The sequence below is a fragment of the Rana temporaria genome, chromosome 10 (genome assembly GCF_905171775.1).
Source record: "Rana temporaria chromosome 10, aRanTem1.1, whole genome shotgun sequence".
NCBI lineage: Eukaryota > Metazoa > Chordata > Amphibia > Anura > Ranidae > Rana > Rana temporaria.
In genome coordinates, this window is record NC_053498.1 from 100,057,965 (window position 1) to 100,182,527 (window position 124,563).

The 124,563-nt window shown below is 43.5% G+C and overlaps 3 protein-coding genes across 3 annotated transcripts; 1 reads left to right on the forward strand and 2 right to left on the reverse strand.

Annotated features, from left to right (window-relative positions):
- The first annotated feature begins 17,844 nt into the window (after positions 1 to 17,844).
- LOC120915847 (olfactory receptor class A-like protein 4) lies at positions 17,845 to 18,834 on the forward strand. Its single transcript, XM_040326654.1, has one exon. It carries the CDS (start codon positions 17,845 to 17,847, stop codon positions 18,832 to 18,834), a length of 990 nt encoding a protein of 329 aa, XP_040182588.1.
- A 6,652-nt stretch (positions 18,835 to 25,486) lies between these two features.
- LOC120915380 (taste receptor type 1 member 3-like) lies at positions 25,487 to 70,671 on the reverse strand. The gene is made up of 6 exons (XM_040325817.1): positions 70,133 to 70,671; positions 63,277 to 63,577; positions 46,582 to 47,391; positions 42,747 to 42,935; positions 29,689 to 29,803; positions 25,487 to 26,469 (listed from the first exon to the last, which is right to left on the reverse strand). Exons 1-6 carry the CDS (start codon positions 70,390 to 70,392, stop codon positions 25,553 to 25,555), a joined length of 2,592 nt encoding a protein of 863 aa, XP_040181751.1. The 5' UTR covers positions 70,393 to 70,671; the 3' UTR covers positions 25,487 to 25,552.
- A 1,990-nt stretch (positions 70,672 to 72,661) lies between these two features.
- On the reverse strand, positions 72,662 to 93,633 carry TAS1R3 (taste 1 receptor member 3). The gene is made up of 6 exons (XM_040325818.1): positions 93,388 to 93,633; positions 91,591 to 91,891; positions 84,434 to 85,201; positions 75,986 to 76,183; positions 73,886 to 74,006; positions 72,662 to 73,711 (listed from the first exon to the last, which is right to left on the reverse strand). The coding sequence occupies exons 1-6, from the start codon at positions 93,570 to 93,572 to the stop codon at positions 72,813 to 72,815; spliced, it is 2,472 nt and encodes an 823-aa protein (XP_040181752.1). The 5' UTR covers positions 93,573 to 93,633; the 3' UTR covers positions 72,662 to 72,812.
- Positions 93,634 to 124,563: the final 30,930 nt, after the last annotated feature.

The window sequence follows — 124,563 nt, forward strand, 5'->3', positions numbered from 1 at the left end:
GCCTACACACCATCGTTTTCTCACAATGATCTTGCAAAGTGAGGTTACGTTCCACCACGTTTTACCATTGAAGCTTGCTTCATAAGTAGCTTCTGGGCATGCGTGGATGAAAAAACGTCTTAGAAAACGACGTTTTTTGCTACACACGGTCAATTTCTGTGAAGTAAAAAGTGCACTTTTGAAAAACGACACATAAAATTGAAGCATGCTTCAATTTTTTTTGGTCGTTTTTTACAAGACATAAAACTGCGTTTTCCCCCACACACAGTCAATTAAAGTGACGTTTTTAAAAACGTCATTTTTTTTCATCACATAAAGTGATGGTGTGTACGCGGCATTAGGCTCTGATGAAGAGGCAAACTCTTTCAAAATGTGTAAGCCAATTGGATCTAAACGGCATCCTCCAGAGATAAGGAACATGTGCATTGCATCAGGCTACATTGCCTTTGGTTGTTTTTGATGAGCTTGTGACACACAGTCATTTGTGAGTATACTTCCATTTTGCTTTTTATAATAATACTATTAATAAGGAATTTAGTCTAGATACTATTTCGTATTTCCAGATGGATGTGGTTTTGGCTGAAGTAAAACCATTGATAAATCGATATATGGTAGTACCTTCTGGATGGATATAGATTTTTTTTTCTCTGGCCCATATGGGGACAATTTCTGTTAATATATACTTTTAAGATGTATTTATTTATCTTGTACAGCGCTCACTACATTATATTACCCCTTGTTAGTGATTTATGTTCATTTGGGACTGTGCTATAATTGTATTAAATATAAATAAAAAAATATACCAATGCTACATATTTTTCTGTGCTACATTAACATACTGTATATCCTTCATATTTATATAAAAATGTCCAAACCAATATATTACAATTTATACTAAAGTCCCTTTCACACGGGGCACACTCTGTAATCTGCATCCGGGGATCTCTCCGCTGTATGGCGGAGCAAACATGAACACAGCCCCACTGTTCCCTATGGGAGGAAACGGACTGCCTGTTCGTTTCCATCCGACTGTCATTCAAACCGCTGGACGTCGGTGGTACCGCCCCCTTGTGACGTCACAGACCGGTGCATACTGGGTCCGTGATGTCACAAGGGGGCGGTACCACCAGGTGACATAGCTGGGTAGCCCCGCCCCTTACCTATTTATAAACTTTCAAATGGCAAACTGTCAAATTTTCTTTTTCGGGTCGGCGTGATAAATGATGGATTTACATTGGGGGACACTGTTTTTTTATTTTTTAATAAAGGAATTGTCAAAAAACTATCTTTTTTATTTTTTGGTGAATGGGTAGGGGTACTGTGTGCCCCATATTTTTTCACATAGGGAGAGGGCAGGAATCTGGGGGACCCCTTGTTAAAGGGGGCTTCCAGATTTTGATAAGCTTCCTCTCCGCAGACCCCTCGTTGTTTTTTTTTAATTTTGGTTTTGTTTTGTATTTCATAATTTTTAATTGTCAGCTTTGTTTTTTACACTTAGCTGTCCGTGGAGAATCCACGGACAGCTAAGAAGTCATCACTCCTTAAGGACCAGCTCAATGCGGTAAATTACTGCTTTAAATAATTGCAGTAGTTACCGCTAAATCAAATACCGCATTCAGTATTTAACGCAAAATTCTTAATGAATTGAACACTTGCACAATTGTTAACACATGCAGTATTTTGACACATTTTATTAGCCGTTTTTTAACTCTTAGTGAATTGACCCCTAAGGCCCCGTACACACGGTCGGTTTGGTCCGATGAGAATGAACCGAAGTTCATTTTCATTGGACCAAACCGACCGTGTGTATAGGCTATCGGTCTAGGTTACCTTCGATCCAAAATTTCTAAACATGCTTCAAAACCGAACCGATGGACCGCTGCCCTATCGGACCAAACCGATGGTTAGTACAGAAAAGCATCAGTTCAAAACCCGCGCATGCTCAGAATCAAGTCGACGCATGCTTGGAAGCATTGAACTTCGTTTTATTCAGCACGTCGTGTGTTTGATGTCACCGCGTTCTGACCCGATCAGATTTTGGATTGATGGTGTGTACACATATCAGGCCGTACGGCCACTTCAGAGGTGAACCGATGAAAACGGTCCGACGGGCCAGTCTCATCGGTTTGGTCCGACCGTGTGTACGGGGCCTTAGAGGTCACACCATTTGGCTTCCTGCACTTATTGCTCTAAAACAGGGGTCCTCAAACTACGGCCCTCAGTTCAGGAACTACAATTCCCATCATGCCTAGCCATGTCTGTGAATGTCATAGTTTTATAATGCATCATGGGACTTGTAGTTCCGCAACAGCTGGAGGGCTGTAGTTTGAAGATCCCTGCTCTAAAAGCTGTATCAGACAGAAGGGTCTCTATGGTAAAAAAGAAAAAAACTCCAAGTTCGTGTATACATCAGGGCCCGGATTCAGAAATAAGTTACGCCGGCGTATCTCCAGAGAATCAGAATCAGTTGCCTAGATACGAGCGGCGTAAGTCACTTACGCCGTCATATCTTAGTTGCATAATTACGCTGGCCGCTAGGTGGCGCTTTCGTAGATTTACGCGTCAAATATGGTAATGAGCTAGATACGCCGATTCAGAAACGTACGTGAGCCCGGCGCATTTTTTTACGTCGTTTACGTAAGGCTTTTTTCGGCGTATAGTTACCCCTGCTCTATGAGGCGTAGCCAATGTTAGGTATGGACGTCGGGCCAGCGTCGAATTTTGCGTCGTTTGCGTAAGTCGTACGCGAATAGGGCTGTGCGTAAGTTACGTTCACGTCTAAAGCAATGACTATTTGCGGCTTAATTTGGAGCATGCGCACTGGGATACTTTCACGGACGGCGAATGCGCCGTTCGTTAGTCAATTACGTGGGGTCACGACTGTTTAGCATACAACATGCCCCCTACCAACCTATTTTGAATTAGGCGAGCTTACGCCGGCCCATATACGCTACGCTGCCGCAACTTTGGGCACAAGTTCTTTCTGAATACAGGACTTGCCTCTCAAAGTTACGGCGGTGTATCGTATATGAGATACGTTACGCTCGCCTAAACTTACGGCAATCTTTCTGAATTCGGGCCATGGTATCTAAATAATTTCTCTGTCTGCAAAAAATCATTTATATGTATTTCTCAATAGAAGCAAAGCATATCATTCTTCTTTGTGTGCACAAAATGCTTTTGAAAACACAGAGCTGTGGAAAGGATCCATTAGGCCCCACCCACTACAGGCTGCCTGTAGAATGTCACAGGGAGAGGGGGGGGGGGGGCAGGGACAAGACCTGTCACCCAGCACAAGTAGAGGGAGTCGCAGTGACCATTATTTATTACAGGAAACTCCTGTTTAGAGGTATAATTTCACACTGGATCACTGCACAGATCTGGAAGAATTACACAAAGTACACCAAGATTTAGGTAAGAATACACAACTCTTGTGTTTAGATGATATATGCTTATCCTGGAGTTCAGCTTTATTTAATGATAATGTAGTAACATCTAGATAGGTATCCCTAGGATTTTTTTGGAGGACAGCTAAATTTAGTCAGGCCTGGCTGCCAGCTGCCTGGGGTGTTTTAGGGAGCCCTGACCAATCCCGAACCAGGCACAGGCATCCTTAAATACCTAGGGTCAGCCCAGCTGGGGAGGAATTGTCGGGTGGAAAGAGCTGGAGTGAGAGAGTGCGGAGGCTGTTGGGGTCTTTGAGGAAGCTCCCCAGTCTGGAAGGGTGACCTTGGGCCTGGGCTTGGGTGCAGTTGGCACCACCTTCAGGAATGCATGAAGAGGTCCTGAACCAGAGAGCAAAGAGAGGGCAGGGGGGAGAGCACTACTAAGGACAACTGGTTGCAGCCAAGAGGGCTGGTGAGTGAGGCACAGTCAGAAGGACTGGGGAGGCACACCTGAGCGGCCCAGGAGCTTGCAGTCTGAGATGGGTGCAGAACCAGAAGAGTGGACTGTGGTGAAGGGGGCAGTGGAGAGAGGTAGCTGCAGCCAAGAGGGCTGGCAAGGACTGAGAATGGCTTACTGGGCTCAGTAGCCACATGTAGGACAGCTAACACCAGAGACTTTATATTTTGCTACAATATAGGGGCCCCTGCCTGCAAATGGCAATTGTCAAGGGCCTGGCTGAGCCAGTATCAGGCCTAACTACTTTGTGCTAGCTGTGCCTGAAGATTAGAGAGGAAGCGATGTGCAGGAGGAGAAAGACCTGAAGATTATAGAGGAAACGATGTCTGGAGGAGAAAGACTTAAATATTAGAGAGGAAGTGATGTGCAGGAGGAGAAATGGACTGTATATAGTTGTCCCAAGCAAGTGCTACCAATTCTACTGTGCATTCCATATTTTCCTTACCCCATCCAAGTTCAATCACCTCAATAAAATGTAGCACTACCCCTGGAGGAGCTGCTGGTTTGTTTTGGGTGGCATGTTACCTCTATTTCCTCACCGTCTAGGGTATCAGATGAGAGTTGAGAAAAAGTTCAATGTCCACACTTTAGACTTCTTTTTCTTTTATTTGTTTGCCGAACTTGGTAAAGGAATAAAAAAAAAAAAAGTTGAAGAGGTGGAAGGGTAGCAGGTTCAGGTGCACAACTTCTGTCGGAAACACTCCTGCTTCCAGCAACACAGCTTTCGTCGCCACTCTAGCCAGAGTGGGTATTGCGCACCCGGATAGGCCTCTCTCACTGGCCTAGCAGCCGGGATGGCACACGGAAATTGGTAAAGTCTCTGCCACAGACCTTCCCACAGATGGAGGTATGTTCGGTCCAAAATCCTCTCAACACAGGATTCAGCACTCGGATCTCTCCCGATTAACTTCTTGTAAACTTAGAACTGACAGGCGACCATTACTTTCAGTAGTAGTGCGTCCTTTGATGAAGTTCAAGGCTTCTCCTGAGATACCAGCCTCATGCTCGGTGCTCTCCAAGATAGGTTCTTCATCGAGTGGCTTCCTCCCTCCAGGACGGACAGCACAGGACCTTTGTAATAGGGTGCAGTGGGGTTTGGCTGTTGTCCTCTTACCAACTGCTGGGGTGACAACTCAGTCTGTTCTCCTTCAGCAACTGTGCAATCAGTGGCAATATCATTCTACTGTGCAATCAGGTGGCAGCACCAGTCAGTGACAGTGGCGTTCTCACCTACCAGGAAATGTCCACTATTCCGCCTCTCTGCATCTCTGATGTGACAAATGTTTCTGCTAACAGTCTGTCTCCTACAATGCCATACTGCTTTAACAGACATGCCCTTGGTGATGTGACCACATCATGACATCATAACGCATGTGTGTTGCTGAATAGCAGAAGTCAGGCAGCTATCTCATGTGCAAGACAGATGAAAAATTTCCCATAGACAAATGGGACAGTAAGCAGCTAATTTATTTTACTTTTTTCCCAACAGTCATTTGAAATAAAACAACACCAGAATGTATTTGGATTAATAAAATAATTTATTTATTTTATTGGCCGCAGCTTATTTATTGGTTTACCATCAAATAACTTTTAACAACAATTCCATAGTAATCTTTTTATTATCAGGATTCACCTTAATAATTTTTTATCATAAATTCCAATATAAAACTTAACAACTCAGCCATTATAGCTCAAGTTGTATACAGCATAACTTTAATCATAAATTGTCCCCCTTCTCCTTTCGAAAAGGTGACCTTGCCACATAAATATTTAGCCGCGACAGTCCAGGGAGGGGAGCTCCGCCGCTGACAACCTCCTGAGGTAACTGGCAGGTCTCCTCAGGCAGAGCTCCCTATATATATAGGTTCTCCTCAGGCTTCCAGATTCTTCTGCAGCTAGTTTTAAGGGTCCCCCATTCTCCCCTGTTTCTAGGTACCCTGGACCTACTTACAATGTGGCCCTAACCTTTCTGAAGGGGAGCCTTAAACCTCTTTCTGCTGCCCCTGTCCCATTAGAAAAGGGGGCCGGGGGGGGGGGGGATTTGAAACCCCCCTATCCCTTTTCCCTTACATTTTCTTACCACTGACGACCAATGTAGATCAAACAATGGGAACCATGTTCCCCTTTAGGCAAGTGCCCTGAACCTGACCTATATATCTAAAGCACAGAAGAAGGTAAGGAATTTTAATCATTTCGGCTATATACTTCAGACAATCATCGCTGACCCAGGAAAGAGTTTTTTTTTTTAAATGTGAGTTTACCTTTAAAAGTACTGGAATTTGGCTTGTGATAAGCATGCCCCCATAATATTTGGAACCAGTCCTCTTGCAATATTATCCAAACGCAGTGGAAACTTCCTGTTTACCGGATATTACAATGTTGACATGTGTTTGATCTGACTTTCACAAAACAGATTAGGAGGCAGTGGAATCTCCTGTGACTGATGTAGCCACTAATAGGACACCATGGGACTTGCTTCATTCAAACATAGACAAGCAACAAGCACACACATTTACAAAAGGCAGAGAAAAACTGGGGCAAAATACGTCAACAGCGCGGCTCTCAGGTGCCAACTGGACATCTTTGGACGTCATTTCAAGTGCATTACCCGCGCGCGCCTCTGGGGGGCGCGCATCGGGTAAACACTGTCCCGGCACATCGCTGGGAAGCCGATGCGTGTACCTGACGGCCGCGATGTCCGCCGGGTACACGCGATCGTCGGTAACACAGCAGGGACGTGGAGCTCTGTGTGTAAACACAGAGCTCCACGTGCTGTCAGAGGAGAAGAGACCGATCTGTGTCCCTTGTACATAGGAACACAGCATCGGTCACCTTCCCCAGTCACCCTCCTCCCCCCACACAGTTAGAACACACCCAGGATACACATTTAACCCCTTCCTCACCCCCTAGTATTAACCCCTTCACTGCCATTCACATTTATACAGTAATCAGTGCATATTTATAGCACTGATCGCTGTATAAATGTGAATGGTCCCAAATTTGTGTCAAAAGTGTCCGATACGTCCGCCGCAATATCGCAGTCCCAATAAAAATCGCAGATCACCGCCATTACTAGTAAAAAAAAAAGAATAAAAAAAATCATAATTCTGTCCTCTATTTTGTAGGCGCTATAACTTTTGCGCAAACCAGTCGCTTATTGCGTTTTTTTTTTTACAAAAATACATTAAAAAATACGTATCGGCCTTAACTGAGAAAAAAAATAGTTTTTTTTTTTTAAAAATTGGGATATTTATTATAGCAACAAGTAAAAAATATATATATATTTTTTTAATTGCCGCTCTTTTTTTGTTTATAGCGCAAAAAATAAAAACCGCAGAGGTGATCAAATACCACCAAAATAAAGCTCTATTTGTGGGGAAAAAAGGACATCAATTTTGTTTGGGAGCCACGTCGCACGACCGCGCAAATGTCAGTTAAAGCGACGCAGTGCCGGAAGCTGAAATTTCGCCTGGGCACGAAGGGGGTTTATGTGCCCAGTAAGCAAGTGGTTAAAGGCTATCTTGTCAGTTTTCAGGCCAACTTCATTTTTGGGTAAAATAATAAAATAAATAAAAGCCAAACTTATTTGTATTTGAAGTATACAGAAGTCCATAAGATAGTAAGGACGATGCACAACATGACAGAGGCAGACCCAATGGGCTAGATTCAGGTAGGGGCGCGCAATGTTACGGCGGTGTAGCCTATCGTATTTCCGATACGCCGTCGTAAGTTAGAGAGGCAAGTGCTGTATTCACAAAACACTTGCCTTCTAAGTTACGGTGGCGTAGCGTAAATGGGGCCGGCGTAAGCGCGCGTAATTCAAATGTGGATGAGGGGGCGTGTTTTATGTTAATTCTTGGTGACCCGACGTGATTGACGTTTTTTACGAACGGCGCATGCGCCGTCCGTGTACATATCCCAGTGTGCATTGCTCCAAAGTACGCCGCAAGAACGTACTTGTTTCGACGTGAACGTAAATTACGTCCAGCCCTATTCGCGAACGACTTACGCAAACGACGTAAAAAATTCAAATTTCGACGTGGGAACGACAGCCATACTTAACATTGTGTGCGCCTCCTAATAGCAGGAGTAACCTTACGGTGAAAAAGCCTAACGTAAATGACGTAAAAAAATAGCGCCGGCATACGTAAATTTGTTAATCGGCGTATCTAGGTCATTTGCATATTCTACGCCGAAAACGACGGAAGAGCCACCTAGCGGCCAGCGTAAATATGCACCCTAAGATACGACGGTGTAAGAGACTTACGCCAGTCGGATCTTAGGCTAATGTCGGCGTATCTTGCTTTCTGAATACAGAAAAAAGATACGCCGGCACAGCTTTGAATTTATACGGCGTATCTATAGATACGCCGGCGTAATTCATTGCTGAATCTAGCCCAATGGATTTGTCCGAATAATAAAACTGGCCATTCACAGTTAGATTGTTAGATTTGCATTTAATAGTTTGTATGAAATTCTAAAAAAATTATTCTTCGGTGCATTCAATCATGTCTTTATTGAGTCAACTAATTTCATTTAAAACCCTTAAAAATTTGGGATTCCCAGGTTTCTTTTACTGCTTATAAAATCAACAAAAGAATAATGGAAAACTAAATTCAAACAAGTTTATATACACTGTACATTATGACCCGGATTCACGTAGATCGACGCATCTTTAGAGCGGAGTAGCGCATCTCATATGCGCTACGCCGACGTAACATAGAGAGGCAAGAACAGTATTCACAAAGCACTTGCTCCCTTTGTTGCGCTGGCGTAACGTAAATTGGCCGGCGTAAGCCCGCCTAATACAAAGTAGGAAGGTAGTGGGCGTGATCTATTAAAATGAAGCGTGACCCCATGTAAATGAAGGGCCGAACGAACGGCGCATGCGCGCGCATGCTCCGAATCACGTTGCATATACTCCCTAAGATACGACGGCTCAATGCCTACGCAATAAACGTAACCTACGCCCAGCCCCATTCACGTACGACTTACGTAAACGACGTAAAATACGACGGCTGTTCCCTGGTCCATACCCTAACATGACTTACCCCTGCTTTATGAGGCTTAACTTTATGCCGGACGTACGCCTTACGTAAACGGCGTAGATTCCAGCGACGGGCGCAAATAGGTTCGTGAATCGGCGTATCTCGGTCATTTGCAAATCAATGGAAGCGCCCCTTGTGGCCAGCGTAAATATGCGCTCAAGATACGACGGCGTAGGAGACTTACGTCGGTCGGATGGAGCCAAAATTCCGGCGTATCTTCTTTCAAGAATCAGGAGCATAGATACGACGGCGCATCCGTGCACTTACGCGGCGTATCAGAAGATACGTCGTCGTAAGTGCTTTCTGAATCCGGGCCTATACAGGTGGTTCTCAAAAAATTTGCATATTGTGATAAAGTTCATTATTTTCTGTAATGTACTGATAAACATTAGACTTTCATATATTTTAGATTCATCACACACAACTGAAGTAGTTCAAGCCTTTTTATTGTTTTAATATTGATGATTTTGGCATACAGCTCATGAAAACCCCAAATTCCTATCTCAAAAAATTAGCATATTTCATCCGACTAATAAAAGAAAAGTGTTTTTAGTAAAAAAAAGTCAACCTTCAAATAATTATGTTCAGTTATGCACTCAATACTTGGTCGGGAATCCTTTTGCAGAAATTACTGCTTCAATGCGGCGTGGCATGGAGGCAATCAGCCTGTGGCACTGCTGAGGTGTTATGGAGGCCCAGGATGCTTTGGTAGCGGCCTTAAGCTCATCCAGAGTGTTGGGTCTTGCGTCTCTCAACTTTATCTTCCCAATATCCCACAGATTCTCTATGGGGTTCAGGTCAGGAGAGTTGGCAGGCCAATTGAGCACAGTAATACCATGGTCAGTAAACCATTTACCAGTGGTTTTGGCACTGTGAGCAGGTGCCAGGTCGTGCTGAAAAATGAAATCTTCATCTCCATAAAGCTTTTCAGCAGATGGAAGCATGAAGTGCTCCAAAATCTCCTGATAGCTAGCTGCATTCACCCTGCCCTTGATAAAACACAGTGGACCAACACCAGCAGCTGACATGGCACCCCAGACCATCACTGACTGTGGGTATTTGACACTGGACTTCAGGCATTTTGGCATTTCCCTCTCCCCAGTCTTCCTCCAGACTCTGGCACCTTGATTACCGAATGACATGCAAAATTTGCTTTCATCCGAAAAAAGTACTTTGGACCACTGAACAACAGTCCAGTGTTGCTTCTCTGTAGCCCAGGTCAGGCTCTTCTGCCGCTGTTTCTGGTTCAAAAGTGGCTTGACCTGGGGAATGCGGCACCTGCAGCCCATTTCCTGCACACGGTGGCTCTGGATGTTTCTACTCCAGACTCAGTCCACTGCTTCCGCAGGTCCCCCAAGGTCTGGAATCGGTCCTTCTCCACAATCTTCCACAGGGTCCGGTCACCTCTTCTCACTGTGCAGCGTTTTCTGCCACACTTTTTCCTTCCCACAGACTTCCCACTGGGGTGCCTTGATACAGCACTCTGGGAACAGCCTATTCGTTCAGAAATTTCTTTCTGTGTCTTACCCTCTTGCTTGAGGGTGTCAATGATGGCCTTCTGGACAGCAGTCAGGTCGGCAGTCTTACCCATGATTGCGGTTTGGAGTAATGAACCAGGCTGGGAGTTTTTAAAAGCCTCAGGAATCTTTTGCAGGTGTTTAGAGTTAATTAGTTGATTCAGATGATTAGGTTAAGAGCTCGTTTAGAGAACCTTTTCATGATATGCTAATTTTTTGAGATAGGAATTTTGGGTTTTCATGAGCTTTATGCCAAAATCATCAATATTAAAACAATAAAAAGGCTTGAACTACTTCAGTTGTGTGTAATGAATCTAAAATATATAAAAAAGTCTAATGTTTATCAGTACATTACAGAAAATAATGAACTTTATTACAATATGCTAATTTTTTGAGAACCACCTGTGTGTATATATATATATATATATATATATATATATATATATATATTTTATACTGTACAAATATTTATCCAATGGGCTATACAGAATTGTAGAAATGTATGTAATATTTTAAAAGAACAAATGTTTGTGACCATGTGATTTCTAAATCTGGATGAAGAGTTTCCTAGCATATGCGTATATGCACATTACAATAAGTATGATTTATCTCAGTGGAGGACCACATTAACAATTAAAATATTGTTTGTTCATTTCTAAAAGCAATAAAACGATCATCGATTTGTTCTCATCAACCATTAGGAAAATGCACTTGCTAATGCCTACGCACTAGGCAGGAGTGTGCGGTCAAAGGTGGCTCTTTAATTAGGCAAATCAGGCGGTCGCCTAAGGTTTAGCACTCACAGGGGCCTCGCGGCCGCCTAATTGGCTCAATGCATTACCCCAGTTTTGAGGGACAGTGGACCTAACCACTGCTGTGCTCAGGCAGCATTAAGAGCCCTGACTCAAGAGCGGTGCTGCCAGTGTCCCTAACAACCAGTGAATATCGGTGACACCACCCCTTGTGACGTCAATGACCCAGCATGCCCTCAGTCAGTGACGTCACAAGGGGTGGGTTCACCAGGTAACATCACCGGGTGGCCCCCGACCCTTAGTTATTAAAGAGCAGGATCTGGGGGCCGCCTTGTTAAAGGGGGCTTCCAGGATTCGATAAGTCCCCTGCTCACAGACCCCCACAACCAGCTGCCAGGGTTATGGGTAAGAGGCTCTTGTCCTTGAATTATTTTTCCCATCATGGGCGTAAGTGGGGCCCAATGTCATGTTTTGCCTAAGGCTTCACAAAGCCTAGAGCCGCCTCTGTGTGCGGTCATGTGAAAACAGCATTAAGGCACGACTCCATATTTAGAAACGGATAGCTAACTCTTGTGTTCAGGGCTACTGTTAGAAATCATGGGGGCCCCATACAGCCTACCTGACAGGGCCTCCTTCCCCTGTTCGAAAGTGGCTAAGGACATAGATTTATCAGTTCCTTTCTCTGTAGCCTCAGCTGCACAGATGAATAGGAAGTGCTCTGAAACTCCCTGCTCATTTACAAACTGAAGCATAGTAAACACAGTTTACTATGCTTCAGTGTGGAATGGACACAGGATCGATTGGTACTGATCATTCACTGTGTTCATTTAGGAAAGAAACGGGCCAGTAAATTACATATTTACTGGTCCCTTTCCCCCTCTCTATCGCAGCAGGGGAAAGGGACACAAATGGGGGCACGGCCAGCAGATGGAAAGGGCGCTTGTGCTAAAACCAATCCACCTGCAGTGGCAGTGCAGCCAGAGGGGGAAATAAGAGGAGAAGCTGGCAGCGCTGCAGGGGGAGGCAGAAGAAGATCAGTGTCTGCAATAAGACAGCACAGCCAGACCACTTGCTCAACAGATGCGGGGGTCCCCCTTTTAAACTGATGTGCCCTGAGCCTAGTATAGGAGGGCGAATAGTAGAGGGCGAATAAATGACAGACAGAATGGGTGTTAGGACTGAGTTTGCCTGCTGTTGGCGCTGTGGATCTATTGGTGGAAATCTGCAGTTGTAGTGTCCACCAGCCAATGCTGTATCTTGGCCTAGGCCAACAAGGCCCAGGCCTAGGGCAGCACTTTGCAGGGGGGCAGCACGAAAAGAGTCCCTGTGGCTTGTGCTACACTTTTAGTGTAGCGCCACTCTTGGGGAAGACAGGAAGTTAGAGTAAATCCCTGCAAATTAAGGGACTCTACTGCCCCCCCAAGGTCCTCAGAACTAGTGTCCCCACTGGAAAATGTCAGAGCGGGTCTTAAATGGGGGTGGGGCCTTGACAGGGAAGGGGTGGGTCATATTTAAATTAGGGGGTGTATGAGTTTCGTCAGGCCTAGGGCAGCACAAAACCTAAATACACCACTGCCACCAGCAGGTGTCTTCCAGCAGCCAGAGGTCCCAGCAATCAGCTCCATCTGGCCACACCTGGGAGGGTACCTTAAAGTGATACTATTAGCCAGATTCAGAGAGAGTTACGCCGGCGTATCAGTAGATACGCCGACCTAACTCGGAATCTGCGCCGTCGTAAGTTTAAGTGTATGCTCAAACTGAGATACACTTAAATCTAGCTAAGATACGACAGCTTGCGCCGTCGTATCTTAGGGTGCAATTTTTCCGCTGGCCGCTAGGTGGCGCTTCCGTTGAGTTCGGCGTAGAATATCTAAATGCCTACATACGCCGATTCACGAACGTATGTGCGCCCGTCGCAGTAAAGATACGCCGTTTACGTAAGGCGTTTTCCGGCGTAAAGTTATTCCAACAAATAGCTGGCCTAGTATGTTAAGTATGGCCGTCGTTCCCGCGTCGAAATTTGAAAATTTGACGTCGTTTGCGTAAGTCGTCCGTGAATGGGGCTGGACGTAATTTACGTTCACGTCGAAACCAATACGTCCTTGCGGCGTACTTTGGAGCAATGCACACTGGGATATGTACACTCACGTCGGGTCACCAAACATTTACATAAAACACGCCCCCTCATCCTCATTTGAATTAGGCGCGCTTACGCCGGGCCCATTTACGCTACGCCGCCATAAGTTAGGAGGCAAGTGCTTTGTGAATACAGTACTTGCCTCTCTGACTTAAGGCGGCGTAGCCTAAATACGATATGCTACGCCGCCTTAAAGATGCGATGCCCTATCTGAATCTAGCTATATGGGTTGACGTTTAAAAAAAAAAAAAAATAACACACATGTCATACTTACCTCCGGTGCAGTTCGTTTTGCACAGGGTGGCTCCGATCGTCCTCTTCTGGGGTCCCTCGGTGGCTCTCGCGGCGGCTCTCGCGGCTAGGGTTGCCATCTCATCCCTTTAAAAGCAAAAACATATTAATTACACAGGTTCTCTGGCTGATTAATTTGCTGCTAATTAAACTCACTTGGTGCCTTATCGACAGTAAATTAGCCCCAGAACCTGTGTAATTACTCTGTGTTCTGGTTTAAAGGGATGAGGTAGCAACCCTACTCGCGACTCCTCCCCACAATAGATAACCCCCTCTGGGAAACTCTCTCGCGAGTATTTTGCAGCTGAAATGTTTTGAAAGTGACAAAAAGCGAGATCTGCAAAATAGTCAACATGCCTCTCAGCAAATAGCTTGGGGTGTCTAATTTACAAAATGGGGTCATTTGGGGGGGTTTTGTGCTATCTTGGCATTCCATGGCCTCTAAACCTGTGACAGGCAGTGAGAGGTGAAATCAAAAATTGACACCCTTAGAAATCCTGAAGGCGGTGATTGGTTTTTGGGGTCCCGTACGCAGCTAGGCTCCCAAAAAGTCCCACACATGTGGTATCCCCGCACTCAGGAGAAGCAGCAGAATGTATTTTGGAGGTGCAATTCCACATATGACCATGGCATGTTTGAGCAATATATCATTTAGTGACAACTTGTCAGCGGATATAAAAATGGATGTTGATCAGTTTTTTTTACAACAAAAAAACGTGACTGAACTGAACAAAAAATCTGAACGCCCGTGTGAAACCAGCCTAAGGGCCAGATCCACATAGAATAAGATCCGCACAACGTATCAGATACGCTACGCCGCCATACCTTACCTGGCAGAATTTCGAATCCACAATGATTTTGCGCCGTAAGTTACGGCGGCGTAGTGTATTTTTGGCGATGGAATTCAAATCGGCGATCAGGGGGCGGGTTTCATTTAAATGAAGCGCGTCCCCGCCCTGAATGATCTGCGCATGCGTCGTCCAGAAATTTCCCGCCGTGCTTTGCGCAAAATGATGTTGCAATGACGTAATTTTTTGAACTTAGATGTGAGTTACGTCCATCCCTATTCAAGGACGACTTACGAAAAAAAAAAATTCAAATTTCGACGCGGGAACGACAGCCATACTTAACATGGCAAGTCTATCTATACGCCGTAAAATACCAGCTTTAACTATACGCCGGAAAAAGCCAACTACAGACGACATTAGAAAATGCGACGGCCGCGCGTACGTTCGTGGATCGTCGTAAATCGCTAATTTGCATACCCGAGGTGGAAAACGACGCAAACTCCACCCAGCGGGCGCTGAAGTATTGCATCTAAGATCCAAAGGCGTACGAAGCCGTACGCCTGTCGGATCTTACCCAGATGCCGTCGTATCTTGGTTTGAGGATTCGAACTACAGATACAACGCGGGAAATTTGAAAGTACGCCGGAGTATCAGTAGATACGCCGGCGTACTTGCTCTGTGAATCTGCCCCTAAATGATTATGTTGCAGTATAGGAATTAAAAAACTACAATTATCCTGATAATTGTTCTGAATTATTTGTCTTTTTCTGTCATCAGAACTCTCTTGAGTGCCACATGCACGTGTCAGGAATATAAATGTGAGTGATCCCAGGTGTTAATCCTTAGAAAGAGAAAAGGTTTTGAAATTCTCAGTGGTCTTGGGATTAGTCCAGAAGTCAGCTCTTAAGAAATAGTTATCTAGTTGCTAAGCATCCAATTGTCGAGTTAAATGGGCCGTAAATGTGATTTATCAGCACAGTTGTTGCTCCTGTGTAGAAAATGACAAGCCACAAGAATAGACTCTGATTTTGGATATTGGAGCAAGACCTTTTTATAAGATCACAGGTATGTTCTCTCCTCTGGCCTAGATTCGCTATGAATTGTGCAGCAACTAATTCAAATTTTCAGGCAAGCATGGTTTACCAGTCTGTTGTAAATTGTCATTTTATTTTTGAAACTTATTGCTAAAGAGTGTTGAAGAAAGAGAATGTTTTTTTTGTTCTTTCTTTTGGTTTGATGACTTCCTCTTCGCCTTTTAGTCCAGAGGACCTGACCAACTAAAACTGGTGGATTTTTGAAGGTATATTTTCTCACCAGTTTCTTTTATGTTTTGGAAGCCCCAGTTTTGAGATATCTGCAACCCAGGCTATGTTCTCTCCAATTATGTAATTATAATAGCGTTTCACCTACTACTAAATCTTCATCTCCATCACGGAAGCAGGTAACATATAGTAGGAGAGATTTTTTATTTAAATCTCTGTATCCCTAAACTGTACAAACTTTTAGCATGTGTGGCTAAAAGTAGATGTCAACCCTAACTTATGATATTGTGTAGTGTAAAAAATACAGTTTTTTTAAATACTTTATTTTTTTTTTCATTTTATTGTTTTCATCCTTTGTTGCATTTCAGTGCTGCTGATCTATTGTCATTTCTTAAGAAAGGGGGTTCCTCCTAATGATGACAACAGTGGGCCATGCTTGCCTAATTTGCCTTAAAGCGGAGGTTCACCCTAAAAACATTTTTCTAACATTACATTGTGCTCACTTCCAACATTGACAGTATGCAGATTTATTTATTTTTTTTGCTGTACATACTATCGTATAGCTATTTCCCCCCCCCCCGGCTTCCGGGTAGTGGCTCCCGCGGGAGTGGGCATTCCTATACAGAGGCTAAGTGATTGACGTGATGACAAAAACTTCCCCCCGGCGCATAAGGCACGTCACGAGTTCCCAGAAAGAAGCCGAACTGCGAGTCGGCTCTATACGGGATATACGGCGCCTGCGCACCAACGTTCGACTTCTTTCGGAAACTAGTGACGCGCCTTATGCGCCGGGGGGAAGTTTTTGTCATCACGTCAATCACTTAGCCTCTGCATAGGAACGGCCACTCCCGCGGCAGAGACATTTTTCCCCCAATGGGGTTTTTAGGCAGCTCAAATAAAGGGTTGGATGCAATATGTAAAAATGTAAAAAGGTTTATTAGGGGAATGTCACATACACCAAAAGAAATGGGGAGTATAAATAGGACATGAGTAGCGGTATAGACAAAGGACATAGCAATGTGTTTTCATGTAATTTACAGCATACAACAGATTATTATACAGCTGGATACAGTGAACATCGCATGTATAAAAAATCCTAATGCGTTTCGACCATAATGGTCTTCTTCAGAGGCCACTACCCGGAAGCCAGGGGGGAAAATAGCTATACGACGGTATGTACAGCAAAAAAAATAAATAAATTAGCATACTGATAATGTTGGAAGTGAGCACAATGTAATATTAGAAAAATGTTTTAGGGTGAACCTCCGTTTTAATTTGGCTGCTGGTAGTTTCCAGAAAAGCCCATGTGAAAAGGCGATAATGCAGGAGCACAGCTGGTAGACTGAGAAAGAGCATTGTCACCCCATAAAAGATAGTGCCTGAGCAAATACTTTCATGTTAGGGTCACTAGGTATTTCTTAAAATAAATATTGAAAATTACTTTTGGAATTATATTGACAATTTGCAGCTTATATGAAAACTTAGTAAGTGAGTTGGTTATACTTTCATTCTAATACAACTGAAAAATAGCAAATTAGGCTAATATCATCCTGCTGCTGGTGAGTCCTGGCAGGTATGCTGTGGAGGGCACAGCGAAGAGGTCAAACACTTACACGCTTGCATGTGTCTTTTCCACACTGGCTGGATGAGGAAGGAGCCACTCTATGGCTGGCAACTTATGTTCTGAAGCTTTCTTCGGCAAAGAGGGAGTAATGTCTCACTGTCAAAGAAAATGAGGGAGTGACACATACAAAGCAGGTAAGCGTTCCCCTGCATATTCTAAAGTTCCTAATAATGACAACTTCTTGCCAACAACAGGATCACAAGTGTGACTTTTGCCGTAATCAGTTGGGGAACTGTTCATTGGAGTGAGTGCATTGTGACTGTATAATTCAAGTCTCTATGGTCGACAGTAGGGTGGATGTACAATCATGGAAGTGTGTGACGGGGAAGGGTGGAGTATAATCTTGTTTTATAAACAATTACCATTCACTGGTATTTAATGCAATTGTTTGGCATTATTTTACATTCAAAATATTTAAATTTTAATATGAATAATATAATTTATCTAATTCTTTTTCTTTATCAGGCTATTCCCAATATTTAAGGATATATTAACTTCCTTCACAGAAAATAGCTACTTGAAATGGCAGTTATACCAATAGATATTGCCTTTTACATGGTCTTGGTAATCTTTGGAATTTTGGGAAACTCATTGGTGCTTCTGACAGTAATAAGCAATGCTGTAGAGAACAAGACTATGCCAGCTTCTGATATGATACTTATGAACCTCACAGTTACTCACCTTTTATTATCTGTCCTTCGGAATGTCCTGGTTGTTACATTCCAGATGGGAATAGATCTTCTCTTCTCCACCTCTTGGTGTCGGGTCTTCATGTTCCTTTGGACCCTTTTGAGGTCCATGAGTGTCTGGGGCACATTCTCCATGAGTGTATTCCATTATATCAGCATCAGGAACCATTATTTTAAACTCAGAGCAAACTCTTTCATCACCACCATTAAAGTCTTAGCTGCACTTTGGATATTCAACAGCTTGTATTATATACCAGCTCTATTATATACTTCTCGTGGGGAATCTAACACCACATTTTCAGTACAGCTAATAAGCACCAGTACCAGACCTGTGTTGGGCTGTGTATGGAACTTCCCAAGCCCTAATGCAAACCTTTTCTTCGTCACTGCATCATTGGTTATTCATGAAATCATACCTGTTATTCTTATGGTGGCCACTAATCTAGGTACTCTGTATACTTTGCAGCAGCATTCAAGGGCTATAGCTGCACAAAAAACCATAAACCGTGTGGCTTCTGAGAAGAAAGCAGCCATGGTGATCACCACTTTGGTCTTTTTGTTTGTCATCTGTTGGGGAACCAACGTGGTAGCTGTTAACTTCTACAACTTTACAAAAGGGGCATCTGCTTCCACCTTCCTGTTGCCCATGGCTAACTTTGCTGCCTATGTTTTCATGGGCTTCAGCCCTCTGGTGTTATTGATTGGACATGGCAAGCTGCGTAGAAAACTGATTAGCCTGATATGTAAGCAGTTTAAACATCAAGTTAATCCAGTTGCCTCCTCGCTTAAGTTTATTACCAATGTGACTACTGACAAGAGTTAGGTAGACTTTTAGATAGACTAGTCCTTCTCATAAATGGATTATTGTATAAAGTTGTAAGTTATCTAAAAAAAACACTAAAAGTCCAATCATATTTATGACCTGGCAATGGCTAACACAGAGTAAATGGTATTTCATTAATTATTTATGTATAATAAATTGTTTCTTGAGACATTTTGAATGCAGACTATTTCAGACAAATTTTAATTTAACTTTTTTCATCCAAAGTAAAAGATGAATCACATGCCTTCTGTGAGAAATGTTTGCTGTCACCTGTCAGTAAAGTAAAATGTAGGTGATATCCTTTGTGTGACTAACTGAATATAAATTAATGTGCAAGCTTTCTTAAACACTTCATTTCCGTCTTCAAAGCATGCTTGGAATCCATGCCCGAAAAGGCAAAAGTTTGCACCTCAAAATATATTTAGCTAGCCACATGAAATTTATCATTTAACATTTTTACTTTCTTACTACTCTCTAAGGCTAAACACGTTACTGCTCTAAGTGTCTTCACCTTTTACCTTACATGTTTCAATGCCAGAGCAAGAGCAACTGCAATAAACTGCATGTGACCAATCTGGGCCAAGCACAAGTCTGTAGTACATGTTGGGAAAATTCCATAATTTGTTGGTTCTTGGAAGCATACTTAGCATGCCGTGTGTCACTAGATACAGTAAGTTGCTATTATGTGGCCTTGATAGAGATACATGAAACATTGAATGTTTAGGTAAATATACTGTATAGTTGCATTACAAAGTGGAAAGTAAGATTCAACCTTGTTTTGGTTTTCTGTGCTGTATTAAAGACAGTTCTCATGCTGACTAGTCATATCAATGTTATACTAGTTTATATTTTTATATTTGATCTTAGATATAAAATATTTTCTTTTACTGAATAATATTGAGATTTTACAAATAAAAAAGGTAAAAGTGGTACATAAACGAAACAGAAAATAAAGCATCAATACACCTTGTACAAATATTGTTCCCCAAATGTAAAGTAAGAACGGCAAGGTGTTTATGTAATATATTGGGTTGTCTGTGGTGTCAATGTACATCCAGGTTTATCGTAAAGAAGTAAAATTGCATGAAGTGCTAACAGGTAATCTTATATAAAATGCTACCTTATACTTAAGCCCTGTACACACGGCCCGGATTCTCGTCAGGAAAAAAAACGTTGTTTTTCCTGACGAGATTCCTGGCAAGATTCTCTTGCCGGCCGAGTGTGCACACACACCATTCAAAAGTACCGCCGTTCTTTTGAATGGCACGAACGCGGTGACATCATCGACTATGACGAGCATGCGCTCGTCAAATTCGATGCCGTCGCCGCCATCTTGCTTCACCCTACCTATGCCTTGGAAGCTACCGCGCATGCGTCAAAGTCATTTCAAGCATGCGCGGGTTTCCATGGAGAGGTAAGTATACACATGCTCGGATTTCTCGGCAGGAAAACACTGCTGAGAATCTTACGACGAGAAAATAGAGAGCAGGTTCTCTATTTTTCTCATCGAGATTCTGGGCAGTGTTCTTGACCAGAAACCTCAAAGCCTCGTACACACGCACGGTTTACTCGGCAAAAAAGCTTTGCCAGCAGTTTTCTTGCTGTTTCTTGCCGAGAAAATCGTGCGTGTGTACAAGGCTTCAGAAACAATTTGAGTCAGAAAAGCTTGTGTTTTTTTAAATAAATTTAGGTATAACCCTATTCATTTTTGTTTCTTTAGTTTTGGGGAGTTGTGTATTTATTGTTGTTTGTATTTCCATTGGGAAGGATTTCCCCTCACTTCCCAACTAAGTGATGCTGAATTCCAAAATTTCTGTTTCAATCGTTTTTATTAGTATTTTGAAAAAGGCAAATAAGTAAGTGAGTACTAGCAGCAAACATTCCTCGCAGGCTCTTAATCATACAACAAGAAATGGCATATATGTGTGGGAGGGGGGCAGAAGATAAAACACTCCTTGAGAAAATTCAGAGTCTGTGCCCTTGATAATGGTCCCTGGCACAGGATGGGAAATCGTCCCTGAGGAGCAGACAGCAATAAAAACCCATGGTAACATTCTAATCTCCCTTACTCTATAAAGAAAAAAAGTTTAACTAGTTTATGTTACAGCAAGAGAACCATGTTATTATAGCATGATATACCTTTATAGATATAAAGCAATGACATTACCACTTATATTTGGAGATGCCAGAACTTTAAAATATGTAATTATATTTTACAATTGTGTAGAAAATTGAAATATTTGTCAATATTATTTAACAATATCAGCGCTGGCATGGTCGTGCGATGTGCTGTCTGGGGAGGTTTAATAATCTCTTACTGTTTGTTTGCATAGACTTTTGGATATTCAAGTTTTCACCCTTGCCTTTCATCCAATACAACCCTTCGGTATAACTGTTGAGGAAAATTAACTATAATTTATACATTTTTAAAAAGAAGCAAGTGACTTGTTGGAAACCATAAATACCTTGACCATGCCTCCATCCCTATTGTAGTAAAAAATAAAATAAATGGGCAATGGGACTTTAAGTGAGGCATGGATGGGCATATAGAATTGTTTAGGATATCAAGGGTAGATTAACTGTCACGGTCCCGTCAGGGAAATCTCTGTGGCCAAAAAGAATTGCTGAGTAATTAATCTGAAAAATTAAAATCAAAGAGTCAAATAAAAAAATTCATAATGTAATATGTATCATAATATATAATACAAAGATCATGCAGACAAAGGCATAATACATGTAGTAATAATCACATTGGCATATTTAATATTCAAAATCCAGGACATGACTAATAAAAGCAATCACAATAAATTGACATACAGATACAGTGAACATGATTATCCAAAAAAATATGTAAAAGAGAACAGTTTGATGAAATACATGATTGGGCAAGCTTATCTTGGCATCCCTGAGCATAGACTTGACGCGTTTCTTGGCGTTTAAAGCCAGTCATCAGGAGTGGGGTGCGTAAAAATTAGCTAGAAAAAGGGGGAATAGATGGACAAGTGAGTCAATGCGGTCTCAATAGTTAGGTCATAGTTGCAACAAAACCGAGTCAGATGGTATGATACATTAACTATAGCAAAGCCCAAAAGGGTAGCCCAAGCGTTCCAAAAAGTGGAATGGGATGGTGGTCCTGGATGAACTATCTCCCCCGGGGTTGAGGCGGGATGGATCCCCCACAATCCAAGGACTCTCCAATCATGAGGAGAGCCGAGGCCAGGTTGGCCTCGGCAGATTCACTTCACACATCTCCATCTGATGAGAGGCTCCATGTGTTGTCATCCACACTCACAGGTAACCAAGGATTCCTACATTAGGACCCATACTACACGACTGCACACATGCCTTCCCTTCCCCTTAGCACACACATCCTCTCCTTTACACCCATTTCTTTCCCACCAATATTCCCACCATTGCTGGGCAATACACTGGATCTCCATTCATTCATTCACCAGCCCCACGGCCCATTTAATTCTTCCCCCCCCCACCCCCCCATTTCTCTCATTAACACTTTTTTTTTTTCTTTTACCAGCACCTGTATGTGTGTCCCATGTGTGCCCACCTCACCTTTTGGCATTTTGTGGCTGTACGTTATTTTACTTGGCTGATGTCCCACGCCATCCTATCTTTGGCTCTCCTCATGATTGGAGAGTCCTTGGATTGTGGGGGATCCATCCCCGCCTCAACCCCGGGGGAGACAGTTCATCCAGGACCACCATCCCATTCCACTTTTTGGAACAGGCTTTGCTATGGGTAATGTATCATACCATCTGACTCGGTTTTGTTGCAACTATGACCTAACTATTGAGACCGCATTGACTCACTTGTCTGTTCATCTATTCCCCTTTTTTCTAGCTAATTTTTACACACCCCACTCCTGATGACTGGCTTTAAACACCAAGAAACGCGTTGAGTCTATGCTCAGGGATGCCAAGATAAGCTTGCCCAATAATGTATTTCATCAAACTGTTCTCTTTTACATATTTTTTTGGATAATCATGTTCACTGTATCTGTATGTCAATTTATTGTGATTGCTTTTATTAGTCATGTCCTAGATTTTAAATATTAAATATGCCAATGTGATTATTACTACATGTATTATGCCTTTGTCGGCATGATCTTTGTATTATATATTATGATACATATTACATTATGAATTTTATATTTGACTCTTTGGTTTTAATTTTTCGGATTGATTACTCAGCAATTCTTTTTGGCCACAGAGATTTCCCTGATGGGACTGTGACAGTTAACCTACCCTTGATATCCTAAACAATTCTATACGCCCGTCCATGCCTCACTTAAAGTCCCATGGCCCATTTATTTTATTTTATAATTTATAAATGTATTAGTTATTATTATTTTGATAATTATAGTTATTTATTATATAGTTATATATATTTTGCATACTATATCAAATGGATTTATCATGACCTCCAGTGCTATCTAAAGTACCATATTATAGTATTTTTTTACATATGTTTTATTGTATAAAGAACTTCTAAAACGAATTCCTTACTACTTCAAAAGTGACTCAAAGGAATCTGTGACATCAAAGTTGTTTCTGATAACCACTTAAAGTGGTTGTAAAGCCATTGTGTTATCTTCCTAGAATCCCCTATGTTTCATTAGGTTATGTGCACCAGTGTATGTTCTATGTAGCACCCACGTCCAAGGAATAGGGTGGTAGCCAGCCTAGCTAATTTGTAGTGTTTAGTGGTCAAATGACTTCTGTTCTTATCCTGTTTAGCTTTGGTTTCTTCCTTTTGTCAGTAGGTGGTGTTGTTGCCTTTGACATTAGTGTGATGAGCTACAGTGAGTTCAGGTTATGAATAAACATACCTTTCTCAGCAAATCAGACTGACGGCTTTGCATGCTGGGAAATGGTATTTATTTGGGAGAAGTCCTGGCTGCTAGGCCTATCTGGGTGTTCAAGTTTCTGTTGAGAAAAGCCTGCTAAAGATCTGGAAATGATTCTGAAAGGGATTGAGTTCTAATGCTGGCCATACACAGGTCGAATTTCGAACTAACTTTCTTTTGAAAATCTTATCTAAGAATTTCCGTTCATATTTCGCACCGTTATTGAGCTGCAGCAACAGCCGATTTTCTTGCGGCCATCGAATTTTAATAATCCAACATGTTGGATATTTTTAAAAAAAACTGACGATTTTCTAATCAATGATGGGAGAATCATGTGAGAAATGTAATCGAAAAAGAAATGTGCATGTGCAAGAAAATAAAATTCCTGAAAAGAAAAGAAGGTTCCCGGAAAGAAAAGAAGCTTCATGGAAAGAAAAGAAGGTTCCCAGACACGAAAATTATTTTCTGTAGGAACATGAGGTGAAATTGAAGGTTTGGTCAGGTAATTTCGAAATCAATGGTGGCACCATCGGATCACAAAACACACAATTTTTCTGATTTTCAAAAGAAAGTTCTTTCGAAATTCGACCCGTGTATGGCCAGCCTAAGGAAGCACCAGAGGTGACTCTTCATGAGCTGGAGGTGATGATGGGGCTGCGAGGACTTCAAGAGAGAACTCATCCAAGGGAATCTGTTTATGACGCTGTGAGTAAAGTTTAGTTACCAAAGGAGACAACCTATCCTACAAAGTACAGATGTTCTGTTTCAGATTAAAGGCTCTTTTTCCTGTACTGCTGTCTACCTTATCTCACCTATTTTTCTCTAAGAAGTCTGCCAATCTGCCTGTTGTTGATCATTACTAGGGGTGTCCTGTGCCCGATCCCCTCTCTTCCACATTTTTCCTGTTTAAGAAATAAACTTCTCTCTTGTTTAGGCATAAAAGTGACTGGCGCCCAATTTTCTTTCTTGTTTTCTTGTTCATCACCCCCCCCCATGCCTATTAACCTGCACCCTGAGGTATTATGTCAGCCCTTCCTACCTCTGATAGTAACCACCAAGCTCCCAGAAAATCGGGATAGGCACTACATCTTTATAAAAGATTTGGTGCTTTATACCTTATTTTATAGCACCACTCTGCGCTCAGGTGACCGCCTGTCACTCTCCTCCTCCCATCTGACAGCTACAGTGGGAGGAGTGGAAAATCCCCCACAGACATCAGCCAGGAGGAGGGGGGAGGAGAGAGGCGGGCTGTCACGTAATCGCCAAGCGGCGCTCTAAAATAACATAAAGCGGCATATTTTTTTATATACAACATACACGGGGCACACAACTTAAAGAAATATAGGGGATTCTAGGAAGATAACAAAGTTATTTTAGCAGCAGGAGGGGAGGGGCAGGGAGCAGATGAGCAAAAACAAGCTGACAGGCAGGGAGGGAGGGGTTAGAGGGGGAGAGAGGGAAGACAGCGGGATGACAGAAGCATGTAAACTGAACACAGTAATCATGTGGTAAACGTGGTCAGTTTTCAGAGGTGAGGGCAGGATCAGCCAGGTATTTTAGATGATAGAAAGGGACACATTACACAACACAAGTACTGTGCTGTTATTACTTTAAAGGAACAGGATCAATTTTTTTTATTTTTTTAGGGTTACTACCGCTTTAACTTTCAACCAAAATGTATAATGTTTCCTGAAGTGCTGTCTGAATTCAAGCAGCTTCCTGAGTAAGTTCTCATTAGCTGCTAATTTAGCTTAGCTGCTGGTGATTTACACATCGATTAAAATCAAAACATTGATTCTTTAAAGATATTTTATTATGCTAACAAAAGTTCAGGAAAGTTAGCCAATCGAATTGTGTCTACTCATTTGTCTTTTCCTCTTGACTGTCTGGAATACAAGTGCTGAAATATTCACTGTTGTTCATTTCCTTCTTAAAGAGCAGAATGTAACATTTCGGGAAGAAAACAGCAGACAGAGCCCCCAGACAGCTGCTCAGAATAAAAACCATCTGAATGAGAGATTTGTAGCCAATGTCTGTGCTGACGTAAGTGGGTATAAAAATGATCCAGGCAAGAATCACAGTCAGCATGGCTATGGTGATATCTCTTGCCATGTGATACTGGTGGATGGGTTTTTCAGCCATGAAAGAACATATAAAGGATAACAAGACCAGCAGCCCGTTGTAGGCAAACATCAAGCCAAACTGGAGCAGTGGTTCACATTCACAACTAAGATAAATGGCCAGGGAACTCACGTCAAGTGATGCCAGCTTTACCGAGAAGGGCTGGGAGGACTTTACATACAAGGCACAGAAGAAAAACTGACCCAGGAATGTACATATTAGGATGCTCCATCTTCCTGGATAAAGTAACCAATACAAACAGGATCCAGTAGACAAAGAACTAAACTGAAGCTGTATAGATTTGACCAGTATCGGCCCAAGAAATACAGTGAAGCTCAAGGAAAGCATGGGCTGCTGTAGAAAACACATTTTGTCAGAAGGTTTTCCAATATAAAAGAAAATGGAGGAACACATACATACCAGACCTAGCAGAGTCATAAAGCTCTCAGATTTACCAGAAGCAACAAGCAGAGGGGTGTGCCAATTCTGGAATAAGATCACAGCCACTGTGCCAGTAATGACCATGATTAGTCCCATAAATATAAGAAGGGCAATCACAAAATAGTTCCTCCATGTTAGAAAAAAAAAGACTGGATCTTGGCAGGCTTTGCTTCCTGACTTGGACCACTGGCCAGAAGGACACGGTGTACATTCTGTAAGAATTTGAAGAGGTGAACATAGTTATATGTCAGAAACGATCAATGGTGATTTTCAATCAAAAACTTTCTAGCTAGAGCACTTTATACCCATCTGTACCTTAGCAGGGCCTTTCTTCCAACCAACTGGTAAGCAGCAGTGGGTCCCCCTCCTGCTATTGTCAGAGGACTGACGTTTGACCATGCAGAAAAATTGTCTAAATGTGCAAGTGGACTGTGTAATGTAAGCTTTTTTTGGATATAATAAATATTGGAACTCATTGCTGGAATTGCATTATAGTATTTTGTCAGTGAAGATGGACTGGAGCTTTTACCGAGCACCCGTGTTTACTTGATTCCCATGGCCTGCACAGGTACAGCGCGTACAATGTTTCTCATAGGTGTCTGGGCACACCCTAATCACCCTGTGCTGCACAGATTTCCCCTGTTGCATGGCTGCTGAAGAAAGGGAAAGGGGAATCTCTGTCTCAAAAGTGAGACATCAGGGGTCGGTTTAGACCCCTGATATTTCACCAAAGCCCTCAATGGGGATCGTAGAAGATTATAAAAAAAATAATAATAAATTATTGCAAAAAATAAATAAATTTAGAGGTAGCTCTTTAGGCTTGGTTCACACCAATGCGTTTTTTCATGCTTTTTTGCAGAAACACAGGACGTTATTTTTAGCATGGGTTCCTATGGAACTCGTGCAAATCACGGCAAAATCGCAGTTAAAAAACACAAAAAGGTGTGAATGGAGCCTTAAAGCGGAGGTTCACCCATAGATTACACATTTTCCCCTTAGATGAATGCTCGTTTTGTCTAGGGGAATCGGCTAGTTGTTTTAAAATATGAGCAGTACTTACGGTTTACGAGATGCATCCTCTCCGTCGCTTCCGGGTATGGGCTGCGGGACTGGGCGTTCCTATTTTGATTGACAGTCTTCCGACGGTCGCATCCATCGCGTCACGATTTTCCGAAAGAAGCCGAACGTTGGTGCGCAGGCGCAGTATAGAGCCGCACCGACGTTCGGCTTATTTCGGCTACGAGTGACGCGATGGATGCGACCGTCGGAAGCCTCTCGGAAGACTGTCAATCAAGAAGGAACGCCCGCTCCCGAAGACCCATACCCCGGAAGCGACGGAGAAGATGCATCTCGAAAACGGGTAAGTACGGATCATATTTTAAAACAAATAGCCGATTCCCCTAGACAAAACGAGCATGAAGCTAAGGGGAAAAGAGAAAAAAAAAAAAAAAATTGGTTGAACTCCCGCTTTAAAGTAAATGGGTTTCCCTGTGCACGACTTGTGGAAACATATGTAAGTCACACTAAAAAAATGATGTGTTCCTACTTTGTGAGATGTGAATGAGGCATTAAGTGGTCAGAGGTAAGCTGTACATAAGACACAGTCACTTTGACCTGAATGAGAAAGATGCCAATGTCTCTTTAAGATGACTGTCAGGGCACTGTCAACAGCAGAGATGTCTGAAGTCCTAGCATTTCTGCCAGTACATTGCATGGCCGCAGGAATGCACACTGGAGCCCAATGGGCACACAGGTGCAAAGACAGATGCGCTCCTGTGTATAACCGCCAGCTATCCACCTGTATACGCTTGCTCTGATCCCCACCTGGCAACTGACCTTGGCTTCGAACCAACTCCTCTCCAGTTCTCTGTTCTACTAAAGACTTGCTGCTTTTCACGGCTGCCACCTGTCTACAGACACCACTCCAGTGCATCAGCTGTACTCCCAAGTTTTCCTCTGACAGGCATCCTAGTCATAACATCTATGCAAGCATTCCAGCAGGTGATTCATTCTACTTTAGGGCTGACTCCTCCTGTTCCACCTTCAGGGGAGTCTGGAACTTAGCCGCAAGAGAAGCCCTCTCTCCAGCACCAGGTACTTGATACCCTCCAGTGCTCACTGGAGCACTGAGCTTTGCAGAGGGTGGGAGTGGCTGGCTCAGTCTCCCAGAAGATCACTGAGAGGCTGAGGCAGCTGTCAATTCCATGTGTTGGGTGGATCCAGACTGTAATTTATGGATAAATTCAGTGCCTGGACCGTCTGAGTGACATCGGCTAACAGCACGCTTTAGCTGCTGTTGGCTGAAAACAGGTCACAGTAGTGCAGAATGAACTGCACTCCTGTGATCCATAGGAGAAGTAGGACCAAGAAAGCTTTGGCCATATTTCTCCTTTAAAGTGTATTTTTAGGCAAAACCATTAGCTTTAGACCTTCTGTCAAGTTCTTATAGCTGTCTGAGTCTCTACTGCGTATATTCACTTGTACAGATGACCCATGAATAAGTCATGTGGCGAGTGACGCAACGCATGGGGGAGGAGCCTATGTGATGGGACTTTCGATCTCTCATGGAATGAGGAGTCCAGAGCACTGAGCGGCATTATACACTTTATAGCCCCAGAGGATCCGTGAGTGCACACACGAATTAGATGTCATTAGCCCATGCTAAACAGTATTGCGCTATGTTTGTTTTTCCTCTCTCTTTTTTGGATCATACATTTGGGAAACACCTGAGCGCGGGATGTATCTGCCTGAAGACTTAATCCATGCCTGATTATATGCTTAAACATAGATTGTTACAAGCGGAGCCCCCTTGTGGGAAAACATCTGAGCGGTGCTGGAGTGTGTTTCATTAACCCTGTGACTCCTGAGCCAGGTTCTGCTAGCAGTATTGTCACTGTGTATTTACACAACATTGGGAATTGATTTCATGTCATCGCTCTTTTATGCTGTATCGGTAGTACACATTTAGTTGAATTTAGCGCATTTATATATTTTCGATTCACTTTTGGGTTTAGTTCACCTGATTATTTGCAGCTTTTTTCATTTGGTGATTATTTGTGATTTTCACTAATTATTAGTAGCGCTGTAGTACACATTTTAAAATACAGATGACCATGGTCACCGATAAAGAAAGTGAGGTTGAAATCCAAAATGTTGGAGTTGTTCCCAGAACAAGACGTGAGTGGAAATCTTTTAACAAGGACACTTGTTCCAGGACAGCTGTCTGGAGGGGAACTAAACGCACTTTAGGAGATTTCTACAAATTCCTGTTGAATATCTGGGGCAGAAGTAAAGGGAAATGTCTCCAATGGCACACAGACCGCAAAAAATAAAAATAAGCAAATAACCCTTTCCTACTTTTTGGGCTATACATACACTGTAATATTCTGACATTGTAAGAGTAAAAAAAAAGGGCTGGATATAATGACAACCTGTGGAGTTTACAAAGGTTCCCTCGGGACAAGTAAGACATTCAAAGCAGCAGAAGTCTTTGATCAACTTGACCTGACCTTCTGAACATTGCCGGGAACATGTAGACTCTGGGACCTGCATAAAAACACAGCATGAAAAAGAATTTAAAACATTTATCCTGATTTCAATTATGTTGTTCTCCTATTGATAATAATTATTTGGATCATTTTGTGTTGTAACTTTATAATAATTAGCTGACATAACAATAAATATCAAACTATGGAAGGAAAGTTTAAAGGTGATTTACAATTCCTAAAAGAGACAGGAGGCATCAGGAAAAGGTTATAGCTAAACTCTTCTGGCCCCTGATAAAAATCTTGAGCCCAAATCCAATGACATATATATATATGGCTATGCAAACAATGAGATTTACAGGAGTACAGCCAATGCTCGTTTGGCTGTACTTCTCCTGTGAATCACAGGAGTGCAGTTTGTTCTGCACTCCTATGACCCATTTCCAGCAAAGGAGCTGAAGCCCGCTGTCGGGTGATGTCACAGAGCCAGTCCAGACTCGGACACGATTGAGACAATGAAGTCTTATGGCGCAGTGTATCTTAAGCGGCGTAACGGCGCGGAATTCAAATTGGTGATTAGGGGGCGTATTTACGACGTAAAGGAATGCACCGGCCGCTCGTACGTTCGTGGATTGTCGGAAATAGTTCATTTGGCATACTCGACGTGGAAAACGCCACCCAGCGGACGCAGAAGAATTGCATCTTAGATCCGAAGGCGTACGAAGACGTAAGCTTGTCGGATCTAACACAGATGCCGTCGTATCTTGTTTTGAGGATTCAAAACAACGATACGGCGCGGGTAATTTGAAAGTACGCCGGCGTATCAGTAGATACGCCGGCGTACTCGCTCTGTGGATCTGACCCATAGTCCTTAGAAATTGAAGGTAAACGGCAGGGAAAAAATTGCAAAGCATGCAGGGAATTCAAATCGTTGTGGAAAGAGATGGCTAGCAGACAGGTAGCACTCACATGAAAGATTTTTCAGGTGAGCTAATACTGGATTGTCAAAAAAAACTATTGTTTGTACTGGTGTTACAAGGTTGATGCTATAAAATGAAAAGTGTATTCTGTAACTATATATCTTCTTGTGGTTGTTTTTTTTTTTTTTTTGGGGGGGGGGACTCTCCAATTAAGAAGAAATTAGGAAGAAACAGAGCTTTGCTGATTGGAAACCATTTAGGTCCAGCAAAAGCTCTGCTGAGTCAGAGCTAGAGTCTTCCAATCAGGAAGAAACATGAGCTTTGCTGATTGGAGAGCTGTAGGTCCTTTACAACCCCCAATTAGGGATGAGCTTGGCGTGTTCGCACACTCCACTTGCAGAGCCTGCCAGGAAGTCTGCACCGTGCTGCGCTAACCACAGGCAGGGAGACATTTCCCGATCTCTGTTGCCGAGTATTGGGACAATGTCTCCCCGCCTGTGATTAGCGCAGCGCCGCGCAGACTTCCTGGCGGGCTCTGCATGTGGACTGTGCAAACACACCACAGCTCATCCCTACCCCCAATGAATCAGATCAAGAGCTCTCCAATTAGGAGGAAACATGAGACATGAAACATGAGTGTAACGGCTACCCACTGGTGTGAGGGTCTCAGCCGCTGGAGACGTCCTTTTCCCTGGCAAGCTGCGATATGCAGGTACCGCCGGTATATCCCATCGAACGCCCTTCCAAGAAACGAGACGTGCTACGTTTGAAGGGTCAAGTAGACTGACTTTATTTTCCACATTTTTCCTCCTTATATCTGGTTATAACTGTACAGAAACAAATGACACTCCCCCCCTCATCACACACTAAGGCTAATTACTAAACATTCTTTAATTAATAACAACAAAACCTTCACCCACTCCGTCTCCTAGGCAGACGTTTCGTCTCCGCATACAGAGACAGTGTTATCACACATAAACAGTTTTTAGCATGCGTAATTATAGTTCTGAGAGCAGACCTGGGATTAACACCTGTCCATTACAACACCTTTATACAAGGACAATGGACTGCCTCCCAGGCCCTGACGCAATTAGCATGTCACTAGACTGAGTCATAGAATATTGACTGGTTGGGGTCACAATTAACCAACATCTTGTAGTCTCTCAAGATCCTGCAATTATTATCAATGTCCAGGCAGAATAGTCCATAATCCGTTACACTGCCCCCCTTTTGTGGAACACTTCGGCAGACCCGGATTGATCCTTTTCGGATCAACTTGGGGATGTCCGGTCTGCTGTTAGGGTAAAAGTTCCGTTTGCCTGGACAGTCCGTCGTCCTTCATATTGGCTTACCAGGTCGGTAGCTGATGGTGACGGTGAATAATAGAATTCAATTCTGGAACAGTCACTTGCTTTGCTCTCTCAATGGCTCCCAAAACCTGTTGCTGATGCTCTTGGGACAGATACGGCACCACCTGGATGCAAATCCCATTTAATCTTTTGACAATTTCCGCCTGTTTGTGCATTTCAATGTTCAAGCCACGGGACATCTCATAATACGTGACATAGTGTCGTTGCATCTCTGATTTCTCACTGGCCAACTTGTCACATTCCCATTTTAGACTGTGATATTGTGCCGGATCTACACTACATGTCGGGGAAGGTAGTCTTACCCGGTTCTCTGCAGCAAGTGGGTTGATTCCAGCAACGCGGGTGGTCACGGCACAAGCAGCAGCAGGTGTAGGTAAATAAGCCGAAGTCAGAGGGCCAATGTCGTTGCCCAGCACCACCTCGGCAGGTAGGTTGTCCATGATACCAACTGTGGTCTTTCCTGACCCGGCTCCCCAGTCTAAGTGCACCCGGGTGGTGGGTACGCGAAATACAGCACCCCCTGCGACCCGGACGGCAACTGTGCGAGTGGACACGTTCTCTGGCTTTACCAGATGTTTTTGAATCAACGTGATTGTAGTCCCAGTGTCTCTTAGGCCTTGTGCTACTTGTCCATTCACCCGTACCTCCTGACGGTGATGCTGACGGTTATCCGGAGAGGCCGCTTGTATTGGGTCTGCCTCATACCAAATTCCCAGACATTCCTCAGGGCCCCCCTCGGTCTCCAGGCAGTGGGCCGCAGAGGGACGTGATGGAGTGACCTCTGTGTTGGGTGTTGTGCGTCTCCAATTGTTATTTGTAGCTCTCAAAGGGCAATAACGAGCAATATGTCCAGTGTCGCTGCAGTGATGGCACGTCACCCTAGGCGAATCCCGGGGGTAGTTGCTAGGCCCCTGAGGACGTGGTGGGACTGGAGCCCGAAACTCTGGGCGTGGGGTGACGGTTGGAGTACGCGGTTCTACCTTCTGAGCCAGCCGCATAGTACCCTGGCTTACTTTCCTTGTCTCCGCGTACTCATCTGCTAGCCGAGCCGCCTCGTTTAAGTTAGCGGGACGGCGATCTCGTACCCAGTCTTGTATGTCTGCGGCCAGGTCTTGGAAGAAATGTTCCATTAGGAACAGCTGCAATACTTCCTCCCCGGTGTTGGCCTTGCACCCTTGGACCCAAAGGGATGCCACCCTTTGTAACTGGTTGGCCCATTCCATGTGGGAGTCCACAGCCATCTTCTTGGACTCCCGGAAGCGCCGGCGGTAGGCTTCTGGAGTTACGGCGTATCGGGTTAGCAGCGCCTTTTTAACTTGCTGGTATTGTAAAATATCCTCTGGAGCAAGAGCCCGAAAGGCTTCATTGGCTTTGCCCGACAATTTCCCCGACAAAATAGTGACCCATTGGTCTGGTGGTACCTGGTGTAGTGAGCACTGCCTCTCAAAGTCCGCCAAATATCCATCGAATTTCCTCCTCACTTTCTCCAAAAGCTTTAAATGCAGTGAACGGTATTTTCTTTCCTGTAGCAGCAGGTGGGGGAGTAGGAACTGCAGGTGTAATGGGCTGTCTCGCTCTTACCAGTTCCAGTTCTTGTCCCCTCTTCGTTTGTATCTCTTCCCTTGCTTCCCGGAACAGCTGGTTGATTAGTTCCACGGACGTTTCTGGATACAAGGATAATCTCCGCTGTACAATCCCAGTAATTACATCTTCTTTGCTGACAGGTGCAAGGGGCTCCGTTCCTTCCATAGATCCATCCATTTCGTCCAGCTCCAGCAGGTCAGCTATCAGCTCCCTCCGTCTGTTGCTGGCGCTCCTACCACGACTCTCCAATAGATCTTTTAGTGTGGATCTTTTCAGCCTGGCGTACTGCGACTCCATTCAGCACTTGCTCTTTGGATAAAAGGACCATCCCACCGCTGCCAACCAATGTAACGGCTACCCACTGGTGTGAGGGTCTCAGCCGCTGGAGACGTCCTTTTCCCTGGCAAGCTGCGATATGCAGGTACCGCCGGTATATCCCATCGAACGCCCTTCCAAGAAACGAGACGTGCTACGTTTGAAGGGTCAAGTAGACTGACTTTATTTTCCACATTTTTCCTCCTTATATCTGGTTATAACTGTACAGAAACAAATGACACTCCCCCCCTCATCACACACTAAGGCTAATTACTAAACATTCTTTAATTAATAACAACAAAACCTTCACCCACTCCGTCTCCTAGGCAGACGTTTCGTCTCCGCATACAGAGACAGTGTTATCACACATAAACAGTTTTTAGCATGCGTAATTATAGTTCTGAGAGCAGACCTGGGATTAACACCTGTCCATTACAACACCTTTATACAAGGACAATGGACTGCCTCCCAGGCCCTGACGCAATTAGCATGTCACTAGACTGAGTCATAGAATATTGACTGGTTGGGGTCACAATTAACCAACATCTTGTAGTCTCTCAAGATCCTGCAATTATTATCAATGTCCAGGCAGAATAGTCCATAATCCGTTACAATGAGCTTTGCTGATTACAGAGCTATAGGTGTGACTTGTAGTGGGCATGTCTAATATCTTCAGAGAGACCTCTGCTTTCACGCGCAAAGATCTTGCTGGCAGGAGAAAGTCATTTTTAGGCTTTTTTTGTGGCTTTCTAAGGAAAACAAGTTGTAAGACTTTGCATATCTTTTGTTTTGATGCACTAGACATTTATTTAGTTGATTTAACTAATAGTTTGGCTGCGGTTTAAGGTAGGGAATAAAATACTGGCCAGCTACTGCTCCTACTAATTCACAACCTTGCGCCTGGCACTGAAAACAAATATATGAGCCAACATTACCAATGAACATTGTCTGGTATGCTTGTGGCAGTGCAAGCTAGACAAAAGGTCATCCAAACAAACAGTCAGCAAACAGTCATTCCTTCAAAACAGAGTTTTCTCTTTATTGGCTATAGCCTCCTCGCCATACACACTTATGTGCAGAAGCTCAAGCAGCAATAACTCCAAGAATCACATTTCTCCTCTGAAAAACATATTTTTTTGTAGTAAATAATAAGTCACAATTGCAGTAATGCAACAAAGCCTTAAATATTCACTTGTTTTTTTTTTTGCATTAATATTTTAATAAGCAAAATAAATATAGAACGTTATATGAGCGCGAAGAAAAAAATGGTGTGTTGGTGCGTCTGTCATTTTCTGCCTTGTTATGTTTATTTTAGTTGCATTATTTTGCATTATTGATTCACTCTGGCGATGATATCATGCTTCACTAGCAGTCATTTTACCTTGATACACTGTAGGTTATTGACTTCAAGCTGTCCTGTTTTTCAGAAAAGAAAAATGCAGTACTAGCAATTAATTTATTCTGGAGTGCTACCGGGTCAGTCCACCAAAAAGTGATATGTAAGATTAAGCTCAGCTTCAGCAAAAAAAAATGTTTTATTATAGTGGAGAAGGATTAAAAGTGTTATTAACCACTTAAGGACCTAGCCTGTTTTTTAGACGCGGTGTTTACACGTTAAAAACTATTTTTTTTTTGCTCGAAAATTACTTAGAACCTCCAAACATTATAATTGTTTTTTCTAACACCCTAGAGAATAAAATGACGGTCATTGCAATACTTTTTGTCACGCTGTATTTGCGCAGCGGTCTTACAAGCACATTTAAAAAAATATATATATATATTTTTTTTAATTAAAAAATAAGACAACAGTAAAGTTAGCCCAATTTTTTTTATATTGTGAAAGATAATGTTACACCGAGTAAATTGATACCCAATATGTTACTCTTCAAAATTGTGCCCGCTCGGGAATGGTGTCAAACTTTTACCCTTAAAAATCTCCATAGGTGACGTTTAAAAAATTCTACAGATTGCATGTTTTGAGTTACAGAGGAGGTACAGGGCTAGAATTATTGCTCTCGCTCTAACGATTGTGCCCATGCCTCACATGTGTGGTTTCATATGCGGGCGCTACTTATGTTCACTTCTACGTGCAAGCTCGTCAGGACAGGGGGGCTTTAAAAAAAATAATAATAATTTTTTATTATTTATTTTAATAGATTTTATTTATTTTTTCAGTTTTTTTTTTTTTTTTTTAAATGGGTCACTTTAATTCCTATTACAAGGAATGTAAACATCCCTTGTAATAGAAAAAAGAATGACAAAAAGACCTCAGATCTTATATTTAGACTCAAATGTAATAATAAAAAAATGATTTGTCATTTGAAAAAATTACAAAAATAAATTGTCCCTTTAAGGCGTATGGGCGGAAGTGACATTTTGACATCGCTTCTGCCCTGCTATGGTATGGATACGGGTGGGGGCCATCTTGCCCTCACTTCGTATCCATGCCCAGCACAAGAAAGGACCCAATCGCCTCCACTGCTGCCGACGGCTCTGGTAAGCGGCAGGGGGCGCAGGAGAGCGATGGGGGGGCCCTCTAACGCCACCGATAACAGTGATCTCGTGGCGAATCCACTGCAGAGACCACCATTATCGTTTACAAGACCGCCACCTGAAGAGATGGATACCTCGGTTGTGGCAGCAGCTGCTGCGATTACCGAGATATCCCTCTTCAAACTAAGGACATATATAGTCGTGCGGCGGTCCTTAACCCTAAAACAAAAAAATATATTGCAATTTATCTTTGCTTAACCACTTCAAGTCCGCACACTTTCACTCCCAATTTTTTTGTTCCAATTCTTTGGAAAATTACATTTTATTTTCTTTCACAAAGTTGTCAATTTATCAAGTTAATTCTCATGTACAGCATAGGCATACTTAGAATTACACCCCAAAACACATTCTGCTACTGCTTCAGATTATTGGGGTACCATACAATGAGGGAAAAAGTATTTGACCCCCTGCTGATTTTGTACATTTGTCCACTGAAAAAGAAATGATCAGTCTATAATTTTAATGGTAGGTTTATTTTACAGTGAGAGACAGAATAACAACAAAAATGTCAAGAAAAACAAATTTCAAACAGGTTCTAAACTGATTTGCATTTTATTAATGAAATACGTATTTGACCTCTTCCCAAAACATGACTTAGTACTTGGTGGCAAAACCCTTGTTGGCAATCACCGAGGTCAGACGTTTCTTGTAGTTGGCCACCAGGTTTGCACACATCTCAGGAGGGATTTTGTCCCACTCCTTTTTGAAGATCCTCTCCAAGTCATTATGGTTTCGATACTGATGTTTGGTAACTCGAATCTTCAGCTTCCTCCACATATTTTCTATGGGATTAAGGTCTGGAGACTGGCTAGGCCACTCCAGGACTGTAATGTGCTTCTTCTTGAGCCACTCCTTTGTTGCCTTGGCCATATAGTTTGGGTCAATGTCATGCTGGAATACCCATCCATGACCCATTTCCAATGCCCTGGCTGAGGGAAGGAGGTTCTCACCCAAGATTTGATGATACATGGCCCCGTCTATCGTCCCTTTGATACAGTGAAGTTGTCCTGTCCCCTTAGCAGAAAAACATCCCAAAGCATAATGTTTCCACCTCCATGTTTGACGGTGGGGATGGTGTTCTTGGGGTCATTGTTAATCCTCCTCCTCCAAACACGGCAAATTGAATTGATGCCAAAGAGCTTGATTTTGGTCTCATCTGACCACAGCACTCATTCAGATGTTTATTAGCAAACTTCAGAGGGGCCCTAAGGAGGGAAACCTTGTGGGCGCTGCAGGATTTCAGTCCTTCACGGCGTAGTGTGTTACCGATTGTTTTCTTGGTGATTATGGTCCCAGCTGCCTTAAAATTATTGACAAGATTCTTCTGTGTAGTTCTGGGAGGATTTCTTACCGTTCTCATGACCATTGAAACTCCACGAGGTGAGATCTTGCATGGAGCCCCAGACTGAGGGAGATTGACACTTATTTTTTTTTTCTTCTATTTGTGAATAATCGCACCAACTGTTGTCATCCTCTCACCAAGCTGCTTGGTGATGGTCTTGCAGCCCATTCCAGGCTTATTTAAGTCTACAATATTGTCTCTGACATCCTTGGACAGCTCTTTGGTCTTGGCCATGGTGGAGAGATTGGAATCTGATTGATTAATTGCTTCTGTGGATAGGTGTCTTTTATACAGGTAACAAGCTAAGATTAGAAACACTCCCTTTAAAGGGGTTGTAAAGGATTTTTTCCCCCTAAATAGCTTCCTTTACCTCAGTGCAGTCCTCCTTCACTTACCTCATCCTTCCATTTTGCTTTTAAATGTCCTTATTTCTTCTGACAAATCCTGCGTTTTTCTAGATATTTTTGTTGTTATTCTGTCTCTCTATATTAAAATAAACCTACCATTATAATTATAGACCAATCATTTGTCTGTCCGTGGGCAAATGTACAAAATTCAGCAGGGGATCAAATACTTTTTTCCCTCACTGTATGTGAGAGACATTTTTACAGCCTGGCCACATAGAAGACCCCAAAATTTAAGGCGCACCTTCAGGCATTCTAGGCTCATAAATTACACATCTGATTTCTGGGCTATCTATCACATTTTTGGAGCACCAGGACGGTAGAAACGTCCATAAAATAACCTAATTTTAAAAAGCAAACACTCCAGGGTATTTTCTGAAAGACATAGTGAGTCTTTTAAAAATGTAATCTTTACCACATTTTACCATTTATAATTTTTTTTAAATCACTACTCACAAGATGAAAAGCATGAATCACGTGAAAACGAGCCCTCAAGTCCCACAATACATCACAGTTTGTGTGACCAACCCACCACTGCTGGATAATTCACATCGTCTGGAGGTCTCAGAACGGCAAGACAGCCCCGCCTCTCCAGTACCTTTTCAGCGTGTGTGTGTGTATTCTGTGTGTAAGTATACTGTTTGTGTATATTGTGTGTCTGTATGTGTATACTGTGTATGTATACTGTATGTGTGTATACTGTGTGTGTATATTGTGTGTCTGTATGTTTATACTGTGTATGTATACTGTATGTGTGTATACTGTGTGTGTCTGTATGTGTATACTGTGTATGTATACTGTATGTGTGTATACTGTGTGTGTATATTGTGTGTCTGTATGTGTATACTGTGTATGTATACTGTATGTGTGTATACTGTGTGGCCCCATAATCTATTCACTGGGGTCCCATAATCTCCTATTGCCCGAGTGCCCCGTGAGTTGTCAGTCTGCCCCTGTAAGAGAATGAAAGTTTTTACAACTGCAGTTTAGAAATAGAAAAAAAATACGAGGGTTCTAAAAAACACAGACAACCTTTCTGGTTCAAAATGTTCTTTGCTCAAAAATGTCACAATTCATGCCTTGTCAAGCTTTTGTACTTAGCTGGTCAGCGTCACCTTCTAACAGAATACTGCCATCTAATGGAGTTAGCTGGATCTGCTTTCTAATCACTACAAAAATTATCAAAAATCTATGTGGTTGCCTGAAATTGCCTGAAATCACGTTTGCTCTATGAATCAACATGTGTAAATAAATAGGTGCTACAACCTTGTGGATGAAAACATGGGTTAGGTGGCCTATCCAAATCGAAATTCTCACAATAGATGCATTAATGTGCATGTGGCCGGCTCAGCTCAGCCAAAAACATGCCCTAACCCTTTTATGGGAACACAGTGATTGGGATGATTGGAGAACATATCTGATTCAGAATAGGCCATGTTGGACCTCTGCAGAAGGACCACTGCTTCCACGAAGAGAGTGAGGGTCCTTCTCTGCAGCCTGCAGGCGGAGGACTGTTTTTTCCACTTAGACTGTGGCTGTTTCTATTAAAAAAAATTACCTGTAAGGTCCTTGCACACAGTACTGATGTACTGTATGAATGCTGGATCTCCTTGGGAGAACATTTCAAAATAATAACTAGCTGACTAACTAATAATAACTAACTATTATATAATAGGGATTGGAATTTCCTTTCAAATTTGGCTGTTAGTGAATGTAACGAATACAAATTCATCTGGAGTTATGAATTATCCCAAATAACAAATGCTGCATCTAAACTAATGGAATGTAAAAAATGAATAATAATAAAAAAATATAATTATTTAGTATTATTAATTTGTTACATTCCATTAGTTTAGATGCGACATTCGTTATTACGTTCACTAACTGCCAAATTTGAAAGGAAATTCCAATACCTATAATTTAATAGTTAGTAATAGTTATTATTAGTTAATTAGTTAGTTATTATTTTGGATTTTTGAGTTTTCTGATTTTTGTTCTTATTTTCAGATTTTATGAATTTTTGGATTTTCCAATTTCATATTTCAAATTTTCGGGTTTTCAAGTTTTTTAATTTTTACATTTTGGATTTTCGAATTTCAGATTTTCGTTCTTTTGGATTTTTTGAATTTAGAATTTTTTGCATTTTTACAAAATTTTAAAAATGGGTTTTCGTTAATTTGAATATTTCCAAATTAACAAATTTGTTGAATTTCGCCAAAAAACGAATTCGGAACTAAAGGAATGTCTAGTGTTTTTGGCGCCCGTGTGCAACAGCCCTAAGATTTTGCACACCTTTTACTTTTGGGACAAGTATCTAGGCATTGTCAGGTAAAGCGGAAACAAACCCGTCCATTTACAAGTTTCCCAAAACAGATACATTTAAGACCAGGGCTTTTTTTCAGCAGGAACGCGGGGGAACGCAGTTCCGGCACCTCCAGCATTGAATGTATGTAATGACAAGGCATGCAGAGGTGGGCTGGGGAATCTATTGTTGCTGGGGAGGTCTATTATTGTTGCTAGTGGGGAATCGATTGTTGCTGGGGGTCAATAGTTGCTGGAAGAGATCTACTGTTGAGGGAGGGGTCTGTTGTTGCTGGCTGATATATTGTTGCTGGAGAGCATCTATTTTTGTGTGCCGGTCTATTTTCGCTGTGCAGGTCTATTATTACTGGTGGGGGATCTATTGTTGCTGGAAGGGATCTCCTGTTGAGGGAGGGGTTTATTGATGCTGGCTGCTAGAGAGTCTGTTAATATGCGGCTGGCTGCTGGGAAATCTGTTGTTGCTGCCAGGGGCCTATTGTTGCTGGGGTCCATTGTTGCTGGGCGGTCTGTTGTTGCTGGGGGAATCTATTGTTGCTGCAGGGGTCTCTGCTGTGGGGGATCCACTTTACTGATTTTCTTGTTATTTTTAACATATTCCATAAAAATTACTTAGCACCACAAAATGATACTGGGTTATGTATTCTCTAAAAGGGGTGGTACTGGGAAGTGGGTAGGAGGTGGAACCAAGGGGTGGTGCTCAGAGGTAAGTAGGGGTGGAGACAGGAAGTGATCCAAAAGGGGGGGGGGATCCAGCACCTATTCTCTTTGAAAAAAAGCCCTGTTTAAGACATACTGTGAATGATAACTGTTAGGCCCCATACACACGATAGAATTTATCCACGAATACGGTCCAGCGGACCGTTTCCGCGGATAAATCCTCTCGAGGATTTCAGCTGATTTTAATGCGATGGAGTGTACTCACCATCACATTGAAATCCGTGCCGAAATCCTCTGGCGATGACGTGTCGCGCCGTCGCTGCGATTATGACGCGGCGACGTGCGCGACGCTGTCATATAAGGAATTCCACGCATGCGTCGAATCATGCGGGGGATCCCTTCGGACGGATGGATCCGGTGAGTCTGTACAGACCAGCGGATCCATCCGTTGGGATGGACTCCAGCAGATGGATATGTTGTGCATGTCAGCAAATATCCGATCTGCTGGAATCCATCCCAGGGGAGATATATCCGCGGAAACAGATCCGCTGGCGTGTACACACCATAGGATCTATCCGCTGAAACCCATTTGCTGGGATTTATCTGCGGATGGATTCTATGGTGTGTACGGGGCCTTACAGTTGCTCGTGCTCTCAACCAAACTATCAAGCCATTAAATGGCTGGTGTCATATCTCATCACATGTGCAGCACCATGGCTACTGTAGATCTAACAGAGGCAAAGATGGCAGCTTCCTTGGCTAGAATGGAAGTCCCACTTTAAGTCCCACTTTAAAGGAAGTTGAAAAATAACAGCAGTATCAATAAAAAACAAAGTTATAGGGGGAACCAGAAAAACAAAAACTGCTTTGTTAATGCTAACGACAGACTGCATCATATACAGCATGTCATTTTTTATTTAAAGGGTCACTAAAGGAAAAACATTTTTTGCCTAAAATTAATGTCTGCAAGGTAGACAGACAGAATAGTGTAATGATTCTGTTAAAAAACGAGTAAATACCTATTCAATTCCTTCATCTATATCACCTCCGGCGTTCTAGTTTTTGTTCTCTCATTCACTTCCTGGTTTGCGGCGCTCGTTCATGTAAGAACTACATTTCCCAGTATGAATTGCGGCACACCCAGTAATCCACACCTCCTTGAAGTCTCTAACACGTAGAGAGCGTCCTGCCACACAGATGTAGTTCCCAGGAGGGGGTGAGCACGTTACTGACCACCGCAGTAAAGCCTCCCATCACGGTGGTCAGTAAAATCAGACAAGCAGGAAGAACAGAGAAGAAATAGAGCAACTTCTGAGCAAAAACAAACAATGAGGAAGTGAAAAGAGGAATGTCTGCAGGTAAAGGATGCTTATTATGAAAAAAAAAAAAATTCCTTTACAACCCCTTTAACTTTTAGTACCACTTTAAATTGATGGTTTTAGTTCTGTTGACTCTTATATACAGACCAAGATTCTAAAACATAAATACCCTGCACACCATACATCCATCACGTGTATATATGTATAGGGGCACTTACCTTCATACTGTACCATATAATCTGAGATCTGTTGATGGTCAGCTTCTTCCAGAAAGTTCCCACAGTGTTGAATGGTTTATTTTTATCATATGTCCATGTTAATATATCATAACCCATATTTATTCCCCCAGAAGCATCAAAAGTGATATTAGCAAAAGTGAAGTTCTGACTCTTCAGTTCTTGCAGAAGCTTAAGAGAAAACACAAAAATAAAAGATTATGTAGAAAAATGGGCAACGGAATAAAAGGTCTGTCTACCAAAAGCTATAATTCTGCTTGGAGAGATCACCAGTTTCAGGGATACCAGAGAATCTTGGTCCTTTCACCTTCAATGGTGATTACAAAGCCAAACAACTTTAACTGAATTCTCCATATTGTCATATGTTTGTAATGCAACAGCTGTAAATGATGCACTATATTTCCAAAAGTATTGGGACACCTGCCTTTACGCGCACATTAACTTTAATGGCATCCCAGTCTTAGTCCGTAGGGTTCAATATTGAATGTGTCTATGGGAATGTTTGACCATTTTTGAGGTCAGGCTCTGATATGGATGAGAAGACCTGGCTTGCAGTCTCTGCTGTTATTCATACCAAAGGTGTTCTATTGGGTTGGGGTCAGGTCTCTGTGCAGACCAGTCAAGTATGTCCACCCCAAACTCGCTCATCCATGTCTTTATGGACCTTGTTTTGTGCACCGGTCCAAATCATTTGGTGGAGGGGGGATTATGGTTTGGGGTTGTTTTTCAGGGGTTGGGCTTATCCCCTTAGTTCCGGTGAAGGGAACTCTTAAAGCGGTTGTAAACCTGCATATACATTTTTTTTTAACCCTGCAAGGCAAAAGCCATAATGAGCTAGTATGCACCTAGCATTAGCTCATTATGAAATACTTACCTCGGAATGAGGTAGGGAACTTACCTGGTCCACGCCGAGCCGAGCGTGTCTTCCGGGTATCGCCGCTCCAGCGCTGTGATTGGCTGGAGCGGCAATGGCGGCAATGACGTCGGCGGGGCCGGCCCTTCAGCCGAGGATCCCCCCTGCGCATGCGCCGCTGCAATCAGTGGCCCATTGTGAGGGGAATATCTCCTAAACCGTACATGTTTAGGAGATATTCTTTATACCTACAGGTAAGCCTTATTATAGGCTTACCTGTAGGACAAAGTAAAAAATTTGGGTTTACAACCACTTTAAGGCGTCAGCTTACCAAGACATTTTGGACAATTTCATGCTCCCAACTTTGTGGAAACAGTTTGGGGATGGTCCCTTCCTGTTCCAACATGACTGCGCACCAGTACACAAAGCAAAGTCCATAAAGACATGGATGAGTGAGTTTGGGGTGGAGGAACTTGACTGGCCTACACAGAGTCCTGACCTCAACCCGATAGAACAACTTTGGGATGAAGTAGAGCAGAGACTGTGAGCCAGGCCTTCTCGTCCAACATTAGTGCCTGACCTCACAAATGTACTTCTTGAAGAATGGTCAAACGTTCCCATAGACACACTCCTAAACCTTGCAGAGCCTTCCCAAAAGAGCTGAAGCTGTTATAGCTGTAAAGAGTAGGCCAACTCAACATTGAATCCCACAGACTAATGCCGCATACAGACGGTCGTTTTTTGTGATGAAAAAAAACGATGTTTTAAATCATGAAATAAAACGACGTTTTTGAAACATAATTTTCAAAGACGAAGTTGCCTACACACCATCGTTTTTCACAATGCTCTAGCAAAGCGAGGTTACGTTTCACCACATTTTTCCATTGAAGCTTGCTTCATAACTAGCTTCTGGGCATGCGCGGGTGTAAAAACTTCGTTTTAAACGTCATTTTTTGCTACACACGGTCAATTTCTGTGAAGTAAAAAACGTCGTTTTGAAAAACGACACAAAAAATTCAAGCATGTTCGAATTTTTTTTTGTCGTTTTTTTGAAGACATAAAACGACGTTTTGCCCACACACTATCATTTTAAATGACGTTTTTTAAAACGTCGTTTTATTTCATCACAAAAAACGACCGTCTGTATGCGGCATAAGGCTCGATTCACATCTATGCACATTGCTTTTGAGCGTTTCTGCAGTGCTTTCTGCGGCGCTTGCTGCATTTTTGGACATGCATTTTTACCACAAATTCACAGCGATATGCGTTTTACACAGTATATAGCTGGTTGCTAAGGAGGGGGCCAGGAAACAGGCTATCGCATCCTTAACAAACGATGAGTCATCAGCTGTCCCCGCTGAATGTAAAGAAAAATAATTGCAGGCTAAAAAAAATTGAAAAAAAAACGATAAAAAAAATAAATGACGTGGGGTACCCCCCAAAATCCATACCAGACCCTTATCCGAGAATGCGGCAGGCCAGGAAAGAGAGGGGATAAGCAGGAGCCCCCCTCCTGAACTATACCAGGCCACATGCCCTCAACATGGGGAGGTGGTTACTTTGGGGCAGTGGGGGCGCTGCGCCCCCCACCCCAAAGCACCTTGCACCTATGTTGATGGGGACAAGGGCCTCTTCCCGACAACCCTTGCCCTGGTCTGCCGGCGGGGGGGCTTTTTGGAATCTGGAGGCCCCCTTTAACCAGGAGGCCCCCTTTAACAAGGAGGCCTCTCCCTATGTGAATGAGTATGGGGTACATTGTACCCCTACCCATTCACCCAAAAAAGTAGTGGAGTGTGAAAAATACAGTAGACAGTTGTTGACAAGTCTTTTATTAAAAAATATCTTCTTCCCCGCTTCTTCCTCTGGTCTTCATCCATCTTCTTCCTCCGGGCTTCTCCTTCTCCTTCTTTTGCTACTCCTTCAACTCTTCTTCTTTCTCCTGCCTTCTTTGTCCAGTATTCTTTTTCCTCTGCCGCCGCTCCCGCTGACGACCTTCCGTGATCCTGCTGATCTGTCCGAGCTGATGTCAAGCATGTCTTAGATAACGCTGGAGGAGTGGCCATCGGATGACGTCATCCAGAGGCCGCACCCCCTTTTAACGTCACGGAACTATCGTGCCCCAGGCAGTGATGTCACAAAGGGGCAGGGCTTCTGGATGACGTCATCTATCATTATATAAGACATGCTTGACACATTGGCGCAGACAGATCCGCTGGACGCAACATCGGAGGAGGGCCGTCGGCAGGAGCGGTGGCAGAGGAAGTAGAACACCAGACAAAGAAGGCAGGAGAAAGAAGAAGAGCGGAGGAAGAAGCAGGAGAAGGAGAAGAGAGATGCAGGAGAAGATGGAGGAAGACCTGAGGAAGAAGCGGGGAAGAAGAAGATATTTTTTTTAATAAAAGACTTGTCAAAAACTGTCTACTGTATTTTTTCACACTACACTACTTTTTTGGGTGAATGGGTAGGGGTACAATGTAGCCCATACTCATTCACATAGGAGGGCAGGGTCTGGGGGGCTCTTTGTTAAAGGTTGTTTCCAGATTCCAATAAGCCCCCGCCCACAGACCCTGACAACCACCGGGCAAGGGTTGTCGGTAAGAGGCCTATATCCCCATCAACATGGGGGCAAAGTGCTTTGAGGTGGTGGGCACAGAGCCCCCCTGCCCCAAAGCTCCCATCCCACCATGTTGAGGGCATGTGGATGTGGCCTGGTATGGTTCAGGCGAGGGGGCCCTCACTCGTCCCCCCCCTTTCCCGACCTGCTAGGCTGCATGCTTGGATAAGGGTCTGGTATGGATTTTGGGGGGCACAGCATTTTTTTTTACATTTTGGCGTGGGGGGGATGGGTCCCCTCCAAATCTATACTAGACCCAAGGGCATGGTATGGACCTGGGGGGGTAAAAGGTTTGAGATAGACTGGCGTATATAGATATAATATATATTTTTAATAAATTCACTACTTACCTGCCAAGGAAGTATATCATACACATCCTTGCACTGACCATCTAGACCATGCACAGTATTATGAATAGCTTGGCCAATGCAGTGGACAGCAATATACACTCGATATACCAGGCCAAGTGCCATAGGGTCCTGTAGCATTGTTATGTTGTCAGGCGTTAACAAGCTGCATGATTCACATTGTTCCAGAAGGTCTTTAGTCTGGAAAACATACTGCTGGCTGATATTTGAATTTGTTGTGCTACCATTGAAAATAAGCTTATTTTCCTTTTGAATCAGGTGTAGAATATGCTGTACGTAGTCTTTAAACCCAGGCAAAGATTTACTTGTTTCAGAAAAACCAATGACTGTACCAATGGACTGTATACCTGGCATCTGCTGGAGAGACGTAGACTGGGACCAGGTTGTTGTGGCAATCCAGACCATTTTTAACTGGGAATCTATCACAGCTTTAAAGAAGAGTTCCGTTTCCTCTACGGTGGAGAACACAATGGTGACATTAACTCCTGTGTTCTGAAGTTGAAGAATCAGGTTCTGCATAGATGCATTGAAATTTGGGTTGTTTTTATTCTCCGGCATGTAAGCTTGATAGGCAATGCAAATGCCAGCTTGGGCAGCCTCAGCATTGAACAGGAAGAGTCCTTGCTTACCGTATTCATTTTTGCTAGCCACTGTGCCCACCCAGTTCCACTGAAACTCTTTTAGAAGGTTTGCGATTCCCTGAGTCAGGGTTATATAACCAGGGATGGTGCGTAGAAATGATGGGTAGATGGCCTTGTCACTGAACCTTTCATTGGAAACCTGATAGCTTATCTGAAATGCAGTACAAAGAGAAAACAACAAAAAAACAAAAAGTTGACTCATATACGCTCATACAACCATACTAGGCTTTATTCACTCTTCTATGCAGGTGAGCAGCAAATTCAGTCCTGGCAGTCTTACAAACTATGTCATATATATATATATATATATATATATATATATATATATATATATATATATATATATATATTTATTGCTCCTTTATACCAGTTTACATATAATATGAAGGTAAATAAGATTCCAGTTTGAACCTCCTTTTTCTGTATAAGCATGTTATTGCAAATGCTAAATGTTGCTTACACCATAGCTCCCAACTGTCCCTGAATTCGAAAGACTGTCCCTGATTAGGAGCAATGTCCCCCTGTCCCTTATTCCTCCTCATTTGTCCCTCATATTGGTCTGATCTATATAGTTGTATATAAAATGCATTTTTTTTTCTATCAAAAAGTGTTCCCCAGTGCTAAACCTTTCATGTGATTTCAAAATTGATGCATTTGTAAATTCCAAAAGACAATATAAAGGAACAGTAGTGGTAAAAAAGCACTTGTGGGTTTAGCCAATCTTGTTTTTTTGTACAATTCTCCTTTAAGGGGGTGTGGCAAGGGGTGTGTCCTATGCCTGCATACTGTTGCTTGTTGTCTACTACAACTGGTCAGCATTTAACATTCACTATTCTGATCCAAAGCCCCCCTGCAACTTCCATGGCCCCTTTCAATAGCAGAATAGTAGTTTACACTGCAATTCTAACCATTCCTCTGCCTTGTCCTTCAGTGATAGAGAGATTGGGCCAGATTCACGTAGCGCAGCGGATCTATAGATCCGCTCGTTCTACGTGAATTAAGATCCACTCCCGCAAGTTTAGGAGGCAAGTGGCTAATTCACAAACCACTTACCTCCAAACTTGCGACGGCGGATCCTAAATCCCCCGGCGGAATTCAAATTCTGCGGCTAGGGGAGTGTACTATTTAAATCAGGCGCGTTCCCGCGCCGATTTAAATGCGCATGCGCCGTCCGGGGAATTTCCCGGCGTGCATTGCTCCCACTGACGTCGCTAGGACGTCAGTGCTTGCGACGCTTACGTAAACGACGTCCATCCGTATTCTAGAACGACTTACGGAAACGACGTTAAAAAATTTAAATTCAACGCGGGAACGTCGGCTATACTTAACATTGGCTGCGCCTGATGAAAGCAGGGGTAAGTATACGACGGGTACGCCGCTACGGAAACGTCATAAGAAGACTGCGTCGGGTCCGCGTACGTTCGTGAATTTGCGTATCTCGCTGATTTACATATTATTTATCGTAAATCAGCGGGAACGCCCCCGGCGCCATTTTTAAATTGAAAAAAAGATCCGACAGTGTAACACATTGTAACACTGTCGGATCTAGCCCTATCTATGCGTAACTGATTCTATGAATCAGGCGCATAGATAGGACCAGTTTACGTCAGAGATAGGATGGTGTATCTGTAGATACACCGTCGTATCTTTTTGTGAATCTGGCCCATTGGGTCTAGGGTTCCCAAACCAGAGCAAGAGCCAAAAGAAAGGGTGGGCAGTTGGACTATTGCGGTACTAGTGAAATTAGGTAACAAATATACATATGAAAATATAAAATAATTTTATTAATTACAGTATCAAAGGGACACATTAAAAGAATACAGGATTAAAATGGTGACGACCATACATAACACCGATATAATAATCCCGGAGGGGGGGGAAATTAATGGGTTGAAGGTCACGAAAATCATCTTGACTAGTTTTGCGGCAAGAGCCGCTTCATCGGAAGCATGTCTACAATTAAGTTGAGAAACAAACAAAGGTTATACACATAACAAAAGCTACAAAATGTAGATTGGGGAACAGGGGCTCAGCTGCTTACCTACAGGGACCCCGCAGGAGGGGGAGGCGGGGATCACCAAACAGAGTCTACTTCTTGATAGGTACATAGAGTGAACGAATCAAAATAGTCCCATGGGAGAGAGCGAAAAAGCTTTTGCCAGGGGACTATTTTGATACGTTCAGTCTATGTACCTATCATGGAGTATTAATACTGCTATGCATACAGCATATTTTTATTGGTGCATGAAACGTAGCTGACTGACTCAGTGACTATTTTGACGTATTTCTTCGTATTCTCTCAAATTGCTCTTACAAGGGCCCGCTGTTGCTCCTTGGGATTTTCTCCGTATTTGCGTTCAGCAGCTGCTGAGAGAGGCCGTAGCGACGCCATCCCTGAGAGAGCAACTGAACGTGCTAGCAGAGTTCACCAGCGTGCCTGTGAAGCAACTCTCAGGCCCCATACACACCATAGAATCCATCCGCAGATAAATCCCAGCAAATGGGTTTCAGCAGATAGATCCTATGGTGTGTACACTCCAGCGGATCTTTTTCCGCGGATATATCTCCCCTGGGATGGATTCCAGCAGATCGGATATTTGCTGACATGCACAACATATCCATCTGCTGGAGTCCATCCCAACGGATGGATCCGCTGGTCTGTACAGACTCACCGAATCCATCCGTCCGAAGGGATCCCCCGCATGCGTCGCAATGATTGAACGCATGCGTGGAATTCCTTATATGACAGCGTCGCGCACGTCGCCGCGTCATAATCGCGGTGACGGCGCGACACGTCATCGCCAGAGGATTTCGGCGCGGATTTCAATGCGATGGTGAGTACACTCCATCGCATTAAAATCTGCTGAAATCCTCGAGAGGATTTATCCGCGGAAACGGTCCGCTGGACCGTATCCGCGGATAAATCCTCCCGTGTGTATGGGGCCTCAGAATAGTGATCCTCCCAGCAGATGAACAAGCCAGCACGCTTCTGGAATGAACACCCAGACAGGAGTTTGAACTCAGTATTATACTTCTTGGAGCAAATTTTATTTGGATTGGTCCCCTTTATACATCCTGCCTGGAGATAGTCTGCCTGGGAAGATTTTAAATATCCCTGCGCCTGATATGACCGCTGTAACGGCGGTCATATACATGTGGTAAGCAGACTACATTACACGATTGGTGATCTTTCGGTGGAGGATTTCTGTTCATATCAGTGGCGGCTGGTGAAGTTTTAGGATGGGGGGGCGCCAGACCCCGCCCTTGCCTTTTGACCCCTCCCACTTGGTGGAAATGGGCGTGGTTTCATCAAAATAGTGGGCGTAGCTCTAAGGTGGTGTGATTAGCATCCGAGATGAACGAGGGTTGGAGGGAGAGAGAGGGAGAGCAGGCCCAGATTCTACACAACAATATAAATATGTGCATTCTACAAAGTTTAACAATCAGCAGATTAAGATACTTCAATCATCCCGGCACCATCGTTGTTATGGTGTCAGGATGATTGAAGCGCATTATTTCTATTATGCCATTATTATTATTATTTCTCAGATGCCATCAGGTGTCCCAAGCGGAGTCCCTCCTTACCTCACGTGTCCCCAGCGGAGTCCCTCCTTACATGCAGCCCTGTGTCACATCAAATGTAGCCTGAGTCACATCAAATGTCCCTATCACTTGCAGCAAGCGCATGTCCCCATCAATAGCAGCCTCTGCCCCTATCAATAGCAGCCTCTGCCCCTATCAATAGCAGCCTCTGCCCCTATCAATAGCAGCCTCTGCCCCTATCAATTGCAGCTTCTGCCCCTATCAATTGCAGCCTCTGCCCCTATCAATTGCAGCCTCTGCCCCATCAATTACAGCGACTGCCCCATCAATTACAGCGACTGCCCCATCAATTACATCAGCTGTCCCATCAATTACATCAGCTGTCCCATCAATTGCATCAGCTGTCCCATCAATTGCATCAGCTGTCCCATCAATTGCAGCGACTGCCCCATCAATTGCATCAGCTGTCCCATCAATTGCATCAGCTGCCCCATCAATTGCATCAGCTGTCCCATCAATTGCAGCGACTGCCCCATCAATTACAGCGACTGCCCCATCAATTACAGCGACTGCCCCATCAATTGCATCAGCTGTCCCATCAATTGCATCAGCTGTCCCATCAATTGCAGCGACTGCCCCATCAATTACAGCGACTGCCCCATCAATTGCATCAGCTGTCCCATCAATTGCAGTGACTGCCCCATCAATTGCATCAGCTGTCCCATCAATTACAGCGACTGCCCCATCAATTACAGTGACTGTCCCATCAATTACAGCGACTGTCCCATCAATTACAGCGACTGCCCCATCAATTACAGCGACTGCCCCATCAATTACAGCGACTGCCCCATCAATTACAGCGACTGCCCCATCAATTGCAGTGACTGCCCCATCAATTGCATCAGCTGTCCCATCAATTACAGCGACTGCCCCATCAATTACAGCGACTGCCCCATCAATTGCAGCGACTGCCCCATCAATTGCAGCGACTGCCCCATCAATTGCAGCGACTGCCCCATCAATTGCAGTGACTGCCCCATCAATTGCATCAGCTGTCCCATCAATTACAGTGACTGCCCCATCAATTACAGCGACTGCCCCATCAATTACAGCGACTGCCCCATCAATTACAGCGACTGCTCCATCAATTACAGCGACTGTCCCATCAATTACAGCGACTGCCCCATCAATTACAGCGACTGCCCCATCAATTACAGCGACTGCCCCATCAATTACAGCGACTGCCCCATCAATTACAGCGACTGCCCCATCAATTACATCAGCTGTCCCATCAATTGCAGTGACTGCCCCATCAATTGCATCAGCTGTCCCATCAATTGCATCAGCTGTCCCATCAATTACAGCGACTGCCCCAACAATTACAGCGACTGTCCCATCAATTACAGCGACTGTCCCATCAATTACAGCGACTGCCCCATCAATTACAGCGACTGCCCCATCAATTCAATTGCAGCGACTGCCCCATCAATTGCAGCGACTGCCCCATCAATTACAGCGACTGCCCCATCAATTACAGCGACTGCCCCATCAATTACAGCGACTGCCCCATCAATTACAGCGACTGTCCCATCAATTACAGCGACTGCCCCATCAATTACAGCGACTGCTCCATCAATTACAGCGACTGCCCCATCAATTACAGCGACTGCTCCATCAATTACAGCGACTGTCCCATCAATTACAGCGACTGCCCCATCAATTACAGCGACTGCCCCATCAATTACAGCGACTGCCCCATCAATTACAGCGACTGCCCCATCAATTACAGCGACTGCCCCATCAATTACATCAGCTGTCCCATCAATTGCAGTGACTGCCCCATCAATTGCATCAGCTGTCCCATCAATTGCATCAGCTGTCCCATCAATTACAGCGACTGCCCCAACAATTACAGCGACTGTCCCATCAATTACAGCGACTGTCCCATCAATTACAGCGACTGCCCCATCAATTACAGCGACTGCCCCATCAATTCAATTGCAGCGACTGCCCCATCAATTGCAGCGACTGCCCCATCAATTACAGCGACTGCCCCATCAATTACAGCGACTGCCCCATCAATTACAGCGACTGCCCCATCAATTACAGCGACTGTCCCATCAATTACAGCGACTGCCCCATCAATTACAGCGACTGCTCCATCAATTACAGCGACTGTCCCATCAATTACAGCGACTGCCCCATCAATTACAGCGACTGCCCCATCAATTACAGCGACTGTCCCATCAATTACAGCGACTGCCCCATCAATTACATCAGCTGTCCCATCAATTGCAGTGACTGCCCCATCAATTGCAGCGACTGTCCCATCAATTGCATCAGCTGTCCCATCAATTACAGCGACTGCCCCAACAATTACAGCGACTGTCCCATCAATTACAGCGACTGTCCCATCAATTACAGCGACTGCCCCATCAATTACAGCGACTGCCCCATCAATTCAATTGCAGCGACTGCCCCATCAATTGCAGCGACTGCCCCATCAATTACAGCGACTGCCCCATCAATTACAGCGACTGCCCCATCAATTACAGCGACTGCCCCATCAATTACAGCGACTGCCCCATCAATTACAGCGACTGCCCCATCAATTACAGCGACTGCCCCATCAATTACAGCGACTGTCCCATCAATTACAGCGACTGTCCCATCAATTACAGCGACTGTCCCATCAATTACAGCGACTGCCCCATCAATTACAGCGACTGCCCCATCAATTACATCAGCTGTCCCATCAATTGCAGTGACTGCCCCATCAATTGCATCAGCTGTCCCATCAATTGCATCAGCTGTCCCATCAATTACAGCGACTGCCCCATCAATTACAGCGACTGTCCCATCAATTACAGCGACTGCCCCATCAATTCAATTGCAGCGACTGCCCCATCAATTCAATTGCAGCGACTGCCCCATCAATTGCAGCGACTGCCCCATCAATTACAGCGACTGCCCCATCAATTACAGCGACTGCCCCATCAATTACAGCGACTGCCCCATCAATTACAGCGACTGCCCCATCAATTACATCCTCTCTCCTATCAATGGCACCCTCTGCCCCATCAATAGCAGCGCCTGTCCCATCAATCCATCAATTGCGGTGCCGCTGAGAGGGGGGGTTTGTGCTGCCGAAATTCCCCCCAAAAATTTAATTTTTCTTAAAGATGATAAGGGGGGGGGGATATTGCCACCGAAATTCCCCCTGAAAGTGACATTATTTTTCAAGCTGACAAACGGCTGACATTCTCCCTGAAAATGACATTCTTTTTTATAATGATAAGGGGGGGTTGCTGCGAAATTCCCCCTAAAAATGACATTCTTTGTTAAGATAATATGCGGGGGGGGGGGCCGGGGGGGGATGCAGCCGACGATCTCTACGTAGAGATGAATATACAACAGAGGGGCAGCAGCAGCACTTACTATTTTGGTGGGGCCATGGCTGTGGAGGAGTCTGCTCCTCATACTTCCTGTCTTCTCTCTCGGGCGCATGAGAGAGACACAACAGGAAGTGACATCATGGCCCTAGATGTCAATCAATCTGCCCGGCTATAGTAACAGATACTATAAGCGCCGGGCAGACACTGTGGCTACCCGGTAAGCGCCACAAGGCGGTACTAAAGCCCGCAAATGAAGCGCCGCGTCTGCAATCTTTTGATTGCATGGACGTGGCACTTCCCATAATGCACGTGGCCGGCGCCACATAGTGCATTTGGTAAAGGATTTTTTGATATTTACATTTTTTTTTTCTTAAAGGGGCCGTTTAAAAAAAAAAAAAAAAAAGTTTTTTTTTTTTTTTTTTTTTTTTGTGACTACAGGAGGGGGGGCGGCGCCCGGGCGCCCCCTATGGACGGGCCGCCACTGGTTCATATGATTTTCATTTGACACAGATCACTGTTTATGAACTTTACCTAAAATAATTTGTGGTTCACCTTTATGGACTTTTTTTCACTAAATATTAATTTTTCATTCACATGATTTATTTATGTCAGTTTCATGATTTATTTATGTCATTTTCAAGTTTATCATTAATTTCATTTATTAATTTTTATACTCATATATACAGCGCTGTACCTTGGTTTTTATATTGTTTTTTATCTTGGGTATTGGTACTGGCAGCTTTTCCACACTCAGGTGTGGTCCTCTTCACAATTTGCTTTTTTATTGTTAGCGCAGTGTTTTTTCTCCCCTTGGAGAATTTTTTTTTTGTTTCAATATCTGAAAATTGTTAGGGGGTATTGCAGAGTATTGTGCGGGGGTATTGCAGAGTATTGTGCGGGGGTATTGCAGAGTATTGTGCGGGGGTATTGCAGAGTAGTGTGCAGGGGGTATTGCAGAGTATTTGCAGGGGGTATTGCAGAGTATTGTGCGGGGGTATTGCAGAGTATTGCGCAGGGGGTATTGCAGAGTATTGCGCAGGGGGTATTGCAGAGTATTGGGCAGGGGGTATTGCAGAGTATTGCGCAGGGGGTATTGCAGAGTATTGCGCAGGGGGTATTGCAGAGTATTGGGCAGGGGGTATTGCAGAGTATTTGCAGGGGGTATTGCAGAGTACTGCGCAGGGGGTATTGCAGAGTATTGCGCAGGGGGTATTGCGCAGGGGGAATTGCAGAGTATTGCGCAGGGGGAATTGCAGAGTATTGCGCAGGGGGAATTGCAGAGTATTGCGCAGGGGGAATTGCAGAGTATTGCGCAGGGGGTATTGCAGAGTATTGCGCAGGGGGTATTGCAGAGTATTGCGCAGGGGGTATTGCAGAGTATTGCGCAGGGGGTATTGCAGAGTATTGTGCGGGGTATTGCAGAGTATTGTGCGGGGTATTGCAGAGTATTGCGCAGGGGGTATTGCAGAGTATTGCGCAGGGGGTATTGCAGAGTATTGCGCGGGGATATTGCAGAGTATTGCGCAGGGGGTATTGCAGAGTATTGCGCAGGGGGTATTGCAGAGTATTGTGCAGGGGGTATTGCAGAGTATTGTGCAGGGGGTATTGCAGAGTATTGTGCGGGGGTATTGCAGAGTATTGCGCAGGGGGTATTGCAGAGTATTGCGCAGGGGGTATTGCAGAGTATTGCGCAGGGGGTATTGCAGAGTATTGCAGAGTATTGCACAGGGTATTGCAGGGATGGCTGGATTTGTGATTGCAATAGTCACAGATCCAGCCCACAGCACTGCTGACACCCGCTCTCTCCTCTCACACTGTACCGATCGGTACAGAGAGAGGAGGGAGGAACCAGTGTCATCAAATGACGCCGGTTTGTTTACATGTGATCGCTCTGGAATGAACACCCAGACAGGAGTTTGAACTCAGTATTATACTTCTTGGAGCAAATTTTATTTGGATTGGTCCCCTTTATACATCCTGCCTGGAGATAGTCTGCCTGGGAAGATTTTAAATATCCCTGCGCCTGATATGACCGCTGTAACGGCGGTCATATACATGTGGTAAGCAGACTACATTACACGATTGGTGATCTTTCGGTGGAGGATTTCTGTTCATATGATTTTCATTTGACACAGATCACTGTTTATGAACTTTACCTAAAATAATTTGTGGTTCACCTTTATGGACTTTTTTTCACTAAATATTAATTTTTCATTCACATGATTTATTTATGTCAGTTTCATGATTTATTTATGTCATTTTCAAGTTTATCATTAATTTCATTTATTAATTTTTATACTCATATATACAGCGCTGTACCTTGGTTTTTATATTGTTTTTTATCTTGGGTATTGGTACTGGCAGCTTTTCCACACTCAGGTGTGGTCCTCTTCACAATTTGCTTTTTTATTGTTAGCGCAGTGTTTTTTCTCCCCTTGGAGAATTTTTTTTTTGTTTCAATATCTGAAAATTGTTAGGGGGTATTGCAGAGTATTGTGCGGGGGTATTGCAGAGTATTGTGCGGGGGTATTGCAGAGTATTGTGCGGGGGTATTGCAGAGTAGTGTGCAGGGGGTATTGCAGAGTATTTGCAGGGGGTATTGCAGAGTATTGTGCGGGGGTATTGCAGAGTATTGCGCAGGGGGTATTGCAGAGTATTGCGCAGGGGGTATTGCAGAGTATTGGGCAGGGGGTATTGCAGAGTATTGCGCAGGGGGTATTGCAGAGTATTGGGCAGGGGGTATTGCAGAGTATTTGCAGGGGGTATTGCAGAGTACTGCGCAGGGGGTATTGCAGAGTATTGCGCAGGGGGTATTGCGCAGGGGGAATTGCAGAGTATTGCGCAGGGGGAATTGCAGAGTATTGCGCAGGGGGTATTGCAGAGTATTGCGCAGGGGGTATTGCAGAGTATTGCGCGGGGATATTGCAGAGTATTGCGCAGGGGGTATTGCAGAGTATTGCGCAGGGGGTATTGCAGAGTATTGTGCAGGGGGTATTGCAGAGTATTGTGCAGGGGGTATTGCAGAGTATTGTGCGGGGGTATTGCAGAGTATTGCGCAGGGGGTATTGCAGAGTATTGCAGAGTATTGCACAGGGTATTGCAGGGATGGCTGGATTTGTGATTGCAATAGTCACAGATCCAGCCCACAGCACTGCTGACACCCGCTCTCTCCTCTCACACTGTACCGATCGGTACAGAGAGAGGAGGGAGGAACCAGTGTCATCAAATGACGCCGGTTTGTTTACATGTGATCGCTCCGTCATTGGACAGAGCGATCACGTGGTAAACGGGCGCTATCACCGGCAATTTACCACGATCCGTGATGCGCCGGGTCCGCTGGACCCTCACGCCTGAAGGTTTGAATGTAGAGTTCAACCTTATTGTTTTTAAGTAATGTAAAAAAAATTCAGATATTGTATTTTATTCCTTTTTTATAATTTTATGAAATGCTTGGCACTTTACTTTCGGTGTGCAGCATTATATATTGTTTTTATCGTCATTTTATAAACCCTTTTTAATTCACATTTATTCATCAGCATAAAATACTAGTAAAATGGCCGACAGATCTAATGTGAACTACAAGAAAATGGCCATGGTGTTCTGATTTGGCCCTTCTTGATCTAATTAATACACCAGATCACTTAGAAAATGGCAGCAGTGTTTATTTACTAATTGGCTTAAAAAAAATGACCGCTGATTAACTTCCTGTTCCCTGTCTATATATATATAGACTCTTGAGATCCAATCTGGTTTCCCTGATGAAGTCACGTGCTGTGACATAACGCGTAGGGCGTGGCCAGAAAAATCACGGACTGGAAGTGATGTGATAAAGCTTCTAACGCTGTTGTTTCACCTTACTGTGCTTTTTTAATGTTGATGTATGCATCCACTCATCTTGAATAAATTATCATATGTTTTACTGTACTTTACCATGAGCAATTTTATATTATTCCTTATGTGAACCGGAGCTTGGGGTTTATATATATAGATGTCCAGTCTGGGGCTTGGATATTGAGATTCCCTATATGTGACCTGGAGGCTGATCCTTCACTGGTTATAATCTGGAGTCTGGAGCTTGGAAGGTGGATACCGTCACCACTTTGGATGTTAAAGGCTATTTATTCACTACAAGGAGGTGAGAGTTCTGGAAGCATTGAGCAGTTGTGTGAAGGCTGAGGAACTGCGCAGATCACCATTTATTTCAAATTTGAGGTATTTCCGCGATTGTCAGAGCGAGAGTAATAATTCTAACACTAGACCTCCTTTGTAACTCCAACTTTGTAACCATAAAAAAAAATTAAGGAGTCACTTACGGAGATTTTTAGGTACCGTAGTTTGTCGCTATTCCACAAGTGTGCGCAATTTCAAAGCATGCCATGTTATGTATCTATTTACTCGGCGTAACATCATCTTTCACATTATACAAAAAAATTGGGCTAACTTTACTGTTTTTTTTTTTTTTTAAATGAATGAAAGTGTATTTTTTCCCCAAAAATTTCCCAAATACAGTGTGAAATAAAGTATTGCAACGGTCTCTATTTAATTCTCTAGGGTCTCTAGTAAAAAAATATATATATATATAATGTTTGGGGGTTCTAAGTAATTTTCTAGCAAAAAATACAGGATTTAACTTGTAAGCAACAAATGTCAGAAATAGGCTTAAAGGGGTTTTCCACCCATTTTGTAAGTTTATTAAAAGTCAGCAGCTACAAAAAGTGTAGCTGCTGGCTTTTAATAAACCGACACTTACCTGCTCCACGGCTCCAGCGATGTGCCGGACGGGGCTCCGCTCCTCTCCCCCCTCGCCGGCCGGCGTCTTCATGCTCAGTGTGGGCACCCGGCCGTGACAGCTTTCGTCTTCACGGCCGGGCACCCACTGCGCGTGCGCGAGCGGCACTGCGCTGCCCGGCGCCGTCTGATTGGACAGGCGATCGCCGAGGACCTGTCACGTGTCCTGGGCGATCGCCTACAGCAGCCCCTTCCTGTAGGTGATTAAGCTTAATCGTCTGCCCGGAAGGAGGAAGTGGGACAGGAAGTCCCACTCCTCCTGAAGCCCCCACTCCCCCCCAAAAAAAATTACATGCCAAATGTGGCATGTAAGGGGGAGAGGAGTGGGATAAGCGGAAGTTCCAAATTTGGGTGGAACTCCGCTTTAGGCTCGTACACACAATCGGATTTTCCGCAGACAAAGCGTCAGACTTTTGTCCGAAGGGCGTTGGCCAGGAACTTGTCTTGTATACAAACGGCACACAATTGTCCTCCAACAAACACAAACGTAGTGATGTACTCCGACTTTTGTCTGACGAACTTGTGTGCACACGATCGGAAAATATGACAACAGTCTGTGGAAAATTTATAAGCCTGCTATCCAACATTTGTCCACAGAAATGACAACAATTGTCTGATGGACCATACAAACGGTCGGATTTTCGGACAATAGGCTGTCATCACACAATTCCCGTCGGAAAATCCGATCATGTGTACGAGGCTTTAGGCATGAAAGGGATATAGATCAGACCAAAATGAGGGACAAATGAGGAGAAAAGAGAGACAGAGGGATTTTATTCCAAATCAGGGACAGTCCCTTGAAATCAGGGACGGTAGGGATCTATGAACATGTAGTCCTACTGGAGCACATGGTTCCCTTCTGGGTCATCATGCTGAGATTCTCCCTGGACTAGAACCTACCATCACTGGACTAGCTAAATTGATTTTACTTCTCTGGAAGGCAGTGTTGCCAACCGTCAGTATTTTTACTGGCAGCCAGTAAAAAACTGTCACTTTTCTCCTGCCAGTAAATGCCAGTGACAGAAAAAGGCTGCCAGTAAATATAGTCTAAAAATAAAACACCCAGCCAAGACCATCCGAATGCCTGCTACTGTGTGTTTGGGCAGAGACAGGTCTGTCAGAGACGGTTCCTGAGTGTGTTGTGTTAAGTCATGGCACAAGGGAACCTGAGCAGAGTGGCCAGACCCTCGCGTGTAGGTCTGCAGGATGGGAGCAAAGGTTCACATTAGCCCATTTTAATTTCTTTTGCTATATCGAAAATAAAATAAGAAATATATGTTTTTGTGCCCTAATATCTACCTTAAATCACATTGTAGATTGCATATCATACTTGTTTGTAGACTAAATAATAAAATTTGCACTTAAAACTTTTATTTTTGTAACTTTTGGAAATTCCATTAAATTCTTGGCTGTGCCAGTAAATTTTAGGTGCCGTGTCAGTAAATTTCAATCTGGTAGGTTGGCAACACTGCTGGAAGGTATGCACCTGGGCAGCCTGCATTAGTTAGTTAGGGCTGGACTCTGTTTCATGTTTTCTGTGCTTTTGAATTGGGCTGTTGAATCTTCAGTAAAGCTGTTAAAGTAGAACTATAGGCTAAGGTCCAGATTCACAGAGAGCAGGCCGTAGAGTAACTAATGTACACTACGCCAACGCAGCGCAGAGAGGCAAGGAATGCATTCAGCAAGCTATTGCTCCCAACGCTGCGTCAGCGCGGCATAGGTTTCGAGGGCGGCGTAGGTGGAAGTGGGCGTGGCCCATGCAAATGAGGCGTGGTCCCAATGCAAATGTCTGCTGCTGGGTTGCACCTCCTTTATGGGGAATAACTTTACACCAGATGTACAACTTACACGCACCTCGCGTAGCCTGTGTCGGGCGCATGCAGGTTCGTGAATTGCCGTATTTCCCTCATTTGCATGTTTGAATGGCTAATCAATGGGAGCGGCACCGTGCTCCCAGCCTAAATGTACACCCACCCTACACGGCGTAAGCAAGATACGTCGGCAGGGTGTAGCTTGGTTTTAGGCGCATATCTGTTTGTGGGTCTGGCGCACATTTGCACTTGCGTCAGCGTAACATGTTTTACGTCGGTATAAGTGCTTTGTGAATCTGGGCCAAAATAAATACCGTATTTATCGCGATATAGCGCGCTCCCGCGTATACCGCGCACCCTTAAAGTTTCCCCCGAAATTCCTGTAAAAAAAAAGTTATATGATTTTATTACTTACAGTTTTGGTGTCTTCCCAGCGTCCATCGTCCGGTCCAGCGTCCGTCTGCGGCCTCGGTGGTGTCCTCTCGGCTTCTCCAGCGCTCGCCTCAAGTCGAGTCCCCGCTTCCCGCGCTCAGTTCGAACGCCTCCACCGACATATACTGAGTGCAGTACACTCGGGTACATTCGGCAAGGCTCGGCTTCGCTCGCGCTCACGCTCTATGACGTTTATGCATGAGCACGAGCGAAGCCGAGCCTAGCCGAATTTACCCGAGTGTACTGCACTCGGTATATGTTGGCGCAGGAATTCAAACTGAGCGCGGGAAGTGGCTATCGGCGTATATCGCGCACCCACGATTTTCCCCTTATTTTAAGGGGAAAAAAGTGCGCGATATACGCCGATAAATACGGTATATATTTTTTTTCATTTTGAATAGAGTAAGAGAGGATTACAATACCTGTTTATTTTTGTCATCTTTGTCCAGTTGGGGAGATTTCCCATCACTTGTTGTCCCATAGCCAAACAGGATGTGAGAGAAAAACTGGGAATCACCAGAACTAATGTCCCTATTGGAAGATTTCCCCTCTAATACTTTTCTGGGGACAACCCAAAATTTGGAAATGTATTTTACTTAATCTTTCGATGATAATGGTAAACAGGACAAATTGAGAGGGTGGATCTACCTAACGGGGACACAGACAGCAATAAAAATTTCTAATCCCTCTCCACTGTATCCAAAACTAAAACTGTACCATTTTAAGCCTGGTCTGAAGTTATCCAAGGAGTGCATGGTGATACACGGCATATCAGAAGAATAGGGTTTGTAATGCACAATGGGGTTTGAAGCAAAGTCACTATTAAAGTGGATGTAAACCCAAACTTTTTTTTTGATGTTACAATGTAGAGTATAAGATTTCCTATCATCTGTGCCCAGTCTTGCCACACAGAGTTAATCCAGCTCTGAGCAATCCTCTTTTATTGTTTAGTGAAAATTAACAGACTTCCAGATAAAACCCTGTCTAAATAAAAAGTCCTTTCCTCTTTCCTTGCTTTGAGTGACAGGTTATTTACATATCTAGCTTGGACATGTTTATCATATGTTATGTTATGTTTATCATAATATGAGGTGATCCACAGGTCATTGTATATTACCAGGATGTGTTATGTGGGGGAGGGGTGGATTTCTCACTTTTTATACTGTGGATCACCTCATATTATGATAAACATAACATAACATATGATAAACATGTCCAAGCTCGATATGTAAATAACCTGTCACTCAAAGTAAGGAGAGAGGAATGGACTTTGTATTTGGACAGGGTTTTATTTGGAAGTCTGTTAATTTTCACTGAACAATAAAAGAGGATTGCTTAGAGCTGGATTAACTCTGCGTGGCAAGACTGGGCACAGATGATAGGAAATCTTATACTCTACATTGGGACATCCACTTTAAATGTTAAACTAGCAGGAACATCAGAGCAGGAGAGTAGTTGATATGGGTAACTGGTAACTAGTGTAAAGTACATTGCAGCCAGTCATGAAGTGTGGTACCTGGCAAAGGTGACAGGTCCTCCAGTAGCGAGGGGGGGGGGGTTATCTGGCTTCCTCCCAAGCGGTCAGTTTTTTAAAAGCAGCCAAGACCGAACCAAGTATAGAGATGCCATGTACCTAGCTGCATGGTATGGGAGAGTGAAGGAGTCGAGTGAGGGTACTCATGAGGTCCGACCGTGCTTGGTGCTCATGGGACCCTCTTCTGTCATTGGAAATGAGGTGACAGAGGTACACTGGACTGGTGGGCTCAGCAGTGTCCCTCCTTAATGCAACAATGAAGGTGTGTAGTAACATGCTCTGTACATATACTGTATACAGTATATGGCTTTTCTCTAAGCCAGGTTACCACCATAATTTTGAGTGTCCACATGAACGCAGCGCTGCCTGGTCCCAGGCATTGATGAGCATGTACACAAGGAAAGGTACCCCCACGTGCAGGGCGAGCAGGCCCCACCCACATACATGCTAGTGATTATCGAACATTTAACATCATAATGCTCCTTTACACTTTCATTGTGTAAACCAAATATTATAAATGTGACACAGCTTACCTGGGGTAACAGGAAAAAGCCGAATAGTTTAGCAGTTGCAGCAACCATTTCTGATGTTGATGGCCCAATCACAGCCACGACTTGTTGCTCAAAATTGGTGTAGTTACAGACTACGGGGATAGAGCTATCCTCTCTCTCAGAAAGAAATCTCAAAGCTGCTTGTAGTGTGGCATTTGTATCACAGCAGGTATCATATATGTCATATCCAAGACGGGTATTGGGCAGAATGGTACTGCTGTTGTTAATTTCCTCCACCGTAAACTTCATTGCCAATAACCCAATAAACTCATGGACATTGAAGCTGTTGAAAGAAGGATTGACACAACACAGGTTGGCTTTAACTATGATAAAATAGGAACTGTGTCTTCAGTATAGGAAAGAGTTCTTTACAGTAATGCCGCGCACAGACGATCGGACATTCTGACAACAAAACCGTGGATTTTTTTCCGACGGATGTTGGTTCAAACTTGTCTTGCATACACATGGTCACACAAATGTTGTCGGAAATTGCGTTTGCCAAGAACGCACTGACGTAAAACATGTACGAAGAGCCAAGAAACATTAAGTTCAATACCCAGGTTGGCTCTTCTGCTTGATTCTGAGCATGTATGAAATTTTGTGCGTCGGAATTGTGTACACACACTCGGAATTTCCGACAACAAGTTTTGTTGTCAGAAAATTTGAGAACCAGCTCTCAAATTTTTGTTGTCGGAAATTCCGACAGCAAATGTCCGATGGATACTGCACTATAGGAGGCACTTTCTCTCATTTTTTTTTTCATGTGTTACTGAACTTACCAGTAGTCATTGTGGATTTAAAGTTTGAAGCAGCACAGTGGAAGGAGTACCTACCTGCTTTTGATTACTTTCATCCTGTTTGCACAGGGTGCAAGGCGTGTTTGACCCCTTGCAGGGTCATTTAAAGGAGGTGAGCGAGCATTGCATGAGGTGGTGGGAGCACTCCGTTCATGGAGGTTGTCTGAAGACATCACACAAGCTTGTTTTTTGTTTTGTGTTTTTTTGCACAACGTGGATTAATTCATATTATGTTTTTGGACTTTTTTCATATTATTGCAATACCAGTGTTTATGACCATAATTGTCTATTTCACTTTTACAATGCTGTCACACCTATATTGTTTTTTATTGATTTCTGTAGGAGCACATTAGTGACAGCTGCAGTAAAAAGTTATCACTACTATGGCCCGGATTCACATACATTGGCGCATATTTATGCTGGCGTAGCGTATCTAATATACGCTAAGTCGACGTAGCGCAGAGAGGCAAGCACTCGAGATACGTCGGCGTAAGTGCTTTGTGAATCCGGGCCTATATGTTTTTCTAAGTTTCACATTGCATACCATATTAGTGCGCAACTACCTCTATTTTCAAATGTCCGATGGAGCCTACACACGGTCGGAATTTCTGACAACAAGCTCCCATCGAACATTTGGTGTCGGAAATTCCGACCGTGTGTACGCGGCATAAGAGTGGGTAAGCTGTGCAAGATCCAATTGAATGAAGCAATTATCCTTACGAGTTTTTATCCAAATATATTATTTATTGATAATGCAATTTGTAAGATATTGATCTGCTGCTTCATGATGTCAAGTAGGAATAATTTTCTAATTATTCTGATTAATGGCCTGTGACAAGGACCCACCCCACTGATACTCCCCTTTCTCACAATGTCACACCGCTCCTCCCTCCATTGCAGATGACACCAAACTACCCCGTGTCGACTGGTGTCAGAGCCTAAAGGGAGCAGTGATGTGACCGCCAGGATTATGTGACAGTATTCAGGCTAGTGATTGGCTACTAAACTCGAGCACTGTCGTGTGGGAGGAAGAGGTCACATACGTTCCCTTACCCAAAAGCACAAATATTTTGTGCTGGCTGAGCTACGGGCAGGGATGGCAGAGGATTGCTAGTGAGATAAGTACCAGTGGGTGGAGGGTGGTTTCACAGACATTGTCACTTTTCATTTTGAAAGGGGAAAAGTGGCAGTGTTTAAAGCTGAACTCCCGGAATGAGACAAAATCTACCTGCAGTGAGCTCCCATGTAGTGCAGGGGTTATATGCTTTTTTACTCTAGGGGTGCAGGGACAAGGTGTATTCTTTATCCCTGAATCCTAACAGGTTCCCTCAATACATACACCCAGGGCTGGACTTACCATTGGGCCCCTCCCAATAGGGGGCCCCCGGGCCCAATCACACCAACCCCTTCCCTGTTTGGCGGCAATTGCGGCAACCCCCTCCCGTAGTCTTGCGGCAATCCCCTCCTGCAATTTCGAGGCAATAGCATCAATCCCCTCCGGCAATTTTGCGGCAATCCCCCGTTCGCGGCAATTTCAGCACCCCCCCGCTCAACAACTTCGGCGGATGGATGTAATTCTCTGCAGCTCCCAACCCCCCCTTGCCGCTCAAGAACTTCGATGCTCCAGGGGGCCCCTTCACTGCAGCTGTATTACTGAAGGCGGCACTGGGAAGAGGTCGGCGGTGGATCCAGCCCCCCCCCCTGATCGGGTCGTCGGTAACAACCCACCCCCCGCTTCTCTGCTCCAAGGGGCCCCTTTGATTATTAAGCCCAGGGGCCCCCACCACCCTAAGTCCTGTCCTGCATACACCCAATACCCAATGCCCACAATGTCCTTGCTTCAGGCTGTGGCCACAAGCTCGCCTCCTCACATACAACGCAGATTTATCCCTTCACTCTGCTTTATGATGCCATGGGACTGCCCACAGTCTGAAGCTTGAGCCTGCTAGAGTCACAAATAAGGCAATAAGCGATTACATTTTTTTTTTGTTCTTTACTTCTAGACTGAGTACAGGAACACATATTTAACCTTTTCAGTGCAAGGGGGGCCCACATGTGCACATTGTGTCTCATTCCCAGAGTTCAGCTAAATAAAATCTGCTGTAAGTTGTCTGCTTTTTGAATTGTCTTTAATGCCTTACTAAATAAAGGCATTTTCTATATAGCAACCTCTATTTGTGTGCTAGATGTAAGGTAGGTTTCTTAGTGTAGGAAAATATTGTTTGGCTCAAGGCTAAGCCTAAGCTGTAAATCTAGGTCAGGATTCAGTGAGTCAGGGCTGGGTGACTCATCCTGACAGCTCCTCTGGTGACTCCCTCTGGTCTAGAAGGTTGTAGAAACTTCTGGAGGTTAGAAGGCGCTGTTTGGAATATTTATGAGGGCCTCAGCCAATCCCCAGTAAAGGGTTAGCAAGTGGCAGGTTCACCTCTTAAATATGCATGAGCTATGCCAGCAGGGGCAGTTGGGTGGAAGATGGAGATATAGTGCTGTGGAGACTGTTGGTTGCCCTCGGGGGTACCCCCTAGTCTAGGGGGCTGCCCTTGGGCCGGGGGTTGGGTGCTGGAGGGATCCTGCCACAACACACGGAGGAAGCCCTTCCTGGAGGCATGGGAGCAAGTGGTGGACAGTGTGAGTAGATCAGCACTTCTGGGGACTTACAAGGAGAAGATTGCCATACGTAGCCAGCACTCCCTGAAGATAGCGTTGTGTCAAATCTTTGTCCCTTCCCTGGGTAATCTCCTGCAGAGTCAGCCGTGAGGGCTGGTGTGAGTCAGTCTGGAGTCACTGTGGAGTTGTCAGCCTGGAGGGCTAGTAAAAGGGACAGTTGCAGCCAGGGGGGTTGGCAGTGCCTGAAGAGGTGGTGCTGGGACCAGTAGCCACAGGAGGGAGATTTCAAGCTGATCACTAAATACTGCTACACAACAAGGGGCTTTGAGTTCCTGCCTTCAAAAGGCCATTGCTAAATCTGACTGAGAGCCTGTCAGGTTCATTGCAGTGATCCATCTGGAGTCTACAAACAAGTCAAGTGCAGGAGGAGTGTCAAGGAGGCTGTATATAGACTGTACTGTATGTAGACTGCATTTAGAAAGATGTCCCTGAAGATGTTGCTAAAGTGTTGTTGCTGAAGTCAAGTTGGCATCCCATAATTTTGTTGGAAAAGAACAACAGCATGTAATGTATAGTCGCTTATATAAACTGAGAATATATATATATATATATATATATATATATATATATATATACCTTTCTACCCAGCAGGTGGCACTGCAGTGTTATAGTTTGTTATTCTATGGTAAAGTAATAACAGGATGTTCTGTCTATGTTAGTGCATGTACTTGTATATTCCTGTTTCCTGTGTCATGTTTCCTAATGCTGTAAGACATGCATTGCCAATCCTCCTTGAAAGTAAAGTATTCTCTGCATAAAACAAGCTTCCAAGCGTTATTCCAATAACATGTTAATAAATTTCCCATCCCCATCCAAGTTATTAACCCTCAATAAACCACAAAAACAAACACACTATTTAAAGACTTTCATATGTGAAATGAGTTGGAAAGAGAAAGTCACCTTGAATTGGGATCACTGACAGGCCCTCAAAAAGTGGGTCTACTATTCAGAAGGAGTGTGCTGGTCAGTTGCCCCAGGCCCCCTGATTCCTACAGGGTTTTTTTTGGTAGATGAAGCTATTACACTAGGCTTTTAAAAATCATTGTTAATGCATCAGCATTTTTTGCCTCTTTTTTTATGAGTTTTTGTGCTCTTAAGGATTCCATTGAACTGATTGGTACATGACTAAATTGTTAAAAATGGATTCCCCCTCCCTAAGGGCGCTTGGCAATGCTTTAGGTAGTAAAGCCAGGATTGCAAATCAACTATATCCAGTTCATGCTTTTACTTCCAAGATATCCTTTTTCTAAAGTAGAACACATGATTCCAGTTTTAGTGAACTGGTAAAGGTTACCTTTACTCTGTAGCAGTACAGTATGGAAGCCCTTTCCTCAGCATGAGCACACTGCTCACCCTTTTGTACCTACAGCTTGTGAGTAAGCGAGAACCTGTTTTCATCATCGCCTACTGAATACGGAGGCAAGGCTCCCTACCCCTTCTGATCAAGGTACCCTGATAAGGAAGCACTTCACACCTCTTTAAGGTGCTACCCTAGTAAGCATACTTTGAAGCAAACCAGAAGAAGGAGTATGAAAATATGTCACTTTTTCTGTACAGAATCTAATATGAGGCCATAGGTAATTTACACCTTTGGATGGTAACCCTGACTTCCAACCCGGATTTATGGGCACTGAAACAAATCCACTGGATCCGAAGCGAACGCTAAGAGCACATCAATTTTTCAAAATTAATTCCATCATATGACATGTTGTCATCCCTGTTTCCGAATGATAACATTCCCTTTTTCAAATTCTTACAAATACGACATTTTCTACAAAGCAAAAGACCTATCTCACAATGGTACAGGGAACTAACCCCATTTGAAAAATTATGTACTGCCACGACCCCTCAAAAACACCTAATTTCATCAGTTTATACACTCCTTTTCAGTACCATGTTACAGAGCTCCAACAAAATTAATAAAGGTTGGGAGAATGAACTCCAATTACAACTTTTAGAATCAGACTTGGACAATATTTTTACACATATTCATAAGGAATCTGTTAACATTTCGGCCCAGGAAAATAGCTACAAATTATATTCTAGATGGTATCGTACTCCTGAACGTCTCCATGTCTTTTATCCAACTGTCTCCCCTATGTGTTGGAGATGCAACAACACTCTGGGATCATTACTCCACATTTGGTGGAACTGTGACCTTATTAAGCCTTTCTGGGAGAAGGTACATGAAGCAATTATCCAAATATCGACTTACACATTGGACTTTTCCCCTGCTCAATATCTACTACACCATACATTATTACCTCAATCCACCTATAAAAAATCCTTAGTACTCCATCTCATTAATGCTGCAAAACAATGGAAAAAGGCTAATCCTTCTACACTAATTGACTGGATTAACCGCATACAACAAATTTCTGAGATGGAGGATTTGATTCACCAAGCCAATGATAACCCGACAAAATATAGATCCACTTGGTCATGTTGGATTCACTTTAGGAATTCATCGAGATTTATGGACTTATTAGGCACTTAATTGTTCCTTGTATTAGCACTTATTACGAATACTTTGAAATTTCTATTCTTCATTGAAATGGAACACCTATAGGGATTGGAACCCCCACACATTCCTCTTACCATTCAGTTTGAGTGCTTGCCTACACGTTTTTCCTTTGAAATCTTTCCCTACCTTTGTTTTAGTTTACCGAGTGCTTTTGTTGTATGCTGAATACCCCCTGTTTTTTTTTTTTTTTTTTATATATATATCTTTTTTTTTTTTTACCACATTTTATAAGACTACAATATATAAAGTCTTTATTTTCATCTTTTATTTTAACACTTCACCTCAGTATGTTCGGACTAAATTGTCCTGTAATTTCTGATTCATCTGTGCTTTACTATATTTATAGCCTGAAAATATAATGTACTATCTTCCTATTTGTACTTTATATTTAATTCTTTTGAACGTTCTGATTTTTGAATATATAAGGATAATAACATTGTATTTTCTACCATCGTATATCTGTTATCCAAAATTCTCTTTTTATTGTACAACTCCATGTATGTATACATGCATTAATTGTATTCCATTTTACCTTTAATAAAATGTTTGAAACAAAAAAACATTTATTTTGGGCTTCTCAACCTCATTGGCTTTGGAACAATTGTACACCAAATAGCCTCTGTGGATAGACTCTAATCCTACTGAATGCAAAGATCCAGAATGACAGACTTTCCCACCACATCTTAAAACCCTTATACTATATTATTTAAAGTTTAGTAAAGTTGGGTCCTATTAGTTTTGTCTCTGTACTCCAGACACACTTGGGTTTTTAAGGAGCACTGCCTAACACACAGGACACTTGAAATGGTTGTGTTATATATGCACCTATCAGTAAAAATGAAAAGCTTACTTTTTGCATTTGGTAGTTCCATCATTTCCCCAGCTGCTCGACATGTTGACTTCATCATGTATAGCGAACAGGCCGCCCAGTTTGAGGTCCCCAGGTAAGTTGAAAAATGTTTGAAAGGTCGAATCTCCCATCTTCAGTAAAGGACAAAATGGAGAACAACTGAGTAGTAACAGACAAACTAAAACACTAAGGGTGGACATTGCCACATGGAATTCAGAAATGACCGCACATTTGTGCCCTTGGTATAGTAGAAAATACATGCAGTTTGATTAAAGAGTACATGGAAATGAGCTGCTGTTTGCACTTATAAATTTGTGTATGATGCTCTACTTTCCAGCTGGTCATGTACAAACAGACACTGATTAAATATGTGACATGCTAATGATGAGCAAAGAGCCTAATTAAATGTGCACGTAAAACCAAACCTTTGTTTTTTTGCAGGTTTCAATAGCGCAAGAAAGGGTAGGAAATGGGAAAAAGACACACTAATGCCATGATGTCACCCTTTACATGGACCAAAAAGAATAGTAATAACAGGATGTTCTGTCTATGTTAGTGCATGTACTTGTATATTCCTGTTTCCTGTGTCATGTTTCCTAATGCTGTAAGACATGCATTGCCAATCCTCCTTGAAAGTAAATTGTGCATCTGTGAATTTGCACTGAAGCCCTGTGCATCTTTTGGTCCATTTAAGGTCCGAATTCAGCCCAAAATTTTGTCTGAAATCGGACGTGAAACAGTGAATGGGGATGCACCGGACCCCTGCTGTGAGCCGCATGTGAAGATAGTGTGAACCCAGCCTAATGCCTAGTACACATGATCGACCAGCTCGGCCCCTTTTCCCCTGTACACACGCCCGGTTTTCCCGACAAGAAAACTTGTGTATGCTCTCTCGCAGTGTTTCCCATAGGAAAACTGCGGGGAAAAAGACACGCGATTCGCAGCGAGAAAAAAAAAAAAAACATGTTCTCATTTTTTAAACCGCAGTTTTCTTGACGGGAAACACGATCGTGTGTACTAGGCATCAGGGTTGACTAAAGAATGTGCTGTATATATGTGGGAAAACAATTGACATGGGGAGCTCGTGGGGGGTAGTTTTCAATTTCAATTGACCACAACTGTTCTATAGGGTAATTAAGAGACAGGCACACTTTCTGGCTAGTCTGGGGTCTTGGGCAGTCTAAAGACAGAGGGAACACTCCATCGGATGTGGATCATCTTCGGTTACCACCCTGTTACTATCGGGAGATCAGATTTAGTCTCTTGGATTCATATTTGGGACTTTAGAGATCTTTCTGAAACCTCTAATCCAGCATGATGGGGGGAGCTTTCAAATTCTTTGACCCCTTTTGGAAAACCTGGACTACAATTTTGTGTCTTTACAGCAGGGGTGCCCAACCTTTTGAAGAGCGAGGGCCACTTAAGCAACTTGGTAACCAGTCGCGGGCCGCAATGAACGGAGCGGGCGGATGACAGGTCACGGCTACTCTATAGGCCCTCCGATCTGCCCAGGTGAAAGGGGATGAATTCCCTTCTGTTTTTCGGATTGGAGGTAGGTGGGCATAAACGGACATCTGTCGCTCTATAGAGGTGAATTGACAGTCCCATTTGGTCGGGCTAATCGTGTAAAAGGGGCCTAAGACTGCTTTCACACTGATGTGCTGCAGTTTGTGCACCTGTGTCTATCCTGCTGGTTAGCTGAACTTTGCCATAGACTCCACCTGTGGCAAAAGCCGGCGCTGTAGAGGACGCATTGGCTTATGGGGCTCTGCTCCGCAGCCGCTTTCTTCCTCTACCACCAGCTTTATTCACAACACTGATGCTGTGGTATGACGGGTCGGCAACCTGCAATCTGGGCTTGCCAACCCATCATTCCAGAGCAGGTGGTCGCGGGCCACATCAGAGGGCTCCGTGGGCCACATGTGGCCCCGGGCTACTGGTTGGCCACTCCTGCTTTACAGTCTAGTGATAAAGACTTTGCAGTCAGAGACAATTTGAAATTTTACTTTTGAATGAAGAAAAGGAAACCTGTATTGGATTTAATGCTTTTCAGGTACCTTTCTGAGCCTGCAAAGAAAAGTCTGAATACTTATCTGTCCTACCGTCCATGCTGACAAAATCCTCTGACTTAAAAAGTTAATCTTGCTGCAAAAACGTTTCATCCAATACTTCCTGGAGTGCTGGATGTCAGCGCTCCCCGCTGAGCTTAATGGTTCATTCCACAGGCCCCCTACTTCACTACAGGTCACAGGGATCAGGGGGGGGGGGGACACAGAGCACAGTGGGGGACCATGCATCCGACACACCCAGAAGGATGCCAGATGCTGAAGAGTCTTAAGCAAGTTTTTTCCTTTGAAGTCAGTGGAGTTCAGAGGCACAGATGTTAGTACATGATAGTAATTATGTCTTTCTTTGCAAGCTTGGCTTGTGTTTCTTCTTTTTAACAAAGTGACAGAGTCATTTTAAGAATATAAAAAGATGAGCTATAACAGTAATCAAAATTATTTCTAAATTGAATGCATCAACACATGAGATAAATATGTTTTATTTGATTTATTTTTAACACGCCCAAACTTACTCTGCAACGTTATAGTAAATACAGTTGTAACCTAAGATACACCGACACCATCATTTTCTGAGGTTAAAATATATTTATAGCTCAAAAAAAGCTACTTTGATATTAATTAATATATACTTTAAAATACTCCTCTGATGCCATCTGTGGATTAAACAAAAGAATATAGCATTTGGGAGCAAAATAACCCACCATTATACCAAATGAACTGATAAGCGTAACTGCCATTTGCAACAAAGATTGACTACCATCTGTAACTTCAGCATAAGCGGGAACAAAAACTATCCATATCAGCAAATAGGACAATGTTGAGAATGTGATGTCTCTGGCCAGGTTGTATTGGCCAGGGGGTGCCTGTGCTACACAATTTAGCATGAAGGATATAAGAGCTAGTAATCCATTATAGCCAAACATCAAAAAGAAAGCAAGGACATTGGATATTTCACACTTTAGATATTTATAGAGGAAAGTGACCTCATTGCTTTGAGGTGTATTGACCATGCTTAGAATATGCCAGATGCAAAACAAACCCTGAATAAGGATGCCAGAAAGTAAAGAGACCCAGGTCCCTGTGGTCTTCAACCATTGGATATATTTAGTGGGAACTTCTTTAAAGTCCGTCACCAGCATGACTTGAAGGGCCTTGATGGAGAATGTTGACAGACAGCAAGTGAGGCTCATAGCCAGGAATGGCTGCTGTACTAGGCACACCAAATAAACTGGTTTACCTATGAAAAGAACCATGCTGGATAGTACAGCCACTAGAGAAGTAAGTGCAAAAAAGCACATGTAGCCACCAGAGGCCTGAACAAGCGGAGAATGCCTGTGGTTGAAGAATAGAATGAGGGTTCCCAGGACAAAACAGAGGAGGACAAAGGAAAGCAACAGAAGACAAATAACAGCAGTGTCACTCCACTGTAGATACAGGTAGGTAGGGTAGCTGCAGCTGATGCTCCGTACACTGGACCACTGACCCGCTGCACAAGATTGACACTGGAAGTCATCTGAAAAATAAGACGATGGTTACAATTTCATTATTATACAGTAATTATTATCTGTGTGCATTTTGTAATATATGTCTGATTGCATACCTCCATAATAAACTAACACAAAACTCTCAAATAGTTTACTTAGACTCATAAGAAAATACTATTTGATCTCTAATGCTTAATGCTTACCTCCAGAAGACTGAAATAATCCCTCCTGACAATCAATACAGTCAAAACAGCATGAATGTGTTCCTTTCACTCTCTTAATCTGACCAGGTAAGCAGTCACCAGAACACTGAGATACTGGAACCTGAAAAAAAAAGATTACAAATATTCAGAGCCATGAGACTTAATCATGTCTATTGAAAGATAACGGTACTCATAAAACATATTAATTTCAAATATACCAAGGGATACTAAGCCACTTCTAAAATGCTGTATAACCTTAGCCAGTTTCTCAAAATTATGCTTTAGGAACATCACAGGTTCAGGCCAATTTAACAACTTGACCTCGGCAAGATTTGCCCCCCTTCATGACCAAGCCATTTTTTGCGATATGGCTGTGTTACTTTAACAGACAATTGTGCAGTCATGCAACGCTGTGCACAAATAAAATTTATGTCATTTTTCCCCCCACAAATAGAGCTATCTTTTGGTGGTATTTGAACACCTCTTGGTATATTTAAAAATATGTTTTTAAAAGTACAATTATAGTATTCTTTAATACATGTATTCTTTAATACAAGAGGAGTTTGCATGAATACACAGAAGTTTTGGGCTAGCTTATACCTACAGTGGGTGCAATGGGATACCACTTCTGGACCTATTTTGGCTTGGAGGATGTGGGTACAAGTTCCAGGTCAGCAATTTAGATCATTGAAATAACAGGGCCAGCATGGCAGTTTGGAAGCTGGCATTTTCAGAAGGGTAGCTCTTTATGGCCAGCCTTTATTTTGCCCCATATCTGGTTTCTTTATAATTTATGTAGATAGGCAAATGCAGCTTTCCTTTATGTACATTCAGCCTGCATTTGAGATCAGTTTTTAGATGCTTCTGATACCATTCATAGTTCACGAAAAGATGCATTTGACCTGCAGTTGACCATTGACTTGAATGTGGAGCAGTTCTGACATGAACAACAGACAGTAGGAGTATTGTTATTGTTCTAAAGCAAATGATCTTTAGTTGTGGTGGACTCGATCCTATACCCTTTTGATGGACTATGCTTTGTACTCCTGCACAGTCCCAAAAGTTACACTTGCAGTACATCAACCTGTAAACTCCTAGTAAGCCTATTTTGGAAATGTTCTTGATGTAGAGTACATGACAATATCTATATAATTCCTCTTGGGGTTTTTCTTTTTTTTTGTAAACACACAGGGGCAGATTCAGGTACCTGCGTGCCTAGTTACGGCGGCGCAGCGTATTGTATTTACGCTACGCCGACGCAACTTACAGGAGCAAGTGCAGTATTCACAAAGCACTTGCTCCGTAAGTTGCGGCAGCGTAGCGTAAATGAGGCCGGCGTTAGCCCGCGTAATTCAAATGTGGAAGGGGGGCGTGTTTTATGCTAATGTGTGACGACCTGACGTGTTTTACGAACGGCGCATGCGCCGTCCGTGTACATATCCCAGTGTGCATTGCTCTCAAGTACGCCGCAATGACGTATTGGTTTCGACGTGAACGTAAATTACGTCCAGCCCTATTCGCGAACGACTTACGCAAACGACGTAAAAAAATCAAATTTCGAAGCGGAAATGACGTCCATACTTAACATTGGCTGCGCCTCTTAATAGCAGGAGCAACGTTACGCCGAAAAAGCCTTACGCAAACGACGTATAAAACTACCGCCGGGCACACGTACGTTCGTGAATCGACGTAGCTAGGTAATTTGCATATTCTAGGCCGAAAACAACGAAAGTGCCCCTAGCGGTCAACGTAATATTGCACACAATTATACGCCGCCGCATTTAAGTTACGTCGGCGGAGAAAGCTTATTTTTTAAGCGTATCTGCCTTTGAGAATCGGCGTAACGATATGCCGGCGCAGATTTCAAATTACGGCAGCGGATCTGGAGATACGCCGCCGTAAAAGCTACCTGAATCTGCCCCACAATGTTTTATTTTCAGAAGAAATCATACTTGGCTTGCTGGGACCTTTGAATGTGTTTGCCTGAGGGGCAGATTCAGAAAGGAAATGTAGAGAAATTCCTTGATTAGAAAAAAATATACTATCATTAACAAAATAGAAATGCATGACATGTACTGAGATATATATATATTTTCTTACCAGGTTTTGTTTGGTTCTCCAGTTAATGAGAGAACTATTCAACGTCAGCTCAATTTGGTAAGATCCAATTATGTTGAAGCCCAATTCAGACATGCTATGAGTAACAATATCATATCCTGTGTTGGGATTACCATAACTGTCAAATCTGAACGATGTGTTAAAGATGGAAAAATTCACTTTCTTCACTTCTTCTAGCAACTACGGAGAGAGATGGTTAGAGACAATTATAAAAATTAACTCTAAAGAGTAAACCACTGCCCTGGGGGAAGCAATTCCTACAGTTGGATTAGCTTGTGATACAGTGCTTGTTACCCCTGCTGTTGTGGACTAGAGATCTTCACACCTTATTCTTGGATATAAGCAAAGCTTACAATGATCCCCGAAATGAATGGGGTCACCAGAGGCCTCTATAGACTTAGGTATAGCTCGCTCCAATTTAAAGCTTAGCTGTAGACAGATGCATATAGACCACTGTTTAATCTAATTATGCATTCATAAAAATAAAATAAAAAATATATATATTTGATCTAGAGTCGGGATATTAGCTTCCCTTAATACACTGCATAGGAACACAGAGAGTGTTGTCAGTCTAATACAGGAATCTTGATGACAGGAGAAGAGAGAAGAATGATAGAGTGATGACCTCATTAGTATTCTGAGGTTTCCCCACTGTCCAATCAGCAGGCTTTGGGGGGCCCACTTGAAAGACCAACTGAACAGAATCTTAGCGGTTGAGAATGTTCATATATATGTAATATAGCTGTGCGTTTAGCGGTTTGCCTGAGGTTTAGCTTTAAGATGTAGTTGGTCCCTGGGTATAAATCTCATCTGTGGGCTTCCAACACCTTAGTCAAATGCATTTAAATAAATACCTATATCACGTGATGCGGACGTGACGTGTGTGTGGGTGGGAGGTGCCGGAGCGCTCCATGGCTCGAGGTAGCGAGCGGCGGGGATCCGAAGACACCAGCAGCTGACCGGAGGATGACAGCGTGAGAGGCTGACATCCTGAAGACCGGAGCCGAAGACCTGGCCCCGCACAACTCGACCCTTAGCCGAGATCCAGGACGCACTCGGGACGCAAGTGAAGAGGCAAGCTCGGCCCAGGGCACAGCTGATGCACGAATGCGTGGGTCCTGAGGTTGTCCTGAGGTTGGGTGAGACGCTCAGTAGAGCCGAGTAGGGTCGGGTGCCGTCCCGATCCCCCCCCTACCCCCGGGGACACCCCCGCCCCCCCCCCTGCATAAACCTGACTGGTCTGGTGTAAAGGAGCTGTAATCTGTCAAACCCTAATTTTGAAAAAAAAAAAAAAACCTCTGGTGGGACTGACAGAGATATGTGGTTAATGGTCAGGATATTAATAGTTTTGCTGTAATGAAGGATCTGCTGTGATAAGTACTGAAGCTAGTTACACAAATGGCATAAATTCCACCGTTTGAATATCCAAAAAAAGGGAACTGTAATTGACCTAAGCGCAAGAGGACTTTAATAAGGTAGTCCCCCTGGACAGGTAGCCCAGGGACGGACGCTGGGCAGAGATTCTGGGCAGAACCTGTGAAGTTGGTACCGAAGTTTGAGCGGCCTGAGGAGGAGGAATTCATATGTTAAAAAAGATGGTCACAAACATTTAATCTCTTTGGATACCACTGGTTAAAAATCTACAGGTGACTGTGAGATGCGGGTATAAAGCTGGCATAAATCCAGCTCTTAAGAAAGCGCCCAAGACCGGGGGACGGAGAAATGAAGTATTAAGAGCTCCCCTGTTTTTTATCTTTTTTTCTTTTTTTGTCGTTTTGTCCCCCCTTCAATATATACAGTACCGGCCCTGATTTTGGGAGAACGAATAATTAAATTTTGGACTGTGATACAATGTAATATTTGCCTTGACTTTGGGAACATTGGGAAAAAAAAAAAAAAAAGCAAGCTTGACTGGGATGGGATGCAGTGGTTTCCTTTGATTTTGGGAGTATTGATAAGGAGTAGGGGCCGTGAAATAATGCAACAATTGCCTTGATCTCGGGAGCTCTGATAAGTAAGACCTGACTATGATGCAATGCAGTGACCAAAGAGGGAGAGAGATAAACCGATATTAAGCCTTAACTGATTAAGGAGTGCAAAACCCTCTTACAGGGTGCAGTCACAGTATAAAATCTCATAGGACATTTGTGGAGCATATCCCAACGTAGAGACTCTGGGCTGGGATATACGGGAGAACATGTTATACACTGTCCCCGAAGTAATAACGGTCTAACGGTTATAATTACACATCCTGGTAGGATACATCTGGAGTAGGATTCTAAGGCGGCTGGTTTATAGCAGTAAACCACTTGGAGGGGCAGACAACCCAGAGCAAGGAGGAAAACACCCCTAAACTACACCGCTGGTATACCCAGCATAAGAGGATAAGCGGGAAGACACGGCAGGCCTGACCATAATAGCCATTGATTGGTATAGATAAAACCTGAATGGGAAAAGGGTCAGATTGGCAGTGGTGACATCCCCGCCCTGGGGTCCCCCTTTTATTAGCGCCTCTTTACTGGCCTCTCCCTTGTTGTTTCCAAACTGGGGAAGAGAATCAGACCATCCAACAAAATGAATAGAGCGACGAGAGGTGGTACTACTAAACCAACTAAGAATAATTCGGGGAATAGCTCCATACAGCAATATATGACTCAAGAAGGGACCCTTAAAAGTCCAGGACTCGCAAAAAAGACTGAAAAGAAGAAGAGCGATAAAAAAAAAGGGGTAGATAGTGCGGAGAGCTCTAGAAGTGAAACGACACTAGAAAGCGAACAAGAGCAAACTAATGCAGAGGAGCTAGCCCAAGATACACATCCCCCTACAAAGGCAGAGATGAACGCAATGTTGCAGAGGATGGAAAATGTCATGGAAAATATCATAAAGACAGAAATTAACAAGGTAAGAATAGACCTCGGAGGGCTGCGCGAAAGAGTGGTCGAGACGGAAAGGAGAATAGAGGAACAGGACCAGGAAATAAACTCCCTGAAAAAGCAAGTAAAGGCCCTGACCGAAAATCAGCGACTGACTGCATATAGGATCGAGGACCAGGAGAACCGCAACAGGCGACAGAACCTCAGAATCAGATCGGTGGTAGAAGACAGGGATGAAGATCTCAGAGACATAATGAATACAATTTTTAATCCCCTACTGGAGAGATCAGTAGAATCCAAACCCCTCAAGATCGATAGAGTTCACAGAGTGGGGAACCCCCAACAGACAGAAAGATCCGGTCCTAGGGACGTAGTAGTACGTTTCAGGAACTATATCGATAGAGCAGAAATTTGGGGACGGCTTAGGGGGAAACCCCCCCTGAAACATAGAGAGATTGAACTACAGATATTTTCGGATTTGTCGAAAGAAACGCTAGAAAGGAGAAGACATCTGAAACCCCTCTTAGAGCTGATGCGGGCACAAAACATAAAATATCATTGGGGTTTTCCGGCGTGCCTTATAGGCATAAAGGGGGGTAAAACTGCACGACTTAGGTTCCCGGAGGAACTCAAAGATTTCTGCTCAAAAATGGACTTGACAGTTCCAGATTTACCGGAGTGGGAGGGCTAGTGGGGCTTGGGTTAGCCTAGAATATCAGGGGGCTGTTTGGGGGGGGGGAGGGAAAGGGAGGAGGAGTCAATGGAGTGCATTTGAGCACCACCACGAAAGAGGAGCCGAGGATGAAGATGACGAGTCTTCTACCAGTGGCTCCCAGGCCAATAGTAGGCCAGGGAGGGGGGGGGATGGGGAATTGGGAGGGGGGGAAAAGGGAGGTGGGGGAAGGGAGGGTAATGGGAGGGGGACCATCTGAACGACTCCACAAGAGTTCTTTTCAAACTCAAAAAAAAAAAAAAAAAAAAAAAAAAGAGAGATAAATGACAGATATTAAGTTCTTATCATATAATGTAAAAGGATTAAACTCCCATATTAAGAGACATAAAATTCTTGCTGAACTTACGCAGTATAAAGTAGACATTGCCTACCTACAAGAGACCCACATTACCTTAGAGTCCAATATAAAGCTGTTTTCATCTGAATATCCCGTCTGGTATTATGGAGATACAGTCTCATCGAGATCTCGGGGGGTTGCCATAGGATTTGCAAGAGGAGTTAGATACACACTGGTGGACAGATTGAATGATCCGGAGGGGAGATTCTTGTTCTTGAAAATAAAACTAGGAGAGGAGGACTACACTCTGGCAAATGTGTATGCACCCAATGTGAATTCGGCTAAATATATTAGTAAAATCCTCAGAAAATTAAAATCATTTGAAGAGGGACATGTGGTGTTGATGGGGGACTTTAACCTCTGTATGTGCCCGAGCCTCGATAGTACGTCCCATGCTCAGGGGAATAACGGTGAGCACCTTAAGCTACTGAAAAAACAAATGATACAAAACCAAATGGTGGATGTCTGGCGAATCCTTAATCCCAAGACACGAGATTATACGTTTTTTTCCCCTGTGCATGGGACGTACTCGAGGATCGACTACGTCCTCGTAGACCATAGACTTTTGGAGAGGGTGGTCGAAGCAAGTTGTGAGATCATAACGCTATCAGACCACGCCCCTATAACCATGAAAATAAGCACATCCACACAAAAATGCATTCCACCTGAATGGAGATTGGATGAAAGTCTGTTGAGAGACGAGGTTGTGGTCGAGAGAGTACAGAAAGAATTGGAATGGTATTTTCGGGAGAATGACAAGGAGGGAATCACAGGAGCAACCCTGTGGGACGCCCACAAAGCGTATATAAGAGGGATATTTATTGCAGAAGGGGCAAAGAAAAATAAAATAAGAATGAATAAATTAAAAACACTAAAAGAGGAAATATATAGGCTGGAACAGGAACATAAATTACAGGGCCAAAAGAGGGAAACACTTCGTAAGTTAACCTTAACAAGGGATGAATATAAAGCCCTTGCCGGGCAAGAAACCAAGAATTTCATAGACAGGATAGAGAGTGAAAGATATGTCTGGGGAAATAAACCTAGCAAAAACTTGGCTAGAATGATAAGAAAAAAGAAAACCAGGAATTTTATAGAAAAAATCAGGAATGGGGAAGGGGACTTAGTATACGCGACAAATAAAATAGCAGAATCTTTCAGAAGCTATTACGAAAAACTATACAATGTCCAACAGAAGACTAGGGACCCTGCCGAAAAACAGGATAAGATCAGGGCAGTATTACGGCAAACTAATCTACCGAAGATAGAAGAGCTTGAGATAGAAAGAATGGAGGAACGTATTACTGAACAGGAGATAAGTGAGGTCTTAAAAAATACTCCCAATGGGAAAAGCCCGGGACCAGACGGCTTCACGTCGGCCTACATACAAAGGTTTAGTACTATCTTAGTCCCTAGACTATGTCAATATTTCAATGGGTTGGGGCGAGACTATGAGATGAGCAGAGAGGCATTAACAGCTACGATCACTGTCATTAAAAAAGAGGGAAAGGACAATACGAATTGTTCAGGGTTTCGACCCATCTCACTCCTGAATGCAGATACCAAACTGTATGCAAAAATTTTGGCCGAACGAATGAAGGGGGTGATGACTGCCATTGTCCACCCAGACCAGGTTGGTTTCATACCTGGGAGGGAGGGAAAGGACAATGGGGTCAGGGCACTTCTTCTCATGGAGCAGATCAAAGATAGAGGGACCCCCGGTCTATTCCTGTCAGTAGACGCTGAGAAAGCGTTTGACAGGGTAGACTGGGGGTTCCTGATACAAACACTAGAATGTATAGGAATTGGCCCAAGGATGATCAAATGGATCAAAACGCTCTATTTCCACCCTTGCGCTAGGATCAAGATCAATGGATCTTTATCCGCACCCTTCGAGATGAGAAATGGAACCAGGCAGGGCTGTCCCCTGTCCCCTCTTCTTTTTGTTTTATCATTGGAACCCCTGCTGGCAATGGTCCGACAAAATCCAGAAATATATGGAATAGAGGTTGGAGAAGATGAGCACAAATTATCCGCCTTCGCAGACGACATTTTATTTTATATAAGTAGCCCAAGAGTCACTCTCCCGAAGTTAATAGCTACTTTAAAACAATATGGTGAGGTGTCAAACTTCAAAATGAATACAGAAAAGACGGAGATTTTAAATATCAATATTCTTAAAGAAGAAGAACAATATCTGCGGAAGAAATATAATTTTAAATGGCAAAAAGAAATAAAATACTTGGGAATAAAACTGGCAAATACCATCAAGAAAATATATAGAATAAATTATATCCCCCTGCTCAACGAAATAAAAAGGGAAATTAAAAACATATTCAATAGACCTATTTCGTGGTTCGGGAGGATAAATGTAGTAAAAATGGTTCTCATCCCAAAAATCCTATACAAGTTTCAAATGGTCCCAATATACCTACCACTGTCATTCATTAAAATAATTAACTCCCTCATAATGAACTATATTTGGAATAATAAAAAACACAGGGTGTCTGCTCAAATTCTAAAACGGGCCAAGAAAAAGGGAGGCTTAGCTGTACCCGACATCAGATTGTATTATAATGCTTCGGTTCTCTCACGGGTTATAGAATGGGCTAAAGAATCCCAGGACAAAAGATGGATAAATATTGAATGCACATTAGCAAGGGCACAGTTAGGGAGATTAATTTGGAATCCACCACAACACAGATCCTTACACACTTCAACACACACAATTACTCATAATGCATGGAGGATCTGGGATAGACTTCACAAACAATTAAAAACAGAATTCAACTCACCCTATATTGATTTAAAAGAAAACGAATATTTTATTCCAGGGACAAAAGAAGTAGGGGGAAATTGGATCACAAATAGAACACAGTTAAAAGATATAACACTAGATGGCAAAATTAGGACACTTCACGATATTAAATATAGGATTGGAATTAGGGCGCTCGACGAGTGGAGATACTTGCAGTTAGTGTCATTCGTCAAGCGCCTACCACACCCTTTGAGGTCACAAGAGGATTACACCTTATTGGAACAATTGTGTAGCATCGAAAGCTCAAAAGGAAATATATCTAAAATCTATAATTACTTGCAGAAAACGGAAGAGTTGGACACGCTAAAATACATCCAAAATTGGGAAACGGACTTAGGGGTCCCAAGGGGGAAAACGACCATAGGAAGAATCCTGAAAATGACTCACACCTCGGCAGTAGATGTAAGAACTGCCGAGATGAACTTCAAATGTTTGACGAGGTGGTACGCCACCCCAGATAAAATGGCAAAATTCAGAGGGGGAGAGTCAGAGAAATGTTGGAGAGGTTGTGAGTCAAGGGGAACAATGGCACACCTATGGTGGGACTGCCTGAAAATTAAAGCTTATTGGAAAAAAATCTTGGCCCTGATAAAGGTAATAACAAAAAAAGAAGTGGAAGATAACCCATGGGTAGTTCTCTTTCATGGGGGGGAGATTCCAGAGAAGGAGTACAAGGCTTCACTGATCCCTCATTTATTGAACGCAGCGAAACGATTGATTCCCCTTAAATGGAGAGACGCGAAAAGTCCGCAAATGTGGGAGTGGATCGACTCCGTAGAGGACACTTATAGGAGAGAGAAATTAAAATACGGGAGCTATAAACACGAGGTAGGGGAAAAGGATATATGGGTACCCTGGATGGAATTTAAAAAGTCCTGGAGGTTCGCAGAAAATCTGAGAGAGGAATAGGAACGCATTTTTCAATTAAGGGAAGGAATTCTTACAGTGGAGTCGTGGGATGGTCAAGGGAGGGGGGGGGAGGGGGGATTTTGTTGGGGAGGGGGGAGATGGGGTGCTGGGTATTTCTTTGTCACGCAGATAAAACCTTTTAAAAATTCCGTACTCACTATAAAAGAGTGAGTTCTAAACGGTGAAAAAAGGAAAAAAAAAAAAAAAAAAAAAAAAAAAAAAGAGATGAAAATATAAAAATAAACAAATAAATAAAATAAAAATAACAAGTATAAAAATTTGCAAAAGAAATGTACCACAAATGATGCTAAACCTGATGTAGAGACGGAATTATGAATAAAATCATGAACAAGTCTCTCGCTGTGGTGAAGTCTGAAGTGGCAAAAAAAAAAAAAAAAAAAAAAAAAAAAAAAAAAAAAAAAATAAATACCTATTGCATAAAAAAAAATAAAAAGAGGACAGGAACATCTCAAAAAATATATATTAATGATAGCAGATTGCACTGTGCCGATATAATTGTTTTTAGAATTGTGTTCGAATCAGGAAATATTAAACCTCATAACAATTTGGACCTTATTCCAAGCTTGTAAATGTGTTACTGCTTCATGTAGTTATAAATAAGAGATGGTATATGCCTTCATTATTTGGAAGTCTCCAGAATTGTTTGGCCATGTGTGAATGCACAATTATTTAAACAGGCTTGCTCAATTTCCATTTGGAAAAGCGATGCTGTATAATGTTAGTCAAATCTGGACCTTACCTTCCAAGCATAAAGGTTAGAACCCTGGTTGTTGCATTTTATGAAAGTACAGTTAAGAAGACTGTGCAATGCATAAGCCCCTGCATACACAGCAGTGTATACACTATGTGCATACAAAGCAGTCAGCGGGCTTAATATACTGTTGATTATGTCCGGCTGGAGATCAATGTTTTGGTAACCTACACTGGTCCCCAAGGATGAGGACACCAGGGCAGACTGTGATGGGTATATCTGTGAGATGACGTTTTTTAGAAATCCCTCGAATCCAAAAACATAGTGGGCATTTGGGAAGAATCCTATTACTGTTCCAATGCGTTCAATTCCTGGTATAGACAAAATATCTTCTGAAAGCACCCAGGAGGCACTTCCTATCCATACTTTTGTCATATTACGCATAATGACTTCTTCGAAGAGAGCTATGGACTGTGTTAGAGAAGCAAAAACCAGCACCACGTTGACATCAGCCTGAGCTATTTTGTCCAATATGTCCTCAATGATGGTGTTTGTCTCAGAGTTTGAGAGGGTCTTTGAGATTAGACCTTCATAGGCAACACAGATGCCTGTGCCCATGGCAGAAGAAGAGAATTGCTGTAGAGCTGTCGTTCCATATTCATCGTCACTAACCACAACAGCTATCCAGTTCCACTTGAAGCGTGTCATCAAATCAACCATGCCATTAATTTGCTTACTATCGCTTGGTACGGTTCGGAAGAAGGCAGGGTAGACCGTTTTATCGCTAAATACATCAGAAGTCACAGAATAACTGATCTGAAAATCCAAATAAAAGGGACAAGAAGTTCAGTTTTAAGTGAAAGTGAATGTCTTCTGAAATAAAAAACACATCAGAGTATTTTATGAAGCTCTAGATCAGGGGTGGCAAACACAAGGCCCACGGGCCGAATACGGCCCGCCAGGCCTTGCCATGTGGCCCACGCAGCGGCCCCCGTCAGCAGGGGGATCGCTCTCATAGACTTGATCAGCGAGGTGCCGAGCCGAGGACAGATAAGCCTGAGAGCCCGGCAGTCAGGAGAATAGTTAAACCGTGGCCGCCTCCTCCTTGACCTCGCTCCCCTGACCCCGCCCCCCCAAGAGGTGAGAAGCGGCGGGCGCAGCATCTCCCATGCCTCCAGTCCAGAGCAGGGATTGCTCCAACTTCCCCTTTATAGTGAAATGAGGCCCGGGGAACAGACTGACTGGGGACCTAGAGGACGGGCACGCTGCCAGGCCAGGGAGCCGCTGGAAGGATCAAAGGAGACACTGGCATGAAAGGTAGGCTAGCAGTCTCTCTCGTCATCTCTTAGCCTCCCCTCCTAACCCTTTCCCTCAGCTCCCCTGTCTCTCTGATCCCAATGTCTCTCTCAGTGAATCAGTGCTGCAAAAATACACAATTGTACAAATATATAAATAACAAACAAATTTTCTATAATTATTAATAAAATGTTCATTCATATCATGTTTTTTTAATTGATTGTTAGATGGAATTAGTTTGTATATTTATTAGACATGTGCACAGAAAAAAAATTCGTTTTTTTTTGTTCTGTTTCGTATCGTTCCATAGGTTCGTTTCCGTTCGTTTTTCGTAAGACGCCCGTTTTCCTGTTCGTTCCCGTTCGTTTTTCGTACGACGAGATTTTTTCGTATTACGATCGTTTCGTATTTTCGTTACCGTTTTATTTTCGTACATGCGGGATGGTTCGTTATTCTGTTTAATTCATGTTCGTTACTTGTTAGACAATAATTTTCGTGAATTTTCGTCAATGATTTGCATTCTGTGTTTTGGATTCCTTTTTCTGTTCGTGTTTTCGGTCGTGTGTTCGTGTGACATCTATGACAATTTGTTGTGGATGTCATGTGGGCATGCGACTGAAGATACGAACAGAAAAAGGATTTTCGTCATTTTGTACTTTTGTAAATATATCGCGGGGATTCGCGGCACTTTCAACACGCGGCTCATCCATATTAACGATTGTTAAGCCCCATACACTTGGTCAGACTTTTTTAACAACAAACATAAAAACGATCGTTTTCCGTTCGTTCTCAGAAAATTTGTTCGGTTTTAAACTCCATCAGAAAACCATTTTTGGGTTCAAAAGTCTGGCCAACTGATCTCCCTTCAGATGAAAATCCACAGAAAAGTTTATTTGGCTTTATTGTACTACTCAGCACAAAAGAGAAGCTGCTTTACTAACTACACTCACTGCCCATTCAAAAAAACGAAAATGACATCTATAATAAAAGATTTCTATTCTGTATTTTGGGTCCTTTTTCTTTTGGTGTTTTCGGTCGTGTGTTCGTGTGACATCTGTGGCAAAAGATTTGCATTCTGTTGAATCCAAAATACAAACAGAAAAAAGGAATTCAAAATACAGGGTGCGGGTCTTTTGTTGTGGATGTCGTGTGAACATACGACTGAGGGTGCGAACAGAGAAGGGATTCAAACAAGATACAGGGTGCGGGTCTTTTGTTGTGGATGTCGTGTGAGCATACGACTGAGGGTGCGAACAGAGAAGGGATTCAAACAGGATACAGAGTGCAAATCTTTTGTTGTGGATGTCGTGTGAACATACGGCTGAGGATACGAACAGAGAGGGGATTCAAACAGGATACAGAATGCAAATCTTTTGTTATAGATGTAATTTTTGTTCTTTTGCCGTTTTCGTTTTGTCGTATTTTCGTCAGATCGTTCGTTCGTATTTGCGGTTGTTCGTTATGCAGCTCATTCGTAATCCTGTCATTTTCGTATTTTGGTGCTTTATTTTTTTCGTATGTACACATTATTCTGCGGGTACGAAAATGAACATTTTCGTACGAAAATAACATTCGTACGAACGGGAATGCACATATCTAATATTTATATATTTGCACAATTGTGTGTTCTTGCAGCACTGGGGATTTGGAATTACTACCCAGTAGGGCTATCTTAGAATTATTTTATTTGATGAATTGTTTTATGAAATTTTCTGCGCAGTCCTCCTGACAGCTGTCAGTGTCCGAGGTTCCTGAGAGCTCTGACGGCTATGTTTTTCTTTTATCCAGCGGGCTGCAGCCTGAGAGCTGGGTCAGGTAGGAAGGAGAGAGCAGGGGGGCGGTGAGGTCAGAACCCACTAGGAGGGATGAAATCAGTTGTTGCACACTGTGCATAGCATACTTCTGAACCCTGCGCTCCCTATGCAGTGCACTCCTGAACCCTGCGCTCCCTCCGCAGCGCACTCCTGAACCCTGCGCTCCCTCCGCAGCGCACTCCTAAACCCTGCGCTCCCCCCGCAGCGCACTCCTGAACCCTGCGCTCCCTCCGCGGCACACTCCTGAACCCTGCGATCCCTTTGCAGCGCATTCCTCGACCCTGCTCAGACTGAACACTATGGTGGAGTACAGATACAACCGGCCCTTTGAGGGCAACCAAACTGCTGATGCGGCCCCCGTTGAATTTGAGTTTGACACCCCTGCTCTAGATGATTTTGCCTTATCAACATGGTATACGTTAAAGCTGGCATATTTTATATGTGAAAATACTTGTATACTTCTTGGCCAATGAAAAATGTTTTAGTTTATCAGAAAACATATGTGAGAGCATGGACAGAGTGAGGAAGATTTGTCCCTCTGCCAATACTTATTTTCCTGGTTTGGATAGATTAGGGAAGGGTTGAAATTCCTGTGCTCTCAGCATACCTTTGGAAATATTTGCCTTGTTCTGTAGACACAGCAGGATGTAAGAGAAAATCTCTACAAAGAGAGGGGAGCTTCCCAGTTATGCCGCGTACACACGATTGGAAATTCCAACAAGAAAACTGTGGATTTTTTTCAGACTGAATTTTGGCTCAAACTTGTGTTGCATACAAGCTGAGAAAAATTAAGTATAATGATTCCGAGCATGCATCAAACTGATTCCGAGCATGCGTGTTTTTTTGTGCTTCGGGATTGCATACATAAAATTTGAAAATCGTCTGTCAAATTTTTGCTGTTGTGAATTCCGACAGAAAAAGTCCAATGGAGCCTACACACGGTCGGAACTTTTCTTGTCGGAAATTCCGACAGCGTGTACGCTGCATTAGACTAATGTTCACCAGAACACGTACATCTATTGGAAAATGTACCCCGTCTTCTGATTACAAACTGACACATTTTGGATTTCCCATTGCAGTCTGTGTCTGCGACAAGGGTCCTCGGAACAAATAGAGAGAATGATTTTAACAGGTACACTGACAGCAACAATTTTTTTTGCGTTTTGAGGTTTCAGGTTTAAAATTGTGTTTAGGCTACTTTACACTTTAGGACCGGATATCAACCACATTGGAAGTGCATTGTTTTTAATGTGTTTGCCAACTCATAGACCTACAGTGTGAGAACACCATTGTGTATCACTGCAAAGTGTGAAGCAGAGCCTTAGCTTGCAATATTGAGTCCTCATGAACATATGTAATTACAAACTATACATACAAAAAGAGACATTTTAAAACCTGAAAATACAATGTTAAAATTACTTGAAGGTAAATCCTGCAGTAAAATCCACTGTACTGTATCTACCAGGCAACTTTGTCAACCTAAGATATTAAAGTGGAAGTAAACCCTTCAATTTGATAGTTACAAAAACAGTTAACATTCCCGGCATGCCGGAAATGCTAGCTGTCACATTTGTTTGTGCTCTCAACCAAACTGCCAAACCATCAAATGGCTGGTTTCATAACAGGTCACATGTACAGCATCATGGCAGTTGCAGAATAAACAGAGGTCAAGATGGCCGCTTCCTTGGCTGAAAACGATAGGAGGGTTTACTTCCACTTTAAGTTTGAAGGACAGAAGTATATAGGGACAGAGGGTGTAACTGTACTTGACTGTACACATAGTTATTTGTATAAAAAATAAGATTATTTCTTTAATCTTTCACGTTCATATTTATTTTCAGAATTACCATCTTGTTAAAGTCCAATGTGCTAAAAATAAAATTTTCTGGCTCCATATAATGATTAGTGTGATTCGTTATTTAGGTCTTTTGATTTTTGGGGGCTTATCAATATTGGTAATGTGAAACCCCAGCAATATATATGAATAAATACTTACTATTGACCCAATTGTTTTCGTTATCTGCAGTCTTGGGAATAATCTGCTTTACAATACACAGAATTCGCTCCTGACCTTCTCTGTCATATGTGATATTTAACCGCCTGAGGACCGCCGCACGACTATATACGTCGACAAAATGGCACGGCTGGGCACAAGGCCATACATGTACGTCCCCTTTAAGATCCCAGCCGTGGGTCGCGAGCGCGCCGCCGGCGGCGTCTACCAAATAGGGGATAGTTTTTATAGCGTCTACCAAATAGGGGATAGTTTTTATAGCGTCTACCAAATAGGGGATAGTTTTTATAGCGTCTACCAAATAGAGGATAGTTTTATTGCATTTTTATTAATAATATTTTCTAGTAATGGTGGCGATCAGTGATTTTTATCGTGACTGCGACATTATGGCGGACACATCTGACATTTTTTACACTATTTTGGAACCATGGTCATTTTTACAGCGAACAGTGCTATAAAAATGCACTGGTTACTGTAAAAATGACGCTCGCGACCCAGTCCTCTTCTCCGTGACTGTCCCTGCGGGAACAGTGGACCCGATCGCCGCCAGTGTCCCGCGATCGGGTCACAGAGAAGATGAACGGGGAGAGGTAAGTGTAAACAAACCTCTCCCTGTGCTTCCTAGTGAGCCTGTCACTGATCATCTGTTCCCTGTCATAGGGAACAATGATCAGTGACGTCACACGCCCAGCCACACCCCCCCACAGTAAGAATCACATATTAGGGCACACTTAACCCCTACAGCGCCCCCTCCTGGTTAACCCCTTCACTGTCAGTGTCATTTTTACAGTAACCAGTACAATTTTATAGCACTGTTCGCTGTAAAAATGACAATGGTCCCAAAATAGTGTCAAAAGTGTCCGAAGTGTCCGCCATAATGTCGCAGTCACGAAAAAAATCGCTGATTGCCGCCATTACTAGAAAAAAAATTATTAATAAAAATGCAATAAAACTATCCCCTATTTGGTAGACGCTATAAATTTTGCGCAAACCAATCAATAAACACATTTTACCAAAAATAAGTAGAAGAATACGTATCAGCCTTTTTTTGGGGGGGATATTTATTATAGCAACAAGTTAAAAATATTTCATATTTCAAAATTGTCGCTATATTTTTGTTTAGCGCAAAAAATAAAAAACTCAGAGGTGATCAAATACCACCAAAAGAAAGCTCTATGCGAGGGAAAAAAAGGACGCCAATTTTGTCCAAAGTTGACCAGGCCAGATTTCAGTAACCTGTAATTACAAGTTACACATCAAAAGAGGCTTGTCGATTGTCAGTATGCAAAGAGACAGGATGGGTCGATTTTACACATCAAACCATTACTCAGGCCACATGTAATCGAATTACTTATTAGAGGGAGCTTATTGGTATGCAAGGATGTATACTAATTAGCTCCCTAATACTAATTAGTGACTCCAGGTGGGGTCATTACCTGCCACTCTGAAAGACAGGATGTAGATCAAAGACGGCCAATCAAATTGCTCAGCTATTCAGTGGATAGAGAATATAAACTTGGAGGTGAGCCTTGTCACTCAGAGAATATCCTCCCTATGTATTCTCTGTATGAATATATATGGTATGGAAGTGATCAGAATATATATTCTCTATGTATGAATGAATGAATGAATGAATGAAAACTTATATAGCGCAGCACATGCAAACTTAATCGCCTCTGTATTCTCTGAGAAATATGGAACAGGTCTAAGATTAAACTTTGAATTACTCTGTTGGATTTTGTATCATCTGTGGACTTTGGACTTTGTTTGTTATTGGAAGTTAATTAAAATGCGTTCTCTGGAGAGCCTGTGTGTTGCTGCGGAACAACCTAATTTATAGTCATCATACTAATATCTAAATATCAATTATCTAACCGGACTGGACACTATACACATTTAGATCACTACACTTGAGTCACACAGAATTGCATGACAATGGAAATAACTTTGTTTTCAATGCCTGTTCACATCATTGCAACTACATCCAAGTTGTACTGCATAATTGCACTGAAAACTGGAACAAAATTGGATTGTTGCAGTGTGAATCTAGCCCCTCCCCCTTAAAAAAAAAAAAGACGTACTTGAGGCACAAGGAAAGCACTGAAGAGCTTCATGGTGACAGTGGCCACCTCGTTGGATGAAGGTCCAATCACAGAAATGACTCTGGTTTTGTAGTCTGTAAGATTGCACTTCATTTCCACAAGTTCTGTCCCATTTTTGGTTAGGAGGAGCAGGACAGGGTGCAGAGAAGCCAGTGTACTAAAACACGTATCATAGATCTCATAGCCCAAAGTCCATCCTGGAAGGAGGGTAGTGCTGTTGTTGATTTCTTCCAGTGCAAATTGCATTGCTACAGCCTGGAGAAAGCCTGTAGGGTTTAAGCTGAAGTAGACAAGCCTTAGTAAATATAACTTAGTAAAGTAAATGAACCTGTATTGCATGCCATCATAAAAAAAGTGACCAGACACTGAATATTTTTCTCCTTATGCTAGAATCACCACTGACATATTTGTATATCGCTATCATATGTCCCTTTAAGCGTCTCTGGTCTAGGGAGAATACGTTTAATGCTTGTAATCATTCCTCATAACTGAAGTCCTCCAGTCCCCTAATTAGCTTTGTTGCCCCTAATTAGCTTTGTTGCCCTTCTCTGGACTCTTTTTAGCCCCCAAGTGCATTACTTTACATCTTCTAATATTACATTTAATCACAGAGCCCCCCAATCACACAGCCCAACTTCACATCAGTGGGCTCCAGCAGCATTGCAGGGGCAGGAGGTGGAGTTATGTCCTTTCTGACTGCTAGGGGCAGCCCTGAATGCCACCTGCCTTGGATCAGCATCATGAGTTTCCATAGTTAAGGTGGGCCAGCTGGCAACATCATAGTAATAAATGATTTGCATACTGCTCTAGAGCATCACTGGTTGTTATGGTGCTGGCGGCCAGCCTGCCCACATCATGCAACTCATGATGCTGATTCAGGACAAACTGGGTCCAATACTCGTGGCACCCTTGTGGAAACCAAATGGCATCACTGTTGAGAAACACTGCTCTAAAGGAACTTGCAATGACCAAACTGGCTGACACCTCCTGACTAGTATAATGCCGCGTACACACGGTCGTTTTTCGGCATGAAAAAAAAATAAAGTTTTTCAGCATGTCCAAAAAACGAAGTTTTTCCAACTTCATCATTAAAAACGATGTTGCCCACACACCATCAGTTTTGAAAAATGATGAACTGACATACAACACGTACGACGGCACTCTGAAGGGGAAGTTCTATTTGCCTTGGGGCTGCTTTTAGCTGATTCCTTGTTAGTAAAAGACGATTCGCGCTTTTTTGTCTGTTACAGCGTGATGAATATGCTTACTCCACTATGAATGCTAGTTTTACCAGAATGAGTGCTCCCGTCTCATAACTTGCTTCTGGGCATGCGCGGGTTTAAAACATAGTTTTAGCCCACACACGATCATTTTTTACAACCCGAAAAACGACATTTTAAAAAACAACGTTAAAAAATGCAGCACGTTCAAATTTTTTTCAGAAGCCGAAAAACGATGTGAAGCCCACACACGATCATTTTAAATTAAGTTTTTAAAAACTTCGTTTTTTTTCATCCCGAAAAACGACCGTGTGTACGCGGCATAACAGTTGCCTGGATGTAATGATAATTAAATGACTTCTAAGTCACTGACAGCCAGGGCAGATGTATGCAGATTAAGATGATTGATTTTCAGCATGCGTGTTCCAGGTCAGTGTTTCCTAAAGTGTTGAAGCAATTGTCATCCAGGTAACTAGAATTATCTGAAGGATATCCATAATTATTCCAGTATAGGTTTCCTTAAATAAGCCAATTATAGGTCTTCCTCAGACCTTACCTTGAACACGTCAGTGGTTCTGGTTTCCAATAATTATCCAAGCCATTAACAGTGGTGTGGAAGGGGAACAGTCCTCCGATCATGATATCGCCTGCTTTCCTGAAAACCTGATAGGCTATTGGCTCGCCGTCCCCCAGGATAGCCCCCACACTGAATCCCAGCGATAATACTGCATATACTATCATAGCTGTGAGTTGCTGACAATGAATAGAGGTGATGGGAACGTTAACAGCTGTCAGCTATCGTCAGCACACCAGACTGAAAGTAGAATGCAACAAAGATAGAATCAGTAATCTTTTGTTATCCCGGAAGACTCTAACCCTAAGATTTGAGTAACTACAAACCCTTGTTTTACACTGGACAGACAGGATGCACAGTCAAATGGTGAGGTTTGTGGAGACATCATCACCTGGAAAACGACGGAAACATTAAATAAATTTGGCTGCCCGAAAATCTTAAAATAGGGTTTTCTTGATCCAAAGTGCCATGTAATGTCTTGTACACACGATCGGAATTTCCGATGAAAAATGTCAGGCGGAATTTTTTCATCATATATTTCAACCTTGTATGAGCCCCATCGGAGTTTAGAAGTAGAACATGTTTTATTTTTTTCCGAAAATTTGGAAATTCCAATCGTCTGTGTGGAACTCTGACGGAGAAAAAACAACGCATGCTCAGAATCAAGTCGACGCATTGAACTTAATTTTTCTCGGCTCATCATAGTATTTTTAGTCTCCGCGTTTTGGACGGTCGGAATTTGGTCTGACAGTGTGTATGCAAGACAGATTGAACGGAATTCCGACGGAAAATTACATCGGATTTTATCTCATCAGAAATTCCGATCGTGTGTGCATGGTATAAGTGTATGGGCAGGCAAGTTTAAACATACGTGTATCAATTTATATCCGACTCCTCCCAAGTCCAGTAAAAAAATGAAAAGGTCTGTGTGACAAAAACATGATGGATCGGAGGAATAATAATAATAATGTAGGAATACTCAAATTTGTTTTCATCCATCCGCCCACAGGATCCAAATGGGTATGAAAATCCCTGGTTTGTAAAATCAGAGAAAAAGTGGCCAAACAGCAATTTAGGTTGAAGTATTATTCCTACCTTATTTAAGGCAATTGAAGTATGAAGTTGCAATTAAAGATTCCATCATTATTATTTATCATGCCTGTCTATGACTGGTAAAAATGAGAGCTCCAATGCACCATGAATTATGAAGGAATAGTGTTCTTATTATCCATTGCTTGGGACCTTTCCTTTGCTGTCCGCTGCCTTATAAACAGTTATGCACTTTATGGATTACATGAATGATAGATGTATTTGTATTTATATTTATGACACGAACTGGATGAAATCAGATTGTTCCCTATTATCCCTTGGCAAGATAGATGAATTGGATAATTAGGAAGTATTGAACATAGTTACCCTATATCAATCATTTTTACTTTAAATTTATAGTCAGATTTATTAGGATGCACTTACATTTTTTTCTGCTAATTAAGAGTGTTGTCATGTTTTAGTATTTAGAGAGGACTGGCTTTCATGCATATTTTAGAGTATCTTTTTTATGGGGTGGGAGTGAGGTATTTAAATGTTATGCACTGATTCCGCAGTGTACTAGATATCTGTTCTTTTCCTTTTTAACCACTTCGATCCCGGGCCATTTCGCTGGCCAAAGACCACAGCATTTTTTGTGATTCGGCACTGCGTCGCTTCTTTTTTTTTTTTAACAATAGAAGCACTGCGCCTCTTTAACTGACAATTGCGCGGTCATGCGACGTGGCTCCCAAACAAAATTGACGTCCTTTTTTTCCCACAAATAGAGCTTTCGTTTGGTGGTAATTGATCACCTCTGCGGTTTTTATTTTTTGCGCTATAAACAAAAATAGAGCTACAATTTTGAAAAAAAGCTATATTTTTTACTTTTTGCTATAGTAAATATCCTACAAAAATATATATAAAAAAAAACGTATTCTTCTACATATTTTTGGTAAAAAAAAATCGCAATAAGCGTTTAATGATTGGTTTGCACAAAAGTTATAGCATCTACAAAATAGGGGATAGTTTTATGGCATTTATATTAATATTTTTTTTTTTTACTAGTAATGGCAGCGATCAGCGTTTTTTATCATGACTGCGACATTATGGCGGACACATCGGGAACTTTTGACCCATTTTTGGGACCACTGTCATTTTTACAGCAATCAGTGCTATAAATATGCACTGATCACGTAAATGACACTGGCAGTGAAGGGCTTACCCCTAGGTGGCGTTGAAGGGGTTAAGGTACCGCGGGAATTTCAAAGTGACGTAAATATACGTTACTTTGCTCAGCTGTGCCATTCTGCCAACGTAAATCTACAGGAGCCGCTCGGGAACCGGTTAATATAGAGAAAACTAGACTAGGCTACCAGTTCATTTTGAAACATATAGCTATATCTTATAGGGTCCTGTCCAGACCACTATAAGCTTCACGATTTGCAGTCAGTGAGGGCCCAGCTGGTCCCTTAATTATTCTGTTTTCCATTCTAAAAACGAATGTCAATCTGGCGAGAGCATAGATGGGCGAATATAAGAATTTAGAGAAATGCCATGGGGCCATGGGGCATAACTATGCAAAAGGCAGTTTTACCTAAAACAATGTCCTGCATAAAGTACAAATATAATCCATTTTAACCACTTGCCGACTGTATAATTTAAATATACGGCAATAATGTGACACTGCTGCGCCAGATCATGTAGCTAGTACATGATCAAACACTTCCGGGTTAGGGGCACGCATGCAGGAGCTGATCTGTGGGTACCGCAGACTCAATGTCCGCCGACAGCTGCGGATCATCCAGCACAGAGGCAGAAATGTAGTCTGCCTATGTAAACAATGTTCTGTTAGTAGGGAAGGCATGGATCCTGTGTTCCTGCAAAGCAGGGACATGGATCCATGCCTTCTTTTAGAAAAAGCACCTCTCACACTGTTAAAAAACACTGGCTAGGAACACAGTTAACCCTTTGATCGCCCCTGATATTAACCCCCTCCCAGCCAATGTCTTTAGTACAGTGACAGTGCATATTGTTTATCTTTTACCAAAAAGTGTCAGTTAGTGTCTGACTGTCCCCCACAATATCACAGTCCCACTATAAATCGCTGCCATTACTAGCAAAGATAAATAAATAAATAGAAATATCTCATAGTTTATAGTTTGTAGACGCTATAACTTTTGCACAAGCCAATCAATATACCCTTATTAGGATTTTTTTACCAAAAATATGTAGCAGAATACATATCGGACTAAATTGATAAATAAATTAGATTTTTTTTTTAAATGTTATTGGATATGTTTTATATCATAATCAAAATATAAAATAAAGAAAAAATAATACAGCACATATAAATACGACGCTAATCATATTTTAATTGAATGTTATTAAAAATGTCCTTTTCAATCTGCAGCCACTGTAACTTTCTGAGAATGCATTGCAATATGGCTACATGGAGTTGTTCTGTACACAGAGGGCCAGATTCTCAAAAGAGATACGACGGCGTATCTCTGAGTTGTGCCGTCGTATCTATGCGCCTGATTCTTATGCCGCGTACACACCATCACTTTATGTGATGAAAAAAAATGACGTTTTTAAAAACGTCACTTTAATTGACCGTGTGTGGGGGAAAACGTCGTTTTATGTCTTCTAAAAAACGACCAAAAAAAATTGAAGCATGCTTCAATTTTATGTGTCGTTTTTCAAAACGTCAACTTTTACTTCACAGAAATTGACCGTGTGTAGCAAAAAACGTCGTTTAAAACGACGTTCTTTCACCCGCGCATGCCCAGAAGCTACTTATGAAGCAAGCTTCAATGGAAAAAGTGGTGAGAACGTAACCTCGCTTTGCAAGATCATTGTGAGAAAAACGATGGTGTGTAGGCAACTTCGTCTTTGAAAATTGAAGTTTCAAAAACGTAATTTTTTACTTCACAGAAAATGTCGTTTTTTTTCATCACATAAAGTGATGGTGTGTACGCGGCATTAGAATCAGTTACGCATAGATTTCTATTAGATCCGACAGGCGTAAGTCTCTTATGCCGTCGAATCGTAACTGCATATTTACGCTGGCCGCTAGGGGCGTGTACGCTGATTTACGCGTTGAATTATGTAAATCAGCTAGATACGCAAATTCACGAACGTACGCCCGGCCGACGCAGTACAGTTAAGCCGTTTACGTTAGGCTTTTCCCGGCGTAAAGTAACCTCCCCTACTATATGAGGCGTAAGTGCGGCGTACCAATGTTAAGTATGGCCGTCGTTCCCGCCACAAAATTTGAAAATTTTACGTTGTTTGCGTAACTCGTCCGCGAATGGGGCTGGACGTAATTTACGTTCACGTCAAAACCAATACGTCCTTGCGGCGTATTAGGAGCAATGCACATTGGGAGATTTCCATGGACGACGCATGCGCTGTTCGTGAAAAACATCAATCACGACGGGTCATGGTTATTTTACATAACACACGCCCCCCTGTTCTAAATTTGAATTAGGCGGGCTTACGCCGGCCGATTTACGCTACGCCGCCGCAACTTACGGAGCAAGTGCTTTGAGAATACAGCACTTGCCCGTCTAAGTTGCGGAGGCGTAACGTAAATTGAATACGTTACGCCCGCGCAAAGATACGCGGATGTACGAGGATCTGGCCCAGAGTGTGTACTGACCACTCCCCAGAAACATAATTTCCTGCTTGTGTGATTGGCTCACCAATTTTCCCAGAAGTCAGCGTTCCGGCCACAATTTCACTTTTTAAATATAAATACCCCTGTAATACACAAGCTTAATGTATTCTAGTAAAGTTAGTCTGTAAACTAAGGTCCATTTTGTTAGGTTGTTGCAGCATTTAGACACTTTATAAAATAGAAATTGACTGGGGCCATCTTAGATGTGGGCATCTTGAAGCCAGACTGTATGACTTCCTGGATTTCAGCCTTGCAGATCTCGCACATGCTCAGTGCTGCACAAGCAGTGTAATAGGTTTCAGATCAGGTTTAAGCACCTGTACTGTCCAAGTCACATGATTCTTCGAGACTGGGGAGTGCACAGACTCCTGGAAAGTTACACCCACTACATTCCCAGGATTCTGTGCGGTGTAGGTTAAGCACCTAGGTGCAGGAAGAGGGAAGATTAACAATTCTGCCTAGCAACAACACTTTGAAGGCATCTAAAAAAAAAGACATTTTTTTAAAACTACTGATGTAATGTTATATTTATGGGTGGAACTCCACTTTAAGATACAAGTCATATTTCAGGCATTCCTTGCAACAAAAATGTCATTTTTGGAGAGATACTTTCAATAGGAACACGTCTAAAGGGATGCAGGCCCAGCAGATTTCCTCATTCGTGCCCTGCAGGTGCACACCTGATAGATACCACTCTCATTAGACCCGATCGGTACAGAGGCACAGAGAAACACACTTGGATTTCCTCAGAACAACAAAAGGTAGGAATCTGAAACAAAGGTTGTTATAATCCTTGCAATGTACATAGATCACCCAGAGGGGAATGGTTTTTTCTCAACAAAAGTGGAGTTACGCTTTAAGTTTCCTTACATGTGATTGGATATTCTCTGCAAAGTGAATTTTCATGTTCTTTCACCCTATTCACTAAAATAAGGGAAACCCCTTTTGCACAGTGAAACTTTGCTTTAACCACTTGCTTACTGGGCACATAAACCCCCTTCGTTCCCAGGCGAAATTTCAGCTTCCGGCACTGCGTCGCTTTAACTGACATTTGCGCGGTCGTGCGACGTGGCTCCCAAACAAAATTGACGTCCTTTTTTCCCCACAAATAGAGCTTTATTTTGGTGGTATTTGATCACCTCTGCGGTTTTTATTTTTTGCGCTATAAACAAAAAAAGAGCGACAATTTAAAAATATATATATTTTTTTTTTACTTGTTGCTATAATAAATCTCCCATTTTTAAAAAAAAAAAAAAAAAATTTTTCTCAGTTAAGGCCGATACGTATTTTTCAACATATTTTTGTATAAAAAAAAAAAATCGCAATAAGCGACTGGTTTGCGCAAAAGTTATAGCGCTTACAAAATAGGGAACAGAATTATGATTTTTTTTAATAATTTTTTTTTTTTTTTACTAGTAATGGCGGCGATCTGCGATTTTTATTGGGACTGCAATATTGCGGCGGACGTATCGGACACTTTCGACACAAATTTGGGACCATTCACATTTATACAGCAATTAGTGCTATAAAAATGCACTAATTAGTGTATAAATGTGACTGGCAGGGAAGGGGTTAACACTAGGGGGTGAGGAAGGGGTTAACTGTGTAGCCTGGGTGTGTTCTAACTGTGTGGGGGGAGGGGGGTGACTGGGGGAGGTGACCGATGCTGTGTCCCTATGTACAAGGGACACAGATCGGTCTCCTCTCCTCTGACAGCACGTGGAGCTCTGTGTTTACACACAGAGCTCCACGTCACTGCTGTTACCGGCTGTGTTCCCGACGATCGGGTGTACCCGGCGGACATCGCGGCCGCCAGGTACACGCATCGGGTCCCCAGCGATGCGGAGGCACAGTGGTTACCCGCCGCGCGCCCCCCAGTGGCGCGCGCGGGTAATGCATTTCAAATGATGTCCAAAGACGTCCACTTGGCACCTGAGAACCGCGCTGTTGACGTCTTTTGTCAATAGCGCGGGTCTCAAGTGGTTAAAAAGTGAACATGCTCTACTCCTTTCAGCCCCACATCTAGAAAATGCAATTGTTTTAATCCTACACTAAATTTTTTAAACTTCCCAGGTAGTTGAATTGTCATATATTGTGCTTGTGACTTATTTTTTTTTCAATCAAACAAAAACTGTTTATTGAGTAAAAGTTACATACATAAATAAATCAGTAATTCGTGGGTATAGAACATTACAAGGTCTCTTATTAGTAAAGATGTCACACAATCAGTACAGGTTTGCATGTGTAATTTATACTCCATTTACTTCCTTTTGAACCAGCTCAGCCAGAGGTTAAGAGAACATATTAGATATTAGAAATAGGAAGTAGTAGACCAAGTCAAGAGGGATGGAGACCATATCCTGTGCTGAGGAGAGAACTAGTTACAGGTTTCAGAGTCGTTCAGCCAGCGATCCCAAATTTTATAATATTTTTCAGGGCACGCCCTATTTATGTAAACGCATTTTTTATAGGGTAGGGTCATATTTATTTCAGCTTTCCATTCAGGGAAAGTAGGGGGGGTCTGTCTCATCCATTTGCGGGCTATTATCTTTCTGGCCGAGAATAGGGACTCATGGAGGAATATTTTGGTGAATTTGTCTGTGTCTGTGGGGAAAATTCCCAGCAGACACTGTTTGGGGTCAAGGGTAACCGGCGTGCCCATTGTATCGTGCAGGAATGTTATGATCTGTTTCCAGAGGTCCTGGATTTTTGGGCAGGCCCAGATAAGGTGGAAAAATGTTCCTGTTTCTTGGGCGCACATCGCACATAGAGTGGGCTGTGTGCGTTTATACCTGGCTACGCGGATAGGAGTCAGGTACATCCTGTGAGTGATGTATATCTGAGTCAGTCTATCCGATAGCCTAGGGGACACCGCTTTGCAAGTCTCCAGAGCCTCTTCCCATTCCTCGTCCTCAAGAATTCCCACCTCCCTTTCCCACCGAGGTTTTATGGCATATGCTATTTTAGTGGCTACAGGGGTAGAGAGCATAGCGTAGAATGCAGAGATCAGTTTGTTGGGGTCTTTTCCCTTTACTATGGCCACGATCGGGTGCGGCGTTGGTTGTGGGTAGGTGCGTGAAAACTGTGTCTGGATCGCATGTCTAATTTGAAAAAACCTGAACCGCATATTATCATGGAGTGTAAATTCTTCCTTGAGTGTTTGGTAGGTTTTAAGGTTACCCTCGGATAGCAAGTGGTGAAGGTAATAGATACCCCGCGCGGCCCAGAGCTCAGCTCCCTGATCATTAGAGAGTTCCCGTAGAACCTTGTTTTGCCATAATGGTGTATAATCAGTATACTCGGGTATTCCAAGTTTGGCGGAAGCAAGTTCCCAAATGCGTCTGTAGTGACCCAGGGTAGACGTCGTCTCCCTCCCTGGACCGATACTCCCAGATCCCGTCGACACCGCGTAAATTGCATCCCCGGTGAGCTGAGCCACTCGCGGGCATAATAGTGTTAGGAAGCGTTGACTGTCAGTTTTATCTATGTGGTATAATTGTGAGAGCTGTGCGGCTATGTAGTAGAGGTTTAGATCTGGCAGAGCCATGCCTCCCATATCAGTCGGGTTCTTAACTGCCTGCCACGCGAGCTTGTGTCTGCCTGATCCCCATATGAATGGTTTCAGAAGGGCTTCCAATGATTTGAAGTATTTCAAGTGAAGGTAGGTTGGGGTGTGCCAAAGGATATATAATAGTTTGGGGAGAAGGACCATTTTAATAAGATTGATGCGTCCCCAGACCCCTAAGGGTAGTTGGGCCCATACCCTGATTTTAGACCTAACAAGTTCAAAAAGGGGCTCCACATTAAGGGCAATATAGTCAGCTGGGCGTCTGGAGATGTGTACCCCTAAATATTTGATAATGTCTACTCTCTGTAGTGGCATACTGGATTGGGATTCAGGGGGTGGGAAGCAATCGATCGGTAGAATCTGTGATTTCCCCCAATTGATCTTTAGGCCCGAGAAAATACCGAATTGTTCAATCGTCTGAAGCGCCGCATGAAGGGAAGGACCTGAATCTGCCAAATACAATAAGGTGTCATCCGCATACATGCTGATTTTTTCTACTAATGAACCCACTCTGCAACCATCTATCTCTGGGTTAGTGCGAATAGATATTGCGAGGGGTTCCGCCGCCAAGGCATACAAAAGTGGGGAGAGGGGGCACCCCTGCCTCGTGCCTCTGCTCAAGGCAAACAATGGGGAGGTCCAACCGTTCGCTACTACTCTGGCTGTGGGGTTGTGGTACAGTAGGCTAACCCATTTGCAAAACTTTGGGCCAAAGCCATAAGTCTCGAGGCAACGCCACAGATACCTCCACTCCACAGAGTCAAAGGCCTTAGCTGTATCAAGTGTTACTAGAACTCTAGAACCTACATTGTCGTGTGTGGCCTGTAGATTGATATACAACCGTCGAAGGTTAAAAGAGGTATTGCGGCCTGGCATGAATCCCGCCTGATCAGTGTGTATCAATGAGAGTATAACTTTGTTGAGCCTATTTGCCAACACCTTTGCAAGTATTTTAATATCTACCTGCAAGAGGGAGATAGGGCGATAGGATTCCGGGTATCCAGGGTCCTTTCCCGGCTTCGGAATGAGGACGATGGTTGCCTCTCTCATGGTCGGGGGAAGGACGTGTGTCTCAAACATGGAGTTATAGAGTTGTAACAGCTTGGGTGAGAGAATTTGACTATACTGTGAGTAAAATTCGATTGGGAGTCCATCTGAGCCTGGGGTTTTGGATCGAGCAAATGAAGCAATAGCCTCAGTTATTTCCTTCGAGGTCAGTGGGGCCTCGAGGAGGGTAGTCTGTTCAACCGTCAAGGAGGGGAGGGTGATAGTCTCGAAGAACGATTGCATCGGGCCGTCGTCCGCCGGGCTCAGAGACGTGTAGAGTTTGGCGAAAAATTCTTTAAATTCGGACGACACTGCCGACGGATCAGTGATGCATTGCCCCTCGGGACCATGCAGGGATATGACCACCGGCGGTCTATCTTCACTATGTACCATGTAGGCCAAAAGTTTCCCCGCCTTTTCCCCGTGTTCGAATAATTTTTGTTTGGCGAAAAATAACTTGCGTCTGGCTTGTTCAAATTGTAGTTGATTCACTACCCTTGTCTGTAATTTAAGCGCCGCTGCCGCTTCTGGTGTTGGGTCCGTCGCATATCTTCGGTCTGCGAGGGAGAGGTCTAGCATCGCTTTGTCAGAGACTTCCGCCGAATCTGATTTAATCTTATTAATGCGGGAGATCAGAGACATGCGAGCGTGGAGCTTAAATGATTCCCACACCGTCTCCGCTGATGCGGACCCGGTATTCGTCTCGAAATATGACTTCCACTCATCCGAGAGGTCGTCATCTTCCGGGAGGAGCGAGAGCCAGAAGGGGTTCAAACGCCATGCCCGTCTAGGTTTGTCAATCGGGACGTTCAATGAGATCCAGTACGGGCTGTGATCAGATAGTAGGCGTGGGCCGAATTTGGCCTCTGAGAGTCTGGACGTGAGGACTTGGGAGACTAGGATGAAATCAATGCGCGACATCGAACTATGTGTGGCAGAGAAGCAGGAATACAACCGTTTTTGTGGGAATTTAAACCTCCAAGAGTCAATTAAATGGAGGGAAGCAATGAGTTTCGAGAATTTAGTGGTGGTCACCTCACCTAAATTATGGGGGGGGCGTTCCGGCCAACCTATCTAGGCTGGGGTTGAGAGTAGTGTTAAAGTCCCCCAACCATACTGCTTGAATCGAGGGGTGATTTGCCATAAACGTAATCCCTTCGAGTATCACCGTCATGGCAAAGGGGGGAGGGACATAGAATGCTAAAAGAAGGAACGGCTCCCCATACAATTTCACAGACAGGAAAACATATCGGCCCTGTGGGTCCGTAGAGATAGTACACAGTTCAAAATGCACCGATTTTGCCACTAGAATGGAGACTCCCCGGGCATGGGGTGTGTGGGTCGAATGGAATGCCCACCCCACCCATGGCCTGCGGAGTGCCATCTGAAGTCTGCCTTCTACATGCGTTTCAACTAGGACCATTATATCAGCCCTTTGTTTTTTGAGGAACGCTAGTATCGCTGACCGCTTGACCTTATCTCGCATACCCCTGACATTCCAGGTGAGAAATTTTAAGGCTGTCATGGTCCACGTCCCAAAAAATATCTGGGCTCAGCTGTATTAATTAACCTCACGTAAGGAGTAGCGGTCAAAGATAATAGGGTAGGTGTCGCGAAGCGACCCATATACATAAATACACATTGCACATACAGTATCAGGAATGGAAAACGAACGTGTAGTGTGACCCACATCTTCATAAGTAACAATTTACTCAATCTAAACTTTCCCCAACCCCCCACCCCCCACCCCGCCTTACACCCCAGGAACTTGGTGTAGGCATCGTCCCGAAACCTAGGAAAAAATCCTAACAGTGGAGTTACAAACTGCTCTTGATGCAAAGAGGTACTAATATGATGTTGGAGCTGCAAGGTGTTAAGAAAACAGTTTCCGAGGCTCAAAAATAAAAAAAGGGAAGCCCCAAGCACAGTAATGCTGCAGCTCCAATCATACTGGTTAGATTTCCTTCCAACAGGGGGGAAAAAGTCTCGCTGCACCTTGCATGCGGTGGGTAGAACTACTAACCATCTGAGGCTCCGGACCCGTGGGTAACAGTCCGGGCCCCACTGGACCCCAAATAGAAGTTTGCCGTAAAAAATGAAACAGTAATAAAAGTAAAACATAAAACAAAAAAGAAAAAAAAGGGGGATAAATGTACAAATGGGTGAACTGACTCCGTATTATAGCAAGTGGCTAACGGATCAGCCGGGAAGAAAGAGTCATGTAGTGGAGTAGAGAGTACAGGGAGAGGCGCGCTCAAGCATCGCCATGATGCGTGTGGAGGGGGGGAAAGACAGCTCACATGGCGGCCGATTCACAAATTTTCCCAAGGATGGTAAATTCAGACTGCGGCGGACAGTACATAAAAGATTAAAGGCCAGGAGGATAGAAAAGGTGCCACATCATGTCCCGGAATCCATCCCAGCACAGGGATTTGCTCATGTGTTACCATGAAAAGCATTGGCGAGGTGTGCATGTAAACCCCCCCCCCCCCCCCCAGGGGGGATAAACACAGTTCAAAAAAGGGGGGAAGTCATACTTGAGATAGTACATGAGGTATGCCCGGGTACACAAAAAAGGGGTAAAACAATCGAAGAGGGGATAATGGTGTTACTCACTTAATAGGGATCAGCCCTCATCTGCAGCACCCTCTCTTCTCTCCAGCCAGGCAATTACCTCCTCCGGATCTTCAAAGAAAAGTGCCCGGCCATCGTGTTCAATCCTGAGGCGGGCCGGGAAAAGCATGGCATATTTGATATGCTTTATGCGTAGTTGGCGTTTAGCTTCCATGAAACCCCGACGGCGGCGCTGAACTTCCGCGGAGAAGTCTGGGAAGACCGCGACCCGGACATTACCTAGGGGGATGTTGCCCTTCTCCCGGGCCAGTCTCATCGCCGCATCTCGGTCCTTGTAGTTGAGCAGCTTAGCAATAAAGGTGCGGGGGGGGGCCCCCTGCGGCGGCGGTCGTGCAGGCATGCGGTGGGCTCTTTCCACCGCGAACATGGGGGAAAAGGCTTCCCTACCATATGTAGTGACGAGTAAGTCCTCTAGGAAGGCAGTGGGGTCTCTCCCCTCAGCTCCCTCGGGCAGGCCAATAAGCCTTAGGTTACAGCGCCTCAATCTGTTCTCCATATCATCTTGTTTGGTGAAGAGTTGGTGGATCTGTCGCTGCATGCGATCTGTGACTTCCTGTAGGGGAGGAATGGCGTCCTCCACTGCCCCGACTCGGGTCTCTGCCGTCTTCACGCGGTCGCGGAGTTTATGGAAGTCCTGTCGGATCAACGATATATCCGTCCTGACCTCCTCTATTTGCGTAGTGAGCGCGGTTCTGCAGAGGGTAATAGCCTCTAGGAGACGAGCAGTGTCTCCCGCCGCTCTACTCCCGCTCGCGTCTGCTGCGTCGCCATCTTCCTCGGCCTCCACGTTGTCCTGGCGCCGGTACTGATCAAGCTTCGCCAAGGCGGCAGATTTCGCTGCTTTTGATGGCGACATGGTCACGATCGTCCCCGACAGCAATGGAGTCAGTTCGGAGGCAAAAGGGGTCTCAAGTGAGGCAAAGGAGGATAGAAATCAGGAGTAATGGACGGAGCTTCTCTGATCAGCGTCCTACTCCATGCGGTGTCAGGCCACGCCCCCCGCTTGTGACTTATTTAGAGAAAATCAGTAATTTCATATTTTTCATATTTTTTTTTTTTATATATATAAACATATATTTTTTATTGTTAAAAATAAACCCTACCTGTACTGCAATATTAGATCCATCTGTGAAATTTTCTGCAATTCAAAATGCTATAATGTCTAATGGACCTGATTGATAGCTAGTACGCAATTTCTCAGTAAGAGTAGAGAAGAAGTACTACATAGCAATTCACTTTTCTTTTTTGCTGAAGCTATTTTACATTTATTTGAAAAGGCAAATACTTTGTAGAAAGGACACAGCACTCACGGGATGTTTTTAACCGAAGGGGATAAAAATACACAGAGATTTAAAGTTTTTATCCTGCTGCCAAAAAAGTGACAACAAACTGGCTGGATATTACAGCTCTTAAAGAGCATCAGAGAGGGAAAATAGATTGTGAGGGTATTTACAACCTCTTTAGTTTAGTACAGTTCACTTACCACAAATCATACTAATCATTACAGAATGTTTTTAGCGCAGTGTGTCAAAATAATATGCACCACTTTATATTTGAAAGCTACTAAATTCTTTACAATTTATAGATGGCTTTCATCTTTTTTAACTCTTAAAACAAACAATTTATTCATTTCAAACGTTTTGAAATTGCCACTGAGGTAGCCTCATCAGAAAGGGAGATAATAGGGAGATGATGGTTTCGGTGCTTAGTTGTAGTGATGGTCGATTTTTGCATAGCCAACTTAGGCCTTGTACTCACGGTCGGACAAAACCGATGAAAACGGACTGAAGTTCAGTTTCATCAGTCCAAACCGACCGTGTGTAGGCCCCATCGGTCAGTTGTCCTTCGGTCCAAAAAAAGAGAACTTGCTTTAAAATTTGTCCGATGGACGCCAAAACCGGTCGTTAGTACGCACGACCATCGGTTCAAAATCCACGCATGCTCAGACTAAATGAGGGGACGGGAGCGCTCGTTCTTGTAAAACTCGTATTCGTTTTTGACATGGCACATTCTACATTTTTAAAATTAGTGTCTTGTTTATTGCAGCGCATTTTTTTCTTCGTTCTATTGCTAGAATAAACACGTTGTTTTGCTGATGCTATTCAGACAGAGTTCTCCCATACTGATTTATTTTCTTTTTTTGCTTGTGATCTCATGTTTATTTTTGTTTTTGGATTAAGCCAGATTTTCAAAAGAATTTTTTGGATTCCACATATTTTTTTTGTTGTTGAAATTCTTTTTTTTTGGCAAGCTATCACACCAATTTTTTTTTTTTTTGGTGGAGAAATTGTTTTTTTCTTTTTGTGGAGAAATGTTTTTTGGTCAAGTTATCACACCAATGTTTTTGTTCCCCCCCCCCCCCCCTCAAGGAGGTTGTGTCCTTTGTTAATTACACATTGTATTTCTGCAATGTTTGATGGCTATTCACCAGAAAAACACAATAGACAAGGTTTTAACATAAATTAAATTACCATTTATTCTGGCAAAACCATATAAAAAAAGAACGGCAACACTTGACCAATTCACAAAATACATGCAGACTTTTTGGACACCAAAAGGCACATTCCACCATGATCAAGAACAAAATCAACAACCTCAGGGGTCTCAATGTGCTCCCCAAATCCCAGAAATTAGAAGCAGCAGCAGATGACATATATGACCGCAAGCTGTGGTACTACTACAACCTCAGTTTGGGGACAAATCAGCTGGAAGCCAGGGAATCACTTTCTGGTCTTCCTTACAGCCTTCCTTCCAGGCTGCCTTGCAGCGTTACTTCCTTGCGGGTGGTGACGATGTGGCAGCAGGAGGAGGAGGAGAAGAAGCCCGGGCCAGGTCCCTCAATTCTGTGGTCACAGTCAGCAGGTCCCTTCTCCCCCACCATATCACAGAGTTGATCAGCTCTTGGGCCAGGCCCCTTTGTCCCTCCCCCAAAGCTTGCAGCTCGTTTGCAAGGTAGGAGCCGTAGCTCTCCACTGGGTTCAGGGGGACCCTCATGATCTCTGCAGCCTCCCTGATCACCCGCAGGGTCTCCTCCTTCAGCTGGCTCCAGCGCCTCTTTTTTGTTGGTGGGCGCATCTGGAGGGGAGGCACCTGTGATATGGTGCTGCCGCTGGGCCTGGGCACCTGCTGACTGCCACACGGCCCAGCCTCCTTCTGGCTGCCTCTCACCCCTTCCTCTTGGCTGACACCTTCCGGAGCTGCCGCCTCCTGGCTGGTCTCTTTCTGTGTAGAAAAAAGGGACATGTTTTAATTTTTAGCAAAATCAATCACACATATTTTCATGCTCTTGACTTTTTTTTGTTTTTCCAAGCTTTCCTTTTTGGTTACAAAATCAGCTTGTTAAACCAACAATAATTTGCAGCCAAGAAAGAAATATGTTGTAAACTACCATACCTCATTGAAGATCAGCAGATCTGGCTCCTGGGTGTCAGCCATCTCCTGGGCACACTCTGCGGGGGTGGGGGGAACCGTAGAAGGGCCGCTGGAAGGAAGGGTGGAAAGAAAGGGTGGAAGGAAGACTAGAAATTGATTCCCGGGCCTCCATTTGATCATCCAAAAAGCTGAGGTGCTTGTAGTACCACAGCTTGGGCTCCTTTACATCACTTGCTGCTGCTCCTGACCTCTGAGATTGATGCACTTTGACGTAGTTCTTTCTGTATGTGCCCCTGAGGTTGTTGATTTTATCCTTGATCATGGTGGATGTGGCCTCCGGAATCCAAGTCTGCATGTATTCTGCAAATCGCTCAAGTGTTGCCGTTCTCACATTAGCTTTTTGATACGCTGGGTGCCTGACGTCCCATAGACAGGTGAGTTCCCTGTATTTCTCGATAAATTTAAGTACGTCGGGTATATTGAACTTGTCCATTTTTTATTTTTCCTTCTAGAATAGCAAAACAAAAACATATAAACACTAGGCTCAGCTTTTACATTGTCAGTATCTGCACACAATCTTTTGACCTTCAAACACAGTGTCTCCTGCTGCCACTAAAATGCTGCCCAGCTCTGCCCCATTGTTGTGGAAAATGTTGATTTTACCTGCAGACTCTGGGGTAGAGTCCATGTACATCGGCGCATATATAGACCGGCGTAGCGCATCTCATTTACGTTACGCCGGCTCAACTTAGAGAGGCAAGTACCGTATCCTCATAGTATTTGCGCCCAACTTTGCGCCGGCGCAATGTAAATTCTGAAGCGTAAGCCGGCGTAATTTAAAGTGGGAAGGAAGTGGGCGTGTTCCATTGAAATGAGCCATGACCCCATGCAAATGAAGGGCCGAATGGACGGTGCATGCGCAATGACTCTGACTATGTTTAGCGCCTCTCTGCGCATGCTCAGAACTCGGCCCGGCGTAATCAGTGAGATAGGAACTAGGCCCGGCGAAATTAGTGAGATACGCCCAGGGCATAAATACGCCCAGACATGCGCCCTTCCAGTGCACAAGTACATCCTCTTGTTTCCCCCCCTGAAGCAAGGTACTTTTGTTCTGTTGTCTGTTGGTGTTAATGGAGGATTGTGCCATCCCAGCCACAACTCCACTTGTACGCTGAAACGAGCCACTGGCAAGGAAATGGAGTGTTGCCAGTACCTTGACCAGTGGCTCCACTGCATGTGAGCGATGTGTCTGGCTGGTGATGTCATCTTTCAGGGTTGTGGTTAATTCCATGATGGCAGTATGGGTTGAATCTGAAGATGCGATACACCTCCGAATCACCCATGCCAAAGACGTTTATGCGCGGTCGGTATATCATCTCCCGTGCCCTCCTCCTCCGTGCCCTCCTCCTTCTACGCGCATCTAAAGCCAGTAGTATAGCTATGACCATGGATGCCCCTGGCATGTTGGCATACAGATTGTTGTCCTGCAAGTGTGGGTGCTCAGCTCGTCCCTAACGGTGCTGCTGAAGCTGACCTGCACACGTCTGGTGCAAAGTTAAAGCTGCTTTTATGAGGGGTAACTTTAGACCGGACGTACAGCTTACGCGCACAGCGCGTAGCCTGCGCCGGACAAACCTACTTTCGTGGATCGCCGTATCTTCCTTTATTTGCATATTTGCATAGCAAAACAATGGTGCGTCCAGCGTATTTTTGCGCCCACGATGCGCCGGTGTAGAAAAATTACGTTGGTCGAGAAAACCTATTTTTCAGGCGTATCTTGTTTTGGGGATATGGCGCATAGATACGACGGCGCAAATTTACACTTACGCCGTGCATCTCGAGATACGCCGGCGTAAGTGCTTTGTGGATCTGCCCCTCTGTGTTTACATTTCACTAAATAAGTGTCCTAAAAACATGCAAAAGTAATGAGAGCATTCATCAAGGCACCATTCATGTGTAGATATCATGCCCCTCAGCTTTGATGAGATGATACACTGCTTAATTACCTCTGTCCAACTAAAACAATTGCTGCCTGATCACAATAAAATACAGAGGTTTTGCAGTCTCACATATATATTTAGGAGATGTCTCCGAGCAGATGGAGAGCAAAATTGCATGGGGGGCCCCAAGATAAGAAATTGCTCAAGAGTGCAATCAACATATAAACCCCCCATCCCATGACTCCAGTCTATAGGCCTCTGCTGGTCCCAGTTTCATATTTACCCTCATTTCTGCCTTTTGTCACTTCCGCTCGCGTAGACTCTGCGTAACAAACGTAGTCACGTAGTTCTCCTTATATACCCCGCGCATGCGTGAAACGCCGCCCTCTTTGCCCGCCCATGACGGACCTTTTCCTTTATTTCACACCCCTAATCATTGTGAAACGACAATATGGCGGAGTCACAAGTGAGTGGTAGATCCCGCCCCGACGAGAAAAGGCCGGAGGCTGTAACGTCATGATCCAGGCCCAGGCGCTACAAAGCGACAAATATGTCACTTGAAGAGATGGTGTAGATGGTGGACATACTGCGGAGGAAAGATTATGATGGAGATCATGGCCCATACCACACCCCTAATCTGAGGAAGGCCAAAATAATGAACAAAGTGGCGAGGAGACTTTATGACATATTTGGGGTCAGGAGGTCCAAGGCGCAGCTCCGAAAAAGGTGGTCTGACTTGGAATTGCGGGAGCCAGAGCAGTATAGGAAGATCAAGAGAATTATTGAGAAAAGTAGGTAATTGTTATGTGCTTTTTGCAATTGTCTTTATAATTTGTGGTCATGTTTTTCTCCATGTGCTTCTTTGGCCTGGTTGTACTTTTGAACATGGCAAATTTCTGTTTAGAAGTTGGCAAAGTGTAGTATTTTCCATTCGTAGTAAATATCGTTCCTCCAAAATCCGATGTTTTCCGCAGATCCAGGAGAAGCACACCTGGACATGCCTATTTGGCGTAAACCAACGTTTATAAAAATTGTTGTCAAGATGATGTGTTTGTTCAACCTTACTAGAATGTGGAATGCAAACCGGATTCATTCACACAGTGATAATAAGCAGCTGTTTTCACATCTGGACTCAGGAGCACCTGTGTGTCCCCCATAACTAACATTTTTATTAGGGTCTCCCACAAAATTTTTTTGGAGTGCATCCATGTGTGTCACTTTGATAAAAGCGGCAGTATTCCAGCTTGGGAGAAGTCAGAAAAACAAAGGGGATGTTTTTAGGATTGATCCCAAACAGACAATTGTACCCCACTTCTAAGCAATGTTTTCTATTTCTGCCCTCCAATATCTGTGTGCTGAGTATACCTTTTGTTTCATTTTATTAGGGGAAAGAAGAGGACACCATTTGGAGGAGGCAAGGAAGCCCAGACCCAAAAAATCCCACCAACCTCAGCATGTGGAGGAGGAGGATGTGGAAGAAGGAGTTGTGGAGGAAAGAGAGGTGGAAGAAATAGATGTGGAAGAAAGAGAGGTGGAAGAAATAAAGGAGGAAGAAAGAGAGTTGGAAGAAGGAGTTGTGGAAGAAGGAGGTGTTGAAGATGGGGAGGTGGAGATTATCAGCACAGCACGTCCACTTCCTCCACCCTTACTCGTTGGTGGAGGAAGTGGACGTTCCCACTCACGCAAGGTATAGTCACCCAGCAGATGCCTTTCCTCTACTGCCTTTGGTCATGAAGTTCCAGGGGAGACTGTGGTCTGAGGGTCTCACTGTGATAGCAAGCATGCCGAGGTTTACCCTAGCCATGGAAACTAGTCAGGACCAAGCACTGGACTGAAAATTGAGAGGGAAGATTGGAGGACTTGGGCCAACCTCTGGAAGTGGAAAACTCCATCTGCGCGAACAGTGGCGGTTCCATCCTTTTCAGCAGAGACAGTACCTAACCTACACTGGATGTACCAAGTTTCTAAAATGCCAGCCTTCAAGCAGCTTCCTAGTCATAATGCTCCAGAAGGCTGTTTGTGTTTCCATCAGGCAAATTCCGAAGAGAAACCTACAGCACAACCGTGTCATCTTGGACAGTCAAGGTCATCCAGAAAACTTGGTGTGGCCAGGCAAGAGCCTCCAAAGCTGATAGAAGCTTATTCAGCTAGGTCCATTTGTATCTCTTTAAGTACAGACAGTGCATGCAAAATTCCTATGGAGACATCTGCAAAGCAGCAGGCTGGTTGGTGCAGTGCACCTGCCTCAAGCACTACAGGGAAGATCCAGGAGCTTGTACATTAATGGACTTTAACAAAATGAGGGTCCAGGCTTTCATGTTAATTGTAATGAAGTTGGATTATACATTTTAGCCCTCCCTGTTTAGCGTGTTATTTATTACATGTATGCTGTCATGTTGGCGTAAGGAAAACATTACTGTAAAAAAAAAATCTTGATGACAATCCATGGCAGCATACGAACCCTCCTTTTTTTGATCTTGTTATTTTTACAGAGAATGGGGGAGGTTGCTTTAGCTTTTCTTTTATAGATTTAAACAGGTCCTGTGGGTGGACATACTGTAGAGGGGGAGCTATATCTTTATGGATTGGCGTCAGGAAAGTAAATTATGACAAGTATTTGATACAATTTTCAGTTTTCAAACATCCAATGGGGACACTAGTTCTTGTGACCTTGGTTACAACCTGGAATGCCCAGACATTGGAAGGATTTCCTCCCACTTCCTGTTGTGACATTGACAGCAAGTAAAGGAAAATCTGCCCAAAGAGACACAGATGGTAAAAAAAAAAAAAAAAAAAAACAGATAGGGATTATAATAATCCCTTATTCTATCCAAAAATGGAAAAAAGATTTGCCTTTAGTTCTATTTTAAAGGAAACTTAGAGAATATAGAGATTGTCATTGCTGATCTACTTTACTGAAAATGCTAGTTGCTTGGCTGTCATGCTTATCCATTACCTCAGTACTGTGAGGGACTGACGTTGCACAAGTGTACACGATTTGCAAGATTATAAATTCTGACAGTTTGCTTTTTTGGCTCAGTAAACCAGGCAACTAGCATTTTAATCAGGACATGTTTCCTATTACCTCACAGGTGTTTTGATTTTTGCAGCATTCATTTCAAAATGGCTTTTATCCAGCTGTGACCAGGTGTGCAGCCTGTATAAAGATCTTCTACGTGGTTAAACATCCCTGACGAACATGAATTTGAATGAGTAGAAGCAGGTATCTCATTGCCCACCAATCTTAGCAGAATTGTATTACTGTTTAGCCAGCCTTATATACAGTATGCCAGCATTGTATCAGAATTGGAGGGAAAAAGCCACACTGCCACTTCCCTAGCATTAGGCAGGAAATAAATAGAGCATAAAATGGTCAAGAGTTTCCAACTGACTTTGCAGCAATTTTCAGGGACTCCAAAATCTCAACATTTAATATTCCAAACATGTAATCGTAATTAGTTTGAGGGCCCTACACTCACAGTGAACAGCATTCCCTTATTACTTCTTTGCTGGTTGCAAGTACAAAGATGTGAAATATACAAATAGACATACTTCCCAAGTTTTGAACTTCAGAATAAGTACAGAGGCAAAATGTGGGTGACACCAAACTCTTAGGCCACGTACACACGACCAAGAATCTCATCGTAAAAGAAACGTAGTTTTCCTCGACGAGATTCTTGTCAAGCTTTCCTTGCATACACACTGTCAAGACAAAATCTCGTCGTTCTTAAACGTGACGTACAACATGTACGATGGCACTATAAAGGGGAAGTTCGATTCAACTGGTGCCACACTTGGGTCTGCTTTTGCTAATCTCGTAATACCGCGTGTTAGTAAAAGTTTGGTGAGAGACCAGGGCTTTTTTTCACAGAGAATAGGTGCAGGAACTCCTCCCTTCCTGACTCCACCCCCTAAATACCTCCGAGCACCGTTCTTTGGTCCCACCCCTTACCTACCTCCCGGTACCACCCCCTTTAGAGAAAACAGAGCCAAGTATCATTTTGTGGTGCTAAGTATTTTGTATGGATTTCCTTAATGATAACAAGAAAGGCAGTAAAATTGATCTAGCAGCGATGGACACCCCAGCGACAATAGATCCACCCCAGCAATAATGGCCTACCAACAGCCAGCATCAATAGACCCTTCAGCAGCTAGCAACATTAGACTCCTCCCTCAACAGTAGATCCCTCCCAGCAATGATTGACCCCCCCTGCAGCAAAAGACCCACCTCCAGAACAATAGTTCCTTCACCCGCAACAATAGATTCTCCCCAGCAACAATAGGTTCCCCAGTAGCCAGCATCAATAGACCCTTCAGCAGCCAGCAACAAAGACCCCTCCCTCAAAAGTACATCCCTCCCAGCAATGACTGACCTTCCAGCAACATAAGACCTGCCCCAGCAACAATAGACCCCTCACAAGCAAAAGAAAGAACTCCGTAGCAACAATAGACTCCCTTTCTTCGCAAAAATAGATCCCCTCCAGCAACAATAGATTTCCCAGCAGCCAGCATCAATAGACCCTCCAACACACCACAGCACCCCTGACCTTTACATACATTCAGTTCTGGAGGTGCCGGAACTGCGTTCCCCCGCATTCTCGCTGAAAAAAAGCCCTGTGAGAGACGATTCGCGCTTTTCAGTCTTCGTGCTTTCAGATCGTTTTCTGTGTTTCAGTTTGTGCTTGTGGGTTCATATCTTGTCTTTCAGGGCGTGTAGTCAGGTCGTTTTTGTTTTACAGTGCGTTCCTGTCCGCTCGTTTCTGATTTTCAGGTCGTTCTTCATTGGACTTGCTGTTCTCCAGTGCTGCCTTCTATTTATTTTATTTATATTTTTTACCAGAATAAATGGTCATTTTTTATTACAGTTCATACTTGTCTATGTGTTTTTAATCAACCCAAAAATTTAGCTTATGAGTAGGCAGGTTAACTTTAAAAAAAAATACAAAAGGTCTAATTATAAAGGGACAGATCAGATAACATCAAATAATAATGTTAAAATTGTGGTAACTTGACACAACAAAATTTAAAAATAAATCATGGAGATGACTAGAAATTAAATAATAAATAAAAATGCAGATCTGTATTTAAAAAAAATAAATATATATATATATATATATATATATATATATATATATATATATATATATCTTGCTATATAAATTAATACAAAATATTCATGAGATCAGCATCTGTGTGAATATCAGCAGCAAAAGAAGTTCATTATTGTTCATTATTGTACCATTCTAAAGATGATTTAAATGCACAGCATTTAATCGATGCAATATATTATATGCACAGGACAGCTTTGTTACTTTATGTATGTAGTGTTTTCCCACTGTATCTTTGCTGTACAGAATGATTGTTCATTAAGTTAATGCAGAGCTCCACACAAAAGGGGAAGTCCGGTTGTCTGCCTCCTACCTACTTGATGTCCGTTTCCCTGCACTGTCTCCATTGTAGGGGCCCCAGAGCATCACTTTGCCCAGGGGCCCATGATGCTATCAAGACGGCCCTGCCTTAGGGTGTCTGTACTCACAAGGCTCCTGAAGCACAACTGGTAGTCTTCTCTCTCCGTGATACCAGATGCACTGTAGACTCTCCCATTGTCAGTTATAGTAAGACCAGGGTCAGCCACACAGACTTCAGGCCCTCAGGTCTCGGACCTGAGGCTACTTGTGAGTAATTCAGGCCCTCCAGGTCACCCGCCTGAGGTCATATGGAAGAAAGTACTGCTGGCTGCTGAGACGTTAGAGTCACATCGCAGCGGCTGATAGGCAGATCCAAATTTGTGTGCTGTGTTGAGAGATGCTTTTATAGGTAAATGTGTGAAATACATGGAACTTTGGTGGGTGGGGGGCAGTGGAGGCAGGGCTGGTGCTACCACTAGGCAAACTAGGCAGCCACCTAGGGCACACTACCGGTGTGAAGAAAAATAAAAAGATGTATTCTTCTACTGTGTATGCAGCCGCTCCTCCTATCCAGCTTCTTTCTATTGCCTCCTAGTGCTCTCAAGCCCCTGTGCCCTCAGGCTCCCCCCATGCTCTCAGGCTCCCACTGTGATCTTAGGCTCCCCCCGTGCTCTTGGCTCCCTCCATGCTCTCAAGCTCCCTCTGTGCTCTCAGGCTCCCCCACTGCTCTCGCCCCCCCCCACTGCTCTCCGCTCCCCAGTGATCTCCAACTCCTCCCATGCTCTCCAGCCCCCCCAGTGCTCTCCAACCCCCCCCCCCCCCTGTGCTCTCCAGCCACTCCCAGTGCTCATCAGCCCCCCTGTACTCTCTGCCCCTCCCAATGCTCTCAGGTCCCCCTGTTCCTCCCGACCCTCCTAGAGCTCTCCAGCCCCTCCCAGTGCCCTAAGGACCCCTGTATTCTCCAGCCCCCCAGTCCTCTCCAGACCCTCTGTGTTCTATGGCCCCTCTGTGCTCTTTGCCTCTCATGCTCTTCAGCCCCCCATGTCCTCTGCCCCTGCTTTTGCTCTCCAGCCCCCCAGTGCTCTCCAGCCCCCCCCCAGTGCTCTCTGACCCCCCTGTGCTCTCCAGCCCCCCTGTGCTCTCTGGCTCCCCCTACTGCTCTCCACCCCCTGTTCTCTTCACACCTCTGTGCTCTCAGTCCCCCCAGTGCTCTCCGGGCCCCCTAGTGCTCTCCGTCCCCCTAGTGCTCTCCAGCCCCCCAGCGCCCTCCAACCCCCCCTGTGCTCTCCAGCCCCCTTGTGCTCTCCGGCTCCCCCTAGTACTCTCCACCCCCTGTGCTCTTCATGCCTCTGTGCTCTCTGTTCCCCCAGTGCTCTCTTGCCCCCCTAGTGCTCTCCGTCCCCCCTAGTGCTCTCCGCCGCCCCCCCTCATGCTCTCTGTGCCTCCTGGTAAATATGTCATGGGCTGCTCAGTCTAAAATGCCCGCCTATTTTTTGTCCCAGTCCGGACCTGGCTGTAACCTCCAGCAACTAATCAGTGAGCAGTAATGATATGCTGTAACCTCTGGCAACCAATGCAGTAAACTGATTTTGGGGGGCCAAGAAAATGTTTGCCCAGGGTCCAATTAATATTAAAGATGGCCCTGCATAGCGCACTCCTGAACCCTGTTGTAAGGGAAGGCCTGTGCACAACCTAAAACAGGTTCCTTTTCATTCTCACAAGAATTGGGCATTGGCTAATGCACACGTACACCTGTGACAGGTGTTGGCGCCAACCAGGCTATTTAAACTCAGTCAGTGCTCAGGTTCAGTGCTGCTTTGTCTTTCAGCCTTCTGTGTATCCTGTGTTCCAGTTACTGTCTGACCACTCTCTGAACTCTATCTGCACCGACCCTGGCTTGTCCTTGACCTCTGCTTCTGTCTGCTCTGTTGGCTTCGATTGCACTGACTGGCTCCTGACCCAGCATGTACCCAGACCTCGCTATTGTCTGCTCCTCTGTACCTGATCTGTCCTGCCAGTGTATGACCCAGCTTGCCTGACTCTGCTTCCTGACATATCCTGTGCCTGCTCTTCTTCAGTCTGCTACCAGTGCATGCCTCACCTGCCTGCTGTCGCCAGTAACAGCCTGCTTCAGTCTGCCATTCTCCAGCTGCTCGTCTGCTTGCCAGCTTGTTGGAGCAATCTGACGACTTTTCCTTCCCTGCTGCTTACAAGACTTACAGGCACTCGTGCCACTCTGCACTCCTGCATCTCCTGTCTACGCTTTAAGGCCTTCCCCATCGTATCAGGCTCTGCTACTAGGTACCTGATACCTGTACTCTGTGTGTAGAGCCCTCCTGAACCCTGCTGGAAGTACACCCCCGAACCCTGCATCCTGTACATAGCAAACTCCTGAACCCTGCACATAGTACACTCCTGAACCCTACCACCCTGTGTGAAATGCACTCCTAACCCCTGCATTGTGTTCGTAGCACAATATTGAACCCTGTTCCTGTGCAAAATGTACTCCTTAACCCTGCACCATATACATAGCACAATCCTGAACCCTGCACTTTGTGTGCAATGCACTCCTGAACCCTGCACTCTGTGCATAGCGCACTCCTGAACCATGCATCCTGTGCATAGTCCATTCCTGAACCCTGAAACTCTGTGCATATAGTCCACCACTGAACCCTGAAATCTGTGCAAAGCACAACCCTGAACCCGCACTCTGTACATGGTGCACTCCTGAACCCTGCAAACTGTGTGTAGCACACTCCTGAACTCTGCACTCCGTTTGTAGTGCACTCCTTACCCCTGCTGTCCTGTAACACACTATAGAACCGTGTGTGTAAAACACTCTGTGAGCGTAACACAAATCTGAACTGGGCCTGCACTCTGTGCATAGCACAATAATGACCCCTGTACATAGCACACTGCTGGTTTTATTTAACAATACCCCTTTAAGGGGAAGATGTGAATTCCCGCACCTATTCTCTGACAAAACAAAAAACCCTGTATGTATATATCTATATCTATCACTCATCTATATCTATATCCATATTTATGGATATAGATATATACACTTTATGTGTGTGTGTGTGTGTGTGTGTATATATATATATATATATATATATATATATATATATATATTATATATTTGCTCATGGACTAGCAGGCTTACCATGAACAACTGATGTAGTGTTGCTTTGCAGAGCAAACAAGAGATTTAGGCTAATTTTAATAATGTACACGTGCTTATGTAAACAGTCATATTTTGCATGCTTCACTGATTCTCATTTTCCTGTATTTTCCTAATTCCTTGTAAAACATGGAACCTGAGAGTAATGTTTTTACACAAAACAAAATATCCATACTCTATATCAATGGCATGATTCCCCCTGAGATTATCCCACTTGAATTTCTGACTAATTTAGTTTGTTGAAAGCTGAACTTCGGGAAACCAGCTAAATACACAACTGAAGTATATATTTGTAAATGTTTTACCTTATAAATGCTTTGTAATTTTCTGCAGACAATCTTTTGATCTGGACACCCCTGCCAGACAGCATAGCCAGGTCCTTAACCTTACACTATAACAACAGTGGGACAGCTTGGTCAATAATATGCCCCCATCCTGCTAACTGGACAGTGATAAACAAGCTACAGCACACAGATGAGGTACAGTAACTACTGTGCTCTTTCCTTATGTTAGCAGGTTCTGGGGCAGATCCACAAAAGAATTACGACGGCGTATCTATTGATACGCCACATAATTTTAAAGTTCCTGCGTCGTATCTTTGTTTTGTATCTACAAAATAAGATACAACGGCATCTGGGATCGATCCGACAGGCGTACGCCTTAGTACGCCGTCGGATCTAAGATGCAATTTTTCCGCCGGCCGCTGGGTGGCGTTTCCGTCGAATTCCGCGTTGAGTATGCAAATTAGCTAGTTACAGCGATCCACAAACGTACGTCCGGCCGGCGCATTTTTTTACGTCGTTTGCGTCCGGCTTTTTCCGGCGTATAGTTACCCCTGCCATATGAGGCATATTCAATGTTAAGTATGGCCGTCGTTCCCGCATCAAATTTTACATTTTTTACGTCGTTTGCGTAAGTCGTTCGCGAATAGGGATTTGCTTAAAATGACGTCACCGTTGTAAGCATTGGCTTGTTCCGGTTTAATTTTCGAGCATACGCACTGGGATACCCCCACGGACGGCGCATGCGGCGTTAAAAAAAAACATTATTTACGTCGGGTCACAACGTATTTACATAAAACACGCCCCCATCACATCCATTTGAATTCCGCGCCCTTATGCCACCAAAGATACGCTGCCGTAACTTACGGCGCAAATTCTTTGAGGATTAGAAAAAAAAGTTACGGCGGCGTAGTGTATCTTAGATACGCTACGCCCGGCGGAGAGAAGCGTCGATCTACGTGGATCTGCCCCTCTGTGTACATGTGCATGATAGCAAATACTTATTGGTTACATTTAAATTAATATATAACCGAATCAATTGTCAATTGTTGTCTTATTTGAATCAACGTCTTGGTGGTTTTAATAGCGAAGTGGCTTTAAAGGGTAACTCCACTTTTGCGGGGGAAAAATATTGTCATATAGTAAATGAATGTTATTAAAAATTACCTTTCCTTTTCAATCTGCAGCGCTGTAATTTTCTGTAAAATGCAATGCAATATGGCTACCTGGAGGTGTAGAGAACACCCTCCCAGAAAAATAATTTCCTGCTTGTGTGAATTGGCTCAATGATTTTTTACAGAAGTTTGCACTAAGATACAAATCAGATTTCAGGCATCCCCTGCAACAAAAATTTCATTTTTGGTGAGATACTCCCATTAAGGAATCACGTCTAAAGGGATGCAGTCCCTGTATTTTTACTCATTAACCACTTGCCTACTGTGCACATAAACCCCCTTCCTGACCAGACTAAATTTTAGCTTCCGGCACTGCGTCACTTTAACTGACAATTGCGCGGTCGTGCGACGTGGCTTCCAAACAAAATTGACGTCCTTTTTTTCCCACAAATAGAGCTTTCTTTTGGTGGTATTTGATCGCCTGTGCGGTTTTTATTTTTTGCACTATAAACAAAAATAGAGCGACAATTTTGAAAAAAAACACAATATTTTTTACTTTTTGCTATAATAAATATCCCATTTTTTTTTAAATTTTTTTTTATCTCCGTTTAGGCCGATACGTATTCTTCTACATATTTTTGTTAAAAAAAAAAAAATCGCATTAACCGTATAGTGACTGGTTTGTTATATTGCCTACAAAATAGGGGGACATAATTATGATTTTTTTTTTTTATTTTGTACTAGGAATGGCGGCGATCTGCGATTTTTTTTTGGGACTGCGATATTATAGCGGACACATCGGACATTTTTTGACACATTTTTGGGACCATTCACATTTATACAGTGAACAATGCTATAAATATGCATTGATTACTGTATAAATGTGACTGGCAGGGAAGGGGTTAACCACTAGGGGGCGGGGAAGGGGTTAAATGTTAGTGCTGCTTAGTGTTCTAACTGTGGGGGAAGGGGGGTGACTGGGGGAGGTGACCGATCTGTGTCTCTATGTACAAGAGACACAGATCGGTCTCCTCTCGCCCTGACAGGACGTGGAGCTCTGTGTTTACACACAGAGCTCCACGTCCCCGCTCAGTTACCGGGCAATCGCGGGTGCCCGGCGGCCATCGCGGCCGCCGGGCACGCGCACACGGTTCCCAGTAACGCGACGGGTTCACGCGCGCGCGCCCCCTAGCAGCCTCTAATGACAGGACGTCATATGACGTCCTGTCAGAACAAGAGAGGATACCGCCCGCCGTCATTTGACGGCGTGCGGTACTAAGGTGGTTAAAGCTCTGCAGGTGCCGCAGCTGATTGATCATTATAAAACCACTCCCATTAGATTATCACAGGCAAACAAGCAGCTCGTTCTTCAGAATAACAAAAGGTAGAAATCTGCTGCAAAGTTTGTTTAAATCCCTACAATGTACATAGATCACCCAGAGGGTTTTTTTCTTAACAAAAGTGGAGCTACTCTTTACATTCTGTGTTGTGTTAAAAGCTTTTAATAAGTACTTATGGAAAATGTATATTTTAACATGTAAAGCATTTTTAGAGGCAAATTTCCCATAAAATAAGACATGGAAACAAGGCTAAGTGACTCGACTGTACATGAAAACAAAGGAACAGTTCAGAAAAATGGCAGCAGGTGCTCTGGATTGATGAGTCAAAATCTGAAATATATGGCTGTAACAAAAGGCAGATAATTTGCGAAGGGCCGGAGAGCGGCACAATTATGAGTATCTGTAGGCAACAGTGAAGCATGGTGGAGGTTCCTTGCAAGTTTGGGGCTGAATTTCTACAAGTGGAGTTGAAGATTTGGTCAGGATCAATGGTGTCCTCAATGCTGAGAAATATAGGCAGATACTTATCCATCATGCCATACCATCAGGATGGCCCCAAAGTTATTCTGCAGCAGGACAATGACCCCAAACATACAACCAATGGCATTAAAGTGATACTAAAGGTTATTTTTTTTATTTAAATTAGGTTCCTTTAACCACTTTAAAGCGGTTGTAAACCGCATAAACTTTTCTTTTTTTTTTTTTTAAACCTGCAAGGCAAAAGGCATAATCGGCTAGTATGCACCGCATACTAGACGATTATGAAATACTTACCTCGGAACGAGGTGAACACCACTTACCTGGTCCACGCCGAGCAGGATGTCATCTTGCTCCGGCGTGTCTTCCGGGTATCGCCGCTCCAGCGCTGTGATTGGCTGGAGCGGCGATGACGTCACTCCCGCGCGCAGGAGATTTAAAATCGGCAGGGTCCGGCGGATGCCGGTCCTTTCGCCGTGGATTCCCCCCTGCGCATGCGCCGCCCGCATTGCGAGGGGAATATCTCCTAAACCGTGCAGGTTTAGGAGATATTCTCCTTACCTACAGGTAAGCCTATTATAGGCTTACCTGTAGGTAAAAGTCAAAATAGTGGGTTTACAACCACTTTAAGACCGAGCCTGTTTTTCAGACTCTGTGTTTACAAGTTCAAAACAATTTTTTTTGCTAGAAAATTACTTAGAACCCCAAACATTCTACATTTTTTTCTAACACCCTAGAGAATAAAATGGCGATCATTGCAATACTTTTTGTCACACCGCATTTGCAGAGCGGTCCCACAAGCACACTTTTTTGGGGAAAAATTCACTTTTTTTTATTAACCTCTTCCATACCGGGCAGTTATACACACTTCCATACCAGGCCTATTCTGGCACTTCTCTCCTACATGTACAAATCATAATTTTTTTGCTAGAAAATTACGCATAACCCCCAAACATTATATATGTTTTTTTAGCAGACACCCTAGGGAATAAAACGACGGTCATTGAAACCTTTTATCTTGCACGGTATTTGCGCAATAATTTTTCAAACGCCTTTTTTTGGGAAAAAAATTGTTTCATGAATTAAAAAAATTTAAAAACAGTAAAGTTAGCCCAATTTTTTTGTAAAATATGAAATATGATGTTACACCGAGTAAATAGATACCTAACATGTCACGCTTTAAAATTGCGCACACTCATGGAATGGCGCCAAACTTCGGTACTTAAAAATCTCCATAGGCAACGATTTGAAATTTTTTACAGGTTACCAGTTTAGATTTACAGGGGAGATCTAGTGCTAGAATTGTTGCTGGCACTCTAACGCACGCGGCGATACCTCACATATGTGGTTTAAACGGCGTTTACATATGTCGGCGGGACTTGCGTGTGCGTTCGCTTCTGCGCGCAAGCTACCGGGGACAGGGGCGTTAAAAAAATTAATTTTTATTTCTTTTTTTTTTTTATATATATTTATTTCTTTTTTTACACTTTTTTTTTTAATTTTTTTTTTTTTTATCACTTTTATTCCTATTACAAGGAATGTAAACATCCCTTGTAATAGGAATGTGTGTGACAGGTACTCTTTATGGAGAGATGCGGGGTCAATAAGACCCCACATCTCTCCTCCAGGCTGGAAAGCATGAAATCGGTGAAAAAATATTCACCGATCTCATGCTTGTGGTTGCTTAGCAGCCGCAATCGCGGCTTTGTTTACTTACGGGGACCCGGGCGTGACGTCATCACATCGCGCCCGGGTCCTCCGACGGTCATAGAGATGACTGGTGACCATCTGGTCACCAGTCATCTCTATGCTTCCTGCGAGCGCCGGACGATTCGTTCTCCGGGCCCCCGATGGCACGGGAGAGCCCGGAGAAGCACCGGATGGCGGCGGGAGGGGGGGGATGTCCCCTCCCGCCGCCTGTAAGAACGATCTAGCGGCGGAACCGCCGCTATGATCGTTCTTACGTTGTGCAGAATCGCCGGCAGTTTAGAAGGATATCTGAATGATGCCTCTAGCTGCAGGCATCATTCAGATAACCACCCGGAAAGCCCAGGACGTCACATGACGTCCACTCTGAACGGCAGAAG

Coding starts and splice junctions, on each gene's coding strand:
- LOC120915847 (XM_040326654.1), top strand. CDS start 17,845: ATGGCAGTTATACCAATAGATATTGCCTTTTACATGGTCTTGGTAATC.
- LOC120915380 (XM_040325817.1), bottom strand. CDS start 70,392: ATGTATTTTCTACTATACCAAGGGCACAAATGTGCGGTCATTTCTGAA. Junction 42,936..46,581: donor ATGATATACTTCCTTGGCAG/GTAAGTAGTGAA, acceptor TTTTCTCTTAAG/CTTCTGCAAGAACTGAAGAG. Junction 26,470..29,688: donor AACCTTTGTAAACTCCACAG/GTTGTCATTATA, acceptor AAATTCTTACAG/AATGTACACCGTGTCCTTCT.
- TAS1R3 (XM_040325818.1), bottom strand. CDS start 93,572: ATGATAGTATATGCAGTATTATCGCTGGGATTCAGTGTGGGGGCTATC. Junction 76,184..84,433: donor CTAACCTTTATGCTTGGAAG/GTAAGGTCCAGA, acceptor CTCTCTCCGTAG/TTGCTAGAAGAAGTGAAGAA. Junction 74,007..75,985: donor GGAGAACCAAACAAAACCTG/GTAAGAAAATAT, acceptor TTTTTTTTTCAG/GTTCCAGTATCTCAGTGTTC.